We start from the raw sequence: 144179 nt of genomic DNA on the forward strand, positions 1-144179 counted from the left end.
CCTATCCCTTCATAAAAGTTGCAGATACAGGATATTCATTCCCTGGAAGAGTTTTTTTTTTTTTTTTTTTTTTTTTTTAAATTAGAAAATAGAATACAGTGGAGAGAGACAGATGATCCCATTTCTGCTCTGTCTTTTCTACCACGCATACAATGTATCAATGAAAGCAATAGATGAGGAATCAGAGGTACCCATTTCTTCCAAATTTCTGGCAGAACTACTAATTGGTAAATTGTAATGACATATACTAAAGTTTAAAAAGATAGTAAGATACTTGGGGATTAAATTTGCGGTTTTACTTCTAGTCATGTCAATTTGTAGATGAGACACACAGGGTGCATACATTTTTATTTAGTGCAATAAACGAAGTCAAGGAAGAACAACATAGGAGGAACCATAACACACATGTTTTGAGTGCATTTTTTTGTGTGGACGCAATTACCTTGATTTTGGTAATGGTATCAAAGATATTTGTATATATCCAAACCCATCAAATTATACACAATAAAATGTGTAGTTCTTTATATATCAATTATACCTTAATAAAGCTGTTTAAAAACAAATACTGATGGAATTATTAAAATAAATACATTTGTAAAGGACAAAATACCCTCAAGATTTGGAAGATAACTGAGTTTTTATTTGCCCCCAAGAAGAATCAATGAGATCTATAAATGCCCTAGAAGAATAGCTGTATTTGCCCATTGACATCAGTGTTCTTGAGTAAAAAAGCCTAACACCCATGCACAAAGGTTCTCAGAGTGTAGAAACATTTCTGTAGCATCAGAAAACCAAAAAAAAAAAAAAAAAAAATTATGATACTGCTTTTATAATAGCTCTTCAAAACAACAACAAATTTTAATCTGCCAAACAAAAGCAACAACCAAAACATTTTTTTTTTTTTTTTTTTTTTTTAGACAGTCTTACTCTGTTGCCCAGGCTGGAAGGCAGTGGCATGATCTCAGCTCACTGCAACCTCCGTCCCCCAGGTTCAAGCGATTCTCCTGAGTAGCTGGGATTATAGGCGCCTGCCCCTGCGCCCGGCTAATTTTTATATTTTTAACAGAGACAGGGTTTCACTGTCTTGGCCAGGCTGGTCTTGAACTTCTGACCTCGTGATCCACCTGCCTTGGCCTCCCAAAGTGTTGGGATTACAGGCATGAGCCACCGCTCCCAGACAACCAAAACATTTCCCACTAGAGAAGAGACATGACTGAATTTAGAAGATCATTTATTAAAAGGTATATGGTAATAGAAATCAGAATTTTAAAGGGAAAGAGAAAAGGAGTCATAAAAGTAAGGATATAATCAAAACAGCTTATTATTACAGGAGGAAGGGGATTTTAAATTAGAAGGAAGACTCAATAATGCTAAATACTGTATAGAGTGATGAAAAATAAAAACTCCAACAGGCTATTTATTGTGGTCTTTTAGATCATACTTTGATCTTTGAAAATCACTGGTGTTCATTTAAAGGATTTTGTTCATTGAATGGTCAGAGATCTGTTTGCAAAATGTATTAGACCATTTTTGCATTGCTATAAAGAAATATCTGAGACCAGGCATGGTGACTCAGGCCTGTAATCCCATCACTTTGGAAGGCCAAAGTGGGCAGATCACTTGAGGCCAGGAGTTCAAGAACAACCTGGTCAACATGGTGAAATCCTATCTCTACTAAAAATACAAAATTAGCCCACTGGGTGTGGTGGCACACCCCTGTAGTCCCAGCTACCAGAGAACCTGAGGCATGAGAATCACTTGAACCCAGGAGGCAAAGGTTGCAGTGAGCCCAGATTGCGCCACTGCACTGCAGCCTGGGCTGGGTGACAGAGGAGTGAGACTGTCTCAAAAACAAAAACAACACAAAAAAATGGAGACTAAGTAATTTATAAAGAAAGAGTTTTAATTGACCCATGGTTCTGCAGACCATACAAGAATCATAGTCCTGACATCTGCTTCTGGGGATGGTTTAGGAAGCTTACAATCATGGCCAAGGCAAATGGCGAACAGGCACATCACATGGCCAGAACTGGGGATGGTGGGAGGTGCCACACGCACATTTAAACAGATCTCAGAAAAACTTACTATCAAGAAAGCAGCACCAAGCCACGAGGGATCTGTCCCCATGACTGAAATACCTCCAACCAGGCCCCACTTCTAGCATTGAAGATTACAATTCAACATACGGTACATCACAGAAAGATTAAAGATAAAGTAACAACAAAGTAAGAAACAGTACTTACCAGATACGTATATGGAAAATCCAGCGATCAAAGAGAAAGTCTTGATGATAGCTTGATGAGATAACAGGATTGTATAAATGTTCTGTTTAGAACAAGGCAGCCATTCTACTGAATTGTGATGGTCAAGAAAAAAATAATGGAGGGGAAATGTCTTAAATATGTAGGTTAAAATAGAGTAAAGTTGGATATTTAATCCCTTAAGGAAGACTTAGATGTTACCCCCATGGAACACTACATACATTATCATACAATTATGATACCCTTTATTATCCATACCAGGAGACTTTTAAGAGTGAAAGCGGGACAATTCAGTTTTATACTGAGACAGACATGACCCCAGATTGTTCAGTTACTGAAACCATATGGTCCTTTACTAATACATCACACCATAGTTCACAGTATAGCTCAGATTTGATCTGGCAATGAGTAGCAAGCCAGTAACTAAATCTTTATTTTCTTCTTCAGTACTGCTTTTCTAAGTCTCACTTGGAGAGCTGTTGTCTTGAGGCCTAGCAATGATGTGCTGTGAGCACAAATGATATGATGTACTTCCAACACTGGCCTAGCAAAGTCTTCTGCATGCTGTCCTTGAGTTTCCCATTTGGTGACCTGAGTTTCTTTAAGGGTCCGATATTAAAATAGTGAATCCACTAGGTTGAACTAGCATGAGTTATGAATATATGATGAGAAGTACAATGCCTCCTCAGAGCTGTAGGTTACTTAGAAAGAATCTTTTACTTGTTTGAGAGACATTGTTCATTCGGAAGTTTGTTAAGCAGCTATTATTATCCAATACAAACTTATTCTCAATACAATCCTTCAAACAGTCGCTACCCACAGATTAAAGTGAATATGAGGGCAAAACTCTATGACCCATTTTGATCATAATGGAAGAGATGGAAAACACAGATTAGTCTTTAAAAAGTAAAGACACACCTTATCTATGATAAAGGATAAGCAAAAGGCAAAATACTGCAGAGAAAAAAAATAACGGAGCCAAGAATGTAATTTAGGGTACATGATTTGTTGTTGTTGTTGTTTATCCTACAGAAACAGACTGAGATTAAAGTTTCTACTCAAATAATCACATTTTAAAGGACACATTCTATAGGTATATATAGTTTATTTTTTTAATGTATTTGTGTCCACCTTAAGAATTGCTGAACCTGCTAATATTTCAGTGTCTCATTCTGTCTTCTCATATTGTTGACAATTTGAGTGCAATATGGTAGAAAATTTGAGTGACATTGACCTTAACAAATTGTCACTCTGGTTAGAATTTTTCTACTGGGGAAGACTGTTTTGTGTTGGGTGTAGTGTGCTGAGAAAGGAACCAGAGAAAAGGATGCATTCATGTCCTTTGTAGGGACACTGATGCAGCTGGAAACCATCATTCTCAGCAAACTATTGCAAGAACAGAAAATCAAACCCCACATATTCTCACCCATAGGTGGGAACTGAACAATGAGAACACTTGGACACAGGAAGGGGAACATCACACACCCGGGTCTGTCGTGGGGTGGGGAGAAGGGGGAGGGATAGCATTAGGAGATATACCTAATGTAAATGATGAGTTAATGGGTGCAGCACACCAACATGGCACATGTATACGTATGTAACAAACCTGCACGTTGTGCACATGTACCCTAGAACATAAAGTATAATTTAAAAAAAAGGAAAAAAGAGAAAGGAACCAGAGATATATGGGAATTCTATATATTCTCGATTTTACTGTAAGTCAAAAACTGCTCTAAAAACTAAGATCTATTACAATATTTTAAAATGCATGGCAAACCAAAACATAAATTGAAGCATGTCAAAAGATTGTCACTTTGAATTAAATTTTAACAGCTGCTTAAAATATTTGATAGTTTAAAATATAGATATATATTAATACAATAGCTCAAAAATTACAGAATATAGTAAAGGAGGAAACAGGAAAATGATCAGCTATAAAAATGGTATGTTTTTCAGTGTATTTTTGGATAATAGGGTGGTTTGTTTACTGTTGTTTAATGAGCACAAAGGTGTGTGCATTGTGTCCCTTATTCAAAATGCTTAGAACCAGAAGTGCTTTGAATTTCAAAAATGTTTGCAATATTTGCCTGTACATAATAAGATCCAAGTCTAAACATAAAATTCATTTATATTTTATAAACAACTTATATAACCCTGAAGGTAATTTTATATAACATTTTAAGTAATTTTGTGCATGAAGTTTGTGGTATGTACTTACGTGTTGAATTTTCCTCTTGGGGTGGTCATGTTAGTGCTCAACAGTGATTTAGGGATGCTAAAACTTTATTATTTAGTTAACCTGGTGGCAACTTATACAACCCTTGTATTTTGTAACACATTCACAGATCTCCCATTTTGCATTTGTAGCTATATTTTATCTGTCATAATTAATGAAGCTCCACATGAATTTGCAGCCTTTTTGTAAATTATTAGAAATGATACATAATTCATGCATACATTCTTTAAGAAGCCTGTCACCTTTAATCAAGTTCATCATATTTCACAAGTCTATGACCTTGTGAATTTCATCTACTTTTTTTATTTCTTCATGCCTCATTTGAATAATCATCTATCAAACTAAATAGACACAATTTCCTCCATAAAATTTATAAACATTCATCAGACTATGAAGAAAGGTCTGTTTTGAAGTCAAGAGGCACTTTTCCTTACTGGTTACATGCCTAAATGCATTGACTTGATTCTGAATGCCATCACTGGGCACTAATGACTACAGTACTTGAAGATGCAGTGCAAAGAAGTCACAGAGTAAATGCAAAATATTTGAACCAAAAATAAAGTTGAATTAAATATATGCTATTAAGAAATCAAACAGTGAAAAATAGGGACTTGTAATCATGAAGATATGGACATGAAATTTGAAAAAAATCATTGATTTTTATTTGCTAGATTAGCAATCTTCTTAGGAATTCTGTTGGAGCCAGGGTACAGTTTAAATAAATATAATTTTAAAATTATAATTATTGATCAAAGGATGAAAACATTTTTCTTCATCTTCATTATATCTTTCAGGAATGGCAGAACAATTCTTAAGAGGAGTTGGTCTAATTTTCTAAGTTCTAAGAACTTTCAAATTATAATAGATCAGTAAATGAAGATAATTACAGATTATGGGCTAAATATGCACCTTGCTCAATTAAATTTGTTATTTTCACGTGACTAAAGGTTGAACTATGAACACAGGTTTTTCATTTTGTAGTGTCATAGATAAGGCATACGAGTAGAGATAGAACCAACTCAATACCCCAAAGATGTAGAGAAAAAAGAGGGAAAAACCTTTTGCTTCCATTAAATCTTGGATATTTTATGCCTATGTGGCATTGGTAAAGTACATTGGTTGCTCTGAAATTCATTTTCCTCACTAGTAAAACTTGTCAGTGATATTACCAACATGGAGAACTAGGAAGCCCTTGGTTTCCTTATCCCACAGGCACACCAGTTTAGTAATATACAGAATATTCTATGTATTAGAAATTCAGAGACCAATTAAGAGGCTCATGCTCTATGAGCAAGTGTGAAACCAACCATCAAAACTGGTAGGAAAATTTGTAAAATTATCTCACTATAACTTTCCCCTCAGTACATTGCCAAACAATTGCCAATTGTTTGGCAATTGCCAAATTGGGCGAAACCTGCTGGCTCTCAGAGTCTTCTTGGGGAGAGAAGGAGATAACTGGAATGTAAGTTCAGTATTTTGACTCTTGGGAGACTGATCAAGGGACTGGTTTCCGTCTTGCCTGAATCTGAGCGGTAACAGAAAAGGGCCCATATTGGGAACTGCTGAGAGCCAAGGTGATGATTTACCAGTATGCACTCATCGGCCATTGCTCACACTGCCAACTCAGCATAACAGGATCAGGAAAATTATCAGGCCCCAGATTCTCCTCATACTTCCTGATTCCAAAACATATTGCATAACTACAGTAATTGAATTAGTATGATACTGGCATAAAGACAGAGTAATGTAACAGAATAGAGAGACTAGAAATAAGGTCATACATATACAGTTAATTGATTTTTTAACAATGGTAAAAATAATACACAATAAATGTAAGACAGTTTCTTCAAATATTGTTGTGAAGACTGTATATCCATATTCTAAAGAATAAAATTGGATTTTTATCTTACCACACACAAATATCAACTCCATAAAAACTTTAACATAAGACCTAAAACTCTAAAATTTCTAAAAGAAAACATGAGAAGAAAGAATCATGACATTGAACTTGACAATCATTTCTTGGCTAGGTGTCAAAAGCATAGGCAACAAAAGCAAAAACAAAGAAGTGGGACTACATCACACTAAAAAGTTCTGCAGAGTAAAAGAATAATAAACAGTGAAAGACTACGTGTAGAATCGGAGAAAATAGTTATAAACTCAAAAGGGTAAAAACTCCAAAATATGTACAAAAGTCCTACATCTAAATTTTAAAAACCAGTGTACTTGAGCCTACTGTGGTGAGGCTAGCTGGAACTCAGGTTCCAACCTCTAGGATGGATGATACTCCTCTGGTTAGGGTTAGTTTAAATGCTCCCTCTGTGGCCAGTGGCTGAATCCTACCCTGTGTTGCTTTCTTCTGTGACTGAGCAGTACTGAGTTCCAATGCAAAGTCCCATAATCACTTCACTCTTTCTTCCCCAAGCACACTGATTCTCTTCCCCTGCTGTGTGGAACTTTTGGAGAATGGGAGAGAGGTGGTTGTAGAAAATTTGAAATTGTCTTTTCTGTGCTCTTCACTGCCCTTTTCCTTGAGATGATGCTATAAGGTGAGTGCAAAAGTATTGCACTTTTTGCATTGTTGGAATTTGATGTTGGAATACATATGTAAGTAAATGTGTTTATGTTATACATCATCTTAATGGGCACTTCTTGCTTGCTTTATTTATTTATTTATTTATTTGCTAATGACTTATTATTTGCTGTTTATTTTATGTTTATTGTAAACCGTGGAAATTATGTGAGACAAAAAGCAAAGTCAGGCTATTTTCTTATTTGAGTTCAGAATGGGTCATAAAGCAGTGGAGACTACTCTCAACATCAACAACACATTTGGCCCAGGAACAGCTAATGAACATACAGTGCAGTGATGGTTCAAGAAGTTTCGCAAAGGAGACAAGAGCCTTGAAGATGAGAAGTGTAGCGACCAGCCATTGGAAGGTGTCAACGACCAGTTGAGAGCAATCATTGAAGCTGATCCTCTTACAACTACATAAGTAGTTACCAGAAACTGAACGTTGACCATTCTATGGTTGCTTGGCATTTGAAGTAAATTGGAAAGGTGAAAAAACTCAATAAGTGGATGCTTCATGAGCTGAGCGAAAATTGCAAAAAATCATTATTTTGAAGTGTTTTCTTCTCTTATTTTATGAAACAACAAGCAATTTATCTATCTTATTTTGACGTGCGACAAAAAGTGGGTTTATACAACAACTGGCAATGACCTGCTCAGTGGTTGGACTGAGAAGAAGTTCCAAAGCACTTTCCAAAGTCAAACTTACACCACAAAAAGGTCATGGTCATTGTTTGGTGGTCTGCTACCGGTCTGATCCACTGCAGTTTTCTGAATCCCAGGGAAACCATTATATCTGAGAAATATGCTCGGCATATCAATGAGATGAACTGACAACTGCAATGCCTGACGCCAGCATTGGTCAACAGAAAGGGCCCAATGCTTCTCCACGACAACACCCAACCATGTGTTGCACAACCAATACTTCAAAAGTTGAACAAATTGGGCTACAAAGTTTTGCCTCATCTCCCATATTCACCTGACTTCTTGCCAATCACTACCACTTCTTCAAGCTTCTCTAGACAACTTTTTGCAGGGAAAATGCTTTCACAGCCAGCAGGATGCAGAAAATGGTTTCCAAGAGTTCACTGAATCCCAAAGCACAGATTTTTATGCTTTGGGAATAAACAAACTTTTTTTTTGTTGTTAGCAGTATGTGTTGATTGTAATAGTTCCTGTTTTGATTAATAAAGATATGTTTGAACCTAGTTACAATAATTTAAAATTCATAGTCTGAAACCACAATTACTTTTCACCAACCTAATAAAACTAGATACTGTGATTACCCACTTAATTTTTGGTTCCTGTAAAGGTGTTTTCTTGTGTGGATACTTGCTCAATTTGGTATTTCTTTCAGGGAGATGATTAGGGGAGATTTCATTTAGCCATCTTACTTCATCTCCCTGACTGCCAATTGACTTTGAAAAGACATATAGATAGATAAATGTAAATATAGACTTAGTATAATAGATACGGATATAAATAATTATTAGAAATGTTTTCTACAGATGAGATTTTGAGGGATTTCTGGAAAATATAAAATAATTGGAATCTGTTTATAGGAATAAAAGAAGAAAGAAAGAAGTAAAATGATATATGAAAAAAAAGAAGAAAATAAAATTGTGATTCTAAACAGATGTATGTACAGAGTAGAGAGCTGCTGTAGGGTAGAGAGCTGATCTTCTCACAGGAGACCTGGACACCTTAGGGCTCTAAATTTACAGTAACTAGGAAAGAACAGTGAGAAAATGTCATATTAATAAACTATCCATAGAGTGGCTTAATGTAATCTCTATTCCCAGTTAAAACATAAATTCATCTTCAAACAAACTGGAAGCAATTAAGAGTTGACTCTAAAGTCCACAAATAAATAAACAATGGCTGTCAATAAATGAACTTCCCTTATGAGGAATGTTCAAACAGCATTGATTGAAGTTGAAATGCTCAGCCTTACCAAATTAAGTTAGGTGTTGTATGTTATTTTGTATGTATTCTTCTCTTGGACAGCATACTTTTTATCTTGTAATTAATTAGTTTAAAATAATATGTACCTACTTATGGAGTTATGGATTTCTATCAGACTCCTTTTGCATTTACTCACCTGACATATCAATCCAAATAAAAGGACCCCTTTCCAATGAGATTCATAAAATGGGTATAAGTTCCTCTCCCAAGTCTATAAGCCATTGTGATTTTTATAGTAAACCAGATGGGTATAGCTTCTCCTTGTAGTGCCCTCTCCCCATCCCACCAATTTATACAATATAAATTGAAAACCAAGACTCAAAAATCCAAAATCAAATATTGAAGCCAAACATCATGCCATATTACTTAGTAAGTAATGGAAATATGGTGCAATATTAGGAAACATTTATATGAAATAAATTATGTTAATAAATCAGATTAAACTAATAATTGCTAGTCATAAACATTTTATAACATCAAACATGTCATTTTCATTTTTGTCTTACCTTTTTAATTTGAAATAACTTAAAACTTAGAAGAAAATTTGCAAGATTAAGACAGAAAACATTAAAATAGTCTAAATCTCTTCTTTCCTATTGCTAACATTTTACCACATTTGCTTTATCATATTTTTCCTCTCTAAGGATGATTGATAAATGAGTAGAAGAATAAGCAGACATAACATATTTTTTCTGGGTTAATTAAATGTAAGTTGAGGTCCTGCAGTCATGATTCCCTCTTGCCCTAAGGTTCTCTAGGTCTCTGCTGGGAAGATCAGCTCTCTAGTCTCCACCTACACTTGTTTAGAGTCACAATTTTACTTTCCTCTTTTTTTTCTTCATGTGTCTCTTTTTTCCTTCTTTGTTTCTTCAAAAAGATCAATATTTAGCCAGAATACTTCCAAAAATATAATATAACCATAAAATTTAGGAAATTAATATTCATAGTAATACTACCCATCTAATCTATTAACTTATTCACATTTTACCCACTATTCCAATAAAGAACTCAGCTAAAACAACCAGAACCACATCTAATATTTATTCGTCATATCTTCTTAGGCACCTTCAATCTACAACGATTCCTTAGTCTTATCTTTGATGATCATAGTATTTTTAAAAACTTTAAGCTTCCATTTTGTTGAGTATCTTTATGGTTATCTGATACTTCTCTTCTTCCTCCCCTGCTTAGATTGTAGTTAAACATTAAGGATAAAAATATCACAGAAGTGATACTATATTCTCATTATGTCTTACCAGGTGCTACAAGATTTTGATTTATTTCATTACTGGTGATGTTAATTTTGGTCTTATGGTTAAAGTGGCATCTGCCAAATTTCTTCTGTTGCTATTTTTGAATCAATGTATCTAACTAATGTATCTAATTAATAAGTCTTTTGTGGAAAGATTCTTTGATACTAAAGTCCAATTTCTCATTACTTTTTCACCCAATAATTATAACATCAATTGATGATTTTTCTCTGGTCAATTGTAACTGTGATTGTTGCCAAATGGTGACTCTTTAATTTCATCAGTTCCTACACATTTACCACCTGGCATTCCGCATTAAGGAAGAACTATTTTTTCTCTCACATTTACTCATATATTTTTTTATATCAGTTTAACCTCATGAATTCTACTTTATTTATTAAGTTATAGTCTGCTATTACTATTACATGTGTTGATATTCAAATTGTCCCATATTTTGTAAGTACATTCTACACAAGTTGGCTTGTATCTTGTTTTAACATGCCTGCATCATTCCTCAGGCACCTTTTTAGTTTCTGGACACACTCACACTCACATATCTTTGTCTATTTATATTTTAGTTGTTACTTTTTATTTTTATAGTCCAAACATAAATTCTTCAAAGCCTAGGATATTGCCTCTTTATACTTTTTTGTTTATCTCACATACTTCACTTGCCAGCTGTGAACACTTAGCACATAATAACTGATTTCTCAGTTTTGCTGAAGTGACTTTCCTGACACAGAAGAGAACAAAGCTCTAGTTCTATATTCAGACTATTTTTGGCCTCACTCTTGATGCTGAACTAACTACTAGCAGTGCAGCGATGCCAGTGAACAGAGAAAGATATGGGTGGTAGTATTTAAAAATATGCACTACTGTTCACATAACTGACTTCTTACTCTCAGGAAAAAAACAAAAAGGTAATGTGAAAGTAGAAGCTAACAGTTAGATACATTCTAGTTTTTTAAGTCAGTTTGACCTTAGAAAAAATTAGCCACTTAAAAGTTCTGAACTTCTTATTTCCTATCTATAGATTTATAAATAGGAAAGTTTACTGATCTCTTCCAACTTCAAATTTCAGTAAGTCAAAACTTGTCCAAAATATTATTTCATCTTTGAGTGAGAGTGTCAGGAATCACAGAAAGCATAGATGCATCAGGGATTTTCAGATTCAGAAATAAAAGTTGACATGTCAGTCACAGGGAACAGACAAAGTCAATAACATTGTCTGAGGACTTATGAGCAATGTGTCATCTGTGGGGTTTACATAAAGCTGTCCAAGCTAAATCTTTAACAAAAATCTGTCTCACAGCATGTAACCAAATTTCCAATTGGTGAATATTTAAACCAATTTCCTACGATACTTTATGTGAGCAAATCTTATATTCTTATTAATGGTCTAGAAGGACTTGACATTGTATATTACCAAGTTATAATCAACAAATATTTCAATAATATTATCCAATTTTTGTTATTTAATATAAGATAAACACAAAGCACAGCTGTGGATTTTTTTCAAAAGTAAACTCCAAAATTTCACAAGCTGTGAGTGGCTAATTTTAAACATTCATAATATATATCTGTTTTGAAGTATGCATAATAACATATTCCAATATACTGTATTTTTCTAACTTTAAAATAATTGCTTTGGTGAGTTTATATAGATTTCTTTTAAATGTCTCTCTACTTCTTTAACATGAAGTAGATGTAATATGTATTTCTTTAACATGAAGTAGACGTTTATATTATATTCAAAATTCACTAAGAATCATATTTATTTTTCAACATTTCTTTTGTTTATAACTAGAATATGTTAAAAGTATTAGTGTGAAATTTACAAAATAAAAACTGGAAACAAATTACAAAGTTCATATACAATTAAAGGTCAAATGATTTTAAAATGATTGTTTATGCATTATTACTATTTCATTTTAAAATGTTGTTATATGAGACACAAACTGAAAATATTTTACAACATATTATATTTTCCTGTGAAAATGTCTATTAGAACAGTTTTTGTTTTTTCCTTAAATAAAGAATAAAAAATATTTTATTCTGCTCTGTCAAATATTCCTTGATTTCACTTCTAGAAGGATGATTCCCTTTGGTGTAGATTTCTCAGCTCACTCACTCATGCAGTGTTGGATTTCTAAACTGTAGTCAATTGAACTGGGATTTGGAGTTGACCTTTAACAGTACAATAGTATTAGTTTCAACAGTTTTTCTTCACTGACAGATTAGAATTATCTAATGCTGTTTTCATGTAAAAATATTTCATTACAAGTTTTATTTCATTTTTTAACATTCAAAAATCAAGAAAAGTAATAAAACAGTTGATTTATTTATAAACATTAAATAAAGCAACCAAATAAGCGTAGTGATCTAGGGCTGTATACATTTGGGCCTTATTTGACACATATCTAATTTATTTTTTTAACTAAATTTTGTCATCCATGTCTCTAAACTTTGGCATTTGGTACATCCTATTTTAGTTTAAACAAATTTCCTATGATACTTTATGTGAGCAAATCTTATATACTTATTAATGGTCTAGAAGGATTTGACATTGTATATTATCAAGTTATAACCAATAAATATTTCAATAATATTTTCAAATTTTTGTTATTTAATATAAGATGCAACCTCTCCCTCCTGAGTTCAAGCAATTCTCTGCCTCAGCTTCCAGAGTTGCTGGGATTACAGATGCCTGCCATCATGCCTGGCAATTTTTTTTTGTATTTTTGGTAGAGACAGGGTTTCATCATCTTGGCCAGCCTGGTCTTGAACTTCTGACCTCGTGATCCTCCCACCTCGGCATCCCAAAGTGCTGGGATTACAGGTGTGAGCCACTGCACCAAGCCAAAACAGTTTTTGTAACATACTTTCCAGTTTTATAAATTAATATTCTTTATTGTCAGCGTCTGTATGCATTCCAAGAACATAGCATTGTTTTTAATCACATAATGGTAAATAGAATTTTCTCAGAGTAAATCTCTTCATTGTAACAGTAAAATTTCTCTAAGTATTGGAATATACTTCATTTAGTTTAAGGACTATTTTATAATTCAACATGTGCTTAGCCTGACCATTGCTGGATGGTGAAGCTTAAAGGCAACCACTTCTTGTGTATACATTTTTAAGTTCATCAAATACTTTTAGCCCAACATGCACCTCCATGAAAGTAGTGATGTTATTAGAATTTCCAAACACAGAAAATTATTTTATCTATGCATAGTTGTGGAAAAATTCTGTGAAAGTAATATATATATATATAAAGTGTAAATTCTAAAGTTACACATCATCCCATTAAACTTTGCCCCTTAGCGATCACTGTAACTGGTAATTCATTAACATAAATTCACAGTATAAAGCAAATATTGAAGCTGAGTTGAAATAATACGAATCAAAGAAACAATCAATGTAAATATGGTTGGGATAGCTAATGGAAAAAAGTTTTTTCTTTTAGCTTGGCAATTTTGCCTTATAATCCTTACTTTTATTACTAAATTTTAAATACCAGGTTCACAGACTAATACAATGGATACTAGATTTTTTATTTGACCTATGCATGCTGTTTTGCATGTTAACGTTTCCCTGGCTGAACCATGACAACAACACTAACCTCTGGGTAAATGCTCCAGTCTTCTGGATGGTATAATATACGCTACATCAGTGGACCTTATGGTCATGGATCCACTCCCACCCCACGGTGTTTCTTCATTACTGCTTCTGCTTCAACTGTTTATATATATATATATATATGACATATAAATGACATATATGACATATATTTGATATATATGATATATATGTATATATGTGCTTGTATATATAGTTTTTGTTATATTTCTACTTTTAGGTTCTGGGGATAGATGGGCAGGTTTGTTACATGGGTAAATTGAGTGTCACTGAAGCTTAGAGTATGAATGATCCCGTCACTCAGGTAGAGAACATAGTAACAGATAGGTAGCCTTCCAACCCATACCCCCATTACCCTCTCCTCTCAAGGGGACAGTCCCCAGTGTCTGTTGTTCCCATTTTGTATCCATGTGTATTCAGTGTTTAGGTCCCATGTTTTAGTGATCACATACAACATTTAATTTTCTGTTCCTGCATTAGTTTGCTTAGGATAATGGCCTCCAGCTGCTTCCATGTGCTGTAAAGGATATGGTTTTGTTCTTTTTTATGGCTGTGTAGTATTCCATGATGTACATGTATCAGATCTTCTTTGTCCAGTCTACTATTGATTGGCAAATTGGTTTATCCCATGTCTTTGTTGTTGTGAATAGTGCCAGGTTGAACATATGTGTACATGTGTCTTTTTGGCATAATAATCTATTTTTCCTTGGGTATACTCAGTAATAGGATTGCTGGATTAAATGGTAGTTCTAATGAGCTTATTTGAGAAATTTCCCAAATATTTTGCACAATAGCTGAACTAATTTACATTCTGACCAAAGATAGTATCTTACTGTGGTTTTGATTTGCATTTCTCTAATGATTAGTGATAATGGGTATGTTTTCACATATTTGTTAGCCACATGTATTTCTTTAATTGAGAAGTGTCTGCTCATGTATTTTCCCCATGTTTTAATGAGGTTATTTGCTTTTAGGTTATGTAATTGTTTAAGTTTCTTATGGATATTAGATCTTTATCAGATACATAGACAGTGAATACTTTCTCCCATTCTGTAGGTTGTATATTTACTCTGTTGTTAGCTCTTTTGCCATGCAGAAGCTGTTTAATTAGTTCCCACTTGTCAATTTTTGTTTCTGTTCCACTTGCTTTTGGGTAGTCAAAAATTATTTCCCAGGGACAATTCCAAAATGGTATTTGCTAGGTTTTCTTCTAGAGCTTTTATTGTTTTAGATCTTAAATTTAAGCCTTAAATCCATATTGAGTTAATTTTTGTGTATGGTGAAAGAAATGGTCTCAGATTCAGATTTTTTGCATGTGGCTAGCCAGTTTTCCCAGGACCATTTATTGAAAATGGAGTCCTTTTCCTACTATTTGTAATTGTTAACTTTATTGAAGATCAGGTGGTTTTAGATTTGTAGCTTTATTTCTAGGTTCTCTATTATGTGCCATTGGTCTACATGTTTATTTCTATACCAACACCATGCTGTTTTGTTTCTATAGCTTTGTAATATAGACTGAAATTGGATAGTGTGATGTCTCTGGCTTCGTTCTTATTGCTTTGGATTGCTTTGGCAATTTGGGTTCTTTTTTGGTTTCATATGAATTTCAGTATAGTTTTTTTTTTTAATTATGTGAAAAATGCCATTGGTTGCTTGATAGCAATAGCATTGAATCTATAAATTGCTTTGGGGAGCACAGTCATTTTCTAAATATTGATTCTTCCTATCCATGAGCATGGAATGTTTTTCTATTTGTTTATGTCATCTCTGATTTCTTTCTTTAGTGGTTCGTGATTCTGGTCAGAAATCTTTCACTTCCTTAGAAAGCTGTTTTATTTCTTTTTGTGACAATTGTAAATGGGTTTGCTTTCTTGATTTGGCTCTCAGCTTGCATTTTATTGGTGTATAGAAATGCAACTGATTTCTGTAAATTGATGTTTTATTCTGAAACTTTACTAAACTTGTTTATCAGATCTAAGAGTGTTCTGGCAGAGTCTATTAGCTTTTCTAGGTATAGATTCATCATCCATGAAGAGAGATATTTTGACTTCTTCTGTTCCTTTTTAAATGCCTTCTCTTTCTTTCTCTTGCCTGATTGCTCTGGCTAGGAATTCCAGTACTATGTTGAAAAGAAGTGGTGAAAGTGGGCATCCTTGTCTTGTTCCAGTTCTCAATGGAAATGATTCCAGCTTTAGCCTATCCACTATGACATTGGCTGTGGGTTTGTTTTAGATGGTGCTTATTATTTTGAGGTATTTTTATTTGAGAACTATTTTGTTTAGTGTTTTTAACATGAAAGGATATTGAATTTTATCAAAAGTATTTTCTGCCTCTTTGAAGATGATCATGTTTTTTTTTATATATTTTATGAATCCCATTTATTGATTTGGCTATGCACAACCACCGTTGCATCTTAGGAAGAAAACTTGATTATGATTAACTTTTTGATGTGTTGCTGAATTTGGTTTGCTAGAATTGTGTTCAGGAATTTTACGTTTATGTTCATCGGAGACATTGGCCTGAAGTTTTCTCTTTTTGTTGTGTCTCTGCCAGGTTTTGGCATTAGAATAATGCTGGATTTGTAGAATGGAGTAGCAAGGAGTCTCTCTTCCTCAATTTTTTGGAATAATTTTGGTAGTATTGATACTAGCTCTTCTTTGTATGTTTGCTATAATTTGGTTAATGCAGTATGGACTCTTTTATTTAATGTTTTTACTTCAGTTATTTTGTGATGTAGCCACGTGGCTACTTGTTTCAAGAGTTTACACCTTTTTATTGTAGAATGGTTTTCCATTTTATGAATATAACATCATTTATCTATTCATTTACCTGTTGATTGACATTTAATTTATTTCAATTTTGGGATCATTAGGAACAAATTATATGCACATTTTCTTTAATGACATAGACTTTCATTTATCTTAGGTAAATATCTAAGTGCAGGATGGCTGAGTCATATGGTTTTGTGTATGTTTAATATTTTAAGAATCTCCAAATTGTTTTTGAAAGTGATCGTTTATTTTAAATTCCAAGCTTTAGTGCATAAGAGTTACAGTTGCTCTACGTCTTTGCCAATACGCCTTTAAATTACCTTGATTAATTGGTGGTAATGGTATCACAGGAGTACCTATACATCAAATTTTATCAAAATGTATAGTTTAAATGTAATTTATATAACAATCATTAAATGTGAGAACTACTTATTTATTTCTATGAATTATAAAACTTTTTTTTCTGTGAACTACCTTTCAAAATTTTTAAATATAAGAATGCATTATTTAATTATTTAATTTCTGCAATGTGTAGTCCCCATTGCTTGGAGGCTAGTGTGATAGTTTGGAGGTAAGAAGACACTCTGGCTTTTAGAGTTGCCAGAGTTCCTTATACTGGTTCTTTCTCATCTGTGAGATAAGATGTTCCTTTATCTTTTGGAATTGCTATCCTTTGGATTGGGCTTTTGTGTTTTTATTATGTTCTTGATTGCCCTTGAGGGTTTGATTATGGTACACATTGAGTACAGTTAAATGAACCAGCCTCTAGATTGTTTTAGAGGGCCAAGGCTCAGCTCCACACTCGAGCTTTGTGCTCTGAGTGGCAGGGACTGGGCCTATATCTTTGTTCTCTGGTCCCTTGAGGTTGAGCACTAGCTGGTCTAGAGTGACCATGGTACTCTCAGACTGTTGGTAACAGTGCTCTGTCATGGGCAGCAGAGGCCATGGGAGCCTTCCAGCTGCAGCACTGTGGGCAAGAAGTGCTCCAGTGGGGACGGTGATGGCTCTATAGGCAAATGTACTCCAGAGAGGCAATGGTGACGTGCAGTAGCAAGAAACTCTCAGCAACAGTCTCTGGCAGCTATGGCATGGGTGCTGCATGTGGGAAACCTACTGTAATGTGGTAGCAGAGTCCCTGGTGAATTCACCAGCTCTGGCAGCTGGCTATCACCCAAAGTACTTCAGTGGGGGCAGTAGAGGCTTCCAGAGAAAGTACTATGGCATTGGTCACTGGCAAAAGTGCTCTGGTGGGGTAGGTGAGCTCTGGCATGCAGCACAGAGAGGCAGGAACACTGGGAGGGGCTGGTTGACAGAAGGGTGAGCACCTTGGACACACCCTTGTCCCATGGGCAAGATAGACCTGCTCTTCCAGGTGTGTTGGATTACACAGGTCAGAACCACCTAGAGGAGTATGAAGAATCTTAGGGGATGAACACCAATGGTCTTGTTCCACTGCAACCAATCCCAGCACCTCACCACCTGGGTTCCATGCACATTCAAGTTCTGCCTACTGTCTGGGCAGTTCCCTGCCACTCAAATGCCTATGGAGTTCGTGGAGTTTCCTGTGGCTATGATCCTTGAGGTCCATGGTGAAAGTAGGCTGCGTGCCATTTATTTCACTCACCTCTTCCTTAGGAGCTGTTCAGGGCCAGGAATGATTTCTGGTTCTTGGCAACCTGATGTATGATTCCCAGCTTCCTCCCGCCTCAGCCCCAGCATTTGAGTTGTCTGTCGATCCAATCCCAGTATATTCTTTCAGATGGTCTGTTTGGATTCTGCCAATCTACTCGATATTCTGGTCTGTCTCAATGGGAGAAGTTCTTCCTGACTGCATATAGTTGGCCATTTTTTCACCCTCTGCATTTATAAATTTTTCACACAAAAAAATTTTATGTAAATGTTGTCAATTTTCTTTAAAAATCATCCTTTTCTTATATCATCTCATTTCTGAATTTTTCCTGTTTTTGTGCTTTTTTTTTTTTTTTTTTACAGTTTTTTTCTTAATTTCTTTTTGTTTCTTTTTTGTATATATTTTGTCAGGTGCCTTCATTGTGGATTAGGCATTATTGATTGTTATCTCTCTCTCTCTTTGTTTTGGCCATGACTTGTATACAATTCAACAACAATTCTTTTCTGTTGTCATAGTTAAGTAAGATGGACTTTCAAATAAGAAAGATTTTGTTACTCAAGAATATCTGGAAATGTCTGGGGACATTTTTGGTCATTGTTAATGGTTGAGTTGCTATTGGCATCTAGTGGGAAAGACAATGGATACTGCAAAAAAAATCCTGCCATGCCTAGGACATCTTCCCTCTAAGAATTATCTGTTCCAAAATGTCAATTTTGTCTAGGTTGAGAAAACCTGGCCCTATACACACAGACAGCCGTCATGGGGTCTGGGGAGAAGTTAGATTTCTTTAGCTTCATGCCTCCAATGTGTCTTTTTACGTTGTCAAAAGTGAGTCTTTGTAATTCCTAAAATCTATCTTGTCTCCCTTCAGTGTTTTAATCTGTACTTTGCTTTTCCATTTTACTTATAGTTTCTATACTTTTCTATTTGCTTTTTATTCCCAGGAGTTTGTTCTTAGAATAAGTGATCATTTTGGGAATTATAGTTTACAAATCCCTTCATAATTTGGGCTGCTCTTATTCAAGTGAATTGCAGAGAGTTCCATAAGCATTTATGATCCTTCCTTTTGAAGTACAGTACTTCCTAAAAATCTGTCAGTTCTTCAGTTGTCAAGACCTTCAGAAGTTGCTGCCTTCCTACTACTTCATCTACTTAGTTGCTGATACATCATGGTTCACCTTGCTGTTGAATGTTTCAAGTGTATATATTGTCATTTATTTTGTTTATGTGTTACATATGACATTTTAAACTAGTGGTTCAATATACTGAGCATCAGTTTTTCCATTTTCTAAAATTCTAAATTTTACAAATATTTAATTTTTCAATTTATTGAGCATTGGTGAGTTTTGTTTGATCATGTATGTATTAAAATAAGTTGTTAATTTAAGTTTTTAAACTTACAGGCATAACTGTATTTCTAATTTTCTTTGGCGATCTTTTCATCTATCCCTCATTTTTAGATATACCTCTCTATTACTTTGTAATAACTGTTTTGTTTTCTATAAATTAAATTCATCAAAAAATAATTCTCAAAGAAACAACATTTGATTATATAATTCTGGTCTTATTTTTATCTTTTTCTTACTTCTGTTTTCTTTCATCTACTCTTACGGTCTTCTAAATTATTTGGTTAAATATTTTGTTTACCAATTTTTAGCTTTTTGATTCTCATATATAAGAACAACCTAAATTGTTTGTTTTACATAATGCTTTAGGTGAATCCCATTAGTTTGGAAAGTGTTATATTAACTTTTAAATCAACTCTCAAACTAATTGTGTTTTAGTTATGTAATTTTTGTTTTGTATCTTTTCAATTTTCTATCAGCTTTTATTTCATTTGAACTTGAAAATTATTTTTTAAATTTATTGTGTAAATATTTGTGTATGTATATGTGTGTGTTTATATCAAGCTTATTTATATCTTTAAAAATTTTTTTGATCTTTATCAAACTGTCAATTTCATCAATCAATTGTTCCAGAGATATTTTTACATTTTCACAAATGCACATGGATTTATCGATTTCTCAAATTTTCTGCAAAGTTTTATCTTATATAATTTGGGGTTATTTTTATAAGCATATTAAGTTGTTATACCTTCTCACCACATTAAACTCTTTATCAATGGATAGGTTCTCTCTGTATCCCTCAAAAGGAGATGTGAAGATGGAGGTAGAAATTGGGGTGCTGTGGTCACAAAACAAGAATTACTGGCAGCCACCAGAAGATGGCAAAGACAAGGAACAGATCCTCTCCTAGAACCTCCAGAGGGAGTGTGGCCCTGACAGCACCTTAGCTTCAACTTTCAGGCCTCCAGATCTATGAGGCAAACAGTTTTGCTGTTTTATGCCACCAAGTTTGTAGCAATTTGCTGTAGGAGTCTTAGGAAACAAAGGCACCTGCACTCCCACAAAAAACTGCTTTATGTTTGAGAGTGTGCATCATATTCTATTTAATGTTTAATCTCAACATTATGGCTTAAAACAGAGCCCAAATCTTGTTCATAATACGTAAATTTTAAATAAGATAATTAAAGCATGTGAAAACATAGGCTTTTCAAATTAGTGCCATCTGGTTCAAATACAATTTGGAAATAATTCTCTCTGACTCTGAATTCGTTTTTTAAAATTTCTGTATTTTGCAAATCCTTATTAACTAAACTACTGTGCATTGGCTGTATATTCCAAAGTGGATTATGGTAAAAACTAGAGTATCCATTTATTGTTTCCAAGATAGTTTTAGTTAATACTTCAGAAAGACCCAGTTTGGTTGTTTTTTTTATATACAACTTCTCTAGATTGTTTTTCCTTTTACAATTTATTATCTAAAATGGTATTATGTTAAAATAGATAGTATTCCTATAATAATTTAACAACCACACTAATGTAATTTTAAATATAACCTTAGGTATAACTTTATGTAATTCTTTCATGATTTTTATCAAATTACCCTCAAAATAGTGTAAAACTGCTACAAATTCAGGTATATATTGTGCATCCACTGTGTAGGTTTTAACATTAAGCCTTTTTACACTATTAGAGTGTGATATTGGAATCTTATTTTTATTAAAACTCTTATTGTTTTCTAAATTTACTATGTATTTGGGTCAAATTATTGCAAGAAATTCGGACGTGGTGGCTCATGCTTGTAATCCCAGCACTTTGGGAGGTCAAGGTGGGCGGATCACGAGGTCAGGAGATCGAGACCATCCTGGCTAACATGGTGAAAACCCGTCTCTACTAAAAAAAACACAAAAGATTAGCCAGGCGTGGTGGCAGGCACCTGTAGTACCAGTTACTTGGGAGGCTGAGGCAGGAGAATGGTGTGAACCCAGGAGGCGGAGCTTGCAGTGAGCGAAGATCATGCCATGACACTCCAGCCTGGGTGACAATACAAGACTCCATCTCAAAAAAAAAAAAAAAAACAAAAAAAGAGAGAGGGAAAAAAATTTAAAAAGTTATTGCAAGAATATATTGTTTCATCATAATATGCTCTTCTTAGTGCTATCATACTTTCTAAACTATAAGAAGAGAAGTATCAGTTTAATTATGATCCTTGTAACTAAGAAATACTCCTGAAAAGATGTTCTAACCTTTAGTGTTAGATCATCATAACCATGATGATTTGTTGCATTCGTTACTTATTACAGTTCTGCCACTTTCAATACCTCAGTATTATAGGCAATGTAGACTCAGAAATATATTAATTTAAAAATCTTCAGTCATTTGTTTATTTTATGAAGGAACATTACATTCACTATAAAAGGAAGACTGTAATAATGTATAAATAGAGTAATAAAGCAATAATTTTTTTAAAAAAAAATGGGACAGAACACCTGGCCAGAGCAATCAGGCAAGAAAAAGAAAATCAGGGCATCCGAACATGAAGACAGGTGAGTCTAACTATCCCTGTTTGCAGATGACATGTTTAAATAGCTAGAAAACTCCATAGACTTGGCTCAAATGCTTATTCAGCTGATAACTACTTTCAACAAAGTTTCAAGATACAAAATTAATGTACAAAAATCACCAGCATTTCTACACAACAACAACAGCCAAGCCAAGAGCTAAATCATAAATGCATTCCCATTCACAATTGCCAGGGAAATAAGAAAATATCTAGGAAAACAGCTAACCGAGGAGGTGAAAGATCTCTACAATGAGAATTACAAAACAGTGGTCAAAGAAATCAGTTATGACAGACACAAATGGAAAAACATTTGAGGCTCATGGACCAGAAAAATCAGTATTATTAAAATGGCCGTACTGTCCAAAGCAATTGATAGATTGAATGCTATTCCTACTAAACTACCAACAATATCCTTCACAGAACTAGAAAAACTTTTAAAATTCATATAGAACCATAAAAGAGCCCAAATAGCCACAGCAATCCAAAGCAAAAAGAGCAAAGTTGGAGGCATCACAATAGCTGACAACGCCATTCAAAAGTGGGAAAAGGAGATGAACAGACACTTTTCAAAAGAAGATATACACACAGCCAACAATCATATGAAAACAAGCTCAATATCACTGATGATTAGAGTGAACAGGCAACCTACAGAATGGAAGAAAAATTTTGTAATCTACTCACCTGACAAAGGGCTAATACCCAGAACCTACAAAGAACTCAAACAAATTTACAAGAAAAAAACAACCCCATCAAAAAGTGGACAAAGGATAGAACAGGCACTTCTCAAAAGAAGACATTTATGCAGCCTACAGACACAGGAAAAAATGCTCATCATCACTAGCCATCAGAGAAATGCAAATCAAAACCACAATGAGATACCATCTCACACCAGTTAGAATGGCGATCATTAAAAAGTCAGGAAACAACAGGTGTTGGAGAGGATGTGGAGAAATAGGAACACTTTACACTGTTGGTGGGACTGTAAACTAGTTCAACCATTGTGGAAGACAGTGTGGCAATTTCTCAAGGATCTAGAACTAGAAATACCATTCGACCCAGCCATCCCATTACTGGGTATATACCCAAAAGATTATAAATCATGCTGCTATAAAGACACATGCACACATATGTTTATTGCGGCACTATTCACAACAGCAAAGACTTGGGACCAACCCAAATGTCCATCAATGACAGACTGGATTAAGAAAATGTGGCACATATACACCATGGAATACTATGCAGCCATAAAAAGAATGAGTTCATGTCCTTTGTAGGGACATGAATGCAGCTGGAAACCATCATTCTCAGCAAACTATCACAAGAACAGAAAACCAAACACTGCATGTTCTCACTCATAGGTGGGAACTGAACAACGAGATCACTTGGACACAGGAAGGGGAACATCACACACAGGGGTCTGTTGTGGGGTCGGGGGAAGGGGTCGTGATAGCATTAGGAGATATACCTAATGTAAACGATGAGTTAATGGGTACAGCACACCAACATGGCACATGTATATATATGTAACAAACCTGCACGTTGTGCCCATGTACCCTAGAACATAAGGTATAATAAATAAATAAATAGAGAAAATCATAAATTGAGTTCCAAATTAGTTATAATCACTCTAAAGTTTGCAGCTTCAAAAATTTCAAACGTATTGCATCATTTAAAACTTTGCAAGATTAAATTTGCTTGAGAATAACCTTCAGCCTTGTCTTGTCACTGATCTATTGTTTTACAAATCAATTCGACATACACATTAAAATATCTTATTATTGCTTTAGAAAACTGAATAATATACATGTATACAATTACACAAGATGGTTTTTTAAAATGTGTTAATTTACTAGACTTCAACCCACACTTATTCAAAGACTAATACTGTTATTTTTTTAGATGTGATGGGAGTCTGTAGCCAATTGACATTAAGGAAAGGGAATTATCCTAGATAATATTGGATGGCCTAGCTCAATCAGCTGAAAGCCTTAGGAGCAGAGCTGGGGCTTCCTGAAAAAGCTATTCATCTACAAGCATCAGCTTTAGCTTGTGCCCAAGAGTCCTTAATATCCTGCACTAGGGATTTAAGACTTGCCTAGCCAGATCCACAATGAAGAAAGCCAATTTACTGCAATAAACATCTTAGTATACTTCTTATTCATTTCTGACTCTCTGGTTGAACTTTGACTGATACAAATTTTGGTATCTGTAATAGTTCTAGAAGAACAGAAGCCTAAGGTTCAATTTCCTGAATTGGTTCTAGGATGTCTGGAATTTGTTATCCAATCTAATTAGATTTAAAGGCACTAATGACTCTATCTCCAGACTCTATCACATGTGACATAATGTGACAATAATATATGAAATATTGCTATTGGATAGTCAATTACCTCTGGAAGGCAAGTTTCTGTAATACTATGTATTTACTAGCTTAGAACATTTTGCTCAAAGGAGATAATGAGTTTGGCTGGCTGCCCCTAACTTTGCTAGAGAAAGCAGGTAAGTAAAAATATGTTCAGGGCTTCATATTTCCAACTTAAATTCTGGATTAATGACCTAGAATATTCTCTACTTGCCCAAAAACAAAGAAAAATGCAACAAGAACCTTTATCTCCTGTGCCTGTACCATAGACATTTCTGAAAACAAAATTAATAGTTTCATTTGGTGAATAGCTGAATTACAATGGAAATTGAATTCCTATCCTAACCCCACAGGGTAGAGTCTGTTAAAGTGAAGGCATTGATTGAGAAGAAATGGGATTATGAAAATTGAAATAGGAGATGTGGGAAGATCCTGATGAAGGACCCATGAACTCTGTTAAGTGTTTTTGCCAGTAAAAGCAGCCATTTTTTCCTTGCTTGAGTGGGTTAGCATATCCCACGAGGTAGTTGCCTTATCAGCCACCGCTGATCCTTCTCAGTACCTGTTTCTACCATCTCTCTGTGATTTTAGATGTAAAACTAATTCAAGTCTCGGCAGGCCCCAAAGAGTAAGATGCAAAGTGAATCCATGAGGAAATACACTAGCCACCCAAATAACTAAATATTTTTTTAAAATATATACAGAATAAGATCTGAGAAATGTGTTTGGGAATGAATCTTAAGAATGTCGATTCAAGGAGGAAAGAGTGTAAAGTTAAGTCAGGCTGAATTTATTGACATGAGACCCTAAGTAGAGATTCTAGATTTGATGTTTTACCTTGAGGGGTTGAAAGAGCAAACATGTTCTACACTAAAGGAAATTAAAATGCTAAAAGTACTTTGGTATAATGTACAAGAAGGGAGAGAATAGAGATACTGCAATTTTATAATGGATTTATCATACTGATTTGCTCAATTACCATGGGACACTCCTATGGAACACACCTTTCACCTTGACTGTGGGAGATAAATTTGTAAGGGAAGCCTTGAATTTTCTTATTTGTAGGTCAGAAATTAGAGTAGATACTTCTGTTGTCAAACTGTGACCTCAAGACGCAATGGAAATAATGACAGTCCAGAGCAACAGTGGCCTCATGACTGCAGTTAATTGCCAAAGACACGGTGGGCATGGTTAATGGGCAGTGGAAACTGAGGAGTAATCAAAAAACTTTGACTTGCAGTGACTTACGGTATGGGCTAGTTAATCACAGTGTACTTAGAAAATTAATAGATGGACAGTCTATTAAAGTCTTATTTGATCTGTGTAAAAGGGAAAGTTACAAGTTTAGTGAATAGAGGTCTAATTTGAATCACCAAAAAAGATATTCATGAGCTATCAATCAATTCTAAAACATGAACCAATTTTCAGGACACTCCTACACCACGAAAAATGTGTACTGCTTGTATTTATTTATTTATTTATTTATTTTTACCATTCTTTTCCATGGACCTATGGATGTTTGCAGGTAATGATGCACTGGAAAAGGGGAAATAATCAAACATTTTGGTGGTTACTGGAGACTGGATCTGAAATGACACACTCTTTCCTGAATACCCAAAATGTTACTGTACTCTACCAGAGTTGAGAAATTATGGTGATTATGGAATTTTTGCTCAGCTCTATCTCACAGTGGACCAATGTATCCATTAACCTATTCTACGTTATTTTTCCAGTTCTAGAATGTAAAATTGGATTTTACATTCCATACATTGGTTCTCTGACCTGCATATTGAGAGTTATTATGGTAGAAAACTTTAAGTGTAAGCCAATATAATTGCCTCTACCCCAACATATAATAAACTGAAAGCAATAATGCGTTTCTAGAGGTATTGCAAATATTAGTGCCACCATCACAGACTTGAAAGATGCAGGCGTGGTGATTTCCATAGAGCCTTATTCGAGTCATGTATTTGGCATGCACAGAAAACAAATGGATCTTGGAGAAGGGGACAGTGGATTATTGTAAATGTTCAAATTGCAGTTGCTATTGCAGATGTGTTTTCACTACTTGAGCAAATTAACACATCTCCTGTAACCTTGTATGCTGCTATTGATCTGGCAAATGCTGTGTGGAAATCAGTAATTCAAAATTTAAGCTGTTGAAACTTTTAAATATTTTCAGCCTTGGGGAAACGTGATTAGGGGAGACTCATATCAGGCAGTTGTAACCTAGACAGCTATCTATAACCTATGTTTCTGTTTATAGATTAGATTCTTCCTTACCTACATTGTTTTATAAAATGTTATGAATGACTAAAGATCACAAAGGAAGACTATGTCTCTCTTCACTGTTGATCTTCATTATAGATTAATTTCCCTCTTACCTTTCACACAAAAAACAATTCATGACTATTGCAATATATTAAGATGGAATGTTAAATATACTCTTTTAAATTGAAATGGAAATAAAAACAAGCCGTATGAAAAAGAAAGTAAACTATAACTAATTAAATAATTGTAACTCATAAACCAGCCTTGAATAAAATGTTATAATCCTACTAAACTTGATTTCCTGCCGATATAAGCAAGACTATAACTTTAAATGTCTGAGAATTGATTCCATTTCTTTGGAGTCTGTTCTCTGGATGTCTATTCCTAGATTTTCATTTGAATAAACTATTCAAAACTGGATTCTGACCCTTTGGATTCTTTCAGGTTGACAGCTGTTTGTTCTGTACCTGTTAATGAAGACCACCAGAGCAGTTTACTTTCAGCTGGCAAGGAGAGCAAAATACCTTCACTGTCACGTCAGAAGTATCTTAGCTTCCTAGATAAGCTGTTATAATTTAGTCTGCAGGGACCTTGATCCCCTTTCCCTTCCATAAGACATCACACTGGTTCATTAAATCGATGATATTATGCTGATTATTAGTGATCAGGAAGTAGAAAACCACACATTTGAACAGACATTTGTGTGTCAAAAGGTGGGAAATAAATCCCACAAAGATTCAGTGGCCTCTCATCCCAGAGAAATTTCAAAGGTTACAATGGCATGAGCATGTGAAGTTATCCTGTTCAAGACAAAGAACGAGTTTGTTGTATCTGGTCCCTGCTGCCACACACAAAATGAAGCTTAATTCTTACTGAGCCTCTTAAAAATGTGAAGGCAATGTTAGCAGTGATGAATTCATACAGGTCTGCCCCAAGTTGATTTTTGCCTCATTGAAAGAAAGACTCAGCCAAGGAGCATAAGGCAGAGTAAGACACTAAGGCCAGTTATAGAGTAGGAGTGAAATTTATGACAACTTTTAGAGCAAGATGTAACTAAAGGACACTTGGAAGAGGGCCAAGAGGGTAACTTGAGCCTCCTTTCAGGTTTCCACATGTTGTTTGCCTCACTGTAATTGTCTGTCCCAGATGGTAGAGGGACTGTCCATTTACCTTTCATTGTTTTGAAGGCCTGCTCTCTGCATAACTCCTTTTCTTCCTGAGAGAGTTTCAGTTTAGTTGAAACAAAGCAAACACCTTGTCTCCATTCCTCAGGATGTCTTCAGACAGGTTAAAAGAGACAAACACAATTCTTGACATAGAAGGTCTGCTTTGTTCCCTCTGGAGTCAGGGACCAGGGTCTCACTGAGAACATGAACTGCCACCTACAAGACTGCTGGTAGGCAGGGAAGTGAGGTGGCTCAAGAACAAGTAACAATACTACCAAGTTCTCCACATTTTTAAGGTGGTTTTTCTGTGGTTAACATTTAGCTGGTTCCTGTCAACCTCTGACTGTTTTCCAGAGTGCCAATGAGTTGATTCTGACACTTTCTGCTTGTATTTTCTTTTATTAGTTGTGTTTTGTAGAGAGATGGGCCCCAGGAGCTACTTACTCTGAGTTTTCTGCTAATACTATTCCTTTCTGTACTAACTGTTGAAATCACGTAATGTAAGTTCTCTAACTTTTTAAAAAAGACTTTGTACTTTTCTGTGTCTTGTTTTTTCATGTATATTTTAGAATTGGTTTGTCATTTTGCAAAAAAATTCTATTCAGACTTCAATAGAGAATGCATTAAATCAACAGATCATGATAGTGCTCTTTCAAATGCATGAACATAATGTTCTCCATTAATTAAATCTGTTCAAATTTCCCCCAGCAAAGTTGTGTAGTTTTCTGTGTATACTTTTGCATTTTTTTAAATTAAATGTATTTCTAAGTAGGTTTTTTTTTTTAGTGCCATACGTATATGCTTGCTTTGTTAATTTCATGTTTTGATTATTTCTAGTAGGTAGAAATACATTTGATTTTTATATATTGATCTTTATTCAGAGTCATTGATGAGCTTATTAGTTTTCATAAATTGTTTTGTGAAATCCTTAAGATATTCTAGATACAGGTTCATGTTACCTGTGAATAAAACATTTTTAAACCAGATGTCCTTTACCTCTTTATCTTGCTGGTTTGCTCAATTGCACTGGCTAGAATTTCATGTACTACATTGAGTAACAGAGATTCTTGCCATATTCCTGTTTGTAAGGAAAAATCATGTAGATTTTCACCATTGAATATGATACTGGTTGTAGCTCTTTATAGATATTTTTCAGTTGAAGGAGTTCCCTTCTATTCTTTGTTGAGAGTTTGTTGAGCTATTTTCCCTGCAAAAAGGCATGTCTTTCTTGAGCCATTTTCTTATTCATACACTGCAGATGACATATTTTCAAGCATTTGATCACTTGAAAAACAAACAACAAATATGTTTTTACTATAACACCAGACAAAAATAATTAATATAGTTGCATTTAGGGAGCATCAATATTAAAAACCTGCTTTTAAATCAACAAAACGTACAATATAAGTGCTATTTAATACTATGAAATATCACTGATTATTCATTAATTCTAAACCTGGTAATTAATCACCTGAATTACTGGATTTTATTCGATAAGTATGAATACTAATAAAACATCCATTGTGAACAAACATGTTTCATCTTCCCTTTTAAATTCTCTTGCAGGGAGCAAGATGGCCGAATAGGAACAGCTCCAGTCTCCAACTCCCAGCACGAGCAACACAGAAGACCGGTGATTTCTGCATTTTCAACTGAGGTACTGGGGTCATCTCACTAGGGAGTGCTGGACAATCGGTGCTGGTCGCTGCAGCCCGACCAGTGAGAGCTGAAGCAGGGCGAGGCATCACCTCACCTGGGAAGCGCAAGGGGGAAGGGAATCCCTTTTCCTAGCCAGGGAAACTGAGACACACAACACCTGGAAAATTGGGTAACTCCCACCCCAATACTGCGCTTTAAGCAACCTGGCACACCACGAGACTATATCCCACACCTGGCCGGGAGGGTCCCACGCCCATGGAGCCTCCCTCATTGCTAACACAGCAGTCTGCGATCTGACCGCAAGGCAGCAGAGGGGCTGGGGGAGGGGTTTCCGCCATTGCTGAGGCTTAAGTAGGTAAACAAAGCTGCTGGGAAGCTCAAACTGGGTGGAGCTCACAGCAGCTCAAGGAAACCTGCCTGTCTCTGTAGACTCCACCTCTGGAGACAGGGCACAGTTAACAACAACAACAACAAAAGTAGCAGAAACGTCTGCAGACGCAAACGACTCTGTCTGACAGCTTTGAAGAGAGCAGTGGATCTCCCAACATGGAGGTTGAGATCTGAGAAGGGACAGACTGCCTGATCAAGTGGGTCCCTAACCCCTGAGTAGCCTAACTGGGAGACATCCCCCACTAGGGGCAGTCTGACACCCCACACCTTACAGGGTGGAGCACACCCCTGAGAGGAAGCTTCCAAAGTAAGAATCAGACAGGTACACTCGCTGTTGAGCAATATTCTATCTTCGGCAACCTCTTCTGCTGATACCTAGGCAAACAGGGTCTGGAGTGGACCTCAAGCAATCTCCAACAGACCTACAGCTGAGGGTTCTGACTGTTAGAAGGAAAACTATCAAACAGGAAGGACACCTATACCAAAACCCCATCAGTACGTCACCATCATCAAAGACCAGAGGCAGATAAAACCACAAAGATGGGGAAAAAGCAGGGCAGAAAAGCTGGAAATTCAAAAAATGAGTGTATCTCCCTCTGCAAGGGAGAGCAGCCCATCACCAGCAACGGATCAAAGCTGGTCAGAGAATGACTTTGATGAGATGAGAGAAGAAGGCTTCAGTCCATCAAACTTCTCAGAGCTAAAGGAGGAATTACGTACCTAGCGCAAAGAAACTAAAAATCTTTAAAAAAGAGTGGAAGAATTGACAGCTAGACTAATTAATGCAGAGAAGGTCATAAACGAAATGACAGAGATGAAAACCATGACACGAGATACGTGACAAATGCACAAGCTTCAGTAACCGACTCGATCAACTGGAAGAAAGAGTATCAGCAATTGAGGATCAAATGAATGAAATGAAGTGAGAAGAGAAACCAAAAGAAAAAAGAAGAAAAAGAAATGAACAAAGCCTGCAAGAAGTATGGGATTATGTAAAAGACCAAATCTACGTCTGATTGGGGTGCCTGAAAGTGAGGGGGAAAATGGAACCAAGTTGGAAAACACTCTTCAGGATATCATCCAGGAGAACTTCCCCAACCTAGAAGGGCAGGCCAACATTCAAATTCAGGAAATACAGAGAACGTCACAAAGATATTCCTCGAGAAGAGTAACTCCAAGTCACATAATTGCCAGATTCACCAAAGTTGAAATGAAGGAAAGAATCTTAAGGGCAGCCAGAGAGAAAGGTCAGGTTACCCACAAAGGGAAGCCCATCAGACTAACAGCAGATCTCTCAGCAGAAACTCTACAAGCCAGAAGAGAGTGGGGGCCAATATTTAACATTCTTAAAGAAAAGAATTTTCAACCCAGAATTTCATATCCAGCCAAACTAAGTTACATCAGTGAAGGAGAAATAAAATACAGATAAGCAAATGCTTAGAGATTTTGTCACCACCAGGCCTGCCTTACAAGAGACCCTGAAGGAAGCCCTAAACATGGAAAGGAACAACCGGTACCAGCCATTGCAAAAACATGCCAAAATGTAAAGACCGTCAAGGCTAGGAAGAAACTGCGTCAACTAACGAGCAAAATAACCAGTTAATATCATAATGGCAGGAACAAGTTCACACATAACAATATTAACCTTAAATGTAAATGGACTAAATGCTCCAATTAAAAGACACAGACTGGCAAACTGGATAAAGAGTCAAGACCCATCAGTCTGCTGTATTCAGGAGACACATCTCACATGCAGAGACATACATAGGCTCAAAATAAAGGGATGGAGGAAGATCTACCAAGCAAATGGAGAACAAAAAAAAAGCAGGGTTTGCAATGCTAGTCTCTGATAAAACAGACTTTAAACCATCAAAGATCAAAAGAGACAAAGAAGGACATTACATAATGGTAAAGGGATCAATTCAACAGGAAGAGCTAACTCTCCTAAATATATATGCACCCAAAACAGGAGCACCCAGATTCATAAAGCAACTCCTTAGAGACCTACAAAGAGACTTAGACTCCCATACAATAATAATGGGAGACTTCAACACTCCACTGTCAACATTAGACAGATCAACGAGACAGAAAGTTAACAAGGACATCCAGGAATTGAACTCATCTCTGCACCAAGTGGACCTAATAGACATCTATAGAACTCTCCACCCCAAATCAACAGAATATACATTCTTCTCAGCACCACATCGCACTTATTCCAAAATTGACCACATAATTGGAAGTAAAGCACTCCTCAGCAAATATAAAAGAACAGAAATTATAACAAACTGTCTCTCAGACCACAGTGCAATCAAACTAGAACTCAGGACTAAGAAACTCAATCAAAACCATGCAACTACATGGAAACTGAACAACCTGCTCCTGAATGACTACTGGGTACATAACGAAATGAAGGAAGAAATAAAGATGTTCTTTGAAACCAGTGAGAACAAAGATACAACATACCAGAATCTCTGGGACTCATTTAAAGCAGTGTGTAGAGGGAAATTTATAGCACTAAATGCCCACAAGAGAAAGCAGGAAAGATCTAAAATTGACACTCTAACATCACAATTAAAAGAACTAGAGAGGCAAGAGCAAACACATTCAAAAGCTAGCAGAAGGCAAGAAATAACTAAGATCAGAGCAGAACTGAAGGAGATAGAGACACAAAAAACCCTCCAAAAAATCAATGAATCCAGGAGTTGGTTTTTTGAAAAGATCAACAAAATTGACAGACCGCTAGCAAGACTAATAAAGAAGAAAAGAGAGAGGAATCAAATAGACGCAATAAAAAATGATAAAGGGGATATCACCACCGACCCCACAGAAATACAAACTACCATCAGAGAATACTATAAACACCTCTACGCAAATCACTAGAAAATCTAGAAGAAATGGATAATTTCCTGGACACTTACACTCTTCCAAGACTAAACCAGGAAGAAGTTGAATCCCTGAATAGACCAATAGCAGGCTCTGAAATTGAGGCAATAATTAATAGCCTACCAACCAAAAAAAGTCTAGGACCAGATGGATTCACAGCTGAATTTACCAGAGGTACAAGGAGGAGCTGGTACCATTCCTTCTGAAACTATTCCAATCAATAGAAAAAGAGGGAATCCTCCCTAACTCATTTTAGGAGGCCAACATCATCCTGATACCAAAGCTGGTAGAGACACAACAAAAAAGAATTTTAGACCAATATCCCTGATGAACATCGATGCAAAAATTCTCAATAAAATACTGGCAAACCGGATTCAGCAGCACATCAAAAAGCTTATCCACCATGATCAAGTGGGCTTCATCCCTGGGATGCAAGGCTGGTTCAACATTCGCAAATCAATAAACGTAATCCAGCATATAAACAGAACCAAAGACAAGAACCACATGATTATCTCAATAGATGCAGAAAAGGCTTTTGACAAAATTCAACAGCCCTTCATGCTAAAAACGCTCAATAAATTCGGTATTGATGGAACGTACCTCAAAATAATAAGAGCTATTTATGACAAACCCACAGCTAATATCATACTGAATGGGCAAAAACTGGAAAAATTCTCTTTGAAAACTGGCCCAAGACAGGGATGCCCTCTGTCACCACTCCTATTCAATATAGTGTTGGAAGTTCTGGCTAGGGCAATCAGGCAAAAGAAAGAAATCAAGGGTATTCAGTTAGGAAAAGAAGAAGTCAAATTGTCCCTGTTTGCAGATGACATGATTGTATATTTAGAAAACCCCACTGTCTCAGCCCAAAATCTCCTTAAGCTGATAAGCAACTTCAGCAAAGTCTCAGGATACAAAATTAATGTGCAAAACTCACAAGCATTCTTATACACCAGTAACAGACAAACAGAGAGCCAAATCATGAATGAACTTCCATTCACAATTGCTTCAAAGAGAATAAAATACCTAGGAATCCAACTTACAAGGATGTAAAGTACCTCTTCAAGGAGAACTACAAACCACTGCTCAGTGAAATAAAGAGGACACAAACAAATGGAAGAACATACCATGCTCATGGATAGGAAGAATCAATATCGTGAAAATGACCATACTGCCCAAGGTCATTTATAGATTCAATGCCATCCCCATCAAGCTACCAATGAGTTTCTTCACAGAATTGGAAAAAACTGCTTTAAAGTTCATATGGAACCAAAAAAGAGCCCGCATTGCCAAGACAATCCTAAGTCAAAAGGACAAAGCTGGAGGCGTCACACTACCTGACTTCAAACTATACTACAAGGCTACAGTAAACAAAACAGCATGGTACTGGTACCAAAACAGAGATATAGACCAATGGAACAGAACAGAGTCCTCAGAAATAATACAGCACATCTACAGCCATCTGATCTTTGACAAACCTGAGAGAAACAAGAAATGGGGAAAGGATTCCCTATTTAATAAATGGTGCTGGGAAAATTGGCTAGTCATAAGTAGAAAGCTGAAACTGGATCTTTTCCTTACTCCTGATATGAAAATTAATTCAAGATGGATTAGAGACTTAAATGTTAGACCTAATACCATAAAAACCCTAGAAGAAAACCTAGGTAGTACGATTCAGGACATAGGCATGGGCAAGGACTTCATGTCTAAAACACCAAAAGCAACGGCAGCAAAAGCCAAAATTGACAAATGGGATCTAATTAAACTAAAGAGCTTCTGCACAGCAAAAGAAACTACCATCAGAGTGAGCAGGCAACCTACAGAATGGGGGAAAATTTTTGCAATCTACTCATCTGACAAAGGGCTAATATCCAGAATCTACAAAGAACTCAAACAAATATACAAGAAAAAAACAAACAACCCCATCAAAAAGTGGGCAAAGGATATGAACAGATATTTCTCAAAAGAAGACATTCATACAGCCAACAGACACATGATAAAATGCTCATCATCACTCGCCATCAGAGAAATGCAAATCAAAACCACAATGAGATACCATCTCACACCAGTTAGAATGGCAAGGATCTAGGACTAGATGTACCATATGACCCAGCCATCCCACTAATGGGTATATACCCAAAGGATTATAAATCATGCTGCTATAAAGACACATGCACACGTATGTTTATTGTGGCACTATTCACAATAGCAAAGACTTGGAATCAACCCAAATGTCCATCTGTGACAGACTGGATTAAGAAAATGTGGCACATATACACCATGGAATATTATGCAGCCATAAAAAAGGATGAGTTTGTGTCCTTTGTAGGGACATGGATGCAGCTGGAAACCATCATTCTTAGCAAACTATCACAAGAACAGAAAACCAAACACCGCATGTTCTCACTCATAGGTGGGAACTGAACAATGAGATCACTTGGACTCAGGAAGGGGAACATCGCATACCGGGCCTATCATGGGGAGGGGGGAGGGGGGAGGGATTGCATTGGGAGTTATACCTGATATAAATGATGAATTGATGGGTGCTGATGAGTTCATGGGCGCAGGACACCAACATGGCACAAGTATACATATGTAACAAACCTGCACGTTATGCACATGTACCCTAGAACTTAAAGTATAAAAAAAACAAAAATTCTCTTGCATTTAGATCAAATAAATAGTATTAATCAATACTTTCTACATTAATATATAAACCTTGTCCTCAAGAGTGTCAAATCTGCACGTGAAAATCACTACACAGAAACATGGCGTAATGTCTGATGAGATTACCTCTGGATGTGTAGTCATACATTAAATATCAAATGATTAAGAGGAAATACACTAAAAACCGTTGTTAAATATCAGTTGTTGGATCATGGTAAATTTTTAGCATCTTTTTACATATATGTTCTCAATTCAATTATATTAGACATTTTAACATGTTAGAAAGGTAAAAGCAATTAATCTTTATTTCAACAAAGAATGCCACCACAACTCTTTCCCCAGGGATGCCATCCCCCTGCAAGTAAGGGAGTTCTCAGGCTTTTACCTATTTCTGAGGCTATCTCTCTCCATTTAATCTATCTAAATTGTTTAGAAATATCCTGTGTTTGGACAAGATATAAAAGGGATAGATATGAAGCATATCATAATTGGTATGAAACATTATAGTGGAATATAGTAGAATTATTCAAGTTATCTAAACAAAGGAAACTAAAAAGTCAAACATTTAGCTTTCCTTATCTGTCATTTGTATTGCAGTGTTAGCAGTGTTCTCCATAAATGTTGAGCATCTTCTGCTATCTAAATACAACCATATTGTTTAATTGGTTTATAAGGCACACCAAAGGAACTTTCTTGTGTTCCATACTTGAGTTAATGTCGGGCAGGGAAACATGACATGGCAGCAGCAGGTAAAAGAGAACGTTTAGCAGCAATAGGATTTGCAACCAGAAAGAAACATGAAATCATAAGCTATGGGTATTTGTTATCATATTGGGAAATATACTGACCTTCCATTATTATGGCTAATACATTTATGTATTATGACCTTCCATAAGACTAAGGAGTTATGTAAATCACTCCATAATTTTAATGATTTAGTCAGCTATCTGGGTTAAATATGCTTTGTTAACTATAAAACTCTTTGAACTTTGGTGTACAAGTTCACGCCAGCCCTGCTTCCCACCATCAATCCACAATGTGTTGTGACTTATTCCTACTGTTCTGGAATAGTAGGTTTGGAATATTTTAAGTCTCTCCTTAAATTATTCACAATCTGTTCATCTTCTTTGAGTGCAAAAGTCGCCATTTGCCTTTTAGTTGCTCAGAAGCCTATTTTTTGGTATGATATTCCAAGATTTACTATTAGGCTGCAGTATTGCACATTAGAGTTCAGAAAAATATGTCTCTAAAGCTCAATTTATCTATTCAGTCTGATGTAGTTACTTGGAAAGTACAGAATAATTACTTTTCTAAAGTGTATCTGGCCTGATCTAAAGAGATTTCACTTATTCAGGGATCAACTCGACGCAAAGACTGTAAATTTCGCACAATAAGAATAACACTAACAGATTGCAGGAATTCTAATGAGTGAGTTTCCATGTCTACTAGGACCCATACAGATATGCAGCCATGGTAAAGGAGAAGAACTGAAAAGCATGCAAACTATTTACAAGATAATTACCCAAGTGGAAATTACATTAAAATACATATTTTGCTAAATTTCTAAAATTCACATATTTTTAGCTTAAAAATAGTAATATATATGGAATATTGCCTACATATAAAATTATTATACAGGTATTTTCACCATAGAGAGGAGATGCTGAAGAGAGAGTATTTGACTCAATAATTCAGCAAGTTTCAAAAGATGTTACAATAAACTGAAGTTGGCAGTTATCATGCATAATTTTCATATGTGGTTGCATTGAATTTCTAATTCTGGGCATCAACTCAGATTCTGAGAACATGTAATATGCTTTCTATTGAAACCAGCATTTGAGTAATAATACATAATATGACAATATTATGTGAGTAACATTTGTATGTGAGATATTATCAGGGCTAAAACTGTATTAGCCATAACAATATCTTAGGAAAACTTGAACTTCTTTCTTTTAAGAGGCATAGAAAAGAAATAAGAGCTCTTTCAACAGTTTGCTTACTCTTTTTCAAAGCTTTCACAAAATAATGCAAATATAACTTTTTAAAGAGCAACAAAATAGTATTTAATATCAGTAAGAAAGAGTAAGTGAACGTTAAATTTTACTGGTAGATTTTTTTTTCTAAATTGAACAGTTTACCAATTTATAACAATCTTAGTTATCATTTGTAATTAATTATGATTACATATTGCTCCATTTATACAACATTAAAAATTTAGTAATACGGGCATGTGTCTCTCAACAATGGCGATATTGTCTGAGAAATGTGTCATTAGGTGATTTCATCGTTGTACAAATATCAGAGTGTATTTACACACTCTACATCAGAGTGTACTTTCAAGCCTAGATAGAATAGCCTACCACACACTTAAGCTGTATAGTATGGCCTGTTGCTCTTAGGCTACAAGCCTGTACGTCATGTTATTGTACTGAATACGGCAAACAGTTGTAATACAATGTAATACAAGTATTTGTATCTCTAAACTTACCTAAACATAGAAAATAAAAAGATACTACAGTATAACCTCATGGTTCCACCATTGTATATGTGGTCCTTCATTGACTGAAACATTGTTAGGCAGCACCTGACTATATACTGGACACATTCAATGTCAAATGTGTATGACTGTCAAGGTGAGGGATCAGGGTCTTAGGCTGCACATAGAAAGATGTGGATTATTCTGAGACTCTACATCCTCCAAATGCCAGCTCTGCAATTTTTGTATTACTAGTAATAGTGAGTGATCTGGCTTCTTTTCCAGAGACTGAGTTTCATCTCTTCAAGGCAATCTTATTCTGTCATTTCATCCAGTCCATGCTCCTCTCCTAAATCAGAGATAAAATATATTACAAATTCTGTTACAAACTCCAGTGTTGTCACAATCAAAAAATGCCAATTTGGTGTTCCAACTAGATTAATGAAAGTGATTTCCTGAAAGTGATAAACTTTGCAAACTGACAAACAACATTCTAGTTTATACAGCATCTTGCTTCGTCTCTAGTAGCCATTTCATTTTTGGGGTGGCAGGGAATGAGTAAACCTGCATGCTTTCTTCCTTAAAATGGAAAGAAAAATAAGAAAACGTGGCCGGGCGCAGTGGCTCAACCCTGTAATCCCAGCACTTTGGGAGGCCGAGACGGGCGGATCACAAGGTCAGGAGATCGAGACCATCCTGGCTAACACGGTGAAACCCCGTCTCTACTAAAAATACAAAAACTAGCCGGGCGAGGTGGTGGGCGCCTGTAATCCCAGCTACTCGGGAGGCTGAGGCAGGAGAATGGCGTAAACCCGGGAGGCGGAGCTTGCAGTGAGCTGAGATCCGGCCACTGCACTCCAGTCCGGGCGACAGAGCGAGACTCCGCCTCAAAAAAAAAAAAAAAAAAAAAAAAAGAAAAATAAGAAAACGTTTACAAGCCTGGTTTTCAACAACTTTAGTTTAATTGATAAAAGAATACACACACACACACACGTTAGATAGTTTCCAAAGACAGTGTGAAACCTATCTGCTACTCTCTATGTGCCATGCACTACCTACAACCAAGAGTGGAGATGCTCTTTGAATCTGAGCTGAGCCTGTGACTGCTTTGATCAGTGGAATGTGGACAGAGTGCAGTCTTCGGCTACTGAGCACTGTCGTTAAGATTTGGCAGTCTACTCTCCCTATCATGGAAAACTATGATTCCAAATAAGAGTGCAAGTTATTCTGCTAGACAGAGAAACCACTTGTTAAGGTCTTGAAAGTTGAGACACAACATAGAGAGAGGCCACATGGAGAAGTACACAGGTACCAGATATCCAGACCCAACTGGTAGGCCCAACAGTCATGTGACTTGACTCACTTAAGAGACTTCAACCTAAATCTATCAAGCCACCTAACGACTCTACTTCTGCCAGCTTACAGAATAAAATGCCTATTGTGTAAATCACCAAATTTGGAAGTTATCTGTTATTCAAAAATATTGAAGTGAAATAGATGTTTTAATGTTAAGTGGAATGTTGCTTTTGAAAAAAGCTTCACATACATATTATACACTTTGGGACATTATGGGAGATGGAAGCTGGAAATGCCTTGAGAAGATTGTTAGGCATGAAGGAAACTTTGGAAAGTATTATTTGAGCTGGAAAGAAAGAGACACAAGTTCTATAAAAGCAATATAATTAATAAAATAATCAATAAAAGGATTATGAAAAATTGAAAATGTTACCCCAACTTGTTGATCTGTCTAAAGATAGTACCAGAAAAAGTTTTGAGAGTGTGAACTTTTTAAAATATAAATATCATATTTGTATATCAGTTGATGATAAAGTACACGAGTAGCCAGAAGGGCTAAAAAGTAAGTGCTCAATTTTTCAAGATAAATTAGAGAAAATACAAAAATGCAATACTTTTCTGTCTTCAAAAATAAAATTTTGTCTTATTCTCAGTCTCTGTGGAACACAAAAAGAGCTTTCAAAGTAGGAAATAGCCTCAGAGCAAAGGTCAAATCTTGTCCATTGCCAGTATAAACTGATCTCTGTGTAAATTTCAAATCAGGGATCAGCTGTACATGCCTTTGTTAAGGCTCAAAAAACTTCAATTTGTCACCTTTAGAAATTTTCAGCTAGACAAAAAGACCTCTAGGTCAAACAATAGAATTTCTGAAAATTTTAAGAAAACTTTTACCTCAGTAGCCTTGGATGGGAGGTCTAAGGTACAGAAGCTCTTACTTCTGAAGGGAATGTGAGTGCTATTTTTTGTTTTTATGTGTTTTCTTGTCTAATGAGTTTTATTATAATACGATAAATTTAAACAACCTACAAAGCTTATTGAAGAAATTATAACATATTGAACTGAAACAAAAGGAGACAGTTTATTATGAAAAGAGATCACACGGGACCTCAAAATTTTAAAAGCATGAGCCTTTTCTTATAGAAAACTGAGGTTAAGTCAGAGGGCATATGAAAATTCCTGAGGATGGAGCCAAGATCTACGGGGAGCCACTTCATTAAAACTAGAAGGTCTAATCAAGGAACCACATGTAGGTACCCAGTTGGATATTTTAAAAACTGTTGTCTTATTGGGTCCTTTATGTTCTTCTCTAAACTGGAACATATCTCAAAATAATAAGAGCTATGTATGACAAACCCACAGCCAATATCATACTGAATGGACAAAAACTGGAGGCATTTCCTTTGAAAACCGGCACAAGACAAGGATGTCCTCTCTCACCACTCCTACTCAACATAGTATTGGAATTTCTGGCCAGGGCAATCAGGCAAGAGAAAGAAATAAAGGGTATTCAAACAGGAAGAGAAGAAGTCAAATTGTTTCTGTTTTCAGATGACATGATTGTCTCAGCCCCAAATCTCTTTAAGCTGATAAGCAAATTCAGCAGTCTCAGGATACAAAATCAATGGGCAAAACATCACAAGCATTCCTATACACCAATAACAGACAATCAGATAGCCAAATCACGGGTCAACTCCCATTCACAATTGCTACAAAGAGAATAAAATACCTAGGAATACAACTTAAAAGGCATGTGAGGGACCTCTTCAAGGAGAACTCCAAACCTCTGTTTTTGGAGATAAGAGAGTACACAAACAAATGCAAAAATATTTCATGCTCATTAATAGGAAGAATCACTATCATGCAAATGGCCATACTACCCAAAGTAATTTATAGATTAAATGCTATTCCCATCAAGCCAGCATTGACTTCCTTCACAGAATTAGAAAAAACTATGTTAAAATTAAATTTCATATGAAATCAAAAAAGAGCCAAGACAATTCTAAGCCAAAAGAACAAAGCTGGAAGTGTAACACTACCAGACATCAAACTATTACAAGTCTACAGTAACCAAAACAGCATGGTACTGGCACCAAAACAGATATATAGACCAACAGAACAGAACAGAGGCCTCAGAAATAATGGCACACATCTACAACCATTTAATCTTTGACAAACCTGAGAAAAAACAAAAAAGCATTTAATGAATGGTGTTGGGAAAACTGGCTAGCCATATGTAGAAAACCGAAACTGGACCCCTTCCTTACATCTTACACAAAAATTAACTCAAGATGGGCTAAAGACTTAAATGTAAAATCTAAAACCATAAAAATGCTAGAAGAAAACCTAGGCAATACCATTCAGGACATAGGCATGGGCAGACTTCATGACTAAAACACCAAAAGCAATGGTAACAAAAGCCAAAATTGACAGATGGGATCTGTTAAACTAAAGAGCTTCTGCACAGCAAAAGAAACTATCATCAGAGTGAGCAGGCAACCTACAGGATGGAAGAAAAATTTTGGAATCTATCCGTCTGACAAAGGGCTAATATCCACAATCTACAAGGAACTTACACAAATTTAAAAGAAAAAACAAACCATACCATCAAAAAGTGTGCAAAGGATAGGAACAGACACTTCTCAAAAGCGGACAGTTACACAGTCAACAAACATATGAGAAAAAGCTTATCATCACTTGTCATTAGAGAAATGCAAATCAAAACTATAATGAGATACCATTTCACAGCAGTTAGAATGGCAGTCCTTAAAAAGTCAGGAAACAACAGATGCTGGAGAGGATGTGGAGAAACAGGAACACTTTTACACCATTGGTGGGAGTGTAAATTAGTTCAACCATTGTAGAAGACAGTGTGGCAATTCCTCAATGATCTAGAAACAGAAATATCATTTGACCCAGCAATCCCATTACTGGGTATATACTCGAAGGATTATAAATTATTCTATTATAAAGTCACATGCACACATATGTTTATTGCAACACAATTCACAATAAAAAACTTGGAACCAACCCAAATGCCCATCAGTGATAAACTCCATAAGGAAAATGTAGCACATATATAACATGGAATACTATGCAGCCCCAAAAATGATGAGTTCATGTCCTTTGCAGGGACATAGATGAAGCTGGAAACCATCATTCTCAGCAAACTAACACAGGAGCAGAAAACCAAACACCGCATGTTCTCACTCATAAGTGGGAGTCAAACAATGAGAACACATGGACAAAGAAAGGGGAACATCACATACAACTGGGGGCCTGTTGAGGGATGGGGGACTAGGGGAGGGATAGCATTAGGAGAAATATCTAATGTAGATGTTGGGTTGATGGGTGCAGCAAAACCACCATGGCACGTGTATACCTATGTAACAAACCTGCACATTCTGCACATGTATCCTAGAACTTAAAGTATAATTTAAAAATGTTAAAAAATGTTATGAGCTGCTTATTACTCTCTTCCTACCACTTTAACTCTATTTGAATGTGAGCCAACTACACATTCTTTGTCCTTGTTCACTATTATGTATTTAGTGAATGGGGTACTGAGAATTTGTCTCTTTTTAAAGGTTCTCAGATCAAAAGAGACAACATCTAAGTAGATGAACTAGAGATTCCACACCAAAGAAACCTTATTCACAAAAAACAAGGCAATTCTAGAATTCAAACTGATAATGTAAAAGAATGATACTTTGCCAAGACGGTGTCTAAAAATGGAATGGCTATATTTGACACAAGGAAAGAAATAAATTATTGTGGCCAGAGAGTTGGATGGCACCCAAACTTCTGCCCTTTCTAGTTTGTAAATAATTACTTTTCTCCATCAAAACATGGAACTTAAATCCCTCCAGTAGAGTTGTGATCCATTTGACAAATGGACTGCAGAGGTAGTACCATTCTAAATTTCTAGTCCACGTATAAATAAAGCATTAAGGCAACTCCCTCTTTTTTACTCTTGGAGTCCTTCACGAAACTACCAAACACAGAAAAAAGCCACATGAAAAGTATAAGGTTACAAACAATCACCTCTAGCCCATAGGCCCAACTACCATCTGAGTCCAACTACATAAGAGATCAGAAAAAAGATCGGAAAACAACCAGGTAAACCTAGGAACTGGTGGTTTGTTTAAGCCAGATGTTAGCAAACATTTTTAAGAAAAAGTTACAAACTAAATATTTTAGAATTTGTGATTCATATATGGCATCTGTTTTTACAACCTTTAAAAAATGTGGAAAGCATCAATAGTTAGCAGGTCATACAAAACAGGTCACAGGCAGTGAGAAATTCTTTGTTGATGCTTGTTTTCAGCCACTAACTTTTATGCTGATTAAGTAGGAACACGTGACTAAAACAATTTATAAACATATTTTAATCATAAAACTGAAATTTAACAGCATATTGAAAACTTTATAGACTATTTGATAATATGGTATAATTTTATTACAGTTTCAAAACAAAATCTAGGAGGTTAAATTTTCTGACCTGATTTCTCAAACAATAAAACAAAATATGAAAGTATGTTAAAAACTAAAGAACCACTAATTCATTCATTATGGAAATAAATAACAGCATTGCAAGTTTTATTATATTTTAGGTGTCTTCTAGTTGATCAATTAGATTGCTAGCCTATAAATTCCAAATTGAAATAAAATTGCCACCAGTAAATTATAGGGTAATGAAGAGTTTTAAAAAATGCATCTGGCCGGGCGCGGTGGCTCAAGCCTGTAATCCCAGCACTTTGGGAGGCCGAGACGGGCGGATCACGAGGTCAGGAAATCGAGACCATCCTGGCTAATACGGTGAAACCCCGTTTCTACTAAAAAATACAAAAAACTAGCCGGGCGACGAGGCGGGCGCCTGTAGTCCCAGCTACTCGGGAGGCTGAGACAGGAGAATGGCGTGAACCCGGGAGGCGGAGCTTGCAGTGAGCTGAGAGCCGGCCACTGCACTCCAGCCTGGGCGGCAGAGCAAGACTCCGTCTCAAAAAAAAAAAAAAAAAAAAAAAAATGCATCTATTTCATTTTGCCTTGCTGAAATCCTTCCTATTACCTCACAAGAAGATGCTTCAATCTCATACACACCAATGTTTGTATATCAAACTCTGCAATTTCTTTGTCTATAATGATACAATTACTTAAGACTAATAAACACCGATAATAGTAATTAATTAAACTAATTATTAAGTACATATTGTGATTATAGTAGTAGCTTTTGGCTTTATGGGGAAAATGAAAACACAGCACATATGTTGATGAGGAAAGTAATCTTTAAGAGATAAGATGCACAGAGAGAAGAGGTAAAATAGGAAATAACTTTTATTTATATTCACATGGTAATTTTCACAGAGTATCTACTCAGAATATTTTCCAATTGACAAAAAATAAGGTAAAATATGATTAGATGTCAAGTGAATGCTATGACTAATAATTTAGAAGAGGTATATTTATTGTTAAACTTTAAAAAAATATATTTATTGGCTGGGCGTGATGGCTCACACCTATAATCCCAGCACTTTGGGAGGCTGAGGTGGGCGGATCAAGTGGTCAGGAGTTCAAGACCAACCTGGCCAACATGGTAAAACTCCATCTAAAAAATTAGCCAGGTGTGGCCTGTAATACCAGCTACTCGGGACGCTGAGTCAGGAGAATCTCTTGAACCTGGGAAGTGGAGGTTGCAGTGAGCCGATATTGCGCCATTGCACTCCAGTCTGGATGACAGGGTCAGACTCTGTCTCAAAAAAAAAAAAAAGTTTATTGATCTTTGATATATATCTTTGGTGTAGAAATAAAAATTCAGAAGAAGTGAAATCAGTAATCTGTTATATCATTAGGTTTTCAATTTTTTGGTTTCACAGAAAAACTAAATATATGAAGGTATAGATAGACAAATATAGATATATAATATAAATATTTTTCAATTAAAATACACTTTTGGATGTTTGGTTCTAAGAGGGAATATATAAGACATTTTAAAATCTCTATTGTGAGTGACTTTCAAAATTACAATTATTAGCTCTATTTTATCTTTATATAGAGCATGTTATCTCAGCAGACAAGTAAATAAGACTCAATTCACAAGTCTTTACATGGAATCTGGCCCGGTGCAGTGACTCATGCCTGTAATTCCAGCACTTTGGGAGGCCGAGGCAGGCAGATCACAAAGTCAGGAGATCGAGACCATCCTGGCTAACACAGTGAAACCCCGTCTCTACTAAAAATACAAAGAAGCATTAGTCGGGTGTGGTGGCGGGTGCCTGCAGTCCCAGCTACTTGGGAGGCTGAGGCAGGAGAATGGTGTGAACCCGGGAGGTGGAGCTTGCAATGAGCCGAGATCGCGCCACTGTACTCCAGCCTAGGTGACAGAGTGAGACTCCATCTCAAAAAAATGAGTAAATAAATAAATAAAGTATACGGAATCTTTGCTTGAATATCTGTTCTTTTAGATACTTAGCGACAAGGCCATTTCATCCACTTCTTATAAATAAACAATCATATAATATCCCATGTTTATTCAATATTGCTGCTTATTTGTTTACATCATTTTGTCCCTATACTATCAGTTTCACATTGGCTCTTTCCTGATTATCATGCAAAATTTAGATGATCCTTTCCCTGTATTCCCTACATTCTCTCGTGCATAGAAGAGATTGTATTCATACATCGACTTTAAGTGTTCTAAGCAGAATCACCATACAAACCTGGAGGTTTTCTTGAAAATATGCAAAATGCTTTCAATCATTTACTCTCCAGACATGTAACATTTATGCTCAGTATTGTCTTTACATGAGCAGACTGAGAAAATGTGCTTTCCTATTTGTCACAGGAAAAAAGAAGGGCAAAGAATTGGGCATTTATAACTCTGACAAAGAGAAAATGTACACTGACATACTATTCTTTGGCCCATATTTAAAAGGCTTACAAACCATAAAGTTCTGCTACACTCCACTTTTCTGGCAAATTTGTGTCTTGTTGGAAGTAGCAATCTTGGCGAGTTTTTGTTTAAGCATTCTAACTGGTGAAATTTGAAGGTTAAAACCAAGATATCTAATAAGTCGCCTCGGTTTTTAAAACAAAAATAAGGTTCACTGATTCTACTAACTTTTATAAGGAACTCTTACAACTCAACAGCAAAAAATCAAATACTCTAATTGAAAAATTGGCTAAGAACTTGCTTGAGTAGACATTTCTCTAAAGAAACGTACAAATGGACAATAGATACATGAAAAAATGTTCAATGTCATTATATCATGGAATGCAAATCAAAATCACAATGAAATCTTTACGCCTGTCAGGATGGCTATTATCGATAAAATAAAAGATAGGAAGTATTGGCGGCCAGGTGCGGTGGCTCACGTCTGTAATCCCAGAACTTTGGGAGGCCTAGGCGGATGGATCACGATGTCAGGAAATTGAGATGATCCTGGCTAACACGGTGAAACCCTGTATCTACTAAAAATACAAAAAAAAAAAAAAAAAAAAATTAGCCGGGCATGGTTGCTGGCGCCTGTAGTTCCAGCTTCTTGGGAGGCTGAGGCAGGAGAATCGCGTGAACCTAGGAGGCGGAGCTTGCAGTGAACTGAGATTGGGCCACTGCACTCCAGCCTGGGTGATAGAGCGAGACTTGTCTCAAAAAAAAAAAAAAAAAAAAAAAAAAAAAAAAAATGAAGTATTGACAAGGATGTGGAGAAAAGATAACCCTTGTACACTATTGGCAAGAATGTTAAGTTGTTACAGCTATTATGGAAAACATGATGAAGGTTCTGCAAAAAAATTAAAATATATATAATTATCATATGATCCAGCAATCTCACTTCTGGGCATATTTCTGAAGGAAATAACATCAGTATCTTGAAGATATATCTGTACTCCTATATTTATTGTAGCACTATGCACAACAGCCAAGATGTAGAAACAACCTAAATGTCTATTCACAGATAAACAGGTAAAGAAAATACGGTACATTCATCCACAGGTAAATGAATGAAGAAAATATACATGCAATGGAATACAATTGGAATATACATAGAATGGAATCCTATTTGGCCTTAAAAAAGAAGAAAATTCTGTAGTATGCAACAACTTGGATACATCTTAAGAACATTATGCTAAGAGAAATCAGCCAGTTACAGAAAGATAAATGCTGCATGATTTCACTTATATAAATTACTTAATTCTTTTAAACTAATAAAAACCATGGAATCAAAGAGTGGAATGGTGGATGCCCGGGGCTAGGAAAAGAGGAAAATGGAGGTACTAATCAACAGGTATGAAGTTTCACTTATGAATAGGTTCTAGATGTCTGTTCTACCACATTGTACCTAGAGTCAATAGTAATTTATTGTACACTTACACATTTTAAAAATACAGTAAATATATATATTTAGCATAATATATTTATAACTTACAACTCTACAAGACCAAAAAGACCATCATTAACAAACTACTTAAAGAACATCATCAGAAAACATAAAAGACACATGGAATATAAATTATGAACATATAGTCAATGAAAGACAAATGAAGACATAAAGAACATTTAATATAGCAACATTTTCACCCATCAAATTCACATTTTAAAATATAATATTCAGTGCCTTTGAAGGTTAGTTAATGTTCAAGATAGATTCAGAGCTGGTTAGAGTTGCGTCAATTAGTAAGATATTTATGAAAATATTTAAAGAGCCAATATCCATAGTTATTAATCACTGAGAATCTCTTATGAACGATTTAAAATTATTAACCAAATTATATGTCAAAACATTTATATATACATATGCCAAACTTTGGGGAACAACTTACATTTCAAACTGTAGTGAAATGATTAATATGTTATACCATATCTGCCACCAAAAAAAGATAGCAAACGCTTGCTAGAACATGCAACTATATCCTCATGTTGCCCACTTGTGAATTAAAGCCTCATGCTTTAATTCAATCCCTAATGGGTTTGTTTCAAACTGGAAGCACTTAAGTAACATATGCACATTAGCAGCAAAAGGATCTGAAAATGTTAATCCTTAAATTTTCACCTTAGAAAAGCCTGTCTCATAATGTGGAAAAGTTCTAAATCATAGACAGGATGCCTACCATGGTGGACACAAATAATGGGTGTTTGCTGTAAAATGCCCGTTTTCTGTCTTATTTAAATAAGTTTGCATATTTTGCAATAGACATGAAAAATATAATTCTTCCTTTCCCTGATGCTCAGGATTCTTCTCTCCCTTTAACATTAAACTCAAGCTAATAAGTTTTTATTAGCTTGCTATGCAAGTTAATCTAAGATTGTTGAACATTCCCTTTTCTATTCAACTGGATTTACTATTTTCATTGCAAAAAGTTTGCAATTAAATGTGTATTTAGAAAAAACTAAGTAATTACAATGTATACAATGAATATATACATATGTGTGTATATGATATGTGTCATACTATTATTTATCATATATTTGTTGAGTTTTCCATCTGTAAAGTGGTAGTAATAATTGTCGAATAATAATGGTGTGAAGATTCAGGCACTTAAATATTTAATAACTAGCAGAGAGTAGGTACTATATAAATGTCAGTTAAATGACTTTCACGAAAATACATGATTGTTTGTGATGTTTTCTCTCAGGTGCAGGATTTTCAGTCCAAATAGTTATACAGATAACTAAACAATGTTTTAATAGCTTTTTTGTCCACTATGTGTTTGGTCCAATTACCTATCCATGTGCACATATTTTTCAGCAATGTTATTTTATTTTGCAGATGGAAATTATTTTTTCTCTCTTTTACCAGCTATTCCTAACTACCCACCTCCCTTGCTCTTCAGAAATTTAATATCATTCTTATTGTAGAAAAATTTGTGTTTGTGGTTTTAGGTTGTTGCAAAGAAAATAGGCATAGAAACTTATTTCAAGCAATATAACATATTTGAACAAGAGTATAAATTAGATCCTAATATATACAGGTTAAGATCATAGCAAGAGGAAGCATTTCAATTATTTTGCCAGGGGATATTAGGGAAATTTCACTAAAAGGAAAAAAAAAGTAAGGTTATACTCTTGTTTTTACAAGGGGTTAGTACAACTCTTCCCCGACCCCCAGATTGAGGACTGATTATTAAAGACTTATGACGATAGAGTTCAGGGAGTCATATTGTCTCCATTTTTGCATGTTCAAATACTCATTATTTCAGATGTGATACTCTGCTATCCAATTTGATATACTAAAATTCTGCCTTTAGAGAATGTCCTGATATTATATGAATTACATGGTTTAGGGGAACATCTTTTCTCTGTCTTCATGGTCTTAGGATTACCTGATCCCAAAGATTATATTAAAACCTGCTTAGGTCTGTCTGTGGAAGAAAGTCTTTTTCATTATATATATATATATATATTAGAGAAAGGGTCTTGTTGTGTTGCCCATGTTTGAGTGCAGGGCCTATTTACAGCACACTGAAGCCTTGAACTCTGACCTCAAGCAGTCTTCCCACCTCAGGCTCCTGTACCTGGCTGTGAAAATCTCCTTTAAAGTCATATGCTGTTCTGTTGAAATGCTGCTTTGGCTGGAGAAGTCTTATGACCTTATTCAATTACAGAGTCTCTAATATTATTTCTCATTGATCTAATGACATAAATGAAATTTCAAACCCAATATTTAAAACTCATTATAGTTAAAATTTACCCAATAACTCATAACTACCAATAACTTATAACTCTTTTATTCACTGTCATAATTATCATCCACTTATGACACCTCAAGTTAACATAATTGATATTTGATCTTATAATCACAAATGCCATTAGTCACCTATAATAGTTACATTCATCACTAACATAATATTAACTTCCTGCGATGACAATATATAAAATAACCTGAATTGGATTCTATTTGATATTATTATCAATGGCCTGATAGATTGAGAAGATAGTTAATAGCTGCACTGTTAAATATTAAACATTACCTTCAATAAAATTTACTATTTCAATAGTAGCTATTAGAGTATCACATTACAATATTGTTTAATTTTTTAATTTTTTTTCTGATAAACTAATTCTTGTTATAGTTATGTTCTTAATATATTGGAATTAAGATTGTTTTCAAAATGTATTAGCCTGTTTAACATGTGAAAACATTAGTAAAACATATAACATTAGACCAAATTATTTTATTGGTTTCAGCATTTACGTTTGGATCTGTCAGGATCCAATCAGGAGACAGAAACCACACACCAGAGATTTTCAATGGAATAGTTACTATAAAGTTAAACTAGCTCTTGAACTCAAAGGCTTTTGTAGTTATATACTGCTTTGTATACAACTACGTTTTCATTTAGTTGCTTAAGACAATCATGACATATTATTTCTCAGGATTCTTATGATCCTTGGCTGACTGGAATCATCTGGGCAGTCCTTCTATTCCAAATGGTCCAATTTATGCAGTTCCATTGCCCTGGGAGCTCAGCCGGGGATGAGGATAGAAAATCCAAATGGCTCACCCACATGTCTGGTGCCTTAGTTACGGTAGCTGAAACATCTGGATGAGGCTCAACTTCACTAGAAGCAGCATAAGTTATACTTCTTACATGGTGGCACAGAACTCAAAGAGAGCAATAAAAAGTTGGTAGATCTCATTTCTGTCCCATGCTTATTCGCCAAAGCAAGTTGCAATGTCAACTAGGATTCAAGGAGAAGGGAAGTAAACTGTACTGCACGGAGAGAGTTGCAAAAAATACATAAGGATGGGAGAATAGTTGACAATTGTCATTTAAGACGAGGCAGAAAAAGGAATATTAAGGTATATGAAGATAGCAACAGCAGACTGCAGCTACCTACCTAGTGCTGATGAAACAAAGGGAAGAAGTTGAGAAAATTAAAACTTAAAAGGTTAGAGGAGTCGACAATTGAAGCTGGAACTTAGATTCTGATCAGAAGGCACTATTCAGCTAGTGCCATGTCTTGGAGCTCAACAGAGGTTCCTCCTATTTTAAGTATTAGCATATTAAGTCTTTATTTTACTTCATTCAGTCTTTAATGAAGGCTGGCTTCTCTGAAGGTGTAAGATAGAAATGGTTTTGAGAGTGCTGAAATTTAAAAAAAAATGAAAAAACAAACACATGAAATCACGTTCTTACTGAAACAAATTGTCACTATGATAGTGAATAAAATGGGAAACAACTAGAAAAGGAAAAATCAACAGAAAGAAAACAGAAAGGAGAAGGTGTCTTTTCTCCCTCCGGCCTTTCGAGCCAGCCGGCGGAACAGAAATGTGGTTGGTAGTGTCCACCCTGGCATTACAAAGCAGAATATGGTCCTGAGGTGTTTAAACCTGAGGACAGTAGCTACTTCTGCTTATAAAAAATAAAGAGAATGTATATTACCATGCCTTAGTGAATCATTAAATGGGAAATGCCCTTAATTACTTTGCAATATGAAATTTTAAGGGTAATATAAGACATGCTCCCTAATATTGACTTTTACAATGTTTCTGACATTTAATAACCATTAACTAGACATTACACTATAGAAATATTATAATATTTTCCCTCATTAAAAAAGTTATTAAATTCTATATGCATCTTAAAGTTTGTCATGACGATTTTGAAATTAAGTTCCGTAATTATGTTATCTTAACAAATGCATAGTCTCTAAGGATGGCTTCTTATAAAGGTAACATATTTAAGGCTTTAAGGTCTCTAATGTATGTGTTTTTTTTTTGTTCTTATCAGCAATATTTACAGTTACACTACAGATTATCATTTGTGTTACTATAAAGAGTGAAATGTTGTTATAGAATTACAAGAAATAGTTTACTATATACTTTAATTAAAGCATAATTATATACACTCAAATATTTAAAATACAAACATATGTTTATATAATTTTACATTAAATAATTTGTGATTATGGATTGAAGACCCAACCTACCTATTTGTTTTTAGGAAACAACAGAAGCCTGACATTCATGTCAAATCAACTATAATTGGCAATCCTCTTTCTCCTTTTTTACTCTTCAGCTTTCTCCTAATATTAACAAAAGAAGAGTTTCACTAACAAATGAATAAACTTTAAAAAATGGCTTTTATGTAACAATCTGTAGGTGTATAATTAGGAATTCAATATTTTAAGAAATTTAATTTTTATATTTAGTGTGAAATTAGAACAAGAAATAATTTTGGATGTGTATAATATTTAAAGGTAAACCTGTTAGCTAAGAAATAGAAATAGGAAGAAAAGAGTTCAAATTGCAAACCCAAGCCTCCCATTTTATCCTATAATTCATGCAGAATCAATTCCTTCTAGAACAGGGTGTGGTTTTTCTAATAGTGTTCTGACTAAAGGGCTGTTACCTAGCATGGCTATAATTACATGATGTCAGTATTCTATGCACTAAGCAGAAATGTCTATTGCATCCATCTTTTACAAAGGGCAGCAAGGATTCCCCAAAGTCATCAGTTCACATTTCAATTGTTTTAAGCTATGTGAATTGTTTTGAAGTTAAAAAAAATCAAAGACCACATAGTCATTATGACCTGAAACTATATAATTTTAAGCCAAATGTCCCACCTACTTGAGGCATGGCACAGTTATTCTGGCTTTCTTAAAAACAATAAATAAAAATGGGAAAATATAAAAATAAAAAGAAATATGGACAGAGGACAAGAACTACGATCATAGTGCCTCAGCCCTCATGAGGAGACATTTGGGTTTTATTGTTCTATATGAAGTACAATAAATAACATTTCTACAAATGCTGCCTCTGATCTGCTGAAAACATAAGGGGGAAAGAGATAAAACCTACTTCTCTTAAAAATGCTTTCACATTTATATAGGAAACCACAGCCTAGGCTCAGAAATAATTCTTCTCTTACTTGGTAGCAAGTATTAGAGATAATATATTCATTTATTTAGAAAACCCTACTAGTATTTTTAGTCTCTTTCTGTGATTTTGTGTGGCCATGAGGAGATTGTAAAGTAGGCTAAATTCTTGTTATATTCAGAAGTACCCACTGCCCTTATGCTGTTCCCTACCTCTATGTGAAATTTAATTACAACATTGTTTTCTGATTCTGATTCCCTGTCTCACCAACTGAAAACCTTAAAAACTGAGGCATGGAAACATTACCTAGAGGTTATAAAGTTTCTTCTCAAAAAATATTAGTACGCTTTTATTATGTTCAAGAAGTAAGAAAAATGTGTTTATATTTTTTACAATAGTGGACAAATGTATACTTGCTATTCAAAATTTTAGATATCTGTATGTAAACATTTTAAAACTTTAAAAAGTTCTAAATGTTGTAATTGTAATTATCATTATTTATGGTATAAAGAAAAGATAGAAAGTATAAGATATAAAAATGTAGGATGGAACAGGATTAAAGAGAATGTACTCTGAGCCAGAATGTTTGGTTTAAATCTTGGCTATGGCACTGCAAGCATTGGGATCTCAGGTATTTAACCTCTTGGCCTTTTTATCTAAATGAGAGCAATAATAATACTCTCCTATAGATATTTTATGAGGCTTACTGGACTGGTATATTTAAATTATATTGGATTATTTATAGTAATTATGAGCAACATAGATATTAAGTATTACCTATAAACCCACCTATAAACCTCCCTGAGAACAAGGATTTGGGTCAGTTTTGTTTATTTCTGAATTCCTGCCTCCCAGAAGAATGCTTGGTACATAGTTGGCACATGTGCCTGTCTGCATGATTTGTATTCCAATCCATACCTTGCTGTTCTGAAAACTATCTCCTAGGTTCTTCTGCTCAATGGTTACCATGTGGTTTCAACCAAGGGAGGCACTGTTGGAAGACTAACCATCATGGTATTCTTAATTCTCTAGTGCCTTCGCAAATGGATTTTTCCCTATATCTGCCCTACTCTGTGTGATACTTGTCCTCCCAGCTGCTGTTCTTTATGTTACTTCATCATCTCTTATTTGTCTTCTCAGCTCTTGTGTCAACTATACAATTCTCTGTATAAAATACTTCAGTATAAAATACCTAGAATGTTTCTTGTTTCCTTGTTGTCTTGTTGGTCTTGTTTGTGGACATTGATTGATGCTTTACTCAGTAAATAATTGTTGCTTGAATAAATTAACAAAGTGGCAGTTACAAAATGGCACATGTTTATACATTTTGGTTCTTGAAGTTTTGATGTATTACCCCAATGAAAAATAATTCATATTTTATTGTAGATGTACTTAATAAAAATGTGTCTTAGAAATCAGGTTTCCTTCCTAATATTGTAATTTTGAGAGTAATGAAGCAGAGAGTTATCAGCCTCTAATTCTGAAAATAGAAATAATAGAAAGAAGAATATTGATCCCTTATCTAGACCAGAGCTGTTATGGTACACACTCTTCTGCATGTTTGTGTGATAATCTGGGACTTGTCTGGCTTATTTTATTTGTTGCCACATCATTAACCTTCAATTTTATATACTATCTTTTTTTTTTTTTTTTTTTTTTGAGGCGGAGTCTCGCTCTGTCGCCCGGACTGGAGTGCAGTGGCCGGATCTCAGCTCACTGCAAGCTCCGTCTCCCAGGTTTACGCCATTCTCCTGCCTCAGCCTCCCGAGTAGCTGGGACTACAGGCGCCCGCCACCTCGCCCGGCTAGTTTTTGTATTTTTAGTAGAGACGGGATTTCACCGTGTTAGCCAGGATGGTCTCGATTTCCTGACCTCGTGATCCGCCCGTCTCGGCCTCCCAAAGTGCTGGGATTACAGGCTGAGCCACCGCGCCCGGCCTATATACTATCTTAAATGAGAATTATTCTAACAGTATGACATCTTGTTTCCTAAAATATTATGTTATGTCAATAAATGAATTAAATGCAGATTTTTTTCCACTGAAAGCAGTAATAAGTATATCTACACTGAAGCTAATGTTAATACTCAATCCTTAATTAACTCAGGCTATCACTATTTCCTGAGCTGCATCATTTAGAGAAAACAAGACTCAATGCATTGTCTGTAACTGAACTGTGGGATAGTGTTTGCTGTCAGCCAAACTCCTAATACTCATAAGGACTCCAGGATTGTCCCTAGACTGAGTCTATTTGAGAATATCAGTATGCATAAACAAATCATTAAATGTGATTTGTCCAGAGCTAATTGAAATTATCTTGTATATGGCAATAGTAGTTCAAAAGGGACAGGCAATTTGATACAGACAAAAGATAGTGAAACAAAAGTCAGAAGAACAGAGTATTATCTAAATATTGCCACATACTTTGCTGTGAGACTTAACTCATATGCCAGTTCAGAAGAGTTCAGAATGATGTCTGATGTTCCATTTGGTTCCAACGGCTAACCACACAAATGAACTTTTCTAGTATTTAGGCAGACCTAACATATCATTTTGTCATATAGTTAAGTTATACCTTTAAAATAGAATAATATATTTATTTTACCAACATAAATAAAAAGAAAAATGGTTTCTATTCATTTTTAAGATTTCATAAATATCAATAAAAAATACTTAGGCTTTGAAATGTGGGTAAACAATTAAGCATTTCTTCCAAGGTGGAGTTAGCCATTCTTCATCAAATTGTGTTTATTTATTATTTATACTTAAGTTGTGAACAACAATAATTATTTCTCCAAGCCCCCATCCACCTTCACGAAATTAAAATCATCAGTGTATCTATGTTTGAATCCACTTGTAGAACTAAATATACAATCTTGACTTTTAAAATACTTGCATTAATTTATAAACATAGTTAATGAAATAAATTAGCCTATGGTTTAACAAATTTTCTTTTAAAATGTAGAAAATTGATGTAGTTAATAATTGCCTTTGCATTAAATAGTATCTGAAATCTAAAGTTGTAGCACATTCTAGTTTATAAGTTTTTATAAGGATATGATTTTCATCATTTTACTAAAGTATAAGCAACACACCTGACCTGTACTCCCGCCTAAATCTGTTATTGATCCTAAGGGAAAGCTTTCCCTTACTCAATCTATTTAAAAGAAGGTGGTATTGTTTGTTTTTTGTAAAAAGTCAAGAAAATAAACTGGGTATCTTGAGCTAAGCTATGTCTGTGTCTCTTTTGAAAGACAGTTTTCCCTTGTCCTCCACAGAACACACACTTCTCTACTATAAAGGCATACTTTCCACCACATTGCCTCTGTGTGTCTAGGTGGATAAACCCTTTTCAATCTTGAGTTCTGTTAGTGGACCTATTTTGATCCACAAAACAACATGAACGATTAAGCTATTATTAGCAATAAGAGCAATATGGATACCATCATCAGGTATTTCTTTTTTCTCACCTTGCTTAAGGAGGGGATTGTATTTGGGTTGCTAAAGTCCTCAACAATTGGACATTGATTAGAAATGGAAATTAATAAAGCCAGGAATATAATTTCAGACCAAAATAACACGCTAAAAGTCTTGTGATGATTCAGGGTACAGAGATCTAAGATTTTAATATATGAAGAAAGCATTTCAAACTTATCCATTTCTACTGGCTAATGTGTGACTGGACAGGTTGTTTCAGCAGTTAGATGATTTAAAACTGCTCTGACCAAAGAAGAAACCGCATGGCATTTTGACTCCTGTTTGTAGTGGGATTATCCACTGGTGAGTCATTGCAAATGCAGGACTGCATGATCAGGCATGGAACATTTATAGATAAATTCAGTAGACTGCTATAGTAGTGTCAAGGTAGCAAATATTAGCTGCATAAACTTCGCCAAAATACTAGACTGCACGGCCTTTTGCAGAGACATGCAACTTCAAAATGCAAGCTGCTAGATCTCTCTACACAGGCACACATATTTTTAAGTAGGCATGGCTGAAGCAAAGATTTTATTTTTGGAATAATATAGCCTTTTTGACCTTTTAAACTACTTAACTGATGAGTTCTGAGTGAATTACAGATCACTGTCAAAAAATTATTAGTGTGAGGTTAGGTAGATAAAATTAGACCTACTTCTCTAAATTCTTTTAGACACAAATAGATAAGGACATATTAAAGCATTAACCTTAAGTTCATATAACTTGTCCATGGGATCATGTGTAGGGGGAAAATGGTTAATTTCAAGCTGCCAACATTTAAATACATAAACATGTAAGCTTACCTATAAAAATGTGAAAATCTAAAGAGAAGAAAGGTAGTACCTTAAGGAGAAGGCAGTATTAGTAGTAAACTAGTTCTACATGCTGGTATTAGAACTAGTTACTGGTTCTCTGTAGGTCATAAGGGCTTAAAATGCAGATTTATAAATACCAGCTTCAGTTCAGATTTCTCCTAAATGCTGTTTGCAACTTAAAGGCATGTGAACGTTCACTGAAAGCCACTCCCAGGAGGCAGTCCTTGTGAACCCTAAAGTTTTAAGCACATTTTCAGCCCAGATATAGAAAACACATAAAGCTAAACAAAAAGTCTATCTAGGATATTATTCCTAGTTGAATTCAAACTTGTACATTGTTGATATTAGACAATAGTCGTTAACTGGTTGATAAGCATATGTAGTTGAAATCTAAAATCTGCATTGGCACTTACTCAAATATCACTAAATTTTTGCTATCATCTTGGGCATCACTGATAAATTTAGCATGGTAAAATAGTTTTGCCTAGATTTTCCTTCTCTTGCAGTGTTTTTAACCTTGGTGCTTGTAAGTTCCATAATATTTTTTCCCTGTAAAATAAAAATATGCGATACCTGAAGACTTGGCATTAAGCTAATTCAACCTTTGTGTCTTAGAAACTGCAGTAATTCCAGTGAAAGAAACCTCATTCTTGAGCTACTGACAGAATTCTGACACCACCTACACTTGGAGAACCATTTGGCTAAAATAAAAAGTAATTTAATATTGGGGCAGGTTTTAATTCCTTTGGATTTTCAGCACATAAAGGCAGGATATTTTTATTTCAAACTTGAATTCCTTTGAAATTTAACTAGTGGGAGGATTTAATCTTTGAACTTTGTTATTTCCCTGGAAAGTTAATACCACTCAGGGGCTTATTTTCAAATTTATAATATGTCTATAATGTTGTTTTTTTATTAAATGCCTTTATGAATTTTATTATTAGATTTCTTTTTTTTTTTTTTGAGGCGGAGTCTCGCTCTGTCGCCCAGGCTGGAGTGCAGTGGCCGGATCTCAGCTCACTGCAAGCTCCGCCTCCCGGGTTTACGCCATTCTCCTGCCTCAGCCTCCCGAGTAGCTGGGACTACAGGCGCCCGCCACCTCGCCCGGCTAGTTTTTGTATTTTTAGTAGAGACGGGGTTTCACCGTGTTCGCCAGGATGGTCTCGATCTCCTGACCTCGTGATCCGCCCGTCTCGGCCTCCCAAAGTGCTGGGATTACAGGCTTGAGTCACTTAATGAAATATTTAAACTCATAGAATACCTCCTGATAGGCTATGTTGTATAATCTGCCCAAACCTAATTTGGGATGGATAATTAAGTAGAAAATAGATTGTTAGCCTTGGAGCAAAGTAGGTTTGGCATAAAAGTTAATTAGAATATTATTCAGATCTATTTCAGAGCCTCAGACAACAAAATATTAACCATTTTCCAGTAGTCTCAGAGGAGAAGGGGTTGGTTTGAGAGTAGTTGTCTCAGGAAAACTTGTGTGAAAAACTTTTAATCACTTATAACAAAGGGGATGACCTAATTTTTGGTAGATCATGGTCCTAATAATTAAGCCCAACGGATTATGAAGAAAACAGCTATAGAATAATCATAGAAACATTACTTAGTCTGTCTTCTTAATGGATCTTTCCAAGTAGTAAGCATTCTCATCTTTTTTTAGCAGCGTTATTGAAGTGTAATTGACAGAAAAAGATCTGCACATAGTTAATCTGTACTACTTGATGAGTGTGGATGTATGCTGACACCACAATCAAGAGAATAGACAATGCCTCGCAAAATTTCCTTGTGTCTTTGTGTGTGTGTGTGTGTGTGCATTCAGGTGTGTGTGCATGTTATTAATCAATTTATAAAACTACATGTATCATGTACAACATGATGTTTGGAAGTGTATATACATTGTGGAGTGACTAAAGCTAGCTAATTAACATATGCATGAGGTATACATGTTAAGTATATCTCTCTCAATATGAGACACACTATCTTCACATATTGTGAAGTGCACAATGCTGTTGTTAGCTACAGACAATATTTATATAGCAGATCTCTAGAAATTATTCATTACCCATAACTAAAACTTTATACTTAATGAATAACAAGTCCCTATTTGCTCCAGCCCCAAGAACTAGCAACTACTATTTTATTTTCTGATGAGTTTGACCATTTTGGATATCTCATATGAGTAGAATAATGTAGTATAGGTCCTTCTGTGACTGGTTCATTTCACTTAACATAATACCCTGCAGGTTCACCCATGTTGTTGAAAATATAAGAATTTTCACCATTTTTAAGACTGAATAATATTCCATTGTTATCACATTTTTTGGTTCTTTTGTTTGTTGATAGACAGTTGGAAAGTTTGCATGTCTTGACTATTATAAATACTGCTGCTAACAAAAATAGAAGTGCATATATTACTTCAAAATTCTGATTTCAATTATTTTGAATATATACCTTGAAGTGGCATTGCTGGATTATATGGCAGTTCTATTTTGAAATTTTCCGGAATCTCCATTCTGTTTTTATATTTGCTATAACTTTCACATCCAACCAGCAGTGGGAATTTCCACTTTCCCACTGTGGATTCCAATTTTTTCATTTTGCGCTAACACTTGAAATCTTTGAGGTTATTATCATTATTTTTTATAATTGCCTTTCTAAGAGGTGTGAGGTGATATCTCATTTTAGTTTTGATTTGAATTTGTCTGATAATTGATGATGTTGAACATCTTTTCATATACCTGTTGGCCATTGTATATTTTCTTTAGAGAAATATCTAAGTATTTGCTTATTTTTTATTTTATTTTTATTTTTAAATTGACTAATAAAATTATATGTATTATGTACAACATGTTTGGAAGAGTGTATAAATTGTGAAATGACTAAAGGTAGCCAATTCATATATGCATTACCTCACATAGTTTCATTTTTATGGTGAGAACAATTAACATTCTCTTATTTTGCATTTTTCAACAATATAATTACATCCAGAAAAACTCTTTCTAACCATGGTTTGCCTCTGCTTTGTCACCACAACAATAATCATCAACACACAGGAAGACTTCTGTGGCCAAATATGTGTGGGGTTTTCCCATGCACCAAGCAGTGGATACCAGCTGGGTGTCCTCCAATTCAATTCTGACACAGTCTACCTGGAGATAGTGACAGATTCCACATGTTGGGGACTCCGTCCCTAAAATTGCCCGACACCCTCAGACAGCAAATTGCAACCCCAGGCCTCTGCAACATCTGACTGACTGGCTTCAAGCTGGGGTTCCCATTATTACAGGTAACAAGAATGGCATGAATGGAGCGGGAGAGGGCTCCCTGCCACCCCACTAGGAACCTTGGGTGATGGTTCGGTAATTATTGCACTGACTCTCTAAAAGGGATAAATTGGCAGCTGGTGTGAGGAATAGGCCAGTTCCTGATGGTCCACACCTGTTAAGATTAAAGTGTTAATTAAAGGCAAGTCCCAGGGAGAAGCAACTTCCCAGGCATACACCTTAAGAGACAAAAATGGCAAACTATGATCTTCCAGGTGTACTCCACTGGAAAAAGGAAGAAAGCCCAGATGGAAATGCATACAACTTCCTAAACAAACCGTTCGTGCTCAATTCACAAGGGTAAGGAGGGCACTGCACATGCAGAAAGCCCACCCTCATGGACGAATCATGAGAAAAGAGGTGAGCCTACGAAGTCCCAGGACCAAGGTAAAGGCCCTTTTCTGTCTTTGACCTTTAGGTGCCCATGGATCTCTTCTTTCCTTTCTTTCCTGTTCTAAAGCTTTTAAATAAACTTCCACTCCTCCTCTAGAATTTGCTTAGGTATCTTTTCTGCTTTATGCCCCTCAGCGAATTCTTTCTTCTGAAAAGGCGGAGGCTGAAATTGTTGCAGACCCACACAGATATGCTGCCGGTGACTCGGATCTCTTCCACTGCCAGCACCATGACTCCTTTTTTGGTTTCCATTAATTTGCTGGAGCAGCTCACATAATTCAGGGAAATATTTATACATTTACTGACTGACTATAAAGGCTATTGCAAAGGATACATACAAAGAGGTGTGTAGGAAGAGGTATGGGGGAAGGGGCATGGAGCTTCCATAGCCTCCCTGGGCAGCACTCTCCAGGAACTTCCCTGTGTTCAGAGATCCAGAAGCTCCTCGAACCCAGTCCTCCTGAATTTTTACAGAAGCTTCATAATGTCAGTAATTCTTCCCCCAGGGTATAGGTTGGGACCCTCTGTGGGGAGATATTTAAGACTCAGAATAAAAAGGCAGGAGTCCTGCCTTCAGGAAAGTGAAAGGTCAGGAAAAGGTCAGAGAGATCCTGTTTCCTGAGACCTATCCTTGAGGCCTAACACACCCAATATTACAACAAAAGACTGTAACAAGGGTTATGGGAGTTACATCATAATACTACAATAATACATTGTTATTTACTATAGACACCCTGTTGTACAGTAAATCTCTTGAAATTCTTCCTCCTGTCTAACTGAAATTTTGTATCTTTCGACTAAGGTCTCCTCAACTCAACCTCCTCCAACTACCCCAGTCTCTGGTAACCACCATTCTACTCTCTATTTCTATAATCAAAATTTTTAAGATCCAATTTAAGTGAGATCATGCAGTATTTGTCTTTCTCTGACTGGTTTATTTCACTTAACATAATGTCCTTTAGGTTCATCCATGTTGTCACAAATAATAGGATTTCTCTTTTTTTATGGCTAAAGTGTGTGTGTGGTGCTTGTATGCACATTTTTTAAATTCATCCATTGATGGACACTTAGTTTGATTTCATATCTTGGCTACTCTCAATAATGCTGCAATAAATATGGGAGTGCAGATATCTATCTCCCATAATGATTGTTTTGAATATATACCCAGTGGTGGGATTGTGTGGTCATATGGTAATTTTATTTCTAATTTTTTGGGAAACCTCCACATTGTTTTCCATAATGACTGCACTGGTTTACATTCCCACCAACAGTGTGCAAGCATTCTCTTCTCCACATCCTCACCAAAACTTATAATCCTTTCTTTTTCTGATAGCCATTCTAGGTGTGAGGTGAATCTCATTTTAGTTTTAATTTGCATTTTCTCGATAGTTAATTATGGTGAGCATTTTTTCATATACCTGTTGGCTATTTGTATCTCTGCTCTTGAGAAATGTCCATTCAAGTCTTTTGCCCATTTTTAATCAAGTTTTTAATTAATTAATTTACATGATTCTTTATTTTGGAAATTAACCCCTTATTAGGCATATAGTTTACAGATATTCTTTCCGATTCCTTGGATTGTCTTTTCACTTTGCTGGTTGTTTCCTTTGCTGTGCAGCAGCTATTTAGGTTGATGTAGTTCTACTTATTTCTGCTTTCGTGACCTATCCTTTTGATGTCATATCTAATAAATCATTGCCCAGACCAATGTCCATAAGTTTTTCACAGTTGGGCAAGGTGGCTCACATGTGTAATCCCAACAATTTGGGAGGCTGAGGCTAAAGGATTGCTTGACCCCAGGAGTTCATGACCAACCTGGGCAACACAGGGAGACCCCATCTCTACAAAATTTTTAAAAACTAAAATAAAATAAAAATAAAGCATAGCCAGGTGTGGTGGCTTGTGCCTGTGGTCCCAGGTATTGGGGAGGCTGAGGTAGGAGTATTGCTTGGGCCCAGGAGCTTCAAGCTACAATGAGCCGTGATTGCACCATGGTACACTCCAGCCTGGGTGACAGAGAGAGACTCTGTATCAAAAAAAAAAAAAAAAAAAAAGCTTTTCTCCCATGTTTTCTTCTAATTTCAACCCCCTTTAATTAATTTCACAAAGTAAAATTTGAAAATGATTAAAAAGCAACGCTTAACACTGTAATGCCCTTCTTTTCCTTAGGCATAGTTTGTCCAAAGCGTGAGCTCTGAGCTTGAATATGATGAGAAATGCCCTCATTCAGTTATATCATGATTACTAAATCTGCTTAATTCAGAGCTTCAGTTAGTAGAATTATTTGTTTGATAGCATACTTGTAACCTCCACATTAGGCTTTGTAGTAAATAAAGTTAATATCTGTCCCTCTTTGCTTTCTCCTATTTTTCTGGGTATAAAAGTGGGGATATTTACTAGGTGCCATTTTGAGATATGCAATACATATTTTGGCATAATAATTTTTAAAATTTACTAATTATAATTACAATAAAAATGTTACCATATTCTTTCAGCCTTTAACAATATATTTTTAATCTGCTAGACTTTGAAATTTTCTGGCAAATACATACAAACATAAAAACTTACATACATACAAAACAAATAAATTGAAACTCTTCAAAAAGAAGTTGCTGAAAAAAAGGGAATCTATATTATAAAGAGTTACTAGGTATGTTTCAAATAAATTAGTCCTTGTATCATTTCCTAATCCAATTGTTGTTTTAACTAAGTGAACCAAATATGAAAGAGTAGGTGGCATAAAATAATTTAGATCAACATTATAAATTGAGATATTTTATAATATAACTAAAAAAAAAATGTGCCCTGGAAACTGATTGGCTGAATTCAGATTTATTTGCTATTATATGAACTATGTGAACTTAGGCAATTAATCTAATAAATGTTATCTGTTACCACATATGCAAAACAATAATGACAATATTGGTGTTTACCACATTGGATCATTTGAGACTTACATTAGTGACTCATGTAAAGTGTCCAGAGGAGTTCTTGGCATATGGTAAGTACTATAAAATTGTTGGCTGGCCGGTCGCTGTGGCTCATGCCTGTAATCTCAGCACTTTGGGAGGTGGAGACGGGCAGACCATGAGGTCAAGAAATGAAGACGATCCTGGCCAAGATGGTGAAACCCTGTCTCTACTAAAAATACAAAAAATAATAATAATAATAAAAATTAGCTGGGTGTGGAGGTGGGCACGTATAATCCCAGCTACTTGAGAGGCTGAGGCACTAGAATTGTTGAATCCAGGAAGTAGAGGTTGCAATGAGCCAAGCTAGTGCCACTGCACTCCAGCCTGGTGACAAAATGACAAAAAAAAAAGTTGGCTACTTTCACTCACAGGGTACATAATATGTTGAGGATGATCTCAAACAGATATTGTAATGAAGTAGAGATGGTGACCTTCAAAACTTCCAGAGATGGTTCTAAAGTCACTGTAAAGAAAAATGCTTGAGGAAGTCTGAGCAAGTTTTTCACATTTGAAGATAGACACAAATCTAGATGTATATGATAAAAGGAGATACTATTCAACTTTAGACTCGGGAAGTTAATATGTTAAACATAGTAATTAATTTATTCTATTACTGAGAGCAGTGATTCTCAAAGTGTGGGTCCTGGACAAGCCGAATCAGTATCACCTAGAAATTTTTGAAAATAAAATATACGGGCCCCACCCAGACCTATTGAATCATAAACTTGAGAGTAGAGTAGAAATCTATGCTTTAATGGTTCCTCAAAATAATTTGGATATATGTTAACGTGTAAATGCCACTCGTCTAGTTGTGAAATGTTGCTATGTAATGAGGCACTTAGCTACCTAGAAAATGCTGAGAAAACGAATTATGAAATATATCAATTAATACTAATGCTACAATAACATGTGTAAAAGTATAACATGGTGTGTAGACAGAAAAATGATAATGTCTATATTTTACTATCTCCTTATGTCAAACATTATAAATGTTTAATTTTGTAAGCACTCCTGTTAGTATTTTTATACTCATTTTACAGAGAAATACACAGAGGCTTTTATAGGTTAAGATCATAAAGTGAGAAGCTGGCAGACTGAAAATTTTATCTCAGATTCTATAATTCTGAAGACTATATGCTTAACCAACATGCTGTGCCACCTTAATAAGCATAGGGCTGGATAATGATGAAAAGGTAATGATGAAGCCAGGTTATTATTTCATTTCCTTCTGGTCATTTCTCATTCTCACTGAGGACTACTACTTGCCCCATAGAATATCATTTCCTTCTATATCTCCAAAATCATGCCTACCAATGGATGATTGTATAGTTATCTGCCAATGTGTCATATTTTCCAAACTTCAACATATAATGAACTAATGCATATTGGGTGCTTACTATAAGCGACTTTATGTGGCTTTATGTGCTTACTATACTCTACGAAGATAATGCATATTTCAAGAAGTAAACTGTTTAGATGGGGTAAACATAAAAATGATTCTTTAAATAGGTGGCCGTTCAATGACAAAATAATTAGAGGTGATTGATTTTTTCATTTCTGCAAGAGTTAATCATATCTGTTGTGTATTCAATTTGACTTTTAATAATTTGTATCAAGGGAGTCTAATAGAACTGGTTAGCGATCATTCTGTGTTATTTTCACTGATTGTTTTCCATTGATTTTAGGCTATATTTTAAAAAGAAAGCAATAGTTATATCTTGTGAAACAGTGAAATCAGAAAGTGAAGATTAACTCTGTTATGGCCTAGCTATAATACTTGTTCTCTCCATCTGATTATTATGTCATTTCACATTCTTTACTCTTCATTATTGTATTCCATATATTTATACTGCCATTTATATTCAAAGACCTTTCAGCCTCTATTTTACTGCTTTCAAATTTATATATGGTACATTTATAATACTGAGCTAGTTAATTTTTTACTAAGTAATTTTAGGAAAAGTGACACCAAATATTAAAAAACAAATACTATCGCATAAATGTGGGCTGTGCGCGGTGGCTCATGGTTGTAATCTGAGCACTTTGGGAGGCCAGGGCAAGTGGATCACTTGAGGTCCGGAGTTCGAGACCAGCCTGGCCAACATGGTGAAAACTGGTCTGTATTAAAAATACAAAAATGAGTCAGGCTTGGTGGCATGTGCCTGTAGTCCCAGCTGCTCGGGAGGCTGAGGCAGGAGAATCACTTGAACCTGGGAGATGGAGATTGCAGTGAGCTGAGATCACACCACTCCGCTCCAGCCTGGGCAACAGAGAAAGACTCCATCTCAAAAACAAATAAAACAAATGCATACATGTATACATACATACATAAATATGAAATATCATTACTATCAAATAAACACACAACTTTAGCTTTACCCTTATATATATACAAGCTACTAGTAGTTACCTAGTTAGAAAATTTTGTAAGGCTTCAATTTAAAGATATTGTATTTGAATATAAAGGTTTAAAACACAGCAGTGAAGATCCACAGTACTGGTGATGTGTTAGGCCTTTCTTGCATTGCTATAAAGAAATATATGAGGCTGAGTAATTTATAATGCAGAGAGGTTTAATTGGCTCATAGTCCAGAATGCTATACAAATATGGTGTCAGCATCTATTGCAGCCAATAGAATGATTGTCACTGGCCAGGTGCAGTTGTTCATGCCTGTAATCCCAGCACTTTGGGAGGCTGAGGTGGGAGGATCACTTGAGACCACGAGTCTGAGACCACCCTGAGCAACATAGTGAGACCTTGTATCTAAAAAAGAACAATACTAAACATAAAAAAATCAGCCTGGCATAATGGCGTGCACCTGCCTGTAGTCCTAGCTACTTGGGAAGCTGAGGTGGGAAGCTCGCTTGAGCCCTCAAGTTTGAGGTTGCAGTGAGCTGGGATTACACCACTGCACACACTACCTTGGGTAGAACCTTATCTCAAAAAGAAGGAATAATTATAATTTTAAAAGATGGAAAATAAGCATTTTAAAAGATGTTTAAAAGCTGGAACCTTCATAAAGTGCAGTGAGGAATGTAAAATGGTACAGAACTTTGGAAAAAGAGTCTTAAGTTTTCTCACAATTTTAAACATTGAATTACCTTATGATCCACCAATTCCACTCCTTAGCATCAACACAAGAGAAATGAAAGCATATGTTCACACAAAAACACGTGCAAGGATATTTACAGCAGTATTATTTATAATAAAAAGTAATAACTCAAATATTCATTAAGTGATGAATATATAAATAAAGTGTGGTGGATCCATACAATGAAAAATTATTCAGCAATTGAAGTAAAGAACTGATACATTCTGCTACCTAGATGAACATTGAAAACATCATGCTAAGTGAAAGAAGCCAGTCACAAAGACCACCTACTATATGATTACATGTACGTGAAATGTGCAAAATATGCAAATTTATAGAGACAGAAAATAGAATGGTGGTTGCCTAGAGCTAGACGGGTTTGGGGAAGAAGGATGTCTCTGCTAATATGCACAGAGTCTCTGTATAAGACAATGAAGATGTCACAATGTGATGATAGTTGCACATATCCATGGATATACTAAAAAACATTGAATTGTGCATTTTCAATGAGTGGATATACAGCAGGTCCTCTAATAACGTAACTGATTTTCAGTGGGACCTCTGTGTGGACTTTACACGTTCTCCCATGTCTTTGTGGATTTTCTTTGAGAACTCCAGTTTCCTCCCACATCTTAAGATGTGCACATTAGGTTAATTGGCAAGTCTAAATAGTCCCAGTATGGTGAGTGTGTGTGCATGTGTGCACGTGTGTGTATGTGTGTGTCTGTGCACCCTGAGGTGGAATGGCATTCTGTTAGAATGGGTTCCCACATTGTACCCTAAGCTGCAGAGGTAGGCTCTGGCCACCCTTGACCCTGAACTGGAATAATTGGGTACATAATTGTCTTTTTTTTTTTTTTTTTTTTGAGAAGGAGTCTCACTCTGTCTCCAGGCTGGAGTGCAATGGCGCAATCTTGCCTCACTACAACCTCCACCTCCCCGGTTTCAAGTGATTCTCTGCCTCAGTCTCCCAAGTAGCTGGGACTACAAGCGCCCGCCACCACGCCCAGCTAATTTTTTTTATTTTTAGCAGAGACGGGTTTCACCATGTTGGCCAGGATAGCCTCGATCTCTTGACCTCGTGATCCACCCGCCTCGGCCTCCCAGAGTGCTGGGATCACAGGCGTGAGCCACAGCGCCCAGCAATTGTCTTATTTTTATTAATCTTTCTTAAATACATGTGTAGCTCATATTTCAATGTTTGATATTAGTAATGTTTCAGTCTTTATTTAGAAGTATGATGATATTTTTGTGACCAGAAATATGCCTTAGGAATTTAATTCTTGCTTACATCAATTAGCCTACGGTAAATACCCAAATTGGTTTCCTTTTATGTCTTTTTTTACTGAAAGACAAGTTTTTGAAAATCTGTCAACCACACTGAGTGAGAACGTACTGTTTGTAAATTATATTTCAATAAAGCTGTACTATTAAACATAAACACAGTTTTTATATCTGCATATAATATTTATATAGGCTATATTTATACAGGCTTTATTAACAGTAAATGCTGAGGGTTATTTGTATGTGAAGGTCAAAAATACATACTTTGCTTAACAGCATTATATTCTAAATTTAAAAACAATTGATATCAATAAAATTTAAAAAATTGAGTGGTACTACTTTTGGGATAATCTTGTACTGTAATTAGTAATATTTTACAATACAGTAGAAAGTGAATACCATAATGTAAGTACAAATAAACTGGTCAATCTAGAGTGCTAAACTGTACTTTTTAAGCAATAATAAAATGTGCTTAAAGACATGAACTATAGAAGGAGATTACTTGGGTTAGGATTCTTGTCTGACACTTATCTGTAAAACTTTAATAAAGTAACTTAAACTTTGTGTTTATTTGTTTCTTCATCTTTATATCAAAGGGGGAAAATTATAATGCTTATTGTTTTGAGCATTAAATGAGCTTATTACATAGACCAATTTCCAACATAAATTTTTAAATTATTTCTTGAAATGAGTACTACTGTTTCTTCTATTACTACTATCATGGAGAGATACAGTAGGCACAATATAAACATGTAAATTCTAAATTATTAAAATACATAAGGCTTATTTAATAGGTGGCTAAGACATTTTATTTTAATTATCTATAATAGTATACAATCATAATAGTATACGTATATAAAAACACAGAAATCTCAAATATGTCAACATATCCATTATATTTCAATTGATAAACTTAACAAAATAATGTGCATGTATCATCTATAGAATGTTTTCCAAACTTGATATATGGAGGCACAAAGAATATCTCAAGAAACATTAAACTGCATTTTGAAACAAATAAGTAATAAGATGAATTGATAATTATACCTTAAATTTAAAATGCTGAATAAGGCAAAAGGAGCAGCTATTTTTTAAATAAAAATTAGATAGAAATTACCAGATACAGACAAAAGAAAATAAGACTAAATTGTACACATCTAGGCTAACTTTTGCTTAGCTTTGTGGTTTTCTAGAGTTAATATGTGCCTACTTGCTTTCCTTAGACTTATTTTTATATGAACCTTTCACAGATTCTTTGCAATTACTTGCTGTAGATCTGAATCTCCATTCCACATGAATTGAGCACCTTATGACGTCATTATCCATAGTCCTTTCTCTACCACATTGACCTCTGCCCTCCACAGTAATGGTTTTTTCCCTTCCCAGTTTGTAGTGTTTGCTCACGGTGGCTTCACACAGCAGGCATCCTGGCACTTCCCTTAATCCTCATGCATAGAATTCTCTAAACCTCTTTCAAAATGTTTCCTGGATCTCAGATATCTTGGTTATTTTTTAAGATTATGAGTGCTTCTATTATCAATTTTTTAAACAAATTTATTTATATTTAAGCATACAACATGATGTTATGAGATGTGTACATACACACATTTATATATATACATATATGTATATGTATACATACATATATATCCATGGCTTTCTATATATCTATATACAGATAGATAAAATTCTTACAATAGTGAAACAAATTAACATGTCCATCATTTCATATAGTTACCAACTTTCCCTCTGTGGCAAGATGAAAAGATGCGTGACATCACTAATTATCAGGGAAATGCAAATCAAAACCACTATATGCTATCACCTCATTCCCCTTACAATAGCAGTTTTCAAAAACACAAGATGTAAGTGTTGACAAGGGTGTGGAAAAAATGGAAGTGTTTATTTCTTGAGATTTGTGTCTTTTCGTCTTTTTTCTTGGTGTACTACAGCACGTTGGGTATGCAACACATCTCCCAGTGGATTTGCCACATAAATAGATGGAAAAGCAATTTATTACAATGATGCATATCTCATATTTTTATTCTACTCTTGTTTTAGATATTTAGAGTTTGGCTGAAAGTAGGAATTCTAGGCAGGACATAATTATTTTTTCATAATTTTGAAGGCTTTGCTCACATTGCTTCTGTCTTTTAACATTACTATCAAGATGCCCAATGCCACTTTTATTTTTTCTTTGTAGAGAATACTGTTTTTCTTATTTGTTGATTTTCAGTTCATTTCTCTCTGGACCCTTTGTATACATCTATTTTTCTCTGGTGCTCTGATAATTCATTATGACAAATGTTGGTGTGCATCTTTATTCATCTTGCTGGGAATTCATCTTGCTGGGTGAGCCTTTCCATTATGAACATTATTACTTTCTAATCTTGGGAAATTTTATTGAACTATTCATTTAAAATTTTTTATTTATTCCTCTGCTCTATTTTACTGTCTTCTCTTCTACATTCAGAAAGCGTCCTATAGGTTAACTAACTTTCTCTCTTTTTATCATAATACAACTCTCTGTTTTTTGAGTTTATTACTTTCTTTGATATTTATTGCTTTCTTTGATATTTAATCAACTTTACCTTCCAATGTTCTTTATGACTTTTTATTTCTGCTATTCTACATAAAACATAGAATAATACATACATTATATTATGTATAATATTATATTAAATAAATACATATATATATCTTTATAAACATCTCACTATGTATTAGCATTTTTACAAAGTACAAATTATTGTTTCTTGTGTAATTTTTGGTAATTTTTATGTCTTTAAGTTTTTCCACTTTCATCTGGAAGCTTTGTTTCTGCTGATTTTTCTTATGTAATTAAAACAATATTTAAAAAATAACAAAAAAAAATAGGTGGGAAGCTCTCTCTCTATGACTGATATGTATTGACTTGTGATGCTCACAAATTTGGTGATAAAACAGCAAAGCACTTTTCTTTGGGAGTTACTGAGTTACTGAAATTTTATTATTGATAGTTCTTTTTTCTTATTTTGATCAACTCCCTAGTGAGATATGTTCAAACTTCTACTTAGAGTCTCCAAGATTGACTTTCAGCATTCTGGAACTATAAAAGGAGAAGGCAAATTGAGGTTATATTTGCTTAGTATTCAGGATATCTTTTCTTTTATTTTTATATTTCCATTTTTTTTCTTCTCTTGGGTGTATAAACATCTCCACACAGGGAAAAGCACTCTCTCCCTATTTCAACTCCCATCTTCTGCCATGGAACAAGTGGGTCAGTTACATGGTATGTGATGCACAAAAGGGAATCTAAATGTTTTACCACTCCCCAAAGATCTTTCAACCAATCCCTGTTTGAAAGAGACGCAAATCCTTACTTGGCAGCTCTGGCTTTTGGGGTACATTGTGCTTCTGGAGCCAGTTACTTTTGGAACTCTTATCAAACAAATCATTCTACTTATTGGCTTTTACTTTATCTTAACTCTTTGACTAATTAGTTTTTCAGATTTTTCTGGATTCTCAATCAGTTTCTAATTGTCCATAATCTTTTGGTTTCTAAGATACTTGTTTATGTTTCCATTAATTTAACAATGTTTTATGTATTGTTCAATATACTAATAATCAGCAGTTAAAAAAACCAATACTAAGATACGTTGATAGATGTTAGATAAGACAAACAGATGTAGAGACCCTCAAAAACTTCTGCTCTCATAAAGCTTTTATTTAAAATGATGAATGAATAAGTCAATGAATAAATCAGTGAATTAATAAATTAAGAGTGGCTGCAAGTGATACTCATTTTCTTTTAAGAAATGGAGTGAGTGATAATAAAGATTCCCAGACTTTGGAAGACAATGAAGTCAAATATATGTTATTTCTTTCACATTTATATTTTTTAATAATAATAATAGCATCATAAAAATACTAAGACATAAGACCAGAGCAACTTTATTTTATTGAGCTTGATTAGATATCTTCCATCTTACATGAGATAAAGTCATTTTCATGATCTCTAAGTGATCCATTTACTTTGATATCTTTAGATGTTATTCAGAAGAACTACTAGTTGCACGTGTTTTCAAAGCGTTATCTTTACTAATTTTTTCACCTTCTATTTACTTTTTTTTTCTTTTCTTTTCTTTTTTTTTTTTTTTGAGACAGAGTCTTGCTCTGTTGCCAGGCTGGAGTGCAGTGGCATAGTCTCGGCTCACTGCAGCCTCCACCTCCCGGGTTCAAGCGATTCTCCTGCCTCAGCCTCCCAAGTAGCTGGGATTACAGGGGCCCGTGACCACGCCCACCTAATTTTTGTATTTTTAGTAGAGATGGGTTTCACCATGTTGGCCAGGATAGTCTTGATCTCTTGACCTCATGATCTGCTGGCCTCAGCCTCCCAAAGTGCTGGGATTACAGGTGTGAGCCACTGTGACTGGCCCCAGTTTACTATTTTTTTTTTATTATTATACTTTAAGTTCTAGGGTACATGTGCACAACGTGCAGATTTGTTACATATGTATACATGTACCATGTTGGTGTGCTGCACCCATTAACTCATCATTTACATTAGGTATATCTCCTAATGCTATCCCTCCCCGTTACCCCCTCCCCACAATAGGACCCGGTGTGTGATGCTCCCCTTCCTGTGTCCAAGTGATCTCATTGTTCAATTCCCACCTATGAGTGAGAACATGCGGTATTTGGTTTTCTGTTCTTGCGATAGTTTGCTAAGAATGATGGTTTCCAGCTGCATCCATGTCCCTACAAAGGACACGAACTCATCCTTTTTTATGGCTGCATAGTATTCCATGGTGTATATGTGCCACATTTTCTTAATCTATCTGTCACTGATGGACATTTGGGTTGATTCCAAGTCTTTGCTATTGGGAATAGTGCCACAATAAACATATGTGTGCATGTGTCTTTATAGCAGCAGGACTTAAAATGGGCAAGGACTTCATGTCTAAAACACCAAAAGCAATGGCAACAAAAGCCAAAACTGACAAATGGGATCTAATTAAACTAAAGAGCTTCTGCACAGCAAAGGAAACTACCACCAGAGTGAACAGGCAACCTACAGAATGGGAGAAAATGTTTGCAATCTACTCATCTGACAAAGGGCTAATATCCAGAACTTATAAAGAACTCAATCAAATTTACAAGAAAAAAAAAACAACCCCATCAAAAAGTGAGCAAAGGATATGAACAGACACTTCTCAAAAGAAGACATTCATACAGCCAACAGACACATGAAAAAATGCTTATCATCACTCGCCATCAGAGAAATGCAAATCAAAACCACAGTGAGATACCATCTCACACCAGTTAAAATGGCAATCATTAAAAAATCAGGAAACAACAGGTGCTGGAGAGGATGTGGAAAAATAGGAACACTTCTACACTGTTGGTGGGACTGTAAACTAGTTCAACCACTGTGGAAAACAGTGTGGCGATTCCTCAAGGATCTAGAACTAGAAATACCATTTGACCCAGCCATCCCATTACTGGGGATATACCCAAAGGATTATAAGCCATGCTGCTATAAAGACACATGCACAAGTATGTTTATTGTGGCACTATTCACAATAGCAAAGACTTGGAATCAACTCAAATGTCCATCAGTGACAGACTTGATTAAGAAAACGATTTACTATTTTTAACTTCTTTACCGGCAATTGGATTGTCCCATAAATTCAGCAATCAACTCGTTTTAAAAATTTCACGTATATAGATGGTCATTTCTTGCTTTAAGAGAATTCATCTTCTAAATCATAAAAATGTACAATACTAACTGCAATGCACATTTGCTGCTTCATTTCTTGTTATTTGGACCAGTACTATGTACTCTAGTTAAGCATAGTCTTGTTCCGAGGATACCCAATGCCTTTTTTTTTTTTTTTTGATACAGAGTCTCTCTCTGTCACCCAGGTTGGAGTGCAGTGGTGTGATCTCGGCTCACTGCAACCTCTGCCTCTGGGGTTCAAGAGATTATCCTGCCTCAGCCTCCTGAGTAGCTGGGATTACAGATGCACGCCACCATGGCCCGGCTAATTTTTGTATTTTTAGTAGAGATGGGGTTTCATCATGTTGGTCAGGCTGGTCTCAAACTCCTGACCTCGTGATCTACCTGCGTCAGCCTCCCAAAGTGCTGGGATTATAAGCATTAGTCACCATGCCCAGCCCCAGTGCTCTTTCTTAAACTGTAGTTTGGCACATGTTTTATCCTTAGACTCCCCAAATGGTCTTGTTTCCTATTACTAAATGGCAGCATTATAATTATAAAAAAGAACAATAATAGTTATTTCCTTTCCACTATTTCCTGCTCTGTAAATACCTCTCTACTTTAATTAGGGAAGGTTAGACATTTATTTTGTGACCATACAATTATATTAAATCATCTTTTTTTAATCTTTTATTACATTAGTTTTGTAGTTATTTTTATAAAATTTGTTCTCAACTGTTTTTGACAACATAAGGCTAGCAGTAATTATGTTTTTTTCTCTTGTGCTTAACTATTTCACATGCACATCCATCTTCAATAAATGATTTTTTGAATATGTGTAATAATCTTAAATTTAAAATGCTGGTAGTGGGTTTTTCCCTTTAATAGTGAAATGAAATTAGATAACCAGTGAAGCATATATTTTTTTCAAACATGTATAATCGTTAAGGATTATAAAGCCTTGAATATTTTATATGCTTTACTCCAAAATGACTCAAATACTTCCATTCCTCTGTTGTACAAATTACATTAAAAATCACTTAATATGCAACAGAAGAACAATAAATGAGAAAAAATGCAAACAAATATACACAAACATATATTAAGTTAATTTGGAATGTAGTCCTGTCAATGTCACACAACTCAGTTTTGTACAGACACACTCTAAATCACTCTTTCGATTTTTTAACAGTGCTAATTATAAATATGAAACAAATAATATTTTTTAGTTAAGCAATGATGATAAAATCGATAATTAGAATGTACATTTGATAAAACGTTCACAAGGGTAAAAAATCTGGTTTCCATAAGATAGGGCAAACTATTGTGTTTGTCTATATTGAACATATTGACCATCACTAAACAGATTTTCTGTGTATGATATACTTCCCGTTTTCCCTCTTTAGACAAGAGATATGTAAAACTTTATCCATGTTGTCTTTTAGGTTTTTGATCAAAATCAGCTAATAGGCTTTATGGTGCTTGAATACACAGAATTTAGGAGAATAAAAATGAGCATTCTTATATTAAAAGGGCAGCTATCTTGACTTTCAAGGATTTACTCTTAAGACAATCAGATATAATTTGCTTGACATATCTTTTGAGACTGTCAAATTTGAGTTCCTTTTAATATTCATTCATGATTTACAGTAGAAAATTGTGAGTACGGTGACTTTTATAATCAATAAAATCTATTTATTATTTATTTTCCCCTTATTGTTTTTGAGACACCATATTGCTATCACTGCAAAATGTCTAAATCAGTGTGTCTCTTTTCAAGCTACTTCTTTCCTCGCTTCAAATCCAGAGTGAAAATACCCTGGCTACTGTGGAATGTTTTGACTAATGAAAAGTTGTCATTACAACCAAACTGGTTATTGCAATGCTCCTGAGGACAGATGTGGCCTGGATACAGAAGTCAATAGCAAAGGCATTTCTGAGGAGTTGGAACATTGAATAACTGACACTTATTTGTTTTACTTTTATTTTTTAATGCCAACTCCATTCAATTACTTCTGACTCACATAGGCTATCCGGAGTGGGTCAGTTTCTTTCACTTTGTCATATTGCACAGCAGAATATACTTGCCCGTGCATTTTTCTTATCCCATATGATTTCATTTTTATCTTTTTTTTTAATCAAACATGTCCTGGTATTACACCAAAGTCAGAAAAGAAGGGAGTCCAATTAATCACACAAACTAAACTAGTTGAGGTTTTAATCTGAATTTTTTAAAAGTTCCTATTCTTATTTACTACAAAAGGTTGGTAGTAGGGTTCTCATTTTTCTCTCAGGAGTATAAAACAACAATATATTTAATAAAACAAATTTTGTTTAAAGTTTTAAAAATGATTTTGACCCTTTGTGGATATTGTGATAAGAGTTTGTAACATTTTTAGCTTTTATTATTATTTTGTAATTTCAACTTTTATTTTAGATACAGGATGTACATGTGCAGGTTTGTTACATGAGTATATTGCATGATGCTGAAGTTTAGGATATAGATCCTGCCACCCAGGTAATGAGGATAGTACTCAATGGTAGTTTTTCTGCCATGAGAAAGGCAGATTTCTTGATGTATATATATATATATATATAATAACTGCTGCCTTAAATATTTTCTATCAAATTCCTAAAAGTAGTAGTAAATATCATTAATCCTATTTAAAGAGATTTCACATATGATGGGCCATAGTACATAGTGCATAAACAAATATATTAAAGACACTAACATTTTTGCCAATATACTTAAAATCTAAATAAATGTTACAAAATGTTGAAGAAATATGGCTTGGGATAAACTTTCAAGTAGATGGCTATTTATATTTTAACTGCTATTAGTTTTTAAATATTTTTATTCCCTTTTTCATATTTATTTGGTTCAAATATATTGATTTTAAAATACAGACCTTTTAATTGTTTTCATTGCTAAACTCTTCGTATAGTCAACATGATTAAATGGTGTGTGGACACAAATGACCAATTTAACTTTGCAATCAATATTTTAAAATATTTTTTCTTAAGTAAACTTTGCCATTGGAAATGCTGCCAAGGCAGTGTGTGTGGGATTCTATAATAACCCACCATCCTTACCGGCTTCTTTGATGTTGATTATACCAATGATCTGGATGCTGTCAAAGCACACATGTTTGAATTTATTGGAGAGACTACAATACCAATCGTTTTATGATTTTTTTTCCAGAGAGTGTAACCTCAAACCTGCTGCTACCAAAAGCTATCAGCATCTAAACAGAGAAACAAATGTTTCTTGGAGTATTACACTAAAACTATGTCCTCCATCTCCACTTTTCATTACTATGAAATAAACTCCTAAACTGACTGCACCTACCAGAGGGGCTGAGAACCACAATGGAATTTGAATGACATTCTCTGTATTATTCCTTTAACTTGTTTGTGCTTTTGTAGAGACAAAATAAGAAAATACTCAATGAAGCCATTTTTGGATTTTCTAAAAAGATTTTATGAAAAGTGTTGATGTGTTCAAAGGTAATTAGGTAAAAGAAATAGATTGAGACAATCATTTTGAAATAAATATAAAAAGCAATAATTTCCTAACTTTTCAGCTAATTATTATTTATTTGATTTTTTCAAAATGTTTAGAAATAACTATTATACAAACATGGAATAATTATATCTAATTTTATTCTTAAAGTAAAATGTATAATTAGAAGGTATATTTATTGAAAGGAGAAATTAAACTATAATTTCATACTGCAGTGCTTACCAGATGGTGCTCTGCTGTACTCCTAGCACTCATAAACTAATTCTACAAGAATATATATACATCATAGAGTTTTAAAAATTGTATTAAAGCTATACTATATAATCTCCATTTAAGATTCAAAAACATATTAATATATTTAAAATGCTGAGGAATCATACAAGAAAAATCATTTAGTTTATTTTATCTATAATTTTCCCAAAGATATTAGACAATAAGAAACTTTTTCCAATGCATATTGATTATAATTTTAATATTCCAAACTTACATTTCAGAAAATATTGTTTCACACCATAGGTGGGCACACTTTTTCAGTAAATGCCCATATAGTAAACATTTTTGTTTCTATGAAAGAGAAGGGCTTTTGCTATGTCTATCATTTCTGTCACCACTACTAAAATCAACAATTGTAGTATGAAAGCAGCCACAGACGTCAGAAACAAAGGAGTATGACTCTGGCCCAGTAGAACTTTATTTATAAGAACACGCAGCAAGCCGGGTTTGGCCCATTTTGTTGGCTGACCCCTGATCTACATACCATATTCTGAAACAGGTTTGTAAGGTCTAAGATTTAATGAAAGTGTTTATTGGTGAAAATGAGGAAAAATGAGTAGGTCAAGATTACACTTCTGGCTGTTCAGTCTAATAGCTGTACTTTTAACAAGTTTTCGGTTAAACTCAATCTCCTCTATACTTTCCTCAACTGTAAAATGTAATGACAATAATACCTAATGAAATTATTACAAAGTATATGAAAATTAAAACTTAGAAATTATGTATCATATATTTGCTCAATCAAATGATAGCTATTGTCTTTTTCAATTATTTTACAACTACATGTGATATTTTCATAAAAATAGTCTGCTGCTAAAGCATAATTTAAAATTCTAGAGTAAGATTTCCTCACCTTTATTTTACATTCAGTTGTTTAAAAAAATTTGAACAACAAAAACATCCAGGTAGTCTTTTTCGTATGTTAAATTTTTTTATTTTCTTTATGCAAAAGTGTTTTGAATAAAATCTCTCATTTTTAATTATCTTTATTTTTCTTTGAAAATTTTGAATTATCTATTTTTTCCTAATGAAAATTATTTTCTTTTGCCTAATGAAAAGTATGGCTATTAAAACTCTTTAAATTTCTATTTTTATAATTGCTGCTCAAATATAACAATGCGTATGTATACTTAAGCAAGAAATTAATATGACTTTAAAGTATGTTTTCTTCCTAACCAAATCTCTCTTTGTGACTTCAATATGGTATCCAATTTGAGAATTTGAATTTTACTAATTTGCATGCATCCATTCTAATTCCAATCCAATCTTTTGGAATAAGCCATTTTTTACATAAACATAAAAGTAAACAAACAAATACTATACACTTAGACATGTAATGATTAAAGTCACTACTTCCCCTACGTCAACATTGGTGGTAGTCTGTGTGATATTTTATAGCAAAAAATGTTTAAAGAATAAAGCCAGGTTTTAATTGAAGTTGGCTAGTAAACTTCTTTGTCTTAATGATTGTATGATGAAAAGACTAGGTCAGAACTTTTCATTTTTAGATTTTATATGTATATATAAAATATATATATGTACATATATATTTAATGTGACTCAGTGTATATGCTCCTGAAATTTCACACCTATGACCATGTGCCGAAGACAATATGACTTTTACAGAAAAATGAGGGTATAATTTGAATACCAGCTCTGCCTTAGGATCTATTTATTTATTTATTTATTTGGAGACGGAGTTTCTCTCTGTCACACACTCTGGGGTACAGTGACGTGATCTTGGCTCACTGCAACCTCCTAATCTCCTAGGTTCAAACAATTCTCCTGCCTCAGCCTCCTGAGTAGCTGAGATTACAGGTGCCCACCACCACACCTGGCTAATTTTTGTATTTTAGTGGAGACAGGATTTCACTATGTTGGTCAGGGTGGTATCAAACTCCTGACCTCAAGGGATCCACCCGGCTTGGTCTACCAAAGTGCAGGGATTACAGGCATGAACCACCGTTCCAGGCCTTATGATCTTTAAACTTCAAAATGTTAAGGGTTTTTTGTGCCCTCCCTTTTCAAATACAAAGTGGAAGCAATAATGTCTTCATTGCTGATTGTATTTGGAATTACATGAGATTAAGCATTCTGTAAAGAGCCTAGAAGAGTAGCACTACGTTGGAATATATAATGTATCTTCAAAAACCCAATGTCCAAGCCACAGTCATATTAATTAAATTAGAATACCTGGGTATGAAATCCAGATCCAGGCATCAGCATTTTTATTATTCTCTCAGTTGATTTTAAAATACAGCCAAGTTCAACAATTATAGGTCTGCAGCAAGAGTTCTCAGACCTCAATTAGAAATTGATCAACTGGTGGTTTTGTTACAGTCAAGGCTGAGCAGTACCAGGGAGGCTTCTTAAATTCTTCCCTTCTGAAAAATACCCACAGCTGATGCTGGTGACTGCTGTGCATGGAGTATACTTGGAGTAGCAAGGGCTCAATGATACTGTTTTTATTTACTATCTGTAGAGGAGGTTTGAAATCCAGGCAGAAAATTGAAAACTGATTTATTTGTTTACTTTTCAATTCACTACAGTGATGCAATTCTTATGCTCAACAAACTAATTTGGAGTTTAAGGCGCAATCTCAATTATTGTTAATATAAATTAAAAATCTGAGAAGTTTATTTCCAAAAAATAATTATTTCTCTTCTTTTCCTTCTGAGGTAAAACTGAAAATTACACAGGAAATATTTATAAATAGAAATTATAAAAATTACAATTATAGTTCCAGAGATATATATAGCACAAATTATATTTTGTCTACAAATTATAGTGAGTTTAAATTCTGAATCAGATTTAAACTTTTTAAATTAAAAAGTACTCCTATTTTCTATTCTACATTATTAAAAGAATATTCTAAGATATAAACATGTATACACACACACACACACACACATACACATACACACACACACACACACACACACACACACCACACATACACACACACACACACACACACATACACAGACACCATATTGTGCTTACAAAAGAATTACATTAACAGGAATGTATGGATATGAGAGATTTTCTACATGGATGCTTCTGAAGAATTGTAGCCATTCCATTTTTGAGTCTTTTTGTCTCCTTTCCAAATAAGCGAGTGATATTAATGAGATTTTTTTGTTTGTGCCTGAAGAGTTTCTTAAAACTGTTATGGGGCTTCAGAGAGATTACCTTAGGTTGTCTCTACGTTTTATTTTATATACTATTGCTTTTTCAAAAAGACATATCTTTCAGTGATTGAAAATTGCTTCTTGGAGAAATCATAAAAAAAAAATCCCTCAAAGTGTCCAGATTTTTTCTCTCTTTGAATATATTTTAAAATACTTAAAATATGGGTTTTAAGGTTATGTTTGTGCACTGTTCATTTGTTTTATTATAATTATTTGCAAATAGTCGGGGACACACAGGTTATTAGTGCCATATAGCACTAATACGAGAATTGTACAACACAGTCGTTTTCTTTTGGGGAGGTGTGGAGGAGAACTTACAAATGGAGAAAAAGCAGAGTGCACAAGATACCAAATCTCCCATTGTCTCAGATGGAGCCGTGCCAGCGTTCAGCACTGGACTGCACACGTAATGGCTGCTGTTCTCAGAAAGAATACTCCCACTTCCTGAATATTTTTATGCATCATAGAGACAGGGAGTCAAGGAAATTCTAAATGAAACCATAAGAATGAAATTTGCTCCTCACTGAGGAAAAGCCTTTGCTCAGATTCAAACTGGGAGCCTCCAAGCTCTGGAACATGAATCTCCTCTCGTGGGGTGACTCAGCCTTCTGCTAAGTTCTTTTAAAGGGGGAGGACATGAATTTATAGGGTCACCCAGATCTTTGTCTCCCAAAAATATTAACTTCCCACTAAACTGTCAGTGCCTGATGAGCAGATATATACATATATATACTCATTCTGCTAATTAATCATAACTGGATTTTGTTATAGAGCATCCACAGAAAAAAACTTTTATATTTGAGTTGCAAAATACATTAAAGTATAAATTTAAAAAATAAAAGTAATGAAAAACTACAAACCAACTCTTCCAGTTTACCTGAACATATTTATACTAAAAAACAATATATTATACATTCAAGCGTGTTCATTTAAAATATTTCACAGGTTAAAAGAGAATAATTGAAATTTGGTTTGAAATATGCAAAAGCCAGAATTGCTGGCTAGATGGCCAAATAGGAGCAGCTCCAGTCTGCAGCTCCCAGTGAGATCGACGCAGAAGGTGGGTGATTTCTGCATCTCCAACTGAGGTACCCAGTTCATCTCACTAGGACTGGTTGAACAGTGGGTGCAGTCCAAGAAGGGCAAGCCAAAGAAGGGTGCGGCGTCACCTCACCCAGGAAGTGCAATGGTTTGGGGAACTCCCTGTCCTAGCCAAGGGAAGCCATTAGGGACTGTACAGTGCACTCTGGCCCAGACACTGCGCTTTTCCCATGATCTTTGCAACCTACAGAACAGTAGATTCACTCCAGTGCCCATGTCACCAGGGCCCTGGGTTTCCAACAAAAAACTGGGTGGGTTTGGGTAGGTACTGAGCTAGATGCAGGAGTTTTTTGTTTGTTTGTTTGTTTGTTTTTCATTCCACAGTGGCACCCAGAACAACAACAAGACAGGTTGTTCACTTTCCTGGAAAGGGGGCTGAAGCCAGGGAGCCATGTGGTCTGGCTCAGCAGGTGTCACTCCCACAGAGCCCAGCAAGCTAAGATCCACTGGCTTGAAATTCTTGCTACCAACACAGCAGTCTGAGCTTGACCTGGAATGCTCGAGCTTGGTGCAGAGAGGGGTGTCTGCCATTGCTGAAGCCTGAGTAGGCAGTTTTACCCTCACAGTGTAAACAAAGCCACCTGGAAGTTTGAACTGGAAGGAGCCCACCGCAGCTCAGCAAGGCCACTGTGGCCAGACTGCCCCTCCAGATTCCCTCCTCTCTGTGCAGGGCATCTCTGGAAAAGAAGGCAGCAGCCTGAGTCAGGCACTTATATATGAAACTCTCACCTCTCTGGAACAGAGCAGGGAGGAAGGCGTGGTTAGGGGTGCAGCTTCAGCAGACTTAAACGTCCCTGCCTGGCAGCTCTGAAGAGAGCAGGGAATCTCCCAGCACAGCACTCAAGCTTGATAAGGGACAAACTGCCTCCTCAAGTGGATCCCTGATCCCCGTGTATCCTGATTAGAAGATGCCTCCCAGTAGGGGCCGACAGACACCTCATACAGGAGAGCTCTGGCTGTCATTTGGCAGGTGCCCCTCTGAGATGAAGCTTCCAGAGGAAGAAACAGGCAGCAATCTTTGCTGTTTTGTGGCCTCCACTGGTGACACCCAGGCAAACAGGGTCTGAAGTGGACCTCCAGCAAACTCCATCAGACCAGCAGCAAAGGGGCTTGACTTGTTAGGAGGAAAACTAACAAACAGAAAAGAATAGTATCAACATCAACAAAAAGGACGTCCACTCAAAGACCCCAGCTGAAGGTCACCAACTTCAGAGACCAAAGGTAGATAAATCCGTGAAGATGGGGAGAAACCAGCACAAAAAGACTGAAAATTCCAAAAACCAGAATGCCTCATCTCCTCCAAAGGATCACAATTCCTTACCAGCAAAGGAACAAAACTTGACAGAGAATGAGTTTGATGAATTGACAGAAGTAGGCTTCAGAAGGCAGGTAGTAACAAACTTCTCTGAGCTAAAGGAGAGTGATCTAACCAATGCAACGAAGCTAAGAGCCTTGAAAAAAGGTTAGATGAATTGCTAACTAGAATAACCAGTTTAGAGAAGAACATAAATGAACTGATGGAGCTGAAAAACACAGCATGAGAACATCATGAAGCATACACAAGTATCAATAGCCAAATCGATCAAGCAGAAGAAAGGATATCAGAGATTGAAGATCAACTCAATGAAATAAAGTGAGAAGACAAGATTAGAGAAAAAAAGAGTGAAAATAATCCAGGAGTTGTTTTTTTGAAAAGATCAACAAAATAGATAGACTGCTAGCCAGACTCATAAAGAAGAAGAGAAGAATCAAATAGAAGCAATAAAAAATCATAAAGAGTATATCACCACCGACCCCACAGAAATACAAATTACCATCAGAGAATACTATAAACACCTCTACAAAAATAAACTAGAGAATCTAGAAGAAATGGATAAGTTCCTGGACACATACACCCTCCCAAGACTAAACCAGGAAGAAGTCGAAATATGGAAGGGAGAACCAAGAAATATAGGACTATGTGAAAAGACCAAATATGGAAGGAAGAACCAAGAAATATGAGACTATGTCAAAAGACCAAATCTACGTTTGATTGGTGTCCCTGAAAGTGACCGGGAGAATGGAACCAAGGTGGAAACACTCTTCAGGATATTATCCAGGAGAACTTCCGCAACCTAGCAAGGCAGGCCAACATTCAAATTCAGGCAACACAGAGAACAGCACAAAGATACTTCTCAAACAATGAAACTCAAAGACACATAATCATCAGATTCACCAAGGTTGAAATGAAGGAAAAGATATTAAAGGCAGCCAGAGAGAAAGGTCGGGTTACCAACAAATGGAAGCTCATGAGACTAACAGCGATCTCTCAGCAGAAACTCTACAAGCTAGAAGAGAGTGAGGGCCAATATTCAACATTCTTAAAGAAAAGAATTTTAAGCCCTGAATTTCATATCCAGCCAAACTAATCTTCATAAGCGGAGGAGACATAAAATCCTTTACAGACAAGCAAATGCTGAGACATTTTTGTAACCTCCATATTTTGCCTTAGAAGAGCTCCTGAAGGAAGCACTAAACATGGAAAGGATCAACCGGTACCAGCCACTGCAAAAACAAACCAAATTGTAAAGACCATTGACGCTATGAGGAAACTGCATCACTAATGGGCAAAATAACCAGCTAGCATCATAATGACAGAATCAAATTCACAAATAACAATATTAACCTTAAAATTTAAATAGGCTACATGTCTCAATTAAAAGACATAGACTGGCAAATTGGGTAAAGGGTAAAAACTGTGTGCTGTATTCAGGAGACCCATCTTATGTGCCAAGACACACACAGGCTCAAAATAAAGGGATGGAGGAATATTTACCAAGCAAATGAAAAGCAAAAAAAAAAAAAAAAAAAAAAAAAAAGGCAGGGGTTGCAATCCTAGTCTCCTATAAAACAGACTTTAAACCAATAAAGTTCAAAAGAGACAAAGAAGGGCGTTACATAATGGTAAAGGGATCAATGCAACAAGAAGAGCTAACTATCCTAAATATATATGCACCTAATACAGGAGCATCCAGAATTATAAAGCAAGTTGTTAGAGACCTACAAAGAGACTTAGACTCCCACACAATAAAAGTGGGAGACTTTAACACCCCACTGTCAATTTTAGACAGATCAGTGAGACTGAAAATTAACAAGGATATCCAGTACTTGAACTCAGCTCTGGACCAAAAAACCTAATAGACATCTACAGAACTCCCCACCCCAAATCAACAGAATATACATTCTTCTAAGCACCATATCACACTTATTCTAAAATTAACCACATCACTGGAATTAAAACACTCCTCAGCAAATGCAAAGGAATGTAAATTATAACAATCTCTCAGACCACAGCACAATCAAATTAGAACTCAAGATTAGGAAACTCACTCAAAACTGCACAACTACATGGAAACTGAACAACCTGCTCCTGAATGACTACTGGGTAAATAATGAAATGAAGGCAGGAATAAAGATGTTCTTTGAAACCAATGAGAACAAAGACACAATGTACCAGAATCTCTGGTATGTTTAAAGCAGTGTGTAGAGGGAAATTTATATCACTAAATGCCCACAAGAGAAAGCAGGAAAGATCTAAAATCGACACCCTAATATCATATTTAAAAGAACTAGAGAAGCAGGAGCAAACAAATTCAAAAGCTAGCAGAAGGCAAGAAATAACTAAAATCAGAGCAGAACTGAAGGAGATAGTGATGTGGAAAATCCCTTCAAAATATCGATGAATCCAGGAGATGATTTTTTGAAAAGATTAACAAAATAGATAGACTGCTAACCAGACTATTAAGAAGAAAAGAGAGAAGAATCAAATAGATGCAATAAAAAATGATAAGGGGATATCACCACCGGCCCCACAGAAATACAAACTACCATCAGAGAATACTATAAACACCTCTACAAAAATAAACTAGAAAATCTAGAAGAAATGGATAAGTTCCTGGACACATACCCTTCCCAAGACTAAACCAGGAAGATCGCTAAATAGACCAATAACAAGTTCTGATATTGAGGCAGCAATTAATAGCCCACCAACCAAAAAAGTCCAGAACCAGATGGATTCACAGTCAAATACTACCAGAGGTACAAAAAGGAGCTGTACCATTCCTTCTGAAACTATTCCAAACAATAGAAAAAGAGGGAATCCTCCCTAACTGATTTTATGAGGCTAGCATCACCTTAATACCAAAACCTGGCAGAGACACAACAAGAAAAGAAAATTTCAGGTCAATATACCTGATGAACATTGACATGAAAAGCCTTAATAAAATACTGTCAAACCGAATTCAGCAACACATCAAAAAGCTTATCCACCATGATCAAGTCAGCTTCATCTCAGGGATGTAAGGCTGGTTCAACATGCACAAATCAATAAATGTAATTCATCACATAAACAGAACCAATGACAAAAACCACATGATTATCTCAATAGATGAAGAAAAGGTCTTCAACAAAATTTAGCAGCCCTTCATGCTAGAAACTCTCAACAAACTAGGTATTGATTGAACATATCTTGAAATAATAAGAGCTATTTATGACAAACCCACAGCCAACATACTGAACATACTGAATGGGCAAAAAACTGGAAGCATTCCCTTTGAAAACTGGCACAAGACAAGGATGTCCTCTTTCATCACTCCTATTCAACATAGTATTGGAAGTTCTGGCCAGGGCAATCAGGCAAGAGAAAGAAATAAAGGGCATTCAATTAGGAAAAGAGAAAGTCAAATTGTCTCTCTTTGCAGATGACATAATTGTGTGCTTAGAAAACCCCATCATCTCAGTCCAAAATCTCCTTAAGCTGATAAGCAACTTCAGCAAAGTCTCAGGATACAAAATCAATGTCCAAAAATCACAGGCATTCCTATACACCAATAATAGAGAGCTAATCGATGAGTGAACTCCCATTCACAATTGCTACAAAGAGAATAAAATACATAGGAATACAACTTACAAGGGATGTGAAGAACCTCTTAAAGGAGAATTACAAACTACTGCTCAAGGAGATAAAAGAGGACACAAACAAATGGAAAAACATTCCATGCTCATGGATAGGAAGAATCAATATAGTGAAAATAGCCATATTACCCAAAGTAATTTATAGATTCAATGTTATCCCCATCAAGCTACCATTGACTTTCTTCACAGAATTGGGAAAAAACTACTTCAAATTTTATATGGAATCAAAAAAGAGCCCACATAGTCAAGACAATCCTAAGCAGAAAACAAAACTGGAGGCATCACGCTACCTGACTTCCAACTATACTACAAGACTACAGTAACCAAAATAGTATGGTACTGGTACCAAATTAGTATGGTACTGGTACCAAAAGAGATACATAGACCAATGGAACAGAACAGAGGCCTCAGAAATATGCCACACATCTACAACCATCTGATCTTTGACAAACCTGACAAAACCAAGCAATGGGGAAAGAATTCCCTATTTAATAAATGGTGTTGGGAAAACTGGCTAGCCACATGCAAAGAGCAGAAACTGTATCCCTTCCTTACACCTCATACAAAAATTAGCTCAAGGTGGATTAAAGACTTTAACTTAAGACCTAAAACCATTAAAACCCTAGAAGAAAACCTAGGCGATACCATTCAGGACCTAGGCATAGGCAAAGATTTCATGACTGAAACACCAAAAGCAATGGCAACAAAAGTCAAAATTGATAAATAGGATCTAATTAAACTAAAGAGCTTCTGCACAGCAAAGAAACTATCATCAGAGTGAACAGGAAACCTACAGAATAGGAGAAAATTTTTGCAGTCTATCCATTTGCATGTGACAAAAGGCAAATATCCAGAATCTAAAAAGAACTCAAACAAATGTACAAGAAAAAAATCGAACAACCCCATCAAAAAGTGGGCGAAGGATGTGAAAAGACACTTCTCAAAAGAAGACATTTATGCAGCCAACAGACATATGAAAAATTGCTCATCATCACTGGTCATTAGAGACATGCAAATCATAACTACAATGAGATACCATCTCATGCCAGTTAGAATGGCGATCATTAAAAAGTCAGGAAACAACAGACAATGGAGAGGATGTGGAGAAATAAAAATGCTTTTACACCATTGGTGGCAGTGTAAATTAGTTCAACCATTGTGGAAGACAGTGGTGGCGATTCCTCAATGATCTAGAACTAGAAATACCATTTGACCCTGCAACCCCATTGCTGGGTATATACTTAAAGGGTTATAAATCATTCTCCTATAAAGACACATGCACACATATGTTTATTGCTATTCACTGTTCTCTATTCACAATAACAAAGACTTGAAACCAACCCAAATGCCCATCAACGACAGGTTGAACAAAGAAAATGTGGCACATATACACCAAGGAATACTATGCAGCCGTAAAAAAAGATGAGTTCATGTCCTTTGCAGGAACATGATGAAGCTGGAAACCATCATTCTCAGCAAACTAATACAGGAACAGAAAACCAAACACTGCATGTTCTCACTGTAGGAGTTGAACAATGAGAACATGTGGACACAGGGAGGGAAACATCACACACTGGGGCCTGTCAGGGGGTTTGGGGCTAGGGGAGGGATAGCATTAGGAGAAATACCTAATGTAGATAATGGGTTGATGAGTGCAGCAAACCACCATAGCACGTGTATACCTAGGTAACAAACCTGCATATTCTGCCCATGTATCCCAGAACTTAAAGTATAATAATAAGAAAAGAAATAGGCAAAAGCCTTATAACCATTCCCCAGTAATGACTTATGGTTTTTATAATGTCTTTATTATTAAATATGAGGTAAATAATAATAATGATCTAAGTCTAGGCTAAATAATCTCTGAAGTATCCTGAAAACATGTGTTTTGTTTTTATCATATTTGGGTTCTCCAATAGAGAATACAATATCCATCTTACCTTTACTCCTAAGAAACACAAGCTCTTTTTCAATCTGGGCACAATATTCCTTACAAAGTTTGGGTGTGTAATATGTTTACTTGCAACCCGTTTTTTGTCCCATTAGGTAGAAGTTCTTGGTAATGAATGATAAGAGCAAGTGTTGGGTGAGACTGACAGTGCCATTTCAATGTGGCTGAATCTTTAAGGAAGGGCTTGCCCTCTTCCCTTTCTTTCTCCTTTCAACTATTCTGGCATCCTGGTATAGTCAACGCAGAGCTGGCGTACATGAGGCTCAGAATGCCTAACAGATATTGGCTGCTGTTTCCTCAGCAGTGTCATAATTACCAAGGCGCAAGACAATCCAGGCAGCTACACACAGCTGAGGCCTCCCTTTGTTTTTTATACTAGCCTAACATTGTCATAACTGGAGTTCCAGAAGTCAAAATAAAACAATCGACTTAAAAACCATAAACAAGAATAGCGAAGTATGGTATAGAGAGCTCCATAGATGCTCAACCCTGGAATACTTAGCTCCATACTTCTTTTATATGAAGTATAAATTTCTTTTATATGAAGTTTTAAATTTAACATTTTGATTAATTCAATGCTATAAAGCATTTTTGCTAATACAATAATGAATTTAATCTTCAACAATGTGGGCTGACATATAATTATAATATGCTATTCTTTGGCAAAATAACATTAATTTTTAAAATTAATTATTATGGATAAAAATAATGAATATCAAACATTGAGCCTACAACTGCATAATCACTGCCCTTTAATTTATAACCTCCACAACAAATTTCTGCATACTTCTCTGCTTTTACTGATATCCTTGGAATCTATCTGAATTCTTGCTAAAATGCACTTTCTTGTTCTTCCTCTATAAATACATAATTAATTGAGTTCACAAGTCTATTAATTATTGCATATCACTGGACTTATATTTCAGAGATATCTGAAAATTTTTTCATATCTTCTGTCTTTCAGAAGATGTGAAGTATTTATTTATATTGCTATTTGTACTTTTTGCTTTTCACTCTCCAGTCAGTATAGTTGTTATACTGTCCTGTTGCATATTTTTACAACTCTTGCATTTTGAGTTATTTTGTAAAAATAATCTTACACTTGCTTATGAAGTCAAAGTTGCTGTTTAGCTCTCAATTGGAAGAAAGATTCAAAAGGTGTATGGTTTCTCCTTGGGTCATGAATAACATATTCTGAATATGTTAATTTACATAGAGCATCTCAGCATGTAGTAGATATTCTGGGTTAAATCGTGTCCCTCCAAAAGATTTGTTGCAGTCATGACCTAGTACCCCAAAATGTGATCTTATTTGGAAATAATATAATTACAGATGAAATTAGCTAATTTAAGATTTGGTCCTGCTAAAGAAGGCTGGGACCTTAATCTAGTATAACTTGCATCCTTATAAGAAGAAGAGAGAGATAGGAAGGGCACCGCATGAAGACAAAGGCAGAGACTGGAGTGATGCACCTGCAAGTCAAGGAAAAGCAAGGATTGCAGGCACACACTAGAAACTAGGAGACAGGCAATGAACAGATTCTTCCTCAAAGTCCTCATAAAGAACTCACCCCGCCAACACCTTGATTTCAGACTTTCAGATTCCAGAACGGTGAAAAAATACATGTATTACATTAAACCATCCATTTTTGATACTTTCTTATGGCAGCCTTAAGAAAATACTACAGTAAATACTGACTTTTATTTAAGAAGTATATATATTGGCTTGTACTCACTCAGCTGATGTATTATTATTGTCTTCTGAAAAAATGTAAAACTACACAGTATTAAGCATGTGGGCTTTAGAAATAAGCTGGACTCAGATATTTACTCAGTCACTTATAACTGTGTGGTAAGAAAAAAAGTATTCATGCTTTTTAACTCTGAAAGTCTCATTTATAATATATACAAAATATTTTCTTCCTCAGCACGTGAGACCTGATATTTAATTTTAGCTGGTATCTTTAAAGTTTTTTCCCTATATTGTTTGGCTTACAGAGGTGAGAAGTCAACATCACTTGCCCTTGCTTGTACATAAACACATCTTGTTAACACTACATGCATGCATTTCAAACGTATAGACTATGTAACGCCACACAGTAAAGCTGTGAACAAATTGTTCTACTTAACCCTCTTAGTCTTTCTTCTCACTGAAGAGTTTAGAATTGACACAGTGTCAATATCAGGTAATTCTAATATTGCTAATTAAATACACAGTCACATTTTCTACAGCTAGCAGTGATATTTCTTAGAATTACCAGTGTTACAAATGCAGTTACTTCCGTATTGTCAAGATAACTCACCTGTGTCTATTACATGAGTAACCTGGTCAACTGATGAGATTGCTATTTGGGTCAATGCATCTTTTTGTAAGTACATATTAAGCCATATTACAACATAAAGCAATTGGTTCCCTCATGTTGAATGTTATCATATGTAATTCTTACTATTTCCCAGTGAATAGCCAAGGAATTTAGGCAATCGAAGCACCCATGAGGCTTTCATCACTCATTTAGCATCAGTTCTAAACTGAATGATCTGAGAAGTTCACTGCAGTTTTTGTGTGAACCTAAGAATAGGACAGTGGTGTAAGCGCTGCTAGATGTGCTTCCACATTTGGAATGTACATAATGCAAGATTTTCTTGAAGAAATACTTCAACTAGAAAGTAGGCAAGAGTACGTTGCATAAAATCAAGTCAGTATCTATAAATATAACAACATAAATTCAATAGTATATTCTGTGTAGTGCAAAGAGAGGTACTATAGTATGGTGTTTTTGTATATAATTCATTGGGTCAGACTGCATAAGGTGGATTATTTCTACATCACTTAATATTTGTGTGACCTTAACTAAAGGCTCCTTTACTTTGGACTTTAATTCCTTATCTTTATAATGGAAATAATAATATTTATTTATGTGAATATCATGGGTCTTCCAAATAGTCCAACAACTTCTTCATGTCCATGTCCCCTGGAAGTAAGTTCAAGGCAAAATCATTTTTCTGGTGAAAAAAAAATATATATATATGACCTGATTGATTTCTGGAATTTATTTTAGTCAAAGAATAGGATGCATGCGTATGATTCTTCAGTTTCTCTATTCTTGTGATAACCCAAAGCGGACCAGGGAGAAAGAACAGAAAACAACTCCATACACTTCCAGGCTTCCATCCTTGATCCACAAATGGTATTCTCTTTGCTTCTAAACATTGTTTCTCCTGATGCAGTTAACCTTCAGTGATTGTCATGGGCCATGGCTAATCTGTAGTTTAGGGTTCTAATTCAACCACTTGTTCATTTGTGGCATGCTCACACAACCCTTTGATTAAAATGTTACTTAGGCCAGGCACATTGGTTCAAACCTGTAATGGCAGCACTTTGGGAGGCCGAGGCAGGGGATCACTTGAGATCAGGAGTTCAGGACCAGCCTGGCCAACATGGTGAAACCTCGTCTCTACTAAAAATAGAAAAATCAGCTGAACGTGGTGGCTTGTGCCTGTAATCACAGCTGCTTGGGAGGCTGAGGCAGGAGAATCACTTGAACCCAGGAGGTAGAGGTTGCAGTGAGCTGAGGTCATGCCACTGAACTCCAACCTCGGCAAGAGCGAGACTCTGTCTCCAAAAAAATAAATAAATACATAATATAGTTAATTAAAGATGAAGTTTGACTATTACAACTTTCTTGTCCTTGTATCAGGTCTATAATCATGAGCAATCTGTGATCTCTGACTACTTCAGAGGAGAAGCTTATTCTTCATAGTGTTATTTACATCCAAAGAATGTTTATCACAAGTGAAAGGCAACATTAGACTCAGCTGTTCTTTTCCTTACTGAAGGAATAGTTATGAACTCTTGGAACTTAAATATTCCATTTCTCAGTAATGGCTAAAGTTTAGGGCCCCACTGTCTTTCCTTGAGAATTTTAAATATGTTATTTCTGATACATATTTTTGCCATAAATTTATGCTATATAAGACTTCCTACATTTTCCCCTTATACCTCATGCTTTTGTTTTGGTTTTGCTTTGTTTTTGTCTAGATTCTCAAAGAACTGATTCTTTTTCTTGAAGTCTAGCAGTTTTACTGAAATACATATTGATCATTTTGGAACATTATGTAGTTTTCTTTTTTTAATTCAATAAAATTTTTCTGAATAATACATTTCGGTATGTATTCTGCTCCCTTGCCTGATTTTCTGCTTCAGAAATTTCTATTAACTCAGAATTTTATTGTCTACATTTAATATTCATTACTTTGTGGTGAAAAACTTATATTGCTTTTATATTTTGCTTTTTCTTTTCTTTTTAACTTGTATGCTTCTTAATGCATTATTATTTTTGTAATTCACTCCTGCGTTCTTATTTGTTTAATCTTAATTTCTAAACACTTAAAAAAACTAATTATTTCTGCATTCCTGCCACCCATTTCAGATATTTATAACTTTCACATATTGTATTTTCATATGTCCTATAAATATCTTAATGTTTCTTAATCATCTTGAATAACAAGTTAAAGTTATGATATTTTTAGCAGATTTTTGGTGTGACTATACAGTGTTAGTAGCATTCCTAATCCTCTTGTTCTCAAGATAATTTTGATTAAAATTAGACCTTCATAATTTTCTATGAATGCACATGGTTGTGTATCTGTGTGTGTGTGAAATTAGTTTCTGTATTTTTTAGGCAGAAGCTTGATTCAGTAGCTTTTCTGAATTCACAATATTTGCTTTTCTATTGTTTCATGTAATGTTAAAAATATGGGTTCCTCGACCCATAGCTAAGGTGAACTTCTCATTTTAAACAACTGCAAAACTGTACACATTTATAAGTGAACTGTTTTCTGGTGCTGGATAACAAACAGCAAAGTGAAAGAGGCTGGATCCATAAGTGAGCTCCACATTCACCCAAGGTTTTACCTTTGAATGCATTCCTAATCAGGAAAGCAGATCCCAAGCTGAGCCGAGGTGCATACATGGGAAGATCAGAGCTTCTCAGTTCGCAAATTTGTTAGGCAGGTTTTGGGAAAGGTAACATTATACAGAGGAGAACCCCCACCCAGAAAACTGTGAAGGGATTCTCCTAAAGTCATTGGCCAAAAGCTTGGCCTATGGGAAGGCCATTCATTGAGGCCTCTGGGAAGCCTAGCAGCAAGTCATTGTTGATGCATAGAGAATCAAAGGTTACGCATTTCTGAAGCTAAAGCTCTGCCAGAGCAAAGAACTCTCATGAAGCAATTAGATTATTTAATTGAAACTTATGAAGGCAATTTTGTCAGGCAACTAAATTACTAGTGGATACTCCTGAATCTGTTCAAGGAGATTGTGTGTGTGTGTGTATGTATGTGTGTATACATACATTTGTATATGTGTGTGTGTGTGTGTTTACATATAATATATGGGAACAACTGCAATAAGTAGGAACACATCAAGGGTTGACCCGTATGTTGGAAATAGGGGACAAGGACCTTGATGCTACCATTATAAATATAAATACAGACATGAAGAACAGTGTCATCCTATTGGTTGAATAAGACTCTATAGAAATAGAATCTATTAAAATGAAAATTCTATAACTAAAAATCATAATACTGACAAACAATTGTATATTGATTATGTAATATACCATATTGAGAAGCTAGAAAGCCAATCCACACAAACTGAAAGTAGAACAAAGGGAATACTAAAAATGAAGGTAGATATTAACAAAGTTGGAAACATTAATTAAAGCTTACAGATAGAACATATTAGTTATTTTGATAAATTCCTAACATAGTTGATCAAGATAAAAAATGAAAAAATAAATAATCATTAGAAATGATGGAGGTACCATTAGACATTGTAAAGACCTTAAACTAGTGAACAATATGAAGAAAACTGTTTACATTAATAAATTAAATAATTTACATGACATGAACAAAGTTCTTGAAAACTCAGTTTAGCAAAGATGATACAAAAGGAATTTAAAACACTAAAGGGCCCTACATCACTTTAGAAGAATTATACTTTTAAAACATTTTGCAAAAAGTCTCAAGGACCTGGTGGCTTCATTGGTATATTTTGTCAAACTTTTAATAATGAAAAAATAGTAATTTTATAAACTTCTTTCAGGAAATAAAGGTGAATTGTAGTTTATTTATTTCATTTAAGGCACTCAAAAATAAAATATGAATTTCTTAATCAAATTGTAAAAACATATAAAAATTTTAACACACTAAGGCACGGGTTTATCCCAATTATGGAAGTTTGCTTCAATACTTTAAATCAACCAAAATAGTCTTGCACATTATCAACAAAAAAATTTTAAGAATTATCTCAACATATTCAGGAAATGCATTGACAAAATCCAAAACCAATTTATAATTAAAAAAAAATTCATAAAATAGCAATAGAAATTAACTATAAGGTTAGAATAGATTGTGTATAATCTACAACTAAGATTATTATTGTTAAAATATTAGATGGCTTCTTTTAATTTGGAGGTTAAGAGTATGTTATCTTAACTTTTAACTTTTCCCTCCCTCCCTTCCTTCCTTTCTTTTCCTTTTCATTTCTTTTCTTTCTGTTTCGTTTCGTTTTTTTCTTTTCTCTTTCTTTCCTTCTTTCTCTCTATTTCCTTCCTCCCTCCATCCCTCTCTCCTTTCCCTTTTCTCTTTTCTTTTCTTTTCTCTCTCTCTCTTTTTTTTTTTTTTTTTTTCCAGGGTCTCTGGCCCAGGCTGGAGTGTCATAGCTCAATCATGGTTCACAGCAGCCTCTACCTTCCAGGCTTAAGTAATCCTCTTACCTCAGCTACTTTCGTTTTTGTGTGTGTGTGTGGAGACAGGGTCTCACTATGTGGCCCATTCTGTTCTTGAACTCCTGGGCTAAAGTGATCTTCCTGCCTCAACCTCCCAAAGTGCTGAGATTACAGGTGTGAGGCCCTGTGCCTGGCCCATCTTAATATTTATATTCAATATTGCACTAGAAAGAACAAATAGTGACATAATCTAAGAGCTAGAAAGGATACAGATAGAGAAATAAGTAAAAACTCTTTTATGTGTGTATAATATGTCTGTGTTGAGAAAATGCTAAGGATTCTAATAAATGTTTTTTAGTAAAATCTAGTATATAATAATAATTTTCTTTTTATAACCTAGCAATAAAAACTAAAACAAAAACTATAAAAATGGTCCTTCTAACAGAGGAGGAGCACCATCATCTTGGACAAACACCGCCACTTTAAGTTCCAGCTCCCTTTCTAGTCTCACGCATTTCCAGGAAATCATGTAGAAGCTTCTCTTCTAACTACAAGCAGCCAGAAAGAGCAGACAATAAAACACAGACAAGACAGCTCAGGCTCAGAGGGAGGTGGGGGAAAAGTCTTTTGGGTAACTGCCAAACTCCACTCTCATACAATGAGCCCCAGTAAAACAGTGGACCCTAATAAGCACATTCCTTTCCCTTCAGGTGCACTAAGATAGGGAATCTAAAAGCAGACTCAGGGAGTATGTCTGCAGCTGCAGAAAGATATATAGGAACAGACACACAACTCTCCCTCCCAGATAAGCACAACACAAAGACACAGAAGCAGTCCAAGCCTCTGATAAACATTATCACCTTGAATACTTACAAACTCTCAGTCTGAGGCCGGGCATGGTGGCTCACGCCTGTAATCCCAGCACTTTGGGAGGCCGAGGTGGGAGGATCAGGAGGTCAGGAGTTCGAGATGAGCCTGACCAACATGGTGAAACCCCATCTCTACTAAAAATACAAAAAAAAAAAAAAAAAAAAATTAGCTGGACGTGGTGGTGTGCGCCTGTAATCCCAGCTACTCCGGAGGCTGAGGCAGGAGAATCGCTTGAACCCGGGAGGCAGAGGTTGCAGTGAGCCAAGATACCGCCACTGCACTCTAGCCTAGCCTGGGCGGCAGAGACTCCATCTCAAAAAAAAAAAAAAAAAAAAAAAACTCTTAGTCTGTAATAAAGTGTGCCTCTGATCTAACTCTGCCCAGACGCCCTCTTCAAGGGCCACTTTTCGTGATTCTTTCCTCTTTCTTTAATTCTTACATTTATCATGGGATTCTATCCTTGAATATTTGTACAGAATAATATACTTTCTAACACAACAGTTAAATATTAGATGAATATTATTGTTGAATCATTTTATTTTGATTGATATAAAGATACATCAATTTGCAAATGATAAGAGCAGTGATACTTAACCCAGTAGTCTTTAATAGCTCGTTTATTTTTGACCCATTTTGAAGTATACATTGAAAATTGTTTGGCTCAAGCCTGTAATCCCAGCACTTTGGGAGGCCGAGATGGGCGGATCACGAGGTCAGGAGATCGAGACCATCCTGGCTAACACGGTGAAACCCCCTCTCTACTAAAATACAAAAACTAGCCGGGCGAGGTGGCGGGCGCCTGTAGTCCCAGCTACTCGGGAGGCTGAGGCAGGAGAATGGCGTAAACCCGGGAGGCAGAGCTTGCAGTGAGCTGAGATCCGGCCACTGCACTCCAGTCCGGGCGACAGAGCGAGACTCCGCCTCAAAAAAAAAGAAGAAAATTGTTGTGAGAGTAAAAATTGCCTTTGAAAGCAAGGCTTCTACAGCTTTTATTAGAAGCCTTGAATAATAAGTGAGTTTTGAAATGTATACGTTTTCTTCATTTTAGAAATTATTAAGGCAATTTCCTCAGATAATACTAAAATAATTTTAGAAAAATAATGTGAAAATGGTGAAAGTACCTCTAATACTTTTATTGTAACCTGAAGCTATTCTATGAATATATGAATTGTCATCATTTTCAGTGTTCTGTGATTAAAGAATAAAAATGACTTAAGGATAAAGGGTGCATAGTGCTTCATAATATTTAGTTGCCAATTACATGTATTGGGAAAAAGGGATCAAGCTAACTTTAAATAAATTGTAATGTTTTTATTATAAGCAATTGTATCTCTTAATTTCCCACATTTTATTTTAATAATAGACTAGATCTCAGCCTCAAAGAGTTTTTGAAGAGATGGCCTGCCCCTCCACACCTGTGGGCGTTTCTCATTAGGTGGAACGAGAGACTTGAAAAAAGAAATGAGACACAAAGTATAAAGAAAAAGTGGGCCCAGGGGACCGGCGCTCAGCATACAGAGGACCTGCGCCGGCATGGGTCTCTGAGTTCCCTCAGTATTTATTGATCATTATCTTTACCATCTCAGAAAAAGGGAAGTGGCAGGATAATAGGATCATTGTAGGGAGAAGGTCAGCAGTAAGATATATGAATAAAGATCTCTGTGACATGAATGAGTTTAAGGAAAAGTGCTGTGCCTTCATATGCATATGCAGACATCTCCATAAACCTTTTTAGTGCACAAAGAGCAGCCTTGAGCTAGCAAGTCCCACCTTCAGCCCTAAGGCGGTTTTCTCCCATCTTAGTAAATAGAACATACAATTGGGTTTTACACCGAGATGTTCCATTGCCCAGAGATGGGCAGGAGACAGATGATTTTCTCTATCTCAACTGCCAAGAGGCCTTCTTTCCTCTTTTACTAGTCCTCCTTAGCACAGACCCTTCACGGGCGTCAGGCTGGGGGATGATCAGGTCTTTCCCTTCCCCCGAGGCCATATTTCAGACTATCACATGGGGAGAAACCTTGGACAATACCTAGCTTTCTTAGGCAGAGGTCCCTGTGACCTTTAGCAGTGTATTTGTCCCTGGGTGCTTGAGATTAAGAGAATGGTGATGACTTTTCACAAGCATACTGCCTTCAGGCACTTGTTTAACACACCCTGCACAGCCCAAAATCCTTTAAACTTTGAGTCACCACAACACATGTCTCTTGCAAGGACAAGGTTGGGGGTAGGGTCACAGATTAACAGCATCTCAAATATAGAACAAACTGGAATGTATCTCTCTTTCTTTTCCCCACAAGTTTTCAGTCTCAAAATTACTTAGAGTGAAAGAGACCAAATGAAATCTACAGGCAGGCAGCCCGGGCGGCGCCTTGAGCCTAGTTAGAAGTTGACCCTACAGGCAGACAGCCCGGGAGGTGCCTTGAGCCTAGTTAAAAGTTGACGCCGGACCTAACCGATAATGTTATCTATAGATTTCAGATGTTGTGTGGACAAGCAATGTGAAAGTCCCTGCCTTGTTCTTTTTCTGTTCTAATTACTAGTGCTTGCCATATATCTCTCAACTTCCTGAGCCCAGTATAAACATATCCCACCATATGTCTCCCCTCCATATATCCCTCAACTTCCTGGGCTCATCCCACCATATGTCTCCCTACCATATATCTTTCAATTCAAAGACTACCATATATCTCAACTTCAGAAGGACACCACCTGGAAAATCCCCGATAAGAACACAGCCGTTTGTGAGAGCGCGGGAACCAATAAAAAACTGCTAAATGTATAAACTTAAAATGTTAACCAATTGTAATGCTGTAACCTAGAGAATTCCCTCGTTCCTCTGCAACTTTACAAGTCCTGTTTACATTAGGCTATAAAAGGCAAGCGCACGCATTGTTCTGGGCCCTCCTGTATGTTGTGGAACGGAGGGACCAAGTTCGAACTTGCATTAAAGATCCTTGCCGCTTGGCTTTGACTCTGGACTCTGGTGGTCTTTTTCGGGGAACAAAGGGTCTGGGCATAACAAGAGATCACTTAACCTTCATTTACAGTTAACCCTTAATGTCACATCAGTATTAATCTTACTTGGAAATAATTATATTATTTTATCAATTGAATATAAATTAGAATACATTTTAAAACAAAAGCTGAGCATGGTTTTATTTTGTAGCTAAAAATGTAATTTAAGAATCTACTATTTGTTTAATCTAAAATTCTCAAACAGTATGTCTACCATATGTAATTGATTTTTTATTTTACGGGGTGTTTTGATGGGCAAATGTTTCGAATTTTGATTAATTTCAGCTTATCAATTTCTTTATTTTATGGTTGCTCTTTCAGTCTCCCTAAGAAAATTTCCTACCAATGATTACAAAGAAAATTCCTTTAAGACTGTATAGTTTTTTAAAGTATCTTGCAATTTATTATTCATTTTCAACCTGATTTGATTTTTTTAAGTTATTATATTCTTATATGAACTTTAGAACTGCTTGTTAATTTTTACTACAAGCCTTCTTGGATTATATAATGAAGCATTGGAACTACCAGTCATTTCAGGGAGAACTAACATCATAACGATATTGCGTCTCACCAAAGTTTGGTAGTTTTCAGTGTAGTGCTCTGTCACTTCATAAGTTAAAGATATTCCAATATATATATATTGATCTCATGGTAAATGTAAGAATTAAAGAAAGAGGAAAGAATCACGAAAGGTGGCCCTTGAAGAGGGCTTCTGGCAGAGTTAGGTCAGAGGCACACTTTATTACAGACAAAGGGTTTTTTGTTTTTGTTTTTTGTTTTTTTGAGATGGAGTCTCTGCCGCCCAGGCTAGGCTAGAGTGCAGTGGCAGTATCTCGGCTCACCGCAACCTCTGCTTCCCGGGTTCAAGCGATTCTCCTGCCTCAGCCTCACATATCTCTCTTTTGAACAGCAAGCATTCAAATCAGGGTTCAGTAACATCATCAAAGTGTGAACAAGAAGGCTGCTAGAGCTGGCAGTGTCACCAAGTCTGCTCAGAAAGTTCAGAAACCTAATGAATGTTATCCGTAAACCTGCCACCCCGTCGTAATCAGTGGAAATATCTCAGAACTGTTTTTCTCAATTGACCATTGAAATTTTCTTGCACCACAAAATCATTAAGCCGGAAAGAAAACTCAAACTGGGAACTGCTTGGGGCAAACCTGCCTCCCAATCTTTTCAAAGTCATCCCTGTGCTCCCTGAGATAAATGCCTATCTGATTGCCTCCTTTAGAAAGACTAAACAGAAACTCAGAAAAATGCAACTGTTTGTCTCTCACCTACCTGTGACCTGGAAATCCCTTCCCCGCTTTGAGTTTTCCCACCTTTCTGGACTGAACCAATGTTCATTTTACGTATATTGATTGATATTTTATGTCTGCCTAAAATGTGTAAAACCAAGCTGTGCTCTGATCACCTTGGGCGCATGTCATTAGAACCTCCTGAGGCTGTGTCATGGGTGTGCATCCTCAAACTTGGCAAAATAAACTTTCTAAATTAACTGAGACCTGTCTCAAATTTTCTGGGTTCAAAATATCTATCTAGGCTTAAGCAGAATACAAAATATGTAGAGAAAACAGATGTTTCTGAGGAACTTTGTTACTAAATATAACCATGACAATTAATTGCATTAATACTACTTTCCAATACATTAAAAATCTAAAATTCTGTCCTACAAAGAAATCACAGCATGAAGGCATTATTTAAAACCTCTTCTTTTTCCATTATTTTGCCCATTTCTTTGAACTATCTTTAATGCTAGCTGAGATTCAAATTTACATAACAACCAGTAACTGTCTAGTTGTTCCCCAATCTCTTCACCTTCTAACATCTAAATTCAGGGCTTTTAAAAAGGACTTGAAACATTGGTTGAAGTGAGAGACGGTGGTGGAGACTTACTTGTAAGTGATTTTTTTCTTCCTGAGGAGGAAATACAGTCTTCTTCATATACCTTTTGGTTCCTTCCCTCTCTACCTTAGGTGATCCAACTGTAACCATGATACTCTCCCTTTCCCCCAATGCAAGGAACGGAACTGTCTATGACGTCAAAATCACAATTCTATTACCTCACTGTGCTGGAGGCCTTAGAGGAAGGGAAAGTTGTGAACAGCCCTGGGCTCTTCTTAAGCTTTGCAAAGTGTTCTGGATAGGGCTAATTGCAGAACCAAGAGAGAAAGGCCCCCAAACTGTTGTAAATTCTAGGCTTAAAAGGTTTGAGCCCGTTCTGCAGCTACAAGAGGGGTTCCTGGGACTCAGAGCGGGCCCTTTAGGACCATGGACTACATTTCCCAGCAGCCTTCATGTCACATTGGCGTCCTCTACTGGTGGTCAGGGGAGTCCTTCCAAGAGAGGGCTGTAGAGGGCAGGGCAGGGCAGGAGAGCAGCTGAGAGGAGCCTTGGCTAAAACTCTTAAGGACCAGGGTGACAAAGAAAACCCCTTCTTTCCCGGCCAAACAAAACAAAGCAAAAGACCAAAAAATAAGCAAAAAACAGTTTTGTATGTAAATCTGTGTGTCAGAGTTGTTTTCCTAGGAAACCTGACCCTAAACATTTGAAGCCAGGAGTCAACCAAAGTAGCCAACTCTAAAATGGGAGTTTGGGGTTGGATGGCTTGCTAGTTGGTTGGCTGTGAAGACCCTATCGTTAGTGGTAGTTGGATGACTAATAGCCCATTAGTATGGCTTGTGATAGTGGTATAATTATTAACCTTCCATTGGCATTTAACTGAGAAGAAATACCAATGGAGAGGAATATACTAGGAAGCGCAATGGCTCAGGATTTTGAGAGTTTCATATGAATTAGTAATACTAACTTTATAAAATCCAGTGGGTGCTGCTGAGTTTCTTCAATGCTTCAGAACGTCTAGGGATGATTAATCTCCAATTAAAACCTAAGTGTGAAAGCCAGATGGCCTCCTTGGCAGCATGTAAAGCGACTCATTTCCTACAGCTGGAACATAGGAAAAGCTCAGGATCATGGCTAAGTCTTAGTTACAGAGAAGGCTGTATTCTCAATGCTAGCAATATGTTACACTGAGGTCAGAGACCTCATAGAAAGGATTGGGGCTCTGAGACTTCACATAGAGTTGTCTTTGTCAATGTATTCAGAAGTCAACAAATCTCAGACTCTAATGGCACCTCTGTACCTGCAGAATGTCTCAGTCTTCTGTGCTAAAGCAGAAAACTCAGCTATTGAAAAAACCTACAGTTATCTTCCGTGTTGAAAAAATGTGCTCCCCTCATCATCTAACCTTACATCTCTTTCTGAGTGCAGTCTTAATGATTAGCATTGTATTAGTTTCCAGTGGTTGCTTTAACTAGTTAGCACAATTGGTGACTTAAAGCAACAGAAATGTATTATCTTATAGTTGTGGAGGCTAAAAGTCTGAAGTCAGTATTAGTGATCCCAAATCAAAGTGCTGTCAGGATTTCTGGTCATTACTGGCATTTCTTGGCTTGTGGTTTTATCATTCCAATTTCCGCTTCTATCTTTACTTTGCCTTTCTCTCTTCTGTCATGTTAAAACTCCCTCTCCCTCCCTCTTACGGGGTGCATGAAATTGTATTTGGGGCTCACCCTAGTAATTCAGGATAATCTTCCCCCTCAAGATTCTTAACACATCTGAATGACCCTTTTGCCTCGTAACATTTTTATGTCACTAGCATTAGGACTTAACATTTTTATGTCTCAGGGATTAGAACTTAATATTTTGGGGTGGCCATTATTTAGCCTACTATCAGCATTAATTCACAATATTATCTGGTATGGAAAGGAATAGACATTTTTATTAATGTTACAGAATACATCATAAGTGAATTGCAGATCTTGGCCAACAATTACCAGAAGGAGACGGGATGTTATGTGTGTGATAGGATTCTGAAGGTGCTGAATCAAGGGTGGTGGGATGTAATAATGAATTAAGGAGAACTTTAGACTACATTAAGAGCACTTTCTCATGATACAGCAAGCATCATATTAAACTACACATTTTAGCTTTTTAGGTGCTTGCCATCTAAGCACTTTAGGTATTTTGTGTATAGGGACCAGAAGATAAGTAAAGAACTCATGATCTTGACAAGGGTGATTTCTTCTGATCAGCAGAAAACAGATGGTTTTACACAATTAGGGAAGGAAGGAATAGGTGTGTAACCCACATGATTCACTTTAGTAAACCTTAGTGTTTTATTTTCTAATTCTAACCATAAATGTATTTATGCAGCAGTTCTAGCCTCAGAAGAGGATGGTTATGAAAAACTCACATCACTCAGGAATGAGAATTTGAGTTCCATTACCACATAAGAAACCAAAATCTGCAAAGATGATAGCTGAGCATGAGAATTTAGAATAAATAATAGAGGAAGAAGGCGATGGGAGCCAAGTTTGGCCTTGAAAACAACGATGTAGCTGGGCCTGCATGTCACTAACCTCCCTCTTCTAAATTTGAACTGAGAAAGAGAGGCCCGTAGGAGCCAGAGAGGAGCTGCTTCCTGCCTGTGCATATGTTAAGTGTATTTATGCTGTACAAGAAGTATGAAATTGTAGCAAAAAACGTTTTCGTGCTTCTGAATGTTCATGGCTTTCAGAGCAAAAAATACAGGCAATCTAGGATAATGGATTGTTGAACAGAAATTCAAGAATAAAATGCTTATTAGAGATGTATAAATTTATCTATGTGTTTACACTTTGAAGAGGAATAAAACCTCAAGCCATGAAGGAAGGCAAAAACCTAAGGACTTTTATTTGAGATTTGTTTACATTAGGAAAATAAGGTTTCTCTTCTTTCCTCAGGAGGGGAGGGTGGCAGCTATATAGCAGCTCCTTATGAGATCCTAGATTTGTCACTTGAGGGCTCCTCTTCTGTGGCACAAACCCTGAAGTGCAGTTGACAACTGCCCTAATTTCATTGCCTCCGAGAGATTGGGATAAGGGAAAGTGATGTTGTTATTGCTATAATTAATTCTAATGGCTGATCTAGAAAATAGATGCTTTCTTTCGGAAGAAAATTATAAATATAGGTGTTAAAACTTGATCAGAGTCAGGTTTCGACAGCCATGGAGTTGTGCTGCTCAGATGTACTTTCGAGAGAACCTATTGTGAGCAGGGTAGATGGTAACAATCCTCCATCTGCCACACATTTGGATTTCCAGCAGTCTCATGACAAGGTTGCATTCTCTTCAGATTTCTCGCAGACAAAGAATGAGAATGACTAGGGAATAAAGTTGGGTTATTTCTAGTCCAATGTAGTACTCCACTAATGGGCATTTTTTCCTCTGGGGCTTCTCGTTTACTTGATCAAGAATTTCTCAGAGCTTCACTGCAGTCTACGACTCTCCCAAATCAATTCTTCTTTATTTCCTCTTGTTTTTATAGTTATAAATCCTATGTCAAGGTTAGAAAGTTCTACCTACCTTCTCCTGCCCATTAAATCTCTTCATTGTCTAATTACATCTTTGTATGTGCTTCTCAGAAGACCTTGACTAACAACAACAAAAACCAAACAATTTGCTTATAGATGGGATCCTGAACAACATACATTTCTGGTCTTGCCCAACTCTTCTTTTCTCTGCCATAATATGGTCTGAAGAAAAACGGAGACTATGACATTGATCTTCTATATCAACTGTATTACATTAATTCTCCCAATTTGCAAGAAGTGGCCAGTAGGTTAAAAGTTTTGGTAAGACACATGCATTCCAGAGGGTTGAAATAAAGCTTACATATATTCAGGGGCATTCACCATTAGTAGGAAATATTAGGCTTCCATTGGTTTAGGGTATGGATATACTGGAATGGCTCCTTTAAGGTAATAGGGAAATTATTGTAACTTACACTTTCCGCAATAGGAGAGAAAAACAAACACACAAAATCTTTGGTAGGCCTTTGGGTTTATGGAATTACCATGTTTCACAATTGATAATGCTGTTTTAACTCATATAATATGTGACACAAAAGACTAACAGCTCTTGGTGAATATCAGAGCAGAAAAGGATGATGTAGAAGGTCTGAAATGTAATGCAAGTCCATCCTATTTTCGTACTGTAGGATATGGCAGACGCTATTGTTCCAGACTTGTTAGTATTACAGGAAGACACTGTGTGGAGTTTATAACAAGCCCCCATGGGAGAATCATAAGGCAGCCTGATAGATCATTGATAAAATTATGCCATCCACAGAGAAAAATACCGTTTGAAAAGCAGTTCCTGGCATGGTAGTGAATCCAGGTAGAGATGAAGTGCCTGTCCAAAAAACACCAAGTTGCCTGGTAGCCAGAAATGCCAACCATAAGGTAAGTTCCATTGCACTCACGAATTCATAAAACTGGCTGGGTAGGCAGGATTTCATGGTGAAGTAAATGTGGTAAACCCAGTTCACAAACAATATTGGAGGATGGAAGTAAATTATTTGAGCAGGTAGCCAGCCCCTGTGTTTCCTACCATGCTTCTACCATGCCTCTCCATGAGCTCACACTGTGTCCCTTTAGGGTGGTTCCAATATAACCAGCAGATGGAGTAGAAAGACCACGCTTGTTTTTACATATAGATTGTCTTGATATGGTATGTGATTTCACTTCGCATGTCAGGGCAAGCTGAAAATGCATTTGGAATATACTAGAGACCTCCTTTATGTGCCCCTGATAGGCTGAGAGGGAAAATCTTCCTGATGGTTACTTTTCACATTAACTCTGGACCTTCACTCTATGAGAAAAGAGAGTAAGCCAGAGAAAAGTATGACACACACACACACACACACACACACACACACGCACCCCAGTATGAATGGCTTGACTGGGCTGATTGATCTAGGTCTGAAATGACAGACTAGGAGACCATGAGTAGGAGGCATGTAAAAAGAACTGTTGTGGTGAACATAAAGTGTGAAGGACAATTTAGCTACTGTAACTGCAACCCACAGGGGTGAATTATGAACTCTTGACATGTCACTGTAGTTTAAGGGAATTAACTAGCCACTTTGTTGTGGCAAAGAGACATTACATTAGATCCTATAACACCAAAAGGTGTGGCAATTTATCTTGTCTAGAATCAACACATATAAAGTATTGTATTGCCATTCCTGAACATAATGTCTTGGTCACACAATATTTAAGGGTTACAGAGTATTTCATTCACCAACACAGGATCTTGAATAATACTGAATTGGATTAAGATACCAATTTTATATCAAGAATTTTGCAACTCGTGATCTAAGATCTAAGAGTCCAATCATGTTACTGCACCATTCAGTACACAGAAGGTGCTGGCTTGATAAGGCAAAGGAATGGCCTGTCCAAGGTGAAGTTGAAGTGCCATTTGGATATGATGCCTTGTGCTGATGGACACTACATGCCAAGATAAAGTATACACTCTACATCAGTGACAATTATGAAGCCCTGTGTCAATAAGTAAAATACAATCCAAGGTACATAAGTAGTAGTGTCACTTTTTAGCATTCTCCAGAAACCCATCTGGAGATTTTGCCTTTCCTGTCTATACAACTGTAGGTTCTGTTTTGGATCCTTGGTTCTCAGAAGGAAAATGCTTCTATTGGGGAAATAAGAGTCCAATTCAACTTGAACCTATGGCTGTCACTCATTCACTTCATGCTCCTCATTACAGGAGAACCACTGACAAGGAAACAAGTCACTTTCCTTTTAGAGACAGTGAACTTAAATCATCGGGAGATAGTACAACTAATATTACATATTCAGGCACTCAAGTGACTCACTTGTGCATCTATTCTTTGCCAAATAATGAAAGGAAGTGGTAAAGTTCACTAATATCATCTGAGACGTATTGCTCAGGAGTTAAGAACACTCAGAGATAAAGTTCTTAGTCAAGCTGTAAAGTAAATCTCTGAAACCACAAGAAGCATAAGTCAAACACAAGACAAACCTAGACTTGGTAGTATATTAGAGATACCGTAAGTATCAGGTTTAGTTATGAGCATATAACTGCAGGAATATAATATCAACATGGTATAGCAATGGGAACTTTTATACATACCCATAAATATCAGTTTATAATTATTCCAGGAAGAGCTGCTGGCTAAAATTACTGAAAATGTGTTTTCTTATCACAGTATACAAACGAGCAGCTCTAAGGCATGCAAGAGTGGTCAGTGTTCTTAGGGCTTCCTAGAGGTCCCCTGCTACCAGAATAAATCATTCACTTCTTTCAGGTTTTTGCAGTGTTGGCAGCTCACATCTATCTCCTGAGCCCCTCCTTAAGAATGGCTCTCATCTAAAAAAGTTTTCTTGCCGAAACTTATATTCTCTTACCCAAGAAGCCAGTGTTCAATGTCTGGCCAAGGGAACGAATGTAAATGCAAGTTTCCTGGCTTCAATACAAGACAAGTCTGTAGGATTATCCCCGTGCCAGAGCTCTGAGTTTGACCAGCCAAGACCTCTGTAGTAACCGAATCTTAGTTCAAATTATTGTTCTGCCAATTCTGCTTTCTTCAGTCTTCAACAATGTTTATCAAAAGAGCAATTCCTGTTTAATCTCTTGTATATAAATCTCTGTCTCAGATTCCACTTCCCAAAGAAACCCAACCTCAAAATTCATTTGTTTATAGTCTATTTTTTCAGATTATGGAAATGTTGATAAAGTTATATATTCTGGTAACCAAAAAGGAAATATGACTTTTTTTTGCTTTGCCAAGATAATGTGAAAGAATCTATACTGGCAGTCAACATGAACTTGTTTTGAAGTTGATGCATCCCCCAGATCATTGACTTTCTACCAAACAAATTGAAATGCAGAGAGATATTTCAAAATAAAATTATATCAGGTGCCCTTATATCAACAGAAGATACAACATCATTTATTTTTTGACCCCCAGAGGTAATTCACAGGCATCAGATAAATAATTATATTAGAAATAGGGGATTAGAACACTCCTTCCTCAAAATCTGTATCACTGTTTTAGTTTTACTCACTAGTCCTACTAGCAGTGTTGTATCTTGAATGCTAGATTTGGTGAAGGTTGACATCTCTGAGCTGTCACATTTAAAATGCCCAGTAATTAGTGGCCTGTATTCCTTTGCTCTATTTAGTCAAGAATGGTATTTTTGCAGGAGCGGAATAAACTAATTCTAAAAACATACCCAGGGAACCATGATGACATTTCCAGTTACTTCAACTTTGCAAACTCAGATTTATGTTTATTTATTTCCTCCGAAATTATAGTAGTCTTTTCTTTTAAGGTAATCCCACTATGAAAAAAGAATGAAAACAAACTTTATCTCATCCTAAATACCTGAACTCTGGCATACAGCTTAGGGTTCTTCTAAATATTTCTGATGTCTTAATGAACTTGGAGGCAAAAATGAATGCTTGTTGCCTTTAACTCTTGATAAGTCCCCACCATCTGCCTCAGATTTTATAAGGCAAATATCTTTAAATTTAAAAAGAGCGGAATAAATAAGGTGGTCCTTTAGAAGCAGAGAGAACTTCATTCTTCAGATTTACAACTCTTTATCTTAGTGCTATCTCACTTGGCTTCTTTCCCAGAAATTTTTACTGTCTAAATTGATAGTCTGTCAAGGCTTTTGACCTGGATATAGTAGATTCTTATAGTTTAACTCTTTCTGCTATTGAATCAATCTCATTTTAAATTGCATTAATCTCTACTAGAATTTTTATGGATTTAAGAAACTAGTTTCCTAAAGAAAAATACTGTAAGCAGGAAATTTGTCTCTGTCCAAACTATGTAATGCATCATAAACAGTGCAAAAAATTGGCTACTCAAAATCTTTCTCATTAGTCATTTCTCTAGGAATCTCTCCCACATTAACTCTGTCTCTGTTAAAAGCAGTTGTAACAGAGAATATTAATCTCATGAAGTCGATTTAAGATGCCAATTTTTCTACAATTTGGGAAGAAAATCACTCACATGGTTTAGAATACCAGCATCTGAATGATCTAGAAAGTAGATCAAAATATAATATTCTCCTGTCTACATTTTTAATTCCATATGAGTTTTCTTGGACCTTCAAATTATAACCTCCATTATCTTTTATCAGCCAAGAAAAAAATTAAAAAGAAAGAAAAGAAAAGAAATGATTTCCAGGCAATTGGGGTATATTTTAAGCTGTGACTATAGGAATGTTGTCATTGATGTTCCTAATAGCACCAGCTCTAACTCAAAGGGGAGAAGCATACCATAATGGCTTTCATTTATTGTTGGTGAAAAGCAAAATTGTACAGCTACTTTGGAAGACAGTTTGGCTATTTCTAACAAAACTAAACAAACTCTTAGCATATAATCCAGCAATCATGCTCCTTGGTATTTAGCCAAATGAATTGAAAACGGATGCCTACATGAAAACATGCACAAAGCTATTTATAGCAGCTTAGTCATAGTTGCCAATATTTGGAAACAATAAAGATGTTCTTCAATAGTGACTGAGTAAAATAAACTAGTATATCCAGACAATGAAATATTACTCACTGCTAAAAAGAGATGACCTACAAACCATGAAAGGGCATGGAGGAAACACATGCATATTACTAAATGTCAGAAGCCAGTTGGAAATGGTATGTACTGTATGATTCAGCTGTAGTAGTATATGACATTCTGAAAATGGCAAAACTTTGAAGATAGTAAAAAGATTAATTTTTGCCCAGAATTAGAGGAAAGAAAGGGATAAATATATGAATCACAGAAGATTTTTAGGGCAATCAAACTTTTCTGGATGATATTATAATAGTATAAAAATATAATACATTGGTCAAAACTCATAGTATGCACACCAAGAATGACCCTTAATGTAAATTATGGACTTTGGGTGACAATGTCCTGTCAATGTTGGGTCATCAATTGTAACAAATATACCATTCTGGGCTATGTCAATAGTGGGATAAGCTGTGCATGCGTGGTAGCAGAGGATAGATGGGCACTCTTTATTTTCTGCTCAATTTTGACCTGAGCTCCAACCTGTTCTAACAAAATCTAAATAAACTAAAAAATAAAATAAAATAAAAATAAAATTATAATGAAAAGTCACTCACTACTAGGTGAACACACACACCACAATCACATCCACATACACCTAAAATAAATTTCCCAGTTAAAAAAATAAAAGAAAAAGAAAAATTAACCTTATTTCTTGCAATTATATATAGATGTAGCTATATATATATGTGTGTGTGTGTGTATACAGATACATATCACCATTTAATACAAAATAAAACTATTGAATCTAACCTTTTTTTTTTTTTGGAATATCTGGAATCCCTGTGTATCAGTGTTAACCCAATTAATATTGCATAAATTATTGAATTTATAATTTGTACATCTTTACTGGACAATTTCCAGGCTGCTAAAAAAACAAACAAATAAAAACCCCACTATAGACACATGTTAAAACAAAGTAATTCATTTATGTTCAATAAAAATAATGTTCGATATAAATATGCAGTCACTTAATATTAAGAAATTTACTAAGCTGTTTCAGGAGATAGAGTTGATTTACAGATGAACTTAAAATACTTTCTTTAAACCTGGGCCAGTATGAGAACAGTGGCTTTACAATGTGCTCTTTAAGTCTGAAACTTGATGAAGGACCCTCAAGGTCAGTATATTTAACAGTGGTTTGCAACTGGCCCAACGGGTTTAACAAATTTGACTTGCAAATCTGACATGTATTTTTTGCACTGACCTTACTGGTTTAAAAGAGGGACATGCAGGACAGTCAATCTTGTGCTGTCCCTTTTCTTTGCCTAAATAATAGGCATACATGAGTACACTCTGCAAATTCTGGTAAGCCCTTTCAGATATATGACCTGCAGAGATCTTTGCACTATCCAATTCTTCTTGTCTAGTTAAACAAGTTAAAGATCCTTTTGTTGATTTTTAACATTTTTTTATCTGTTTATTTATTTACACAACCCTCCACCTATTATACTGTATAATGTTCTTTCTTCTTCTTTCTTTCTTTTCTTTTTTCTTTTTGTTTTTTTTTTTTTTCTTTTTTCTTTTTTCTTTTTGGTGTGGCTGTAGCTTTGTATGGGTGATCCTTCTGGGAACAAAGTATGGTCCTAACATAGACACTTAATTTCACTCAGAAAAACCTGAATGAAATGAAATTTAGTAGAGAACTTCCTTTTCTACAGGGTATTTGGGGTTTTTCTTCTGGTTCACATGCAGTTTGTCTTCACACTCTGGTGTAAAGGAATTATACTTCAATTATATAGCCTGAATAAATATTGTACAGAAGAAATGTACCCTTTGGGGAATTTTAATTCCCTACAATTTACTAAGAATCTACACTGATGTAAAAAGGGAGGGGTCAGTGCAAGAGTGTCTAGCCTTCTACTTTTACCTCACTTGTTCTTCTATGTTAACATTTCAAGAGAATGAGATGAAGCTTTAACTGTGACTCCTAAGTTTTGGCCTTATAATAGGGTATAAATTGGTAACATTTACAAATACAGGGAGGGTTGATGTATTTATTTGACTAAGAGCAGGTATTGGGAAATAGTATAAGAGTTTTAGTTGGGTCATACTGTGTTTCAGTTTCCTATAAGACATCCAAAAAAAAAAAATGACAAGTAGACAGGTGAATACTTGAACATTCCTAAAATTATAACTCAACAATAGCTTACCAAGAATGTTCTATTTCCTTTTTAGTTCAACAGTGTAGTAATATTGTAACTAGATATAAAATATATTTTTCAAAAAGAAAAATGTTCAATGTAATCTAGACCTAAGCAATCCAATTATTTTTCTCCTGTCTCTTTTTATCATTTTTCTTCTTGTTTTTCTTCATCATAAAACACATTTTTCAAAATTAAAACTTTCAGTGTAATCTGGAACTAAGCAAATCAATTATTTTTCTCCTTTTCTTCTTCTACTTGTTTATTATTATCATTGTCATTATTATTATTTTTCTTTTGGCTCAACCATCCCCAAGTTGCGTAAACTCCAAACAAAGCATTATTAATGTAGGTAATATAAATTATTTTTCCCGTCATTTCACTGTTTTATTTATAAAGACTAGAAATGACAATAATTTACATATGATTTATCTTGGAACAATTTTTTGGAGAGAACAAATAAAAGAGTGGTCTCTTTAATAGAGTGGTCTCTTTAAATGATTATTTTTGTTACTTATTCCCTTTCACTAAAGTACAGTCATTCCTTGGTATCTGTTGGTGATTGGCTCTAGGACTAACTCCACTATGGATACCAAAATCCAGTGATACTCAAGTCCCTTACATTAAATGGTGAGTATTTACATATAACCTACACATATCTTCCCACAGACTTTAAATCATCTCTAGATTACTTATAATACCTAATGTAATGTAAATTTCGTGTAAATACTTATTACACTGTATTCTTTAGGGAATAATGACAAGAAATAAAAGTCTACAGAGTCAGTGCAGATACAACTTTAAAAAATATTTTTGATCTATTGTGGTTCAATCCATTGATATTGAGCCCAAAGACACGAAGGAATGACTGCAATTTATTTAGATTATTTTTCCAGGAAACTTCTGTAGAAAGATGGACTTGGTGTACTTCTCCAGTCTTGAGAAGAGATATATATTAGAAATCAAAGAAAGGACATGGTATAAGTGCAAACTGGGAAATGAACAAGAATTTGAAAGAAGCAACTCATGTGGTTCATTCTATTTTAGCATACACAACAAAATAGAAATGTAGAATTATAATATATATTAAAGAGTGAATTTTTCAGAAATCTGTGTGTGTATACTCACATACATATGTCATATATGCATATATATGTTTATACTCATATTCTTTGGGACATTGTGCTAGACTGTTTGGACTACAACAGCAAAATTTCATAGATTGAGTAGAATACAAACAATCAAAAATTATTCCTCACAGTTTTGGAGGCTAGGAGGTCCAATGTCAAGGTGCTGGCAGAATCAGTGTTTTATGATGGCCCTCTTCCTGGGTAGCCATCTTTTTGCTATAACTTCACTTGATGGAAGGGGCAAGAGATCTCTACGGAGTCTCTTACATAAGGGCACTAATCCTATATCCTAAAGGCCCCCTCTTAATTCCATCATCTTTAGGGTTACAATTTCAACATATGAGTTTGTAAGGTCATAAGCATTCAGTCCATGCTGATCTACAACGCGTTTAAGCTCATGTTACTTTTCACCCTGTCTAATGTTTACCCAGAGCAAGGCCTTAGCAGTATTGACTTTTGCTACCTGTGAGTAGAATATTAGTTTTGTTGCATAACTGCATATTTTTCTCAGAAACAGATAATTTTCCAGTATTTTCCCTGATAAAATCCTTTATTAAAGCCTTAGAACCTATGCCAACATATATTAGAAAATTATGAGTTTTGCATACATACTTTAACTGACAGTAATTATTTTACACTTAAAAATGGCACATTTATTTAATTTTCACTCAATTATGTATGAATCACCACTAATTGCCGACGAGAAGTTAACATATGTTTTGTCAAAAAATGTCTCAAGGTTTTCAGTTACATTGCATTATGTTGATGATGGATTTTTTTTATCACATCATCATTGCAAAAGGTCAGTTCCAATATACGGAATGCCTGATAATAGATTTGTAATTACTGTAGTGCCTCAGAATGATATCTGGCCTCCTGGGAGCACTAGCCTATGAACGCTGTTGCCATAGTTGTGAGCAGGAGAATAATGCCAATATTTCAGGTTTCTAGAAATGTAAATGATCCATAGTATAAATCTCGGCCAATGTGTAAGAAGAAGCAGATGAAAAATATTGAAGCACGCTTAGCATGAAAACAGAGGACCATTCAGCTGTAGTTACACCTCGATTACCTTCTCTTTAGTTGCTCATATCAGCCGAGATGTAAACTATGGACTTCATCCAAGTCTGTCTACGGTGGATTCGGCAAGGACCAGGTCTTCTGCGATGATGAGTAATATTACCCCCCAAAGTTAAAAATACCAAATGCATGACAGTGCTCAAATGACTGGCTACTATGGTGGTAGTCATTAGCCCATCAAGATGCCTTATTTAAGGGGAATGTGTGGGCGATCTTAGTTTTATGGCCCTGAAGTAAGAACTGGATGCCAGGTATAGTTTCAGTATAGTCACCTCCAAGTATCATGGGCCCGGAGCGAGGAGGGTAGCACTCCAGAGTGGGATGATGATTTCTAGGAGTTTGGTAGATTAAGAAACCAAAACCTGGTAGGAGATATTTATGGTGATGAGGGGATGTCTTGACTAAAATGTGCTATGTCTGATGAATGAATGCATGTACTATGAAATATTAAGGATTTACAGGACAGATCAATATCCATGTGGATTGGGTTTAAATGTACCTCACAGACTTGATTAATTATTTTAATTATTGTCTATAGGTTTTATAAAATCTACAATAAAATATGAGAAATAATCTTCTCATATTTATAATCAGGAAGAATAAAGCACTGAGATAAAGAATAAGAGCAGACATAATATCCATGGTTGACACTGCTCACAATCTTTTCTCAAGTCTTTTAATAAACTTCTGGTGAGATGACCAAAATAAAAAATAGATAAATGGGACTCAATTAAACTAAAGAACTAATGCACAGCAAAGGAAACTATCAAAAGAATAAATATAGTACCCAAAGAATGAAAAAAATATTTTCAAACTATGCATCCAACAAAGGACTAATATACAGTATCTATAAGGAACTTAAGATGAATCAACAAGAAACAAACAGCCCCATTGAAAAGTGGATAAAGGACATGAACAGACACTTCTCAAAACCAAGACATACAAGTGGTCAAAAACATTAAAAAATGCCCAACATCACCAATCCTCAGAGAGATAGAAATCAAAACGACAATGAGATACAATCTCAAACCAATCAGAATGGCTATGATTAAAAAGTCAAAAAATTACAGATGTTTGCAGGCTATGGAGAAAAGGTAATGCTTATACACTGTTGATGGGAACGCAAATCTCCAAAGCAGTCTGAAGATTTTCCAAATAACTAAAAATAGAATTACAAACAGATCCCGAAATCCCATACACAAAGGAAAATAAATAATTCTACCAAAAGGATACATGCATTCTATGTTCACTGCAGCACTATTCACAATAGAAAAGACATGGGATTAACTTATGTGCCCATCGGTGGTAGAATGGATAAAGGAAGTATGGTACATAAACACATGGAATACTACATAACCATAAAGAGAAAGAAGTACTTTGCAGCAACATGAATGCTGCTGGAGGCTGTTATTCTAAGTGAATTAATGTGGGAACAAAAACAAAATATGGCATATTTTCACTTACAAGTGGGCTCTAAACATTGGGTTCACATGCACATAAAGGGGGAACAGTAGACACTGAGGACTTCAAAAGTAGGGAGAGGGGGAAGTACGGGGGCACCGAGGAAGAGGGGCAAGGATTGAAAAACCTTCCATTGGATATTATGTTTACTCGCTGGCTGACAGGGTCAATAAAAGCCCAAACCTTAGCATCACACAATATGCTCTTGTAACAAACCTGCATATGTACCTCTGGAGTCTAAAATTAAAATGGAAATTAAAACAAAAAATGACAACAAAAAGGCAAAATACAAGAGACCACCATACAAGCAAAAATGTCAAAAAAAAAATAGCAAATCTAATAACCAAAATGTTCTCAAAAAAAAAAAAAAAAAAAAAAAAACCTGTGGGTATAAGTAACTGCTGGCAAAAGAATTTGAGAAAATTGCCCCATAAGCAAATACATCTTCTAATGCCCACTTGAAATTTGACCAAACAACAATGAAGAATGGAAAAAAATCTTAGGAGGCAGAGACAAAGTTCATGGAGAAATATCATTTTGGAATCCCCCACTCTTTAGGAAAATAACCTGTCCTGATCAAGAAACATTCCCCATCCACAGTGAAGGGTCCCCATAATAACTGCACAGCAGAATTTCTGTTTAGCTATAAGCCAGTGAGATCTGTATTTTCTACTCTCTCTCTTTCTTGTCAAATGGGAGCATTTAGTGTGGTGTATGTATCAAGTATTTAAGGGACAGATACTTTTTTTCACTGTATAAATGTCTGGATCAGGTCTAGCTGTTACAGAACCTATTGTATATCATATATGATTTTGGACTTGAGGCGTCTTTCAGTGAAAAGGTTTATTGTGTTTTGAATTCAAAATTGAGCCAAAGTTTTCTCAAATTCTCAAATTCTTTTGCCAACAGTTACTCTAACTTTATAAGTAGTTCTGCTTCTCTGTATATTCAGAACCCTGATGTACATTTTCTGGCTCTCTTTTAGCGAGGTAGATATATAGTTAGTCCTACCCAATGAGTTGTTAGTGGGAGTAACAAGTTACAGTTCCAGGCCGGGCGCGGTGGCTCAAGCCTGTAATCCCAGCACTTTGGGAGGCCGAGACGGGCGGATCACGAGGTCAGGAGATCGAGACCATCCTGGCTAACACGGTGAAACCCCGTCTCTACTAAAAACTACAAAAAACTAGCCGGGCGAGGTGGCGGGCGCCTGTAGTCCCAGCTACTCGGGAGGCTGAGGCGAGAGAATGGCGTAAACCCGGGAGGCGGAGCTTGCAGTGAGCTGAGATCCGGCCACTGCACTCCAGCCTGGGCGACAGAGCGAGACTCCGTCTCAAAAAAAAAAAAAAAAAAAAAAAAAAAAGTTACAGTTCCAAATTGGAGCATTTAATTGTCGATGTAAGATTATTCAGAGATCTCTCTCACTCTACCAGCAGAATGCCAACATTTAGTCTGGTGGCTGCTCATTCAGTCTGAGTCCTGGGGTAAGGAAAAGTGATAGAGTTGCCTAGTTACAGTCATGTATTGTGAACAATAACTAAACCTTCCTGTAATAAGTCATCATAATTGTAGAACTGGTTGTTTTGTAGATTCGTTGAAAGATAATGTTCACATTCATTATTTCATTGAATCTTCACAGCAACACAATTAGTAGTTTTTTGTGTCTTATTTGTGAAAAAAAAATGAGGAAATATTTAAAAATACACATTCCTTGATTTTGAGCATATGTCTTATTTCTTAATTTTTATTAAATACGTAAACAAGTGTAGTAGTCCATTCTTATGCTGCTATGAAGAAATACCCAAGACTGGGCAATTTATTAAGAAAAAGAGGTTTAATTGACTCACAGTTCAGCATGGCTGGGGAGGCCTCAGGAAACTTACATTCATGGCGGAAGGCACTTTTTCACAGGAAGGCAGGAGAGGGAATGAGAGCCAAGTGAAGGGGGAAGCTCCTTATAAAACCATCGATCTCAAGAGAACTCATTCACTATCACAAGAACAGCATGGGGGGGAACCACCTCCATGATTCAATTGCTTCCTATTGGGTCCCTCCCATGACATGTGGGTATTACAGGGCCCTAACCATATTGTCAGTCAAACTTTTATTACTAAATCTGTTTTCACCCAATTCTTAGGTTATCTACTCTCACTTTCATTGCCTTCAGAGTGCTAAAAATATAGAGTTTACAATAAAATAGTGTATTTTTGAAAGATACTTGTGTTATGGAAAATGGAGAATAGATGTTAGCATGGTACCCAGAGTTGAGAATAATTTTTTAAATGATAGCCAAATCTAAAGGATTCTATAGAACTAAATGAAGATATAATACACTTATATTCCAAAAAATCTACATTTTGCAACTTTATCTTTTTCTTTGATGAAGCCATTTACCATATTTTATTTAGAACATACTGGTACTTTTCCAACAGTGCTTTTGTAATACAGATTTATGGTGAATGTTTGTACCTTTGTCTTATTTTTGAGAGTCAGCAATGTAATTTTTGTGATGATTTGTGTTTTCTTTTCACATATACAGAGATAATACAAAAGGGTGAGTTGTAAAAGTAAACACAAAAATCATATACTTTGCTCAGAATCAAACTAAAAGGTTATAGGTAATTGAAAGACACAGACACGGCGTGGAAGAGCCTGAGACTGCCAGCCCATCCCACAGATCTCTTTTGTAAGACATTCATCCAAATTTAACATTTATACTTCTACATGATATAATAAGAGCATCACTTTTAGAAACAGAGCTAGTTAGATTATTGTATCATTCTGGGTTCAATGAGGAGAGAAAATCACGCAGTTGTTGAGTTCTCAACTTTGTAGAAGATGGCACAGCTGTTGCTCACTGGATGACAGAGAAGTTGTGAGGTGTCATGCCAGCAGAACTTGGTGGAAATATGGTCTCTGGAACTTGCCAGAAATCCACCATCTGGGATACTGGACTGTTTACTATATGGTTCTGCTGTCCAATGGTCATGGCAGGGTCCAGATACTGTAGAAATCCCTGTGGTTTGAGAGGTGTTGTGAAGTGCCACTTGATTGCCACACACTGCAGGAGCTGGACACTGGGAAAACGCCACTCTTCTTCAAAACTGCTCTGGAGATGGGATGTTTCAAGGAATCTGCTGGCTATCAAGGTATTGTTGCCTGACTTAAGCTGAGAGAGTTAGGCACTACAGAAGCTGTGAACGCTACCAGAACCTACAAAGCCAACATATCCAAAGTACAGAACAAAGCTCTTTTTCTCTTGCAGTGCCCTCCGCTGACAAAATGTTCTGCCAGCTGGTACAGGAAAAACAAATATTTAAAAGGACCCAAATCTGTGTTCCCAGAGCAGTCTAAAAAGATTAATTTGTGGTTGAGAGGCAATAAATTTATAATCAGCACAACCATGAAATACCAATATTTGTTTATCTGACAATTCCATCTCTAACTCAAACATTTTCCAGAGTGTCATACCACAAACATCCATAAATTTTAGGTGTGTTGGTCATAAGTAACCTAGACAGACCAGGTATATTTTACTAAAAACATTCCGTAATAGGAAAACATTCTGCTAATAAATACTAGCAAGAGATTCAATTAGTATCTTTTGAAGGCAATTTGATTAGACTATTTATTCCCAGGTGCTTCAGAGAAGAAAAAAAGTTACAGACCAGCTATTAATTCTTTTATTCCCAAATGACCATTGGTCATGACATTTCAGTAATGCAGAGAGATAGTTTTGGTTTTAGATATAATTAAGAATTTTGTTACTAAATTTAGAAATTTAGGAGAAAGAACTAAATAAATTGTTTATGGCAGAGAGCCAGAACTGTTATTTCAAAAGATGTAGAAATGTTGATGGTAAGAAGATTTGACATATTAGATATATAATAATTAATCCCAAGGTCATAGGCTCATTCTCTCACTACATCTGCTGTGAAGTTGGACATTCATAGGCAATAGTAGTAGAATTGGTCTTTGAAAATCCAAATTCATGCTACTGGACCTATACACAGCCTCTGTCACTGCCATTGTGGACACTCACTTTATGTGTCCATCGTGCACATTTCAGAGTAGCTGATAATAAAGTAACTAATATCAACTGGCCAACTTCTGTGCATACTTGATTATTCAGGGATTTCTTATTGGTGAATGCTTCTTGGTAGGTGTTGATGTGTGATACAATAATCTTAACTCTTCATTCCCATTGTTATATATCTGTCCCTGTGCTTCTTTCCAACAAGATCTCCTTTACTCGAATATTCGAGTCATTTTCCTTGCAAGATCCTGATCAAAAGTCTTGGACATTAATCAGTACTAAGAAACATACGTATTATTTCCTTGACCATTTTCATCTTAATTAATGGGAATACCAGTTGAACTACTCATAGTTCCTCTCATCCTCAAAATAGTTCCCCTCTCCCCTGTCTTTCAAGTGAAAGCTTGAAAGTAGCTATTATGAAATCACTGGTGATTTTTTTAGCTTGTAGCCAATCTCTGGCTAAGTCAAACATAATCCAAACTCAGGGAATTTCTTCCTCCTTCAGCTGTTTATATGGTTCCCCCACCCCTACCCTAACTATGTGAGCTGAAGAAGAGACACACTGGCAACTGCAATGGGTAACAGGACTGTCTGCGCTGCATCTTGGAGTGTATAATGCAGAGGGTGAGAATGTTAGTATAGCTCTGAGGCAAAATTGTAAATGAATATTGGCAGCTGTCTCACATGACTACAAACCATTCCTTATGGTATTTTCTCTTTGAATGGAAAAGAATACATTCACCGTATCAATGGCTGCATATGTTGTATATGGGGTCTTATTTATCTGTTGTCACATAGATGATGTCCAGTCCTGTGGCTGTGATCAGGATACCACTTAGTCAAGGTTGTGGTCATCTATAATTATTATCCAGGTGTTATCTATCTCCTGAAAGGAACAGACTAATTAATTATAGATATACCAAGGACAATAGCCCCCACATTCTTTAGACATTTATATCTCTTCTAGTGATACTAATCTATCATGCTGCCTGGTATGCAATAGTGTTTTTTATGTATTATCTCTTTGGGTGGGAGTCCGTTTCAGTTTGCATAAATCAACAGTTTTTATGTTGTTTCCTGTCATTGTTATTCTTCCTGACTTCATGTTCATCCCAAGAGTCTCCACGGCCTTGTTATGATCATTGCTATCTCTTGGCTTCTGCCAGCTAAGTGCTATCCTTTGCCCTCTTCTTTGAGGGCCCAACATTCTCTCGGGTAAGAATGATGCCATCTCTGTGGCAGTCTTTTCTGTTGTCAGTTATGCTGGTGCCATTCTCATTTACAATTTCCTGATGCCTTTGGTGACTGGTATGTCCTCTGGGCCCTCTGTGGCGCATAATCCTCTCGTGAATTTTCTAATGTCTCCTATAATTTGTATTTCCACATGACCTCTTTCCTCAGCCTCTTTATTTCTCTTTAACTGTTGGAGTAAGACAGTCATCTTCACTTCACTAGGCAGGGGTCATTCACATTTTAGGCCTCAAAAGGCCATGCTGGCAGCATGTTTGCCCACTGCTTGGAGTCTTTGAAAGGGTGTTAAATCCAATGTCCCAAGAAAATGCCAAATCAATAGATTTTTGATTATCCACTCTTACATTCTGGTCCCCTTGATTAAGCATTCTAAAGCTATTAATATAATCTCAAGGACATTGATCTGGTCCCTCCAGAATTTGCTATCTAATTAGTGTCATACCTTCAACATCTAGACTTTTTCCTCCTTGGCAGGCCCTCTGCAAGTTGGAATTTAACCCTACTTCTTGTCCTGGCAGTCAAGAGAAGAGATAGGAGCAATTACTGAATGTGGCTGTTGCAAAAGTGCTATATCATATTGGGGAAGGGAAGGACACCTCTAGAAGCTCTGAACCAACATCTTTAGGGGCATCCATCCAAATGTCCTCCATCCCATGCTTAGAGAATCCAGGATTTTCATGCTCAGGTCATGATTTTTCTATAACAGACTTACCTTAACTAAGCATTTAAATGTCTCTGAAGTTCTGCAAATCTTTCACATCAAGTCTCCTGTCTGCTGACTAGTTGCATCTATAAGAGGAAAAAATGCCTCTTGGTAAACCTCAAAAGAGCCCCTCTGGGGCTCACACTGAGCCCTTACCTACATGTGAACCCTGTGATGCCTGTGATCACCATCTGTGTTGGTGATCTTTCACCAAAGATCGATATGATCTTTCTAATGTCTGAATCATTATACTTCAGTGACACTCTTCTCCACCAGGACTTTTTTTTTTTTTTTTTTTTTTTCATCACTGCTTTCTGAGAAGCTTCTGAACTGGATCAACAAAAGATTTACTGAGAAAATTTCTTCTCACAGAAATAAAAGGAGCTTGTCAGTAAGAGATTAAAAGAGCTTTCTTACAATAGTGTGTATCTTAATACTGTGAAGATTGGGAAATCCAGTAGAAAGGCCCTCAGACTTTAGCAGGGATCTAAGAAACACTTGGCCAGGCTGAATAAGTGTCATGTTGCCAAATCTCCCATCAAAGCTATCTTGCATTTGTACATATGGGTCTGTATTAGTGCATCCTGCTCTCAGTTACTAGTTTCAAGGAGTCTGTGGGGAGTGTACCTCAGCGTTGACATGATGGTAGATTCATCACACAGTAATGGAGGCTTTTTGTCAATATCCCTTCTAACAGCAGGAAATCTGAGTTGGACATTATGATTGTTTCCATATCATTTCATTGTCATCATGAAATATAAACTCCTCAAATATATAGATAAATGAACAAATAGCAATTGTTGAGAATATTTTAAGTTCTTATTTGAACACTACATTTTTTCTTTGCCCTCTCTTTCTTATTTTGAAATAATAGATGACGTTAGGTTAAGAGGTAATATGACTTCCTGAAAAGGGGAAGTTCAGTAGCTCCCCAAGTACATATAAAGTAGATTCATAATGAAGATGCTTAGGATGTTCTGCCCCAAACACAATCCACAAAATAAGAATCTGAGTTCCTTCACTCAGTGATATGTGTACAATGTCACCATATACCTAATCCCACTGAGCATAGCACTCTCTAGTTCACAAGATGTAGTACATTTGGGGTTGGATGTACCCTGGTATAAATCGTACTTTTTGCAATTTTCTGTTTAGAATCTGGGATGAAATTTATTTCTCCAAATCCCAATTTAATATAAAATATCTAACACAATGATTTTTGGGGGGAGAGAGGGATTTTATGGAATCAAATGAAGAACCTGACAGATGCACAGTTTATATTACTTTATTGATTGGTAGACTGGCAATGGTTTCTACAAACTTAGGCATTACATTGAGGCTGAGTTTACTTTTTATGGCCTTTGTTTTAAATGAAAAGTTATATTAAGACACTACCATATAATGCATTTTACTTTATAATAGTTATGTTCCAGGAAGAGTACATTGTAATGTTTTCATTAGTACATTTATTACATTAATAATATAAGCATACAGTATTGCACTTCCAACCTGCCTATATACAGAAACATTGTAGGATATTTAAAAATACCTAGATTTAAATTATTGTATTATAGCTTAGATATAATTGACCAGAACTTCATAGAATCTGTAGTGACGCTTACGTATCTAATACTGCTAAACTCTGTACTGCAGTTTGATAACCACCCTCTTAGCCTACTTGGATGAATGAAGAAAAGTATAACATTATCATAATATCTACAATATAGGATAAAGTGATAACTCTAAGTTCTCTGAGGCCCAGACTATCATTTTCTGGTCAGCAGGTCCTCAAAATCAAGGTCTTACATATGGGAAAATTAAGAGAAGGCATTTGAAGTAGTTATGCAATGCTATATAGCAAACTACCCCAAGGCTTAGAGGCATAATACAACAAATATTTTTTAGTCTCCAGATTTTCTGAGAGTTAGGAATCTGAGTACAACTTATCTGGGTGTCACTGACTCAGGGTGTCTTGGAAGGTTTCATTTCAGATATTGGCCCAAGGTTTTGTTAGATCAAAGCTCAACGTGGGGAAGATCAGCTTCCAGTCCACTCAAATAGTTGTTGGCGTCCCTCAGGTTCTCATTGGCCATTGCCTGGAAATGTGAGTTCCTTGCCATATGAGACTTTCCATAATTTAGATGATAGCATGTCAACTAGCTGCCTGCATAGAAAGCAAGTTAGGAAATTAGAGAAGGATCCAGGTTAGAAACCACTATTTTTCTGTAACCTCATCTTAAAATTAACATTTCATAATGTCACTTTATTCGAATCTAAGGAAATACTGTTGGAACAGAGGCATAAGACAAACCCAAATAGCTGTGGTTCTACAAAATGAAAAAAACTGAATTCTGTAAAAATGTGGTCATTAATGACAAAGGAAAGTGGAGAAACTATTCTAATTTGAAGAAGACTAATAGTTTTCATCTGAAAGACAGTGGAATTTACAATTATGGTCATTCAGGCAAAAATAGGGAGAGCATGAGCTCTTTCATTCTATTACTTCTCAGCTTGGACATGCTGTTCTTCCAGAGGAGAGGCATGGAGATGGCAGGGAGTGGGAATGAAGAGGTAAGTTTATGTACTAGGGCCCTAGGAAATATATTCTCTCACAGAAATGAAATAAGGCATGCTTGGTTTTGTTTTCGAAAGGTGTTCTGAAGGACTTGCCAATCCAGCTAAGGCAGATGGATTGTGAAGCAAGAACAGTAATTTTTATGTCCACTTGTTTAAAGCAGTAGCATGAAATATGTGGAAGGCCCTTCATGGTAGACAGTTTATTGAAAATTACTTGGTCTGTCAATTCCCCCTTCAGGAAGGATTGTTTATAAAGCTCAAAGTTCCTACAAGGAGCTAGAATTGATTACATCAGTTGGAAAGCTTGATATGTTTTAAATCCTGAGGCAAGAGGAATGCAGCTGCTATCATCTTTTGCTATAAGTCAATATGGGAAAACAGAAAATGTGGCAAGAGTTGGAATGTAGACAAAAAAAGTGAGACATAATTTACTTGTCAATATTAACCTTTTAGTGTGCTCCATAGGCAAATGTTTATCTTAATAACGTATCTTCTCTCATCATCAGGTTGTATTTTAATTCCTTTGCATAGTGGATTTTAAATTATCTAAAATGATCCTTATATTTATTTTAACAAATGAATTAAATGTATAACTAATTTAGTGTTTGTATTTTTTTCCTCAGAGAGGTGGTTTAAAATTTAGAATATAATAGACTTACTTTAGAAAATAGTGGAATTGCATATTTGCTAGATTAGCCTACACTAAATATTAATATCCATAGGATTCATTTGAAAAACTTTTTAATAATGCAGTTTTCTTGAGCCTTATGATTGCAGTGATCTGAAGAGATACTCAGAATTCCAACATTTTAGCAAGTTCTCCAGTGAATTCTACTGCAAGGAGCTTTCAGAGCTTGCTTTATAAACCACAGTTTAAGGCCATTGCATGGCATTAAGTTAATAAAACAAATTCAATTTGATGCTAGACGTCTACTCTTAAAACTCAATGCTTCATTCATTAAAGGGAATCATGTTTTGTTTTGTTTTTTGTTTTGTTTTGTTTTTTTATTTTATTTTTATTGTGAGGCCATATTTGACCTCTTAGGAACACTCCATCAACCATTATGTATAATCAAAGACATAGAAAGAAGAAAGCACTTCGATAAAATACATTCACTTTAATTGTATTTCTGACATGTCCTTCTAAATACATAGCTAATCTGGAAGTAGTATGAAGACAGAGCATTGCTTTTGCTTAGACCAGGGAAATCATATATGTCATTTATTCTGGGTCTACTATAATTCTACTTAATCTCTTGAGGGACAAGGTCACTATCTTCTCTCAAGTTTACAAGAAGTCTTGTACTAACTTAATATGAGAAATGTGTTATCAGGGTTTTTTTTTTAAATTAACAAAATGTACATAAGCATTAAAGTGCTGGATATGGAAACAATGAATTTTAACCTCTCCACCACCCTCATTAAATACTATCGTAACAAACACAGATGTGATTGACATTTTAACACTCATTTTAAGTTGGGTGGGAATGACTTACAGTACATGAAATAATGCAACATTGGTTAAGAATAACACTATTCACAATAGTAGAGCCTTGGAACCAACCCAAATGTCCATCAATGGTAGACTGGATTAAGAAAATGTGGCACATATACACCATGGAATACTATGCAGCCATAAAAAAGATGAGTTCATGTCCTTTGTAGAGACATGGATGAAGCTAGAAACCATCATTCTGAGCAAACTATCACAAGGACAGAAAAACCACACAACGCATGTTCACACTCATAGGTGGGAACTGAACAATGAGAACACTTGGACACAGGGTGGGGAGCATCACACACCGGGGCCTATCTTGTGGTGGGGGGAGGGGGGAGGGATAGCATTAGGAGATATACCTAATGTAAATGACAAGTTAATGGGTGCAGCACACCAACATGGCACATGTACACATATGTAACAAACCTGCATGTTGTGCACATGTACCCTAGAACTTAAAGTATAATAATAATAAAACGAGAATAGATAGAAAGAATGGAAACAGTTCTATTCTATAGAAATCATAATCTATTTTATAAAATGGCATTTCATAATAGTGGCAATCTAATAAAATATACTTATTCCGCAAAATGGCATTTTAATTTAGAGGAGAATCAACAAAATATGACCGAAATCCTAGCTGATCATTTGGAAAAAAAAGGTAGGACTGTGATTCATCTTACATATAATCATAAATTCAAAAAACATCAAATATTCTGATTACAAATTACAAAAATAACAAAATATTTTTTATGTGGTTATACGATTAGGGTAATAACCTAAACATGACATCTAAGGGAGAAAAGGGAGAAACCAGAAAGTATATGTGAACATAGAAATTCAAAATGAAAAATAGTCATATACAAAGTGCTAACTGTGAACATATTTGCAAAATACTTTACAAATCTTTGCTTTTCAAATTAAAAAAATACAAATCAACAAGTGTATGATGGACTTTCATGAATTCATAATGGTGAAATATATAAATAGACCATTCACTAAAGAAAAAGAGCAAATCAGACCAAAAAATCCTATACTTGTAGAGTTTGCATTCTACTACCAAGGGAATATAACTCCTCTTCAGGGTATTTTGATATTAAACAATAAAACTAGTAAAAGTACTTTAGATGAAGGAATTGAGTTTATGAAACTTCAAGCTTCTGGACTTTAAGGTGAAGATCATCTGTAAGCAAATAGATACATTACATGGATGATCATCACAGTATTGAAAGGGAAAATTTTAACACAGCTTAAACCTTGACTTTCTCCCAAACTGGCCATCATAGGCCAGTCTGGCAGGAAGCATGCAGTTTGCTTTTATACATTAAAAAGTAAATTTAGACCTAGTGTGGTGGCCAACACCTATAATCCCAGCACTTTGAGAGGGTGAGGTGAATGGATCACTTGAGCCCAGGAGTTCAAGAGGAACCTGGGCTGCAATGAGCTGTGACTGCATCACTGTACTCCAGCCTGGACGATGGAGTAAAACCTGGTCTCCTAAAAAAAGAAAGAAAAAGAAGAAGAAGAAGTATATTTATACTTGATAGAGATAAAATATGACTTTTTTCTAATCTCTCACTTAAGCCCATAATTTGAGTCATTGCCCTGCTTAATTATGGTCTCCACTATATTCTTTTAGTGGAAAAGAGAGAAGTCAAAGAGGGTGGAGACCCTTGCCTGAATCTGGTGGCGACAGAGACTTCTCTATTCTGTTCCATTGGTCTATGTGACTATTTTTTTACACCAGTACTACGCTGTTTTGGTGACTATGGCTTTATAGTTTGAAATCAGGTAGTGTGACGACTCCAGATTTGTTCTTTCTGCTTATTCTTGCTTTGGCTATGCAGGCTCTTTTTTGCTTCTATATAAATTTTAGAATTTTTTTTTTCTAATTCTAGTATTTTGACAGGAATTACCTTGAATTTATAGATTGATTTTGGCAATATTCAACACAATAATAGTGAGATACTTCACAACTCCACTGATAGCACTAGACAGGCCATCAAGACAGAAAGTCAGCAAAGAAACAGTAGATTTAAACTATGCCTCGGAACAAATGGACTTTACAGATATATACAGAACATTTCATCCAACAATCGCAGAGTACACATTCTATTCAAAAGCACATGGAACTTTCTCCCAGATAGACCGTATGCTAGGCCATAAAGTGATCCTCAATAAATTTAAGAAAATTGAAATTATATCAAGCACTCTGTCAGACCACAGTGGAATAAAGTTGGAAATCAACTTCAAAAGGAACACTCAAAACCATGAAAATACATGGATATTAAATAACTTGCTCTTGAATGAACATTGGATCAAAAACAAAATCAAGATGGAAATTAAAAAATTCTTCGAACTGAATGACGATAATGACTCAACCTATCAAAACCTCTGGGATACAGCTAAGGTGGTGCTAAGAGCAAAGTTCATAGCCCTAAAAGCCTAAATCAAAATGTCTGAAAGAGCACAAACGGATAATCTAATGTCACACCTCAAGGAAACAGAGAAACAAGAACAAACCAAACCCAAATCCAGCAAAAGAAAGGAAGTAACCAAGATCAGAGCTGAAGCAAATGAAATTGAAACAACAACAACAAAAAAGTACAAAAGATAAATGTACCAAAAAGTTGTCTTTTTGCAAAGATAAATAACACTGATAGACCATTAGCAACATTAACCAAGAAAAGAAGAGAGAAAATCCAAATAACCTTATTGAGAAACAAAACAAGAGATACTACAACTGACATCACTAAAATTCAAAAGATCATTCAAGGATACTAGGAACATCTTTACACACATAAACTAGAAAACCTAAAAGAGATAAATAAATTCCTGGGAAAATTCCTGGACAGTTCAGGATCTTTACCACACAATATCTATGAGCAAAATATGCTTAGAACTTGAAAAAACCTTTAGTGAATTGTATGGAAAAAACTTGGCCTGTAAATTATGTGACATCTCTAAAATCAACTAGTATTTAACACATATATGCCAACAACTAATATTTTCACAGTAAAGCTTCATCTATTTGGCATAAGTTTGTAGCATGACTTTGAAACTACTTGATTAAAATATAGGCCAGGAGAGGTGGCTCACGCCTGTAATCCCAGCACTTTGGGAGGCTGGGTCTGGCAGGTCATTTAAGGTCAGCATTTCGAGACCAGCCTGGCCAACATGGCTAAACCCTGTCTCTACTAAAAACATAAAAATTAGCCAGGTGTGGTGCTGCAGGCCTGTAATCCCAGCTACTCGGGAGACTGAGGCAGGAGGATCGCTTGAACCTGGGAGGTAGATGTTGCAGTGAGCCGAGATTGTGCTACTGTATTCCAGCCTGGGCGACAGAGAGAGAATTTGTCTCAAAATAAATAAATAAATAAATAAATAAATAAAATAAATAAAATATGACTGATCAGTGTAAAATAATGTCTGTTTGTTGCTTTGTTTCTATAATGTTAAACAGATACAAATGTTTACCTTTTATCCTTACATAAATTTGGTGCACATTTTTCAATTTAATAGGCATTTAAGAGTCTTAGTAATATTTTATAAGACTATTTGACATTAAAGTCAATAATATAATCATTAATGATTTTAAAATAAAATATATTGCATTAAGGAAAAATTACATGGAGTTATATATGAGATTTATTGAGTTTGTTTTATAAACTCAATTATTTCACTCAAATAAATACATTTGAGTGAAACCCAATAGTATACAGTTCATCCAAAATTTAAAAACATCTTAAGAATCTTCTCTCTTTATCAATTAACTTGTGTTGAAACAAAAGATAAACGTGTTTTCTACTTCTTCTTTCATTGTCATTTGCTATTTGCCCACTTTCCTGGTGTTTCTCTCAGATTCAGTATTGTCAGAGGTTGATAAATTGGTGCTTTCACTTAGAGCATCTCCTTTGCCCTCTAAATTCCCAATCTATCTACGACTGCCTGTGACTCCTGACTACAAGGCTTCCTGGGATATTCTGTCAGCACTATTCAGCTAGGCTGAAGAAGGAGACAGGTTCATTACTTCAAAATTTGTGAGCATATAAAATATCCATGTTTTTTAGCACTATCCTTTTCTTTGTATTTTTCCTTTACTTCTTTTCATTTTGCTAACTATATTTTATTTATAGGGCTTTTAATTTTAATTAATGTTTTTATTTTAAGGTCTAATTTCTCAATAATGCAGCTCAGCAGTGTATCTTAGTGATATTATATGGGTAATGACATTTTCTGGGGCAAATAGGTCAACATGTAAATACAAAGATGTTAATTAGTTGATTTGTTTATTTAACTGCAGAACGTATGCAGTGACTTGTGTAACTAAGAAAAAATTACAAATATGACTTTTTAAGAAAATTAAATAGAAAGTCTAACGTGTAAATATTATTACTTATTTTTGTTAATAATTTGATCAACTATTGACGGCTGACATTTCTAAACTGAATGATTTATCATTATCAAACAAAAGAGAAGATAATTTGTTATAAAAAACCTAAGATATTAAGATAGTTTATTCTGTTTTATGCACCATATTCACTTGTTCTATGATATAAAACACCGTGGCATTAAAACATGTGGACTGTGGCTAGAAAAAGGTTGGACAATGAATTAGAAATGCTGTAAGTAATTCTTGAGTTCAGAAGTCTTCATTCAAATACTGTCTTTAAAAGATAAAGACTTCAATGCTTACTTGATGAATAGAAAAACTACAAAAGCTACCTACTGAGAAACTGAATTTTCTTTAGGTACATTATGTCTATGATAAAATTTTCTATACTCTGAAACTGTTGTTCTTGCCTCTATAGTATAGGAAGATATAATTACATTAATATTATAGGAATATTTTCTATATATTTGTGGTAACTTTTTAAAGTGTTTTTTGACGGAATTTACTATTTTCTCTCATATGAACACATATTAATCTGATTTGCTGTCACTTCCAAAGAAATTTTAAATTTATAGTTTATATAGCCATTAATAATCAACAAATAAATATTATTACTTTAGGAAGAAATTGTGCTCAAACCAATGTGCCTCTAATGATGTGGCTGTATCCTCTATTTTCTGTAAAATAAAAAAAAGTTTGGCAAACCTACTTACAAAATATCTAAGGTTTTTATTTCATTGTTTTTAATCAGAAGAGACTTTCACGAGTTTGTTAAATATCTGAGTTGTCCAGTCTGTTTATGCAAATAGTCACTCAAATACATGAACAACTTTTAACTACACTGAAAAGATTTGAATGATTCCATTGGGCGATTTAGTCACTAATCATCAGCTCTGACTCAATTAAAGATTCAGAATTATTGTCTATAAAACACAAATTTCACTGAGTATTTGAATCCGTATTACTTAGCTAGCAAAAATATATACATTTAACTGAGCGCAAAGTGCAAAAATGATTTGCAAGTTGAAAAATTGAGAACAATTTTAGAATAATTTTGGATTTCTGAGATGTCACTCTGTATTTCTAAGATATTCATTACCCTCCTGTTGTATGTATCTGGTTACCATTAAATAACATGTTTATATAAAACTAATTTTTTTAAGTTTAAAATGAATATATTTCAAAACTATTCAGTTTTTTTTTTAAGAAAACAGAATGAGAGTAATCTACCTTTGAAATTGACTCATTTTTTAACATTTTTCAATATTTTAAAATTTTTTTGGGTACATAATAAATACATATATTTATGGGGTATGTATGATCTTTTGATATCTGCATAAAATGTAAAATAAGCACATCATGGAGAATAAAGTATCCATTCCTTTAAGCGTGTATCCTATGAGTTACAAATAATCCAATTTGACTCATTTTTTAATGCACCATTAATGGAATTTCAAATTAAATTGATATTGTAAAAATATTGAACAGAACTTTTTATTTTTTTAATTTAAGATAAGTAAATACTTTTTAGAGCAGCAATACTGATGAAGATTACTTAATAACAAGTATGTTTGTGGTTAGCTTTCCAAATAATTCATATTTTCTTTCTCATTGGTATGAGAAACATAATTCAAATCGAATTACTACCCTGACCCTGCTACCTAGAGTGTCTTCTGACGCATTGTTGTTCCTTAGAGCATCATTTTTGCTCTTTCATGTCTCTATTGAGCATTTTGCCATTAACAATTATAGCCTGCACACGAAGATTCCTCTAACATTTTAAACCTCTGAGGTAACAGAGTGAGATCACTGCCATTTGTTGCCCCCAAAACACTCAATAATTTCCCTTATTTTATTATGCCATAAACCAACTTGTTTAGTTGTCCTTGTGAAAATATATTTTGTGATTCATTTACACTGAGTCTAAAGAACCAATAAATCTCAAAACTGCTCTCTATGTATAAATGAGCTTTCAAGGCACAATTGGGATTATATTAGTTTTCCTTTTTTACATTAAGCCACTAACATTATATGTTTTGAAGAGACTTTTAAACTTGGTCAAGTCATTGAAATTGGTGCATGTGAATGGAAATGGGTATCTAAAAACCACCGAGACAGTAAAGCACCAAGCTGTTAGGTATACATGTGCTGGCAACCACATGCTCCTAATTGGAAATTTTTGATGTTTACACTTTTTTATTCTTCCCACATTGCTGTTTTGAAGGTAAAAATTATTATATTATAAGGGAAACAAATGTAAAACTGAAAAAAAGGACCTATATAATAGGACAAGCATCCTCCAGTTATAAAAAATTAGGCCACCTTTGTAATTATTGTCTTTTAAAGATATGAAAGTATTATTCCTGTAAATACATGTGATATTTCTCATCATTCTATATTTTACATTTTAAATTTGTCAAATGATTATTTTTTGACAGTGTATGTAGTCAGTTCTTTGTCGAGAATATTCAACTTTGTTAAGGCATCAATTTAAATAGCATTGTTCATATATAAGCTAACAAAAAAAATCCTTGAATTAGATGCTGTTATTTTTCCAATTTGGTACCTGAGAAAACCACAACAGAGATGTAAAATTAACAGCTTAACCTCAAACAGAAAGTACATAGGTGAATCAAGTGGAGTTCAGCATAGACCTTGGCTAGAATCCTGCTGTAATCTCTTGGCCTTCAGCCTCAGTGGGAGATGGAACAGAATGGAGTCTATTATAGCTTCACTCAGTTTAGATTCCCTTCATCAGAACTTTGACCATAAACCTAGTACATTTCAGGTATCACCTCTGGAATTTCATATGAGAAAGCTAGCATTTACTTGAGCAATGAAGAAAGTGAGTGTCTGTGAGGTTGCTGAGACAATCTTGAAAAACCTGAGGCCATAAAAAGAAAGTCCAATGGGTCACTCCGTTGACCTTTCTTGTCCCCTGTAGTGTTGATTAAGCAGACTCTGTCTGGAGCATATCCATTCATCTTGGCAGGAATAAAATATTACAGCGCTCTTGAGTCTCTTGTTCAACAAGAAAACATCTCTTCTAATATCATTCTATGGGTCAAAGTGATGTGTAGCCAAGCATGAAAGAATAATTACTCAAGAGACGAGACATGGATATTGGGGTACAGTTATAAAATCTAACACTGCCTCTTTGTTGTTCTTCCCTTCTTCCTCTAACACTGACTCCACACACACTCAGCCAAAGCTTCTGTTGCAGAGTAGTTAGTACACGTTGCCTATACATACATTATCTTATATATCACAGTCTTGTATGCATTTGGGTTGGATTGAGGTGATATGTGTCCAGCAGAGGCTGTTAAAAGTGATTTTGCCTCTTCTCTCTTCCTTTCGTATTTCACATGTGGAGCTGACCGCAGCATAAGAAGAGCAGAACATGGAAAACTAAGTCACTGTATTAAAGATTGACTCCTCTGACCTACAGCAGATTTTCTGTGATTTATAAATTAACCTTTCTGGTCCTTAAACACTGTGATTTCAGAATTTATTGGTTACTACCACATAGCTTGGCTCAAATAGACTAGTTTTACTGTCATCCACTGTGAACTTTTCTCACTTAAGTTTACCTCAAAAACAAACAATGATCTTGGTATGTTACTTTGATACTAATTGCACTGTGCTAAAAGGACACAGAGTGTTATTCCTCATTTTGACTTATTCTTTTGTTCCCAAGGAATGTCACCAAAGTACAAGATGATTGCATAGCCTAAGTAAACAATATAAACAATAGTAAAATGCCTGAAATTTCCTGCCTCCCCAAGCAGTTTAATAATAAAATTCCCCTCAAATTATCAAGTAAATTCCTTGTGTTCACAGCTATATTAAAACATAAAAACGTTCTCTCCTTTTTCATCATAAAGAAAAACAAATGTATGTTTAGGTGTGTGTATGTAATTTGTTCTAATTTATATTTACTTTTCAATAAGTAGCAATTTATATCTTACTCAGATTTCTATTTTTTTGAGTATGTTACCCATAGATTTTAACAAACCCACACATACACAAACCAAACACAAATGTTTATAGATCTTTTTTAAGAATGTATATCTCCATCTCATTGGCAATCTAGTCAATTTGATCCTGTAACCATTTTCTCACACCAGAAGTCAAATGTGAAAGACACTTTTACTGGTTTTCTTTAAAATATATATTCCCTGCTTCTTTCTTTCTAAATGATCTGTATATCATTTCAATGACGTGAGGGACACTGATCCCACTCTCAGCTCTAGTTACAAATTCTGATTAGTCAAACGCATTATTGAGCTCTCAAAGTCCATAACGCTGAATGGTTGAAGAATGTGATTGTAACCTAAGTCAGCTAATCAGACAGGGGAAAATATCACCTGGGAGTAACATGGGGTAAAGCTTCTTCACTTTACTGAATAACTTGGTCATTTTCTTCCATTTTTGCACATTGTGTTTGATGTGGGCATATCTCCAATCATCTAGATACCAAACTAATGATAAAGGCAACATTTGGAAGTGACAGGAATCATTAGAGGAAAACAGAAAGAGAGCAATGATGAATTATGAATCGATCTTGCCTTAGCTGGGGATTTTCTATGCACATATGTAAATATGTTACTTTTCAAATGACCTCGAATCTGGGTTCTAGGATGCTTGCACTATTACATTATAAATAACACAATTAAAGTTTACACATTAAAAGTAAGAAAAGTAAATTATTTTGTGGGGAAAACGTAATACAACTTGTACTGAGAAAACTTGGTTTTGATATACAGCTACATTCTTAACTAGTATTAAGTTAGTTGCTGAAACTCAACTAAATCTAAATCATTTTAAATAAAGATGTTTATAAAGGCTAACTTTCATCATTATTATAAGGATAAATTTGTAAATATGAGTGAATGAACATGCAAATATTTGAAACTAAATAAATTGTTGTTTGCAGGTGGAGAAGTGATTTTTAAATTATTTTTATTAGAATGATAATATAATAAGATAAATTTCTAAATTATGTCAAATTTTTTTAGGAGAAAAAGCATTGAAGGTTTTATGTAACACATTAATAAAAACTGCCTAATAAATACCACTAGTAAAATACAACTAATAAAAACTTTAAAAAGTAGCAAATAGACATGCTAATTCATAACATTAAAAGTGTCCCTTTAGTTATTATAAGATAATGAGTAACAAATAAATGCAAGCAATTTATTAGTTTGAATACTGCTAACGCATGTAATAGTCTGATATCTGATAGCTTTTAACTGTAGAAAATACTGGCCATGCATGTCTAAAACTGAGCTCTATTACCATGATATTCCCAATGGTATTCTTAGTGGTATTGCCATCCCTTTTGTAAGATGAAATTGCATACATTAAATTTACAGCAGGGGTATATATTTAATATAAACTACTAGATAATCTAAAATAATAGCAATTACAGATGGAATGTTCACTATATTTTCTACCCTTTTGTTCATAAACTTTTAATGAGATTTCCTCGGGGGTATGATAGACACATTTTCTAAATTTGTAAAGAATGTCTGAATAGGTGAATATGCACTTACCATAATTGTGGAAGAAAATAATAGTATAGCCATTTATATCTTCTGGAATTAAGAAAAAGCATATTGAGATCTGGAAACAACCTTAATCTAGGTAGGATAGTTATACTCTAACATAATATCCAGGCCTCGGTTTATTTCTTTATAAATTAGTTTAATGCTATTGCCTCAGAACTGCAAAGATTTAGAACCTTAGAAAGAACAGAGGAGATTGCCAGAATAATTTAGGTTTCATTAAATATTAGTTGTGCATTGTTGTTGTTGTTGTTTCTATTTATTTTTGTCTTTCTCACCTTCAGTGGCATAATAAGGATCACTATATTTTCTGATAATGAGGATTGCCATATTCATTCTCCGTAAGTACATGCCTGGCTTCATGTTACTATTTTCTAACTCTGCCCATAATACAGAGCATCTTGAAAGGTCTACGTCTGTAATTCCCATAATTGGTGCTCATAGGAATCACATAAGGAACTTGCTAACTAGTCAGCTATTTAGGGCTTATGTTCAAGTATTCTGATTGTGTGAAGATAGTACAAAGAATTTGTGTTGTAATAAGTACCCTAGACAGCATTAAAGCAAAACACACTGCTGTTGATCTTTAGAAATAAGTACTGGAACTATGATTCAGGCCACAATTTATTGGGATAGGAAAAAATAAAAGGAATATAACTTATTAATATTAAGAAAGTCGGGCCGGGAGCAGTGGTTCACGCCTCTAAATCCCAGCACTTTGGGAGGCTGAGGCGGGTGGATCACGAGGTCAGGAGATCGAGACCATCTTGGCTAACATGGTGAAACCCCGTCTCTACTAAAAATACAAAAAAATTAGCAGGGCGTGGTGGCGGGTGCTGGTAGTACCAGCTACTTGGGAGGCTGAGGCAGGAGAATGGCGTTAACCCGGGAGGCGGAGGTTGTGGTGAGCCCAGATTGAGCCACACTCCAGACTGGTCGACAGAGCGAGACTCCATCTCAAAAAAAAAGAAAGAAAAAAGTTAGTATATGTCTTCTTGCATGCTTCTTGTACATGGGTTATGAGGAAAATCATCCAACAGCTGATATACTAGGTCAAAACAGAAAATTATGAAAATCTTAGACTAAAGGTTTCTGTGTTGTTCAGAGAAGTTCTGCCACAACTTGGTTTGGTTTCCTGTACCACTAGCTCTAATTCTTTCATCCTTGTGTACTAGCGTTACTATTCAATAAATCTAAGTATCCTATGCTTCAGTCAAGTCTATGGCACATCATTTACATTTACTTTTACATTTCCATGCTTTGTAGGACTCTATCCCTTCTTCCATGAATGATGGTTCCTTCTTATGTCTTCTATTCACTCTTCAATATCCAGGTAAAACATCTCCCACGAGTCTTTCAAAAATTTCTCCATGCAGATTTAGTTGCTCCTACCTTTGTATTTCTCTAACATCCCCATAAGTCCTACAAGGTCTTACTGCATGTTTTTTTATTATATATTTCTGTTACATATAAGCATATATAATATATAATATATATAGTGTAAGTATTATATATACTATATATAATATATATAGTATGCACCATGCATTTGGAAAAGATGCAGACTTTATCTATCTTAATATATATAGATATATACATAAATATATAGTATATATAATAATATAGTATGTACAAAATATATATAAGTATATACTTCTAGTCTATAAATATTCAATATAATACTTATACTACATATTCTATATAAATATGCACACATATGTCTATTAGTCCTTTCTCACACTGCTAATAAAGACATAACCAAGACTAGGTAATTTATAAAGGAAAGAGGTTTAATTGACCTACAGCTCAACATGGCTTGGGAGGCATCAGAAAACTTACAATCATGGTAGAAGGAGAAGTGACCATGTCCTTCTTCACAGGGCAGCAGAAGAGAAAAAAAATGAATGCCCAGCTAAGGGGGAAGCCCTTTTTAAAACCATCAAATCTCATGAAAACTCACTCACTATCACAAGAACAGAATGGGGGAAACCACCCTTATGATTCAATTATCTCCACCTGGTCCCCCCGACAACACATGGGTATTATGAAAACTCCAATTCAAAATGACATTTTGGTGGGGACACAGCCAAACCATATCATTACACCCATGGCCTTTCCCAAATCTCATGTCCTCACAATCATGATCTTCCGACAGTCTCCCAGTGTTAACTCATTCCAGCATTAACCCAAAATTCCAAGTCTAAATTCTCATCTGAGACAAGACAAGTCACTTCCACCTATGAGCCTGAAAAATCAAAAACAAGTTAGTTACTTCCTAGACACAATGGGGGTACAGGCATTGGGTAAATAGGCCAGTTCCAACTGGTCAAAACAAAGAGCTACAGGTGCCATGGAAGTCTGACATGAGATAGGACAGTCATTAAACATTAAAGTTCCAAAATGATCTCCTTCGACTCCCTGTCTCACATCCAGGTCATGTTGATGCAAGAGGTGGGTTGCCATAGCCTTGGGTGGCTCAACCCCTATGGCTTTGCAGGGTACAGACCCCTCCTGATTGCTTTCACAACTGGCCTTAAATGCCTGCTTCTTTTTGAGGTACATGGCACAATTCGTTGGTGGAGCTACCATTCTAGGGTCTGGAGGACAGTGGCTTTCTTCTCACAGCTCCACTAGGCAGTACCCCAGTGGGGACTCTATGTGGGGGCTCCAACCCCACATTTCCTTTCTGCATTGCCCTAGCATTTCTCCATGAGTGTTCCACTCCTGCAGCACACCTCTGCCTGGACATCCAGGCATTTCCATACATCCTCTGAGATCTAGGTGGAGATTCCCAAATTTCAATTCTTGATTTCTGTGCACGTGTACGTCCAACACCACATGTATGCCAACAAGGTATGGGACTTGCACCTTCTGAAGCAATGTCCTGAGTTGTACATTAGCCCCTTTTAGCCAATGGCTGGAGCTGAAGTAGCTGAGACACAGGGCACCACATCCCCAGGCTGCATAGAGCAGTGGAGCCCTGAGACAGCCCATGAAACTGTTTTTCCTTCATATGCTTCCTTTTCCCCCACTAGACCCCCAGGCCTGTGGTGGGAGGGACTGCCATGAAGTTCTGTGACTGCCCTGGAGACATTTTCCCCATTGTCTTGGTGATAAACTTTCAGCTCCTAGTTACTTATGCAAATTTCCACAGCCAGCTTGAATTTCTCCCCAGAAAATGGATTTTTCTTTTCTATCACATCATCAGGCTGCAAATTTTTCAAACTTTATGCTTTGCTTTGTCTTGAACATTTAGCCCCTTAGAAATCTCTTCCACCAGATACCCCAAATCATCTCTCTCAAGTTCAAAGTTCCACAGATCTCTAGGGCAGGAGCAAAATGCTTCCAGTGTCTCTGCATAGCAAAAGTGACCTTTACTCCAGTTCCCAGCAAGTTTCTTATTTCATCTGAGGCCAACTCAGCCTGGACTTCATTGTCCATATCATTATCAGCATTTTGGTCAAAGCAATTCAACAAGTCTTTAGGAAGTCCCAAACCTTCCCACATCTTCCTGTCTTCTGATCCCTTCAAACTGTTTCAACATCTGCCTGTTAACCAGCTCCAAAGTTACTTTCATCTTTTCAGGTATCTTACAGCAGCACCCCACTACCCAGTACCAATTTATTGTATTAGTCCATTCTCACACTGCTAAGAAAGACATGCCCAAGACTAGGGAATTTATAGAGGGTAGAAGTTTATTTAATTGACTCACAGTTCAACGTGACTGGGGATACCTCTGGAAACTTACAATCATGATGGAAGGAGAAGCAAACATGTCTTTCTTCAAGTGGTGGCAGGAGAGAGAAGAGTTAATGCCCACCAAAGTGGGGAGCCTATTTTAAAACCATCAGATCTTGTGAGAACTAATTCACTATCACAAGAACAGCATGGGGAAACCAGCCTTGTGATTCAATTATCTTCACCTAGTCCCTCCCAGGACACATGGGGATTACAGGAACTACAATTCAAGATGAGATTTGGGTAGGAACACGGTCAAACCATACTATATATGTATATATACTTGACTTTGGTATATGAGTTTTTATTATCTATTAGCTAAAAATTAAAGGCAATGGATGATTATTTAATATACCTTAGCATATATAGCACTCAATCTGTAATATTTATGTATAACAGAATGTTGCCAGCCCTATAAAATTAATTATTCATTGCTATGGTTTGATTAATTTTGTCCCATCAAAATTCATGTTGAAACATTAACCCCAATGTAACTATATTAAGAGGTGTGACTTTTAGGAGGTCACTGAGTCATAAAGGCTCAGCTCTCATGAATGATATTAGGTGCCCTTATAAAAGGGCTTGACAGAAGGAACTCACCTCTTTTTGGCCTTCTGCTTTCCACCATGTGAGGACACAGCATTAGTCCCCTTCAGAGGATGCAACAGCAAGACTCCATTTTGGAAGCAGACACTGGGTCTTCATAAGACACTGAATCTATCAGCACCTTCATCTTGGCCTCCTACTCTCCAAAACTGTGAGAAGTAAATTTCTGTTCTTTATTAATTACCCAGTCTCAGATATTTTGTTATAGCAGCACTAATAAACTCAGACGTCCTTGAAAATAATCTCTAAGAGCACTAAAATATTAGTAATAGCTTAGCATCTAATAACAAATAATTTAATAATAATGGTTTATTAAAAAATTTCTTTATATTTGAAATGCTTCAATGTTTATTTTATGATTTTTATGATTTCCAGAATATTTATTTTTTGTGATACTTTTTTTTTTTTTTTTGAGACGGAGTCTCGCTCTGTCGTCCAGGCTGGGGTGCAGTGGCCGGATCTCAGCTCACTGCAAGCTCTGCCTCCCGGATTTATGCCATTCTCCTGCCTCAGCCTCCCGAGTAGCTGGGACTACAGGCAACCGCCACCTCGCCCAGCTAGTTTTATGTATTTTTTAGTAGAGACGGGGTTTCACCGTGTTAGCCAGGATAGTCTTGATCTCCTGACCTCACGATCCACCCGTCTCCGCCTCCCAAAGTACTGAGATTACAGGCTTGAGCCACCGCGCCCAGCCGATCACCTATGATTTGTAAGACCAGAAGTAGGCATTCTGAAATCTGCAAGCAAAATATTTCATTAGAAATTAGAACCCATTATTTAGTTGTTGAATTAATTTGTGAAATTAATGACTATTTAATTCCACATATATTTGAAGTTAATGTAAATTTAAGTTACAAATAATAAAGGGAGAGCAAAATAATAAAAACCTTGAGGTTGTAATAAAGTTTTTTTTTTTTTGGTTTTTTTTTTTTTTGAGACGGAGTCTCGCTCTGTGGCCCAGGCTGGAGAAGCTCCGCCTCCCGGGTTCACACCATTCTCCTGCCTCAGCCTCCTGAGTAGCTGGGACTACAGGCGCCCGCTACCTTGCCCGGCTAGTTTTTTGTATTTTTCAGTAGAGACGGGGTTTCACCGTGTTAGCCAGGATGGTCTGGATCTCCTGACCTCGTGATCCGCCCGTCTCGGCCTCCCAAAGTGCTGGGATTACAGGCTTGAGCCACCGCGCCCGGCCAATAAAGTTATTTTTTTAAAAAAGATATGTACATTTATCTTGATATGTCATTTGGACTTGGGTCTTCATTTAAGTAGTGGATTTCAAAACAAACCAACGTCTGTTAATGATTGTACTAATTTTGGTTTCCTAACAAATGAATATTTGGATTATTTCTATTTTAAATTTGGATTGAAATTTGAAACAGCATTTTCCTATTTCAAACCTCACTAAGGTTGTTTGTTAAGGAGGTAAATTACATAATCCATAAAATATTCAATTCATTAATGTCTATTTATGTGGAATACAGGTCAGTATAGTTCTGCTTTCCTGCAGAGTTGAAATTCTAGATAGATACAATGGAAAAGTTTTTCATTAACCTTTTATATTGCAATTTTGCATATAGTGAATGAATAGTGCTTGATATAATATTATGATAATATGTAGTGGAAACAATGTGAACTCTTGTAACCTCTTCAATTAATCAGAAAAAAATTACATATGAAATAATAGCTCAAAATTAATTTAAAGAATATATTTACCAGAAAGCAAGCAATTTACAAGGATATAATTTTTAAATGCATAATGTATAGTTATGCAGTTTAAAAACAAAATAATTACATCGTTTTTAAACAATGGCATTTTATTTTAATATGTATATTATCAGAGAGAAAAACTCAGTAGTTGGCAAGACTTAATGTGAACATACTATTTAACACAAATTTTTCAAAGAGATTGAATATTTAAAATGTGTAATCATACATGCACCAGTTCCTTTGTGTTAGTCTCTACACTATAATTTTAAAAAGTAATTATTAATGCCCTCAAAATTCAAGGTTTCAGGATCAATACACAGAATAATCATAAGGAAGCTTGAACAAATATCTTGATTCATGCAGACATAGGGGTGCTTACATGAGTGCCAATCAGAAAATAACTACAACAAAATTCCCTCTGAGGATAAACATTTTAAAACATTATGAGGGTAAACTTTACCAATACATACCTTCCTACTCTGTAGCATATATTGTACAGATCTGTTTGTATAGGCCACATGTTGGTGGGCATTGGATTTTTAAAGACTAATCAACTATTGATCTTTCCTGATGATCAATGATGTTATTTCATAATGTATTGCTCCATACATGGGTACGGATTTTCTGTTCTCCTCTCCCTCCAATTTGAATACTGGCAATTTCTATCAAAGAAAGCAAAAGCAATCCAATTCCTAGCCAAAGTCTAAGTGAACACACGAATATTTGAAGCAAACACAACTGCAGAGTTCTAGGGATTGTTAGAGGAAAATAAAGATTTAAAAGGCAGGATTTTAGAATTAACACTAAAAGCAGGCTAATTACCTTTTGAGAGCACAATGGAGGCAAAGAAGGTCTTCATATACATCAACAGGTAACGCAAATGCATTATTACAGACTGAGCATTGTCTATAAATGACAATATGTATCCAGTTGAAGTTGAGCTGCTAAAATAGAACATGCAAGAGGGAAATGGTAAAGAATCAGACTAGAGGGTTTTTGCTAGAGCTCAGAGTTTTCAAAAATCCTAAAGGAGGAAGAACTTAGAAAAGCACTATTAGTATTAATATATTGTTATACTTGTATGTTTTCTTAGCTCTTAGTTTTATCATATAATTGAATCATATATTGTGTGGATTGCTGAATCTGTCTTCTTTCACTTAGCATAATGATTCTAATATTCATTCATGCTTCTGTATATTTTAGTTGTTCATTCATTTTAAATTATTGGGTAGTATTTCATTACATAGATGTCCAATACTTAGGTTATCAGTTTATCAGTTGATGGACATCTGGTCGAGTTCTAATTTTACATGATTGAGAATAAGGTTACTATTAACATTTGCTTACAGGCTTTTGTGTCACATAAGCTTTCATTTCTCATGCATAAATACATAGCAGTAATATTGCTTGAACATATGTGAAGTACAACTTCATAAGCTACTGTCTATTTCCCCAGTGGCTGTTCCATTCTGCATTCTCACCAGTAATGTGTAAGTTCCAATTGCTCCGACTCCTTGTCAACATCTGTTATTGTCAGTTGTATTGGTTTCAGACTTTCTAAGAGGTACACAGTAGTATCAAATTTCTTTAAAATCTAGAAAGTTCTAACAGAAAGTCTTAATGTTGGTCATTTGCTATATAGATATTTCCAAGTGGCAGGTACTTTTTTTTAATACATCATTTTAAGTCATAGTTTATTTAAAATAATTTAAAATTATAAACTTTATTCTATTTTATTGTGGTTCGTTTCTTTTTAAAGGCACTGATAACTGTATGATGCTCTTTTGTTAACTTTTTGGTAGCTTTTACTCCGTTTGTTTTAATTCTTTTCATTATTTCCTTTCCTTCATTTTCTATTTATTTTGAGGAATTACCTTTTATGCTTGTTTTATTTTATACTCGTATTTAAAGTAATGGTTCTAAAATAATATTTGATTTTGCATTTCATTCAT

The 144179-nt window shown here is 35.5% G+C and overlaps 1 protein-coding gene and 1 long non-coding RNA gene across 3 annotated transcripts in view; one reads left to right on the forward strand and one right to left on the reverse strand.

Moving 5' to 3' along the window:
* Nucleotides 1–28993: 28993 nt before the first annotated feature.
* On the reverse strand, nucleotides 28994–101898 carry LOC117079419. Of its 2 annotated transcripts, XR_004435424.1 has the most exons (6): nucleotides 101788–101898; nucleotides 52329–52424; nucleotides 51237–51484; nucleotides 50900–51077; nucleotides 38120–38456; nucleotides 28994–29313 (listed from the first exon to the last, which is right to left on the reverse strand). It is a non-coding gene; the product is annotated as an uncharacterized LOC117079419 (long non-coding RNA). The 2 variants fall into 2 exon arrangements; XR_004435423.1 differs by lacking the exons at nucleotides 28994–29313; nucleotides 38120–38456 and having other exon boundaries at nucleotides 50193–51077.
* Nucleotides 101899–143063: 41165 nt separating this feature from the next.
* Nucleotides 143064–144179, forward strand: part of LOC117079070 (CUB and sushi domain-containing protein 3-like) — a 230638-nt gene continuing 229522 nt past the window's right edge. Inside the window, exon 1 of the mRNA XM_033202697.1 lies at nucleotides 143064–143098. Within this exon, the coding sequence (XP_033058588.1) occupies nucleotides 143064–143098 (35 nt within the window). The remainder of the gene's footprint in view (nucleotides 143099–144179) is intronic.

This window comes from Trachypithecus francoisi, unplaced genomic scaffold (assembly GCF_009764315.1).
Source record: "Trachypithecus francoisi isolate TF-2019V2 unplaced genomic scaffold, Tfra_2.0 Lachesis_group7, whole genome shotgun sequence".
NCBI lineage: Eukaryota > Metazoa > Chordata > Mammalia > Primates > Cercopithecidae > Trachypithecus > Trachypithecus francoisi.